At 27.3% G+C, this 144179-nt stretch overlaps 6 protein-coding genes and 2 long non-coding RNA genes across 8 annotated transcripts; all 8 read right to left on the bottom strand.

Annotated features, from left to right (window-relative positions):
• Positions 1-4368: 4368 nt before the first annotated feature.
• LOC135930098 (uncharacterized) lies at positions 4369-21810 on the bottom strand. Its single transcript, XM_065466884.1, has 22 exons — positions 21796-21810; positions 21424-21739; positions 20825-21118; positions 19406-19635; positions 19020-19239; positions 17829-18553; positions 17389-17584; positions 16997-17124; positions 16452-16722; positions 16149-16304; positions 15341-15645; positions 15004-15207; positions 14266-14370; positions 13980-14037; positions 13000-13125; positions 10828-11874; positions 10545-10598; positions 9164-9249; positions 8388-8607; positions 8025-8090; positions 5320-5414; positions 4369-4404 (listed from the first exon to the last, which is right to left on the bottom strand). The coding sequence occupies exons 1-22, from the start codon at positions 21808-21810 to the stop codon at positions 4369-4371; spliced, it is 4953 nt and encodes a 1650-aa protein (XP_065322956.1).
• Positions 21811-21974: 164 nt separating this feature from the next.
• Positions 21975-24419, bottom strand: LOC135930050 (uncharacterized). The gene is made up of 3 exons (XR_010572713.1): positions 24323-24419; positions 22792-22890; positions 21975-22107 (listed from the first exon to the last, which is right to left on the bottom strand). It is a non-coding gene; the product is annotated as an uncharacterized LOC135930050 (long non-coding RNA).
• A 589-nt stretch (positions 24420-25008) lies between these two features.
• On the bottom strand, positions 25009-78388 carry LOC135930099 (uncharacterized). Its single transcript, XM_065466885.1, has 42 exons — positions 77839-78388; positions 77587-77711; positions 76963-77150; positions 76112-76194; positions 75163-75510; positions 74238-74362; positions 73060-73207; positions 65070-65172; positions 63020-63082; positions 61531-61688; positions 61065-61195; positions 60224-60587; positions 59492-59595; positions 58979-59258; positions 58527-58660; positions 58015-58300; positions 57359-57486; positions 56630-56773; positions 55982-56090; positions 55639-55819; positions 55049-55200; positions 52871-54196; positions 52635-52747; positions 50921-51476; positions 50685-50815; positions 49642-49891; positions 48456-49106; positions 48154-48284; positions 47524-47881; positions 44168-44301; positions 43568-43931; positions 33804-33985; positions 31772-32234; positions 31529-31659; positions 30215-31177; positions 29470-29722; positions 28625-28861; positions 27926-28146; positions 27216-27654; positions 26814-27005; positions 26370-26681; positions 25009-26099 (listed from the first exon to the last, which is right to left on the bottom strand). The coding sequence occupies exons 1-42, from the start codon at positions 78386-78388 to the stop codon at positions 25009-25011; spliced, it is 12402 nt and encodes a 4133-aa protein (XP_065322957.1).
• A 1094-nt stretch (positions 78389-79482) lies between these two features.
• On the bottom strand, positions 79483-85722 carry LOC135930100 (uncharacterized). The gene is made up of 11 exons (XM_065466886.1): positions 85684-85722; positions 85380-85544; positions 85220-85307; positions 85019-85158; positions 84775-84921; positions 84350-84518; positions 83110-83225; positions 81576-81852; positions 80425-80519; positions 79530-79976; positions 79483-79488 (listed from the first exon to the last, which is right to left on the bottom strand). The coding sequence occupies exons 1-11, from the start codon at positions 85720-85722 to the stop codon at positions 79483-79485; spliced, it is 1689 nt and encodes a 562-aa protein (XP_065322958.1).
• Positions 85723-85760: 38 nt separating this feature from the next.
• Positions 85761-89467, bottom strand: LOC135929342 (uncharacterized). The gene is made up of 4 exons (XR_010572564.1): positions 89329-89467; positions 88497-88651; positions 87089-87232; positions 85761-85870 (listed from the first exon to the last, which is right to left on the bottom strand). It is a non-coding gene; the product is annotated as an uncharacterized LOC135929342 (long non-coding RNA).
• A 3110-nt stretch (positions 89468-92577) lies between these two features.
• Positions 92578-95911, bottom strand: LOC135930101 (uncharacterized). Its single transcript, XM_065466887.1, has 7 exons — positions 95908-95911; positions 95619-95746; positions 94967-95107; positions 93913-94213; positions 93375-93529; positions 92737-92869; positions 92578-92609 (listed from the first exon to the last, which is right to left on the bottom strand). Exons 1-7 carry the CDS (start codon positions 95909-95911, stop codon positions 92578-92580), a joined length of 894 nt encoding a protein of 297 aa, XP_065322959.1.
• An 11-nt stretch (positions 95912-95922) lies between these two features.
• Positions 95923-110950, bottom strand: LOC135930102 (transmembrane cell adhesion receptor mua-3-like). Its single transcript, XM_065466888.1, has 10 exons — positions 110923-110950; positions 110358-110573; positions 99315-99419; positions 99093-99194; positions 98572-98673; positions 97882-98346; positions 97572-97699; positions 96661-96801; positions 96186-96468; positions 95923-96034 (listed from the first exon to the last, which is right to left on the bottom strand). Exons 1-10 carry the CDS (start codon positions 110948-110950, stop codon positions 95976-95978), a joined length of 1629 nt encoding a protein of 542 aa, XP_065322960.1. The 3' UTR covers positions 95923-95975.
• Positions 110951-127911: 16961 nt separating this feature from the next.
• Positions 127912-139018, bottom strand: LOC135929643 (survival of motor neuron-related-splicing factor 30-like). Its single transcript, XM_065466321.1, has 7 exons — positions 138899-139018; positions 138779-138844; positions 138382-138521; positions 138251-138338; positions 138048-138205; positions 134559-134685; positions 127912-128288 (listed from the first exon to the last, which is right to left on the bottom strand). Exons 1-7 carry the CDS (start codon positions 138953-138955, stop codon positions 128133-128135), a joined length of 792 nt encoding a protein of 263 aa, XP_065322393.1. The 5' UTR covers positions 138956-139018; the 3' UTR covers positions 127912-128132.
• Between the last annotated feature and the right edge of the window lie 5161 nt (positions 139019-144179).

The following is a 144179-nucleotide window of genomic DNA, read 5'->3' on the forward strand; positions in this document are numbered from 1 at the left end:
TAATTTACGAGTTTATATATTTTTTTACCCTAAAATAAAGCTAAAAATAACAATTAAGTTTTAAAATATTCATAAAACTCATCAGTAGTGGCCACTAAAAAGGGATGCACGCGTAGGGATGAGAAGGATGTGGGTAAAACTGCTATTCTCTATGTTGAGACACTTGAAGCATTTTATTGTCCATGATGATTGAAGATCTTTTTAAAATTTTTTAATATTTTAAGATTTTACTCAAATCAGATTTTTAAAACTTAAAAATCGTGCTTAGTAATTTAAAATTGAGAGATTCCTAATCCCATGGATTCTTTGCCTCAATACGAAACATAAATATTTATATTATATCTTTTTAATTTGAATCAAAACTAGTTATATAATAATATAAATATATTATAAATGTTAGTATAATAATTATATATATTAATGAATATATATTCATAGACCTGTGCGCAGACGAAATATCGGCGGCCAGCGCAATTTAAAAAAAATCTAATCGACGGCCGGCGGTGCGCCGATTTTTAGCCGCCGTCAATAAAATCGGCGTAAATCGGCGCATATATAAATTTTTATAAGATATATTTTTTTGATTGCTTATAAAAAAACAAATAAATATACACTATTCTACAGATATCTCGGCATATTTTTTAATATTCATTTAATAGAAAATTTATTATATCCAAAATCGATTTCGTATTTTATATCTTGTATAAATTTTATTAAAATTTTTGGGTAATAATGATGATCTCCTTGAATTTAACGTCAATCCAGCGGTAGAAAAAACTCTTTAACTAGATGTGCTATTCGCTTATATGCAAAGAATTTTTTTGGCAAGCCTGGAAAGATTGGGAAGTTCACTCTTCTTTTCTCCAAAAATTAGAACGTCCATATATTGTGAATGTCGTTTTGAAAGAAAACTGTGGCATTTTGTTTTAAGTCACTTGAATCATAATTTATATTTGTTGAATGTTTATTTGCCAATTTTGTCAAATAACTTGAATTTAATAATTCATCTTCATCCACATTAGCTATATTTATTACCTGATTATAATCATTCTCTATAAGTTTAAGATGTTTTATTATAAATTCTGAAGCTGAGCAATCTTGCTCTATTAAATACTTTGACACAATTGTCAATTTTTAAAGTCTTGGATCTAAAAAAGAAGCCAATACCTAGATAATATTAAATAAAAAATAAAAAAATATACTTTTATAATATTACTTGCAGTACAAAACGGAAATTGTAACGCAAGTTTTTTTCATATTTTCCTTAAGTGAAATAATTTCAGAACTATCACTATCATTTACTATTAAATGTGTTTCAATTTCACTGCTAAAAAGTAACGCCAAGTTTAAAGTAAACCCTTTTAATACTGAAAGAAATTCGACAATTTCTTTAAATTTTGAAAGAAATGCTAGTAGTTTTTCTACCAGATCAGATTCATAATTTGATAATTTGAGAAAATGCTTCCAAATTCTTTTCAAAACATTATTAATTAAATTCTTATTTAATTCAGATATGCTTTCTAGTAGTGTTGTTAAACGGCTCGTTTTAAGCCGATTTTTTAAAACGGCTAACTCAATACTTCACTTAGAAAAATATTACGCAAGCCTCAAGATTTTGCTCATAAAAGAAACGGGGGTCAAGACATATATCATCAAAATTTCAAGGCTGAGGCTATATTTTTCTGGCTAAAATATTGAGTTAGTCATTTTTAAAAATCGGCTCAAAACGAGCCGTTTAACAACACTACTTTCTAGCATAATTAATAAACTATGCCAACGTGTTGGGATATTTCATTTTAGGTTTTATGCGTGGAATTATTATTATTATCATTGGAATTGCCAATTTGAAACCGGGTATCCGGGTATGGATCAATGCTGTCAAGATCTAACATGTCTGATGTTAAATCTATTGTACTTAGGCATTTTCTTTGATATTCCTCGAATTCAAATTCAACCTCTGCAGTTTTATATCTTAGAGCAGTAATAATTTCTCTAATTCTTTTGCAAAAAATTTCCAGACAATGGATTTTTTATTATCCAGAGTTAGGATACTAAAATTATTTAAGTAGATGCATCCATTTTAAAAATATGTAAAATTATGGTAATACTTTTGGAATTTTAGATTTTTGATTGATTGAATTCTATAATGACGTCAATATAATTAAGATTTTAAAATATTAGATAATAAAAATTCATCAAAATCTTAATTAACATTAAAAAATTACAAGAGTGATGTTGACCAATTATTAGAATCAAGGGGTATATTTTTGCGCCGGCATGATTTTCTTAATGGCGGCGTTTTCGGAGTAACCAAAAAAGGTCGGCGGCCGGCCACACAGATTCTATATTTATTTTCTTCTTTCTTATTTTCTTTCTTTCTTATTTTCTTTCTTTCTTATTTTCTTTCTTTCTTATTTTCTTTCTTTCTTATTTTCTTTCTCATATATATACCCTAAGCCCCTTGTGCCTGCCCTCCATAAAAAAATTGAAAACGAAATGTGCTCATACCCCCTCCCCCCACTCCTATATATAAAATCTTGTTTTTTATTTATTTTTTGGTAAATATTATTGATCACTTTAATAAATTTTATTATAGTACAATTTTAATATATATTAATTATATTTATAATAGTTGAATCTTTAGGGGAAAAAAAATAGATTTACTATAAATAATAATTTTTTAAAGGTTTCACAAAAAAAGGAGCTCGGAAATAAATAGGCCAAAATAAATATAATTAAGTATCTGATTCTTCACAAGATGTTCAGTTATAACTCATAAGCTATTAGAAACAAATTTGAGGGGCAGAAAAATTTTTAACTTTGGTCACAAGGCATTAATTAATCAGCTAATATTTTATTTTTATTAATGAATCATTATAAATCGCCTTTAGATTCTGGAATAATGGGGGAAAAAATTGGTTTATATTTAAACAACTACCCCAAAAATGAAAGGTTAATACCCTATTTATCAAAATACTGAATTTATTTTCCAAGTTCATAATTTCACTCATTCCTTTTCTTATTTTCTTTAATGCATAATACTTGGGCTCTTCTAAAAGTATAAGTCTGAATCGTATGAGTTTTATTTTACAATTTAATTTGAATTATTCAACATTTTTGTCCTATCTATTCTAAAAATTTGATAGATAACCCCTTAATATATTTATCCAACCTTCTTTAAATGTCTACTCTCTTTCCGCCTTTAAAAGGATTGAAAGCAAAATACATTCCCTCCCACCCCCTACCCTCTCATGGAGACGCTGGGTTTTTGCCATGAAGAGGTGGGAGAAGGGAAGGTAAACATTTTTCCAAAAAAATATCTAGACAAGGATATCAACTGGAAGCTAAACTCTTTAGCCTCACATTTTATAGATGATAAAATGAGGTTGTTATAACTAAATATTTAATTATTATGTTAATATTTAGCCATTTAACGAGATTATTTTATTATAAAAAATTCATTCTATATCAAAAATAAAGATTCATTGTTACGATAATTACTATATCAATCAAAATTATTAGTTTTATATAATATATAAATATATTTTTTAAAAAAAAATATTAAAAAATTTTACAATTTAAAAAGAAAAAAAATCTTGTTGAATAAAAAAAATATTTTTATAATCAATTAAATGCGCGTTTAAAATAAATTTATAAAATCTATCTAAATTGTAAGAATAAAAATGGTTTTTAATATTTCAAATGCATAATATTATAATGAGATTTAACCGGTTAGATTGGAATGTGTTTGGGGAAAAAAAATATATAATAATATATTTCATTTAATATCGAAAAAAAATATGAAAAACTCCTTTTTTAAAGTTTATGTAAGCGGAGAGCGCAGATCTAGAAATTCCTTCTATAGAAGAAAATCCAGATTATAATCATTCTTCATCTATACGATTATATAAAAAAAAATGCAAAATAGATTTTGAAGATAATTTGGAAAATTGAATATTTAGTTGGGAGTGTTTGATTTTTTTTTTTAAAAAAATTTGTAGTATAAAAAAAAAATGAGATAAGAATGATCAAATTATTATGAGATATGAAATGATTATAAAAATAGTATTATAAATTTAAATGTAATATTTTCAAGGTATATTAAATATCAGAAGCACCAAATTACAAAGAAATAGAGAGGGGAAAAAATCGACAATAGAACCCAAAGAAATATTAAGTATGTAGTAAATTTATTTTATTTTTTGTTAAATAAAAAGCAATATAAAAAAAGAGAAAAAGATGGGGAAAAAATAAAAAAAAAATATTATTTTATTATATTTTGATCCATTGTTCATATAATTTCGTAAATTTCATTTTTTTCTAGCCTCCCTTTTGAAATTTGATCTAAGTCTCTATTAGTCAAATTTTCTATTCTTGGTAACCTTGATTAGTGTAATAATCGGTCTAAAGGGGAGTTAAAAAAAGGTTAAATTTTTATAAATAAAAAAATGATACCTCAAGTTCTTAACCCAAGGTGAAACATTTTAAAAATATAAAGGGAGATATTAAACATTTATGCTACTAAATACTACGACGGTGCCCTGGTTCGTCTTACTTTTGAAACTTATTTCTTATTAGTTTAGCACAGGACGAACAGATTAACTAAGACAAACAAATATTTTGGCTTGGAAGGAGTCATAAAGTCATTTTATACTTAATTAAGTCTATAGGCTGTTTAGAGGAAGCTATACGGACGGCTAAACAGACTACTGTTTAGAAATAAGGCGAACCAGGATAAGGGCCTATTCAAAAATGTATAATATCATAGCGGGATATGAAAATTCATGGGGATAAATCTCTCAATTTTTATATACAGAAGTATCCAAAAAATCTGATTTGACCGGTAATGTATTCCAGGGGATATATAGAGTATGTACAATGAGATCATAGGATTCTTTAGAAATTACTCTCAATTTTTTATTATATTAATTGTTATATAGTTGTTGTTTTTTTAAATATAAATTTTAAAAAATTACAGAAATATCAAAAATTTGTGAGATTGAAAGTATGGGTTTACTCTATAAATGATATTATACATTTTCGGTCTATTAAAAAAAAATTTTTTTTAAATTAAAAAATTGGCTCTTAAGTAAATATTTCTAATAGGATTCCATAATTTTAAAAAAGAAAGAAAGAGAAGAATGAACGAAAAGAAAGAAAGAAAAGGAATGAAAGAAAAGAAAAGAAAGAAAGAAAGAAAGAAAGAAAGAGGTATACCTATAAAACAAAACAATATAAAACAGAGGTATAAATTTTTAATAATAGATGACATAGTTAACAAACACATCTAATTGAAATAGGTTATCTTTAAAAAATAACTTTTTGAAATTGGGGGAAGCGAGTTTTGTCTTCGATATTTTGTGGGTTAGTATAATTGATTAGATTGTTGTGAGAATCAGAAAATTCATTCGGTACTGTCATTCATTTTTTGCGCAATGATAAAATAAAAAAATTATAAATAGTATAAAATAATTTAAGAATCGTCATTTTATAGCAGATTTAAAAACTGAGAGATTTCGGAATAAATCCTTATTCGATAAAAATTTTCCAATACATAGTGGCTCAAAAAAGGTCTCGTCTTGAAATCTTAAGACTCTAAAGCATCTCGTTCGTTTTTTTATATATAAAATTTAATGTATTTTTTAGAAAATTAAGAGCCAAAATGCTAAAAATTTGACAAAAAATAGCTTAAAAACCCTCATTTAGTTTTTTTTTCTTTTCAAAAAAAAAGGACAGAATGGGTTTCTATAAAGTATTTCCATAATCATAAACTATTAAACGAATCCCGGCTTTCACCTAACCCATTATTTTAATGTCTCTTTCTTTATATATATATATCATCTTTTTTGACTGATTTGAAATTTTTTGAAATGTTTTTAAATATATATTCTTTATATGCATGCCTTTTATATATGTTAACCCTTTAGGTTCCCTCATAAAATTAATATGTTGCAACACGATATTTAGTAATTTTTTTATTGATTCTAGTATAATATAATATAAAACACACAAAAAAAGTTTTTTAAATTCAAAATGGCGGCTCTCCCTGGTGGTTTCAAATTCATATCATTGACACCTTATGGAAACTTTCGAAACAGTTTCTATTTTTATTTAGACATAGTGGTACGTTGCATGATTTGCACGACCACCTTGTTCTTCTGGGATTTAACTTTGTACTACAGAAGGTACACCTTCGTGAGGTTCCTGCCTGAGGTTGATGAGCTGAGTTTTTTAGTCTAATTTCTGGAAGGATATAAGCTTTATTATTTTTTATTTGCATTGATATATAATTATTATCATTATGAATATTATCATCCCTATTAACATTTTTACAGTATGCCAATTCGCTAGCAATTATTTGTCTTCGGAATTCTTTCGATGAGAGTTTATTATCTGTAAGAATATTGTATATTATGAATGAATTGATAATCGCCGCATCTATCAGCCAAAAAAATATTGGTAGTCACCATTTTCGCCACTTTCGCGAAATTTCATATAAAGACTTGAAATGGTCAACAGACCCCATATATTTATTATACATCTTTATCATTATTGGACATTTTACGTCAAATACTTCCCCTTTTTTATTTTTTCTCTTCACAGTATCCACTGATCTCGGATCAATATAATTGGGCATTATAAATACGTCACGATTATCTCGCCATTTAATTATACTTATATTATTTTTGTCACTTCTCCAGTCAAACTCACCTCTTTTTAATTTTGTTTCCATATTCTTTATGGGCAAGTATCTCCTATTATTGTTTAGTGTTCCGGTAGCATATATACCTTTCTTTTTTAAATCGATCAATTTCAATTTGATAAGGTGTATCCGATTCATAATCATCACTATCAATTTTGTAACGTGTATCCGATTCATAATCATCTTCGGAATCAGTGGATGAGTTGTCTAACGAAGAACCTTCAGATGGAATGTCCAGATAATCATCCATATATATAACAAGCTAAAATTATTGCGAAATGAGTTGGCAAAATTTATCAATTATTTAAAAAAATAAATATTAAAAATATTGTTGTTAAGTGGCAGTGGTTAGTTTAATATACCACATTAAAGAGATCAAAATAATATATAAATATTATTTATTTGAGCAAAAATAAATATTAGAAAGATAGATAAAATAGTGAGGAATATATACATTTAAAAATATTTGATAAATATACTTACTTATAATTAAAATTAGAATTTTAAGAAAAATCATCGTAAAAAACGTATTTTGAAATAAAGGCGCGAAAAAAAAAATTAAAAAATAACTCCTCCACAAACATATGAAAAAGAATATCTTTTAATATATATTCGTGGTGGTTTCATTTTATATGATTAACTCCTTTAGAAGATATAAAGGTTAAAAGGTGGTTTTATATTTGCACTACCGCGACCGAAAGGGTTAAGCGTTAATAGGTTTTTTTACCGGCAATCTGTTATTATTTCAACCTCGTTTGACATCGCATTTTAATTGTAAAAATTATGATTTTACAGGAAATGTATTCCAGAATTTTTAAAATATTTATCTATATGAATTGATGACAATTTTGCCTTTTAAATTTTTTAAAAAAATCGATTAATTAATATATTATATAAAGTACAAAAGTTCTAAGGCAAAATTTCCTTCATATCACAGAGTAGGTTTACTACATTTTCATCAAAATCACGTTCTTTTTAAATTTTTAAAAACGCGTTCAAAATATTTATTTAAAGTTTTAAAAAAAATATTCATTTGTAAGAAAAAAGTCGCTTGACTTATACATTTGAGTCATTAAAATAAAGGCTGGTTGTAAAACCCAAATTCGGAGTCAGAAATTTAAAATTGTTTGGTAGAGCATTTTGAGACCACTGACCAAACTGAGACCGATTTATTGGCAACCCATGGAACCCGGGGTAAATATGGACCTGTGAGTGTTTTCGGATTATTTCCTGTTACCAAAAAATTTCGGTTACCCGAATTCTGGTTTACAACATAGAAACATTAATTATTTTATCCGCAAATTATTCATTGTTTATATACCATATTTCCTATCTCGGACTGTACCTTCGGCTTCAGAATAACTCGCTACCTCCTCTGGATAAATACCTAAAATGAATAAAATATGATTTTAAAAAAATATATCTTTCTCCCACTTTAATCTCTAAAATAAAAAATAAAAATAAATTAGGTTGTTGGCTTAAAAGAAGTTTCGGGAATAGATTTTTCTATTCCGCCATTTAAATTTTTTTATATATTTATTTGGGTAGAGTTACTCTAGGCGTTACATTATTTTTTAAAAAAAATACTGCACAGTTAATATTAAATGTTTTTAGTAATTGTGCTTCTTTTATCTATCGGATTTCTACCTCCCTCATAATACTAAAAATATTATTCATACAAAACCTCCTTTCAGCGAATTCCATGTTCCGTCGCCAGAATTCAAAGCGGTCTGTGATAATCGTCCACTCCTTTGCCACGCCTTGCAAACATGACTAGCTTCCGCTGCTATTTTGGTCATTTGACTTATTTTTCTTTTACCCGTCTTAGGGACATCTCGATTATTGGAAGAATCTAGAACCACGTAGTCATCATCTTTCTCCTCCATTTTGTTACTATCTCCGGACTATTATTATAAAAAAAATTTTTAAATCGATTTTGATCTTCAGATATAAGAGAGAGAAAAAAATCCTAGCAATTTTACTCTTCCAGAGATCGTCTAATCTATTCACAAAAAGTGATAATTCAACTTATCTTCTTGGTATTCCATGATTAAGAAATGAAATAATAAATATAGAAAAAAAAATAAAGGAAACGAAATAAAAATATAGAAACGAAAAGAAATAAAAGAAAAGAATAAAATTTGTAATTGAATTATTAAAATTTTCGACTCCAATTTTTAGCAATTAGATGGATAATCGATATTTTAAAAGATAGTAAAACTATATAAATAATATGGAGTCAGAAGATATAAACCCAAAACAAAATTTTTTGCGTACAAAATTTAAATGAACCAAAATTTTTTTTTGAATTCATATAATTTATCAAAATATTTCTGATTTATGCGGTATTCTTTTTGGTTTAAGTTCTATCCTTAGTTAACAAAATTCCAAATATTCCCTCGGCACCTTATATTACACTGCTATAGTATGCGAGAAAAAAAAACGCGCGTTAAATATTACATTAGATTCACTCCTGGCCATTTGTATTCTTTGAAAATTGCTGATGCCTTCACTGCCGTGATCTTGAATATCGCTAGCTTGACGTTCTTTAATTAATATAAAATAAAATTATGTTTTAAAATATATAATTATATCTTAAATTTGTTTAATTAGCAAATTAACACATCCTAATCTAAAAGATACACAATTAAATGTAAATTTTACTATTCTTATCTTCTTTTCCTAAACATTTATTTAAAAAATATATTTATAAGTTTACATCCTAGGTCTATTCTAATAAAATGATAATACAAGTCGAATAGGGCAACTATTCTTATTGGATGCGTTTAAATGACTAGAATAACTAAATAATAAAATACATTATTCTTATACCTTATCAAATTATTAATATTTTTAAAAAATATTTTGTTAATCAAATTAATGCTTCTAAAAATTTTGAATAAAATCATAATTATAAATTTTAAATTTCTAATACAAAAAAAAATATATTTTAGAAAATTTACACCATGTTAAAATTTTTCTTAAAAAAATTAAATTATGATATTTTTATTTTGTTTTAATACTTATGGTTATGAACTGGTAAGATTAATTTCGTTAAAATTTGCATACATTTGTTATATCAATAAAGGTAAGAAATTAAATTTATTCCACTTTTAAAAGTCAATTTGCCTATGGAATGATATTATTAAAATAAATAACGATAAATAATTTTTATTGCTATATCTCTTTGAACTACTGATTGTTATAGTGAAAAGTTTTATTTTAATTTTTATCTAGTATATAAAATAAAATATAATTAATTTTTTCGAAAGTTTTTAAGAAAATAGGTATGGTATCATATGGAAATGGATACCACCTGCCTCAGCCATATCAGGAAGCGTAGTAATTTTTTAAAAAATGCTCCATCTTATTAAATATGTTTTAATCGTTCAAAATTAATAATTTCATAGCTTTTAAAAATATAAAATCTTATCATATATTTAATTCTAACATTGGTAAAATTTAAAAAATAATAAATGTCATATATGATTAACTCCCGTTTCAAATATAAATGTTGTATAACTTGTGCTAGTAAATCGGTACGGTTAAAAATATATTTCATTTTAATATTTTAGTAGTTTCCAAATGAAATAGCTCGCGTTATTAGTAGAAATATGATTTTAAAATTTTTCTAAAATGCATCGAAAACCTAATTATTCTAATGATTCAATTTAATTGAATCGAATAATGGCTTATTCGAATTTGAACGAATTCAATAATTTAGTATTCGTTGTGTTTATATTATTTTCACAAAATATTTAAAAGGTGTATAAAATATATTTTATTTTATATGGAAACACTATTATGCATAAAGAATCCATAATAACGACTTCATGCTTACCAAAATAAAATCTTTCTTCCGTGTCAGCCGCTCTATGTCCCATTTTCATCGGATCTAAATATATAATGAATGTTGTGCTACAATATTTAATAATTTATTTTAGAAACTATTAATAACTAACTACAAGAAATATACATATAGTTGATTTACAATTGAAACGTTTCTATGTCTCGTAAGATTCTTTATTTTAATATCAAGGACAGCGCTTAATGACCTTAAGAGCAAAGAGTGACCAAAATTATATTTTGTTTAATTGGGTTTCTTTAAAATAATAATAATATACCTTTATCCTCGGTGCGGTAATAGTTTTCTCTTGTATCTGCAATTTCACTACTGCTACCAACGTTGTTTTTATCGATTGAATAAGGCTCATTATTGAACGAGCCGGAAGAAACATCTGAGGCGGAATAAGATAACCTTTTAGCTACCTTCCCCTTGACCCCCGTGTAAGATAACGCGTTCGGAGTTGTCGCCGCGCTATTGAGATTATCGTTTTTGGCCTGGTAAAATTGCGCTGGTTTAATACCCACCCCTTTCTGGTAATAATACTTTTTACCGCTGCTTCGGTTAAAATTGTCGTTTCGTTTAAACCGATTGTTGTTATTGCTATTATTAATGCTCGGGTCATTGTTGTGGTTATTTGAAATTGATGGTTGTTTGGAAGGCACAGATGATAGTCCGTTATTAAGATTATTGGGATTGGGATTTAAAGAGGTGTTCGGCATTCTGGGCAGGATTCGGCTATGAACATCATAAAACCTGGGATCTCTATAATCCTCTTCATCTTGAATACGATTGCCATTGTTCGCTCCATCATAATGGTAATCCACCTCATCCTCCCTACCACCAACTACCATATTAGCGTTAGATTGTCCAGTTTGGTAACCTTTATTATAAGGGCCTCGATTATCGATTTCTACGTTAATATCCCGGCTATTGAGTTGACTGCTGCTACCATTTACATCCCCATTGCTCTCTCTTGCCTTCGTAAAATTTTTGTAATTATTGACGAAGTTGTTACCTTGGGTATTATTCGTGGTAGAATTAGAGAAGAAATTACTTTTGGCGAATAATTCATCCCCGTCTTTCTCTTTTCTATCTTGTTGGGGAGGCGAAAATTTTTTGGGAAACTTTTTATACTTTTTGGTCCATTCTTCCACGGTGGTGGTCGTTTCCTCTGTTATTTCGGTGGTTTTTTCGTTACTTTTTAAAATGTCATTGGGTGTCCGGTGAGAACTGATATGAGTATCTTGGCAGTAATCCGCTTCGGCGTAATCACAATTGTAGGCTTCCGCGGCGCGATATTTTTCGGTTGATGTTCTTTGATTTTCTGATAATCAAAAAATATTTTTTTTCACATTTCTTTTAACTTTAAAAAATGTTACATAAAAATCGAGCAAGGTTTGATCTTTGTAAAGATAATAATTTTGTAAAATTGAAGAAATTCTTTTTTAAAACTGAAATTGTTACAAGTACAAGATGCCTTCCATCAAATAATATTAAAACTATTTTAAAAAAAATATATATATACCAAAGTACCCCTCATCTCAAACAAATATAGAACGCCAAATATTTTAACAACGGGTTATGTTAAATAACAGGATCGTCGATAATCTCTAAATACCTCCTTAACAAATCATTACAATCCCTTTATATATAAAGTTTATTGTTGAACAATAAGCCAACCAATCTCACCTCCTATCCCACTTCCTTCAGCTGTTTTTTTTAAAATATTAATTATTTCAAAATTTAAATTTTTATATAAAGGTCTGTAGAAAGGAAACGAATTATTAAAAAAAGGCTTAAGAAAATATTAAGCCATTTAGTATAAATAAAAATTTTAAATTAATATTTGAATAATAATAATAGCCGCCCTTTTTTTAAAGTCACATAATGATCCTTTTTGTCTTTTGTGCAAGGTACTAAGTAGTGTTGTTAAACGGCTCGATTTGAGTTAGACAGAAGTAATAGCCTAACCTTGAATTCATAATGCGCGATTGCGATCGCGATTTAACAGCTGATTGATTTTTAAAATCTGTTTATGAGATCAATTTTTATTTATTAATATTAATTTTATCTTTAATTCAAATTTTAATAATAATCTAAGAGGTAATGATTTTTATAAAGAATAATTGATCTCATAAACAGATTTTAAAAATCAATCAGCTGTTAAATCGCGATCGCAATCGCGGCCACTATGAATTCAAGGTAAGCCTCGAGATCTCGCGAATAGATGTCCAAACCTTTGTTTCCATCTTTGAGCAAAATCTTCAGGCTTGCTTAATATATTTTCTGGATAAAATATTGATTTTAGCCGTTTTAAAAAGCCGGCTCAAAGCGAGCTATTTAATAATACTAGTTCCAAGTGACTCTTTTCCATTTTGAAGATCGATTTTTGCTAAAGGACAATTACGCAAAACGCTATATATATATTATTATTTTTTAAGAAATAAACGGGTTGAGTTGCTATTGTTGTTGTTCCGGTTTAAATGTCTATATGAAGGATCGAATTTGGAAAGGATGTCAGAACTTCTGAACCGAGTTTGTCGATCTAAGTTGCTGTAAAAGTTTGAGGGTGACACTGTTTTATATTTATTTTTTATTCAAAATAATTGTAAATATATTTCGAAAAATGTTTTTTTAAAAAAAACCTATCTACAAAAGCAAAGATTTGAAAAATTAATCTAAGAAAACCGCGTAAAATATTTTATAAAGGAAAGAAGAAATAAATTTTTTTTAAGAGATATGGCCTCAAAAAAGTTATATTTGTATATTATATATTATCCTTTTTCCTTATAATTTTATACTATTAGGATCTCTTTTTAACTCTATTAGAAGCTCTGGGCTTTGTCTTAATTTTTTAACCCTATTTTAAAATATAAGATAAAATCAACACGTTTGTAACTTTTAACATCGTTACATTGTTTTAATAGGCAGCTTAATAAATGAAAATAGAATGAGGCCCTGTACCATAAATATATCATAAAAATCTAATATTTTAGAATCAATTGCCTAATCATTTGATTAGAAAATTATAAACGAATATAACACATAGCAATTAGTGTTGTTATAAACGTCTCGTTTTGAGCCAGTCTAATTTTTTAAAACCTGTCAACTCATTTAGCCAGAAATGTTACCTCGAGATTTGGGCTAATGTATGTCAAGACATTTGTTTTATCTATGGGGGAAAATCTCCAGGCTGGCAATATATTTCTGAATAAAATAATTATTCAGCTCGTTCTCAAAAATAGGCTCAAATTGAACTGTTTAACAACACTAATAACAACATTAGATTAGATTTGCTATTGTTTAAATATAAATTTATTATTCTTGATTAATTTAGCATATATTTTTAATTCCACTCTTCTGAGATGAGAATTTGATTCTTTAAATGTTACGTACAATAAGTCATTTTAAAAAAAAATTGAAACATACTCGTGCGTTCGTCTAATATCTTCCTCTGGTTATCCATGGCATTGTTGATTATAGGTGACTATTTAAAAAAAAATTATATATTTATTAAACATACATTTTTAATAAAATATATATTATTTTTAAGTGCAAATAATTTCTTAAAAATTCCCTTTTGATAAGTTAATGAAATTTTTAAAATGAATCAAAGGACATCTAATTTTTATTCAAATAAACTCAAGTCAAGACTTGTTTAAATTTGATCTTTTCAAATTTAATATAAACCCATTATATATATATATATTGGAACCTTGGGAAAGCCCTTTAAAGAACCTTCATCTATGAGTTGAGTATCGCTACGATCACTTCTGTTATCTTCGTGTACCAAAGCAGATGCTTGCAATGGGTTATAATGCTGCTTATAAATGAGAAGGAAAACACCGTAATAGATTATATTATGAAGAAAACTATAATAAGAATAAATCAGGCTGGTATTTGTTAGTATATATTATATATTCCCCAACCACTGTTCTCCTAAATTGTGTAGGGTAGTTTGGTAAACGGCTAAACCAATATTTTAATTAAAAAATGTTATGCAAGCCAAGAGTTGTTAGATGTCCAAACCTGTCCGCCAACAATAAGCAAAATCTTCAGGCTTGCATAATAATTTTAGCTAAAATATTGGGGTGGCCGTTTTTTAAAAATTGAGCCGTTTAACAGCATCAGTGTAAGGATACTTAAAAATATTACAAATGGCTTATCATTATTTAATGGTAAACCAAACAGATTATAAAAGAAGAATACTTTTAAGGGGTAAGATTATTACTACTTTATATAAGTATAAGTTTGTTTAGATTCCAGAAAATCTTAGTTGATTATTTTAGACCTGTTCATATAGCCCTACAGAGCTTAAGATATTTGTTATGTGATTTTTATTACGAAAACACCCTTTTCTTTTATAATTTCTTTTAGGTTTTAAATACCTTTTGTGAAAATTTGTCTCGAAAAAGTTTTTAAAAAAATGTCTCAATTTTTTTTTATTCTTTACTTTATGATGACTATTTTCTGCTAAAGCAGGTCTAGGAATTCTATTGACAAAAGAATCGTCCCAGTGCACAGGTAGAAGGTCATCAAAATTGTCATCCTTCATTCTGGCAGAAATTTGGGATTTGATAGCTTCAGAGAGCCTAGCCCGGGGTATAACTACCGAAGGAATGATGTGGGATGAGGAATTGGTTGTCGTTCCTTTTTCCTAAAAATATCATAAATAATATACTTATGTAATGATTATTCATCAAAATAATATTCAATTTTTTAAATTAATTTTCGTCTTAAAATCTTACCCAACGACAATATGATCATAATAATTTATTAATATATCTTACGCTGGAAGATGATATGCCCATTGTATCCTTACCACTGCTATTGGTACCCCCTTCAAAAGCCCATTTGATGTTCTCGACCCTTCGGCGTTTGGCTTCCTTGTGGAAGCATATCCAAACGGGTAAGAAGCAGCACATTAAAGCTGCCAGTGCCAGAGCCAAACCGCCCAATATAGCTATGAGCCTACCACTGTGTTGGCATTGCCTACCAACCCACCATTTCTCACATTTACATATTCTTTCATTAAGAGTCGAGTCGACGCTGCATATCCCATGGTAGTTGCAATGTTCGTCAGAACAGTCGGATACTGTTTTGAATTATTAAAATATACCCAACATTTTTTATAAAACTGACATAATTAACTTATAAATTTCTATTTTATATTAATATATAGTCAGAAAAATTTTCTAATCATATATCATTAATATTTATATAAATATTTTATACCTATTAAATGAATATTATATAACAGAATCATGTTAATTTGTGACATAGTATTCGATTTTGAAATTTTTATAGTATTTAGGCCGCTTTATGGTTGATCTTATTTCTAAACAATGAGACTATTTATAGATTTATGTAAGTAAAGTCTCTTTGTGACTCTTTCCAAACCAAAATTACTTATTTATTATATACACTTAAAATAAACCAAAGGTATAATGTTTTAGTTCCAAATCTAGGCTAAACAGAAATAAGTTTCAAAAATAAGAAAAACCAGGACACGGCTTAAACCTTGTAAACTATATTATTTAAAAGTAATAAATTATCAATTTAAATAGGTAAAATATAAAATATTTTATATAATTTTACCCGGGGCATTACATATCCTCCCACTGTTAAATTGATCATCTAAAGCATTATCTATATAACCCTCTAGGCATTTGCATCCAAAACTTCCAATTGTGTTGTAACATGTGGCAAGCTGGTGGCAATCATTCAAGATTGGATCAGAACACTCATCAATATCTATTTTTTATATTTAAATGTTAAAGTAAATTTGAATTTTTATACTGTACTACATAGAGAGATATTACATATTGTATTCCTTTTAAGGAAAGTGACTTTCACTTCACGTAAACATTTATACTAAATATGAATAACTAGAGAGCGAACCTTTAATAAACGGTATAGGATCTACGTATAAATCTGTTCCCACTAAACGATTATCGTTAGCTTCCAGAGCTCCCATTATCTCATTACGTATATCGATGTCACTTCCGCCGTAGGACCAGTCAATATCTAAATCGTATACCAGGATGGGTACCACTAATTCTGCTGTATCTTCAAAATGTCTCTGGCCAAATCTTTTAGAATTTTCTATATTCACCAATGGTCCTCTGATGTACCAAGGATAAATTTTAGTGTTCTGGATCGTGTTCTCCATCTAGTTTTGCATTTAAAAGAAAGACATAACCTTAATTTAGAAATGAAATACGATTTATTTAGCGTTCCTCTTTACAGATAAAAACCTCCATCCATATATAGATCTAGAATAGGAATCAAATGGTCACTGTAATTTATTAAGAATATGCTCTTTGCATGATATGATGATAAACATAAAAAGAATATATTATGAGAATCTATCAAATGTCATCATTGTCTTTAAAAAAATATATTTGATATTAAATTTCAACAAAAATTAAAAAGATAATAATTACAGCTTTGTCTGCCACAGAGCTCAATCTCTTATAGTTAGCGGAACTTTTGTTTTGATAATCAGGCGTGTATGTGAGATAGGTCGTATTCTGTCTCAATACTCGAACCAATAAAGTATACTTCTTGGCTTCTAAAATATGATAGTTATATAAAATTTTATAGCATATGCGATTATATATATTTGAGCAAGTATAAGCTTTAACCTAATTAGAAGTTATGAGAGATTATATTATGTTATGTATTATAATACCTTAATATATAAGGTATAAGATAATCTATTTCATTTTATAATAATTTTGAAATCTACAACTTTTTGGCAAATATATTTTAAATAATTTAATTTCCTGAATTTAATGATATTGATATAATTAAATATCTTTAAAAAAAATTTTACGAAAGCAAGGCCCATTCCCTTTCCTGGAAAAACCAGGTTTGCAAACGCAAGTAGGATGTCCATCAACTATGCGACAAATTTTCTCATAAGAGCAACTCATGAGCCTACATAAATCTACTAAAGCTGATCCTTCTCCTTCTATTCTCTCGAAGATGTAAGATTTGTCTTTGTCCTCATTGTTTTTAATCCCAACTCCCTATTTTATAAAATATTTTATTATGCTATATCTTATATGACAAAAAAAATGTTAAAAATTCTTTTCTTGTCATTTTTTTAAATATCCGAAATTTACCCCCCAGTTTTCTGGGAAATGACTAGTCACATGCCTGACTGGAGGTTTTTCGATAACCAAATTTATTTTTTAAATCTTGATCAACTGTCCAGGTCTTGAACAGCGAATAACATTTCTCAAAACTTATTGATTATCATTAAAATATTACATGATTGACGTTAATGTCGAAAGGTTTAAAGGTATCATCTCTCAATCTATTTCCTGGAACATCAATATTCTCGATATTTTTGAAACGAGTGTAATTATCAACATCATTCTTATCCTCTATTTTGCGGGAGGGGTAACTTATTTCGAACCCTTGTTTGTTTTTGACGATCTTGGGATTTACTATCGGAGCTATGACTATAGTCCTAGATTCTGGGTTGTAGACCCTGATAGAAGGGGAAGTTATAGGTCTAGAGGTATGTGAGATACTACTAAGGCTAGATGGATATGTTACTACCGGTGGTCTCAATGAAACGAAATCGCTTAACTTCTTATCACTTTGGGTGCCAAAAGGCCTTTTAGTGAGAATTCCTTCGTATAGCAAATCTCCCCTGTTTTTGAAGAGTCCATTGGAGTCATGTGTTTTAGCGGTTATGGTATCAGGAGTAGAAAAGGAGGAAGATAGGAAAGACGATCGTAATTTTTTGACTGTGGTCCTTCTGGAAAATACGGAGGTGTGGCTTGTTACGTAAGAATTATCATTTTGAGTTGAATTGTTGATGATTTTGGTAGTTTTAAATAAGAGTTTAGAAACTCTTGTGTTAGCGCCTAATGGAGGATTGGTCAATTTTTTATCGGTCGTAGTAGATAAAGGACCAATTGAAAAACGTGTGTCTGTCGTTAAAGAATTTCCAAAAATATCATCTTGATCGATTTTGATTCCGGTGTCTTTAGATAAATTAAGCAAATGAGCAAATCGAGTTTAATAGTATAAATTGTAAGTACAATATGTAACCTATTCGTGTTTACGTACATTGTCTTAGTCAACATGTTTAATATCTTAAAATCGTTTGAAATTTATAAGATAATATGTATTCAATACAATGTTGAAATGTTTCCGGCAAAATAAGATTATTAAATTTAAAAATAGCTCTGAGTAAATTATTTAAAATTGGTAAATAAAACGATCATTTGTTAGAAAAGTGTTTTTTTTTCAAATCTGGGTAAATAAAATTTGCCGAAATTCCTGTAGTTTGGAATATCAATCAATTAGGCCAATTTGATCATTAACTTTTTAGTTTTTTTTTTTACTTTACAAGTACTGGCAATGTACGGATAAAACATGTATACTATATATATTTAATAAGACGGACATTAATATTCTTCCTGTTATAAAATCATAAAAGTCATTTACTTCCTAAATCATATTCGGATATTTTTATAGCATGACCCACGGTTCTTTTGATATCCTCGATGGAGTGCCTGTATTTAGAAGGGACATAAACAGTGACGTTGAGTAAAGCGTATCCAGTTAACTCGTGATCGCGATTGTCACTGGTAGTATTGATAACCCAATGGGCATCTGAACCGAAATACTTGCTGTTAAGTGTGGTGTTAAGGATAGTTCGTGATACCTGGAGGATAGGTAAGAAAATGATATTCATATTAGTTATTTTTACGAGGAATGGTTTGAGATATAATATAAAATATGGAGATATTATTCGAGATATTTCTGGCCTTTTTATTAAAGGAATCAATTGTGTTATAATTAGGAATAATAAAATAATTATGCACACTTACCGCTTTTTCGACTAAGGGTTTAAGTTTCCGGAAATTTTTTCTGACACCTCGCAAGAATGGTTCATTAAGATCAAGGTTCGGTACTCTTGAGACCCTCAAGAAAAAGTTGTAAGACCTTAACTGAGGAAGCTCAACGCCGACGGGGTTTACCTTGAAACCGGATTTGCCCAGTGAATAATTGCTCCTGATAATGTATTTGGCTAATGTAGACGAGATATTTTCGGCTTTTCCTGAATTAGAGATTAGTTTGTTTGTACATATATATCGCGATATTTATAATCATATAAATTTGACATTATGATTTCGGTGATAATTACACCGATAACCTAAGGCTTCAATATAATATAAATTATAACACATGATAGGACATATTTCTTCAGTTTCAACCTGATTCCAGAAGAGAAAAAAAATTTGTTCCCGCAAATCCAATCCAAAAATTTTTATAGATCCGAATTTTTTGGGTTCTAATTTTTTTCCCCCCTTCGTTAAAACCAAGGCCTACATCACACGTTTAGATGAGGTCAATAACATAGCATATTTTAATCAGCTGACATTTTATGCCCATATCGATATTTTATGTTATAAAAGATACATGCGTCTGCACCTCAATAAAGACTTAGATCTTTCCACTTAAAGAATGATATTCCAATCAAATTATATTTTTAATTTGCTTTTTAAATGCGTATAATCCAAGAATGAAAAGGAATTATAACCCAAAGATAATGTTATATAAGCTTTTATTTGATAACCGTATAAATAATTAAATTTCAATAAAAGATTCCGGGCCTTTATATCTTTTGATTAGCTAAAAAGGATAAAAATTCTGAAAATATTATAAAATAAGATTTTCCTCGTTATCGTGGTTAAAACGTATCCTTTAAAAAAATCGAATTCTTAGAAATATTCCTTGAAAACCCTTGATTATTTTGTTTCTTATCGTTATTACCTGATATATATATATAGACTAATTCTTCATGCAAAAAAAAAATTGATCATTTAAAATAGGCATGACATGTTAATTTGCCCTATTTATACATATCGCAATAGGAAAATAGCAGGTCCTTTAACCAATTTTTTTTAAATAATATATTTGAATGTTCCATTTAGCTCTTCTATTAAAATGATCATAAAATGTGGCCAAGCTTTCTAATTAAACAATTATTTTTTGAAATAACTGTCTTGATAATTAGTCATATGTGTTATATTATAAATCTTAGAATTATAGCTCCTCATTATAAAATTATAGAAAAATTTAATAAAGTGAATATCATCTTGCAAATGATATACACGTAAAAATTTGAAGGATACCTTACTTAGTTTAAAATGATATATATAATAAGTGAATCTTCTTTTGCCTAAGTGGCCATTTATTAATATAAACTACAAATATTGTAATATCGATTTTTTATTAAAACTAACCAGGGTATATATCATCCACGCTGATGATAAACTTGAACACCGAACTCTCATCCCATTCGTCCTTAAAGTTTTTAGCGTCGTATATCTTGACCAGTTTGATGTCTCGCAAGAAATGCTTGAAGGTAGTGGAAGTCCCATTTAGTGGGACCTCCAGGGAGGTTTTTAAACCCATTTCAGAATGGTTGGCTATAAGTTTGAATTGCCATAAGTCAGGATCGCCATAGGCCCCGATGTACCTCAAGGGTCTGTCGTAACGGGATAGTATGTGTAGGTACACTTCGTAGAGTTTCAATTCTGTTTTTTTTTGTATTGTTTTATGTGTGTTTTTATCATTTGTACAAAGAGTTCGTTTATACTATATACTTATTGAAGATCTATAACTCAGTTGTATAGAACATAAGTCTAAATCTAGCCTTTCAATTTAAGAATAAGGTCGTACTGGATCATATTATGTTATTATTATTTAAAAATATTGGAATTAGTATATTTCCCTAAAATAATATTTTTGAAAAATTTTGGTTATTTTTTTATTTTTTGGTTTTATTATTTAAAAGAATATCTGAAATATCGATAAATTTATAAATAAATTGAATATAAACCTGTTTTTTCCAGAGAAGAATGCTTAACGAATAGATCGGTATCTCCTAGAAAACCTTTATTCGCCATGATGGCAGCCGACAATGTTTTCTTGATATCTCCTATGTCGGGAATTGACCCCGGGTACTTATTTTCGTCATTGTCACTGAAATATAACGTAAAATTGAATACCGTTTTAACATTTTGATCATTCGATAGGGAAGTTTTGTCTTGGTAAGTGTTTTTGGTAGAGGGATCCACGTAAATTTGATACACATTATTTAATTTTGAACCCAAGAAAAAGGGGTATTGTTTGGTTATTTCGACTATCTCGTTGAGCTTTTTTTTCGTAATGTTTACAAAAATAAATTGTAAAATCAAAATAAGGAACAAACGGGTAAACATATCATTACATATAAATAGATAAAATAGCGCAAGGACAAGTTTGGAATGATGATTTACCATTAAAATGGTATATATCAACAGATAAAATTAATTCAATAATTTGTATATATCGGGGAACGGACTAGATTTTGTCAAAATATACTAGTAAAATAATTGAGATAAAAAATTATTTACTCCCAATTGGGCTTTTTTGTACAATTCTTTGACGATGAAGGAAGATCTGTTAAAGAGAGGCGATTCAAATTCAAACGGTTCCTTGTTTGGTTTTAATACTTCGACGTATAAGACTCTTTCTTTGAATTCTTACGATATACAATAAATGTAAGAAATATTTAATCATATTAACATTACATCCTTTTAAATATAATTCTTTATAAATTATTAGCTTATTTTATATAAAATTTAATTTAAATTTAAATTTAAATTTGAATTTGAATCGTATTTCACAAATGATTTATCAGGATATAATTTTAAGATATTCAGTATTCACCTTTAGATTTAAAAAAAAAATCAAAGAAATCTTGAATGAAAAATAAATTTAATTCCTATGACTCTTCTACAATTGCTATACATATAAATTTGCTTGCAGCTTTTAAAATCAAAGTTTGAAAAATATCTTTTAAAAAGAAATATTTTGAGGGAAAGCCTACGAAGATTATCCTTGGGGAAGAAAGAAATGCTAAATATTTTCCTAAGGAAAAAATCTTTTAAGTAATTTTATAATTTTCATGGATAAAATACTTTTTTTCAAGATTAAATTCACCAATTTTTATTAATTTTGTTCAAATGATTTTTTTTTTCGAAGATTTTTTTTTCAAACCCTCCTTAAATAATTGAAATTATTATACTATAAATAAATAGTATATATTTAATTGCCTAACTTCATTGTGAGATATATTATATAACTTCTATTTTTGAGAAGAAAAAAAATACATTTATTAGGTTAATATTATGTAGAATTTAATAATTTTGCGCGGATCATATACTTATGCATAGAGATGATGGGTAAATCCTAATGTAATTGGAGGCGCAATGACATCTGGGGATGCCACGCTTAGCGACGCATATTTCGTTATCTTGGCATCCTACAAATAAAAATGTTTTTTAATTTTAAGAGAAAACAGGCTGTGGTATGTATGGCGAGTTAATCTAATAAAATATATAACAAATTTGGGAGTGTAAGCGTATTTCGCTAAGAATAAAAGTGGAAACGCTCAGAATTTGTTATCCCGTTGATTGGCTCTAAATTAGAAATTCCTAGGGTTAAAGATACACAATTTCACGTATAGTTTTTCTAAAACGATTATGCTAAGTTAAAATCATTGATTTGCTCAAAAAAAATTTTCGTTCAATTCCTCAGAAAGATATACTAAGTCGCTCAGAAATGTTTACTAGTTTAAATATATTTTTTATTTTTTAAGAGCATATAAAATTTAAGTGTTTATTTTTTTTATTATTATTTATACCTTACATGAGTAGTATAAAATAAATCAACACTCTTTGGTGTCTAAATTATGGAGGGGGGGGGTGTTAAATTTTTTTAAAAATATCTCGATAAGGGTATTAAATGAACGTTAAAGATTTTTTGAAAGCTATTATTACTCTAAGATATCTTTTAATTGCTGTTATTTATTATTCTTAATTTTGATATCTAGGTTATGCGGAGTGGGGTTATGACAACTTTTTTTTAAGCATGTCTTCTGATTACTCTAGGCCTTCAGAGCAGATCGGTATGAGGATTGGGTCAGGGACTTATATACACCTCCTAAGGATCTTTGGCTTTGTGTTTTTTTTTCTCTAATAATTTTGAATTATAATCATAATTTAAAATGATTATTATTTTGTTTATTTTTTGTTTCAAATTATCGTTTATAGTAATATATTATTGAGATCTGCAAGATCTGAATCGCTGGCTGGGTCTAAAAAATTTTAAAAAAAAAATTATAACTGGCAGTTTACGGGCAATAAATTCTGCATAAAAAATTTGCGGACCCGAAAATTTATAATTTATACATAAAATATCGGACACGTAAAACTTTTAGGAGTTTGGGCCTGACAAAAAAAATTGGGGCCGGGCAGGGCACCTCGTGCAAAAATTCTCAACAGGATGTCGAGGACCTGACATTTATTGATTAGTTTAAAATGATATTTAACAGAACAGGCAAATTTCCAAGGGGAGGGACCACTCCTCTATGAATTCATATAATTTAAAAGAAAGTTTTTCAAGGGGACTCATAATATTTCGAATCAATTTTATCCCAATTTGATTTAAATAATCACAATATGGATAAAAACAAAAAAAAAATCTGTCTTTATTGAAATCCATAGTATAATATACTGAGATAAAATATTTCTCAACATATTGGATGATTAGTTCTGATCATTTCATTTTTTTTTAATCACAGCGATATCGGTTTTATATTTCGTGAAAATGATTACCTTTTCTGAGCAATTCATGATTTTTTTTAAGGCATTAAGAAATAAATCTGAGCGTTAAATATTTTTTTTATTGTATACCTGAATTGGATTTAATATTGCACTCTTCATTTTTTATGGTACTGGAGGTGTCGATTTCGTAAGTAAATTTATGGGCACTTTGAGTCGTTAATTTGGGCGATCTGTTTATTTCTATTAAACAAGATAAAATTATTTAAAGTGTATAATTTAAATGGATTTTTACATTTTAAAAAAGAAAATAAATACATGTAATTTACTAAAGAATAAAATCGAAATTATTAAATGTTTCATTGGTATAGTATAATACAATGTATTAGAAGCTGTTCTAGAAAGTGTTGTTAAAAGGTTCGATTTGGGTAGATTTTATCAAAACAATCCGATTAAGATTTTAACCAAAATAATATTGTGCAAGTCTCAAGATTTGGCTAGTAGAAGCGCAAACCTTTCTGTCATTTATGAGCAAAATCACTCTCTAGGCTACACAATATTATTTTGGCTAATCTGCCGTTTTTTAAAAATCGGACTTTTTAACAACACTAGCTACAGATCGTTATGTTTTAAACTTTGCGGGGGGAGGGGGGGGACTATATTTATTAATATCAGCTGTTAAAAAAAATTAAATGAAATATGATGAAGATTCAAAAATCCTAAAGGTGTAAAAGGCTGCGAAAAAAAGACTAGTCAGGACTCAGGAGGCCTCTTACAGATATTATTAATTTAGTTTATTTTTTTTCAAAAAATGCATGTTAGTTATCAAAATTATTGAGGTCTAAACCTATGCAGGAAGCAGGGTTAGAAGGATCGAAAATGTATCCATCCACGCAAACGCATTCAACTTTGGCTTCATGTCTTTTGACGCACATTTTACCTTTGGGACACCCCGAAGCGCTACTCAAATCATCTATGCATCTACTTATATTATTTAAATCATTAGAATTCCTGTCCCTATGATTTTTAGCTTCTTTAAAGGTGACGTTGGCCAGATGGGTCAATCTGTATGTTATAGTCTTCACCAATTTATCAAAGATTTGGATTTTATTATTTTCAAAGATGGGATCTACTAGCGGAGGCGTATCTGGAGTAGTGCTATTGCCCTCGAATACGTAGGAATTATCGACGTAATTATTACTGCGTGGTGTATTAACCCGAACATTATTATCCTTGAATGAAGAGCTGGAAAAGATGGTAGGACTCGACCTTTGGGCCGACTTAGTTTCATCACTATTTTTAACGTTTTCCCTGATGTTGTCATCATTGGTCGTCGAATAAAAGTTGACATCCGTAGAATCAATGGAATTCGTCGGATTGTTGTAATACCGATTACTAGTTGATATTAAATTATTATCTTCCTGGTCATTTATAGCCGAGTTAGTAAGGGTCTCCATGATATTTAAAGGAGTATTGGCAAAATTAGGGAGAGAGTATGAAACGCGAGCTTTATAAGTAAGGCGAGGTCGTATATGAACTGTCGTGAGATTGAAAGGTATTCTATATAGAGATTGGGTGCCAAAATTATGATTGGACGTGACAAGGTTCAAATTTTCACGATGTCTATCGGAAATCAAATTCGATGTGGTGGTCAGAGCCGCTGGATCTTGATAATCAGCGAAGACATACGAATTAGTTTGAAACTCTTTTTGAAATGCTTGTTGGTAGGAATTTCTTTGCAAAGTACTAGCTAGAGTATGGTTAGTAATTATTCCATTTGTCTTAAAATGTCCCCTATTGTTTATTAAGTCTTGATCGTGTAGCTTAGATGTCGTACTATAACGTGTAGAAGTTGCTCTAGGCCTAAAGCTAAGATATATGTTAGAGGAAGTGATCCTCGATTCCATACCTAAGAACATGCAAAGAAAATCATTATATGTATTAAAAAATATCGATATTATACTGAATATCGGCTCAGAACAATTTAGAGCAAGAATAAATTAATAACTACACTAGCGCTAGGGCAAATAACTTTAAATTGCAATTTAATAATTGAATCAGTTTTAGATGAGATCCAAAATTAGTTAGTATATGTAAATAATCTAATTCACCCGAAAACTTGTAATTAAGTAATATTAATTATGTAAATAATACATTATTATAAGGGCTTTTGTTTTACTTATACAATCATTTAAATCATTTTTGATGCTTTTTTGAACACATTCGCAGTAGTATTCATTGATGAGCACAGAGTACACACAACGCGCGTTTATGCCACATCCATTGTAAGTATCGTTCCTTTCTTGGCACAAGGAAGAAACGGGCTTAGTAACTACATCGGTATCGTATTTAGCAGTTATCAAGGATATCGATTTAGAAGATAAAGATGGGAAAGAAGCTGAGGGTTTTACAGTTGTTATTAACGGTGTAGTCAAATAGTCTCTGTAATAGTTATGCTTGGAATAACTAGAGATGTTTTTATGCCTCTTGTCTTAAGTAGAAGTTGTAAAACATAATATAATGTGTATATTTATATTTATATTATTTTATTTTCATTACAAACCTGTTATAATTTATATTTTTTAAATAAAAGTGTTAAATAAACATTTATTATATATATTACCTATACAATTCCCATCTAGTTTAATATAACCGGGAAAACATTTGCAAACCGCGTAACGCGATGATGTATTTATTTCGCAATATTGATTTGTGCCACAACCGGTTAGCGTTTCCCTTTCGCGACAAATTAGGCTGGCTTCGGTTCTAGTTCGTTGCACATTTCTTGTCTTAGAATCAAATGTTGGCGTCGAAGCTGTTGATTATAAACAAGATGTTGAAAAGAATAAGAAAAAAATAATTTAAAAGATTTAAATTTTCTAAGAAAGTTGTAAAAAAAATATTCTTGGAATAATAAATTATCACAGTTCGTTTTCTTATTCTTTATCAAAATCATGAATATAAGCAATTTTCTTGGTTAAATTGCCGTGTGTTTTTTTATAGTTAAGTGATTAATTCTAAAAACTTCTATCTTCTGGTCGCGAAACAGATATGGAAGTTAATGAGTTGGGGGTAGGAGTAACATCTAAAGCGTGTTCATCGACTCCAATAGTGGATTGAATGTCGACACTGGGCTGTATGTAAAGGCCAGAACGGCCTATCTCATTGTGGTTATTTTCTATGACTTCAATTATTTCCCGTTTCAGGGAACGCTGGCAATCCTTATCACATTTCTCCGAACCTTTAATCGATGTCTTAAATCCTACCATGATGCCCACCGTATCCCTCTTTTCATCGATAAATTCTTTGACATCTTGTTCTTCTTCGTTATTAGACAATTGTGAGTCCAAATGGTACCGTCCTATAGTGGCAGGAGGATTGTGATTTATCATGGGGGCTAATCTTATCATTTCGACATCTTTAATCATATGGGCCATCTTGGTGTAACTCAGAACATTCTTAATCTAATTATTTTATCATTTTTTTAGATATTATAAAATATTTTAATATATAATTTTATAACTTATCAAAATAAAGGTAAATTATTATTATGGAATGGAAAAGAAGTTTTTCAACATTTTTTGTGTTATAATTTGTTGTAAATTTCTTCTAATTTATTTTAATTAATTATACTCGATTTACATTGTTGAAAAAAAAAACTTCATCACTTAAAGATATAAAAGGCAAAAAGATGAATTTGAAATGTAAATCTGGAGAATATTTTTTGTTAAATACCCCTTTCAAAAAACGATCTTTAAAATCCTGATATTCAGTCGAGTTTTTATCCTTGTAAACGGCCATAAACTTCAAAATTTGCCCGTCCTTATTCACGACACCAATGTTCATCTCTATAGGCTTCCTGAATCTTAATAACTTCAGCGATATGTTCTCGCCAAGTTTGATAGGAATACTTTCGAAACCACTGTAAATCGTTGAATACAAATCTCCTTTTGAACCTGATAACGTTGATAATTTTTTTTTTAAAAATTACACATTTAAATGGGAGAAATGGGCAAAGAAATGGGGAAAAAAATTCTCTGGATTGAAAATAGGCATTTTTTTTTAAAGATTAAAAATTATAAAACAATATCAAGTGCTAACCTGTATGTTTTTTTTTAAAAATAATTATATAAATTCATGAAATTTCAGAAGCAAAAATAGGCATATATTTCCTTTTACTGGTTCCCCTGTTTTTATAAAATTTTGCTATATGCTAAAGGTAAATTTTTATAGATCGATAATATTTTATATAAATGTGCAGCCTTTATCTCTATTCTTAGTCTTCAAAATAATTTATTTCTCTATACAATAGTGCTTAATAAAGATTGATAAAAAACAGTTTATAAATGATTCTATATTCGTGTAAAGAAGTGAGCAAAGGAAGGGGCACTTAGAATTTTATATTAAAGGAAAAAATACAATATAAATAAAAACCTGGATAATCTGGTTTGAGGTAAATATCTAAAGCGAAGGTGACGTTGCCTTGCTTATTGTACTTGATTTGTTTAATATCGCCATCGACAAAGTACGACGATAAAGGTGTGCGGGAGAGGACATCTTTGACTCCCTTCTTGAGCAGTTTCGTAAATTCTTCATGACTTAGCCTATTGAACTCTCGAATACTGTGATCCTGACCAATCTCCTCGAAATTAAACTCTAGCTCGTATTCAACTATATATGTATATATATATATATAAATTTATTTTCGAAGAAAAAAGATGTAACATATTAATTATAAAAAAATATAATTCCTCGGCTGAGTGTTATAATGTTCTATATCCACTTAATTTTTTTAGAAAACTTTAAATTAATTGAATTACAAATTCCGGGTTTGAGACTTGTCTAGAATTAATCTTGAGAAAGAAAGTATAGATTATTTAATAGAGTTTTGAATGTATAACTTTAGGCAAGTGTATGGAATATCTCATAGTATTTTCTTAATTCAAATACAACAATTATTTTCGGATCTATGATTATTTTGACATATCGTGCTGACTAGCCCTGTCTGTCACTTAAATTAAAAAAAAATTGAATGTGCTAATGAGTTTCTAAAAAAAACGTTTTAAATGAGTCAAGAGATAAAGGGAACAAATTTTAAGATTTTTCTTCATATTTTTAAAACTAATTTCACTTGTTAAAATTTTAAAAATTTTATTTCTCTAGGTATACATTGTTATACTATAATAAGAGAAGTTATTTGGGCTACAATAACATTAGAATCATAAATAAACCAAATATTCTGGTAAAATCGTATACATATACGTTATGTAATCATTTACCCTTGCTGGGTGCTGGATTAACATACAAGTTCGTTCCAATTATGTTGTAGTTAAAATCGATAATTTTTTGAGACAAAATGTCAAAGATATTTTCTTGCGTTCCTTTGTACTCGTTATTAAAGGTTAGGGTGAAATTGACTACTATTCCTTTGACCGGAGTAGGGAGCCCAATTATTTCTGGATCCAATATGGAATTCACTTTTGAGGACAAGAAATATTGAGCTAATTCGGATGCCTTGATAACGTTTTCTAACTGTTAAAATATTAAAGTAAATAGTAAATATTTGGTGTAAAGTCGTCCCTTTTTTTATCAATTTAAATATTAATATAATTTTTTATTGATAATTAGTTTTTGATCTAAAAATTATATACCTTATCTAAAAAAATATATATAATAAAATAATGGAAAACTATTTTATTTAAAAAAAACAACTATTTATGTTAAGTCGGTGGGGCTCAATAACCCATAGATTGTTTGTTGGACACGCAAATTAATAAATATTTCTTTCTTTCTTTCTTTTTTTCTTTTTTTTCTTTCTTTCTTTCTTTCTTTCTTTCTTTCTTTCTTTCTTTCTTTCTTTCTTTCTTTCTTTCTTTCTTTCTTTCTTTCTTTCTTTCTTTCTTTCTTTCTTTCTTTCTTTCTTTCATCTCCTTCTTTCATCTTTATTTCTTTTTAAAATATCGTAAATTTATTTATTTATTATTGTATAAATAATCGATATATATATATTTTAGCTGTATATACCCCTATCTTTGAATATTCCTCGACGTAGACATACAAAGAAGAATCTTGTTCCACAAAATCTGGATAATATATGAGGGCGTCCTCATTGCGTCTCAATATGTTTAGCAATACCAAGTATTCTTGCCTTCGGCTATGATCCCTTTCTTCTCTCTCTATCAGGGTCGGGTTGGATCTTTGAATGGGTCTCGATAAAAAAGGTTGTTCTTCAGAAATAGTGTTACCTGCGTTAATAAGGGAATTGTCGGAAGGGAGTTTGGAAGCGAATATGTTCCTGGTGCCGGAATAGGGATCATTGGTTACGAAATAATGGAAAAGGGACTTTGTCCTAGAGCTATTCAGAGAATTAAAAGGGGTTAAATACCTTGAGCGCCCGTCTTTAGGTACCACCTTTTTGAGGTAATCCAGAGTAGGATCATCAACCTCAATTTTGAGTTTGTTTTCTATTGAAAAAGAAACATTGCCACCACCCTCGGGATTATTATCCTCCTGGTAAAGATTGTAAACTGTTCCTTCAGCATTTATAGTTGCTGGGGTCGCTGTATAAGGGTAAGGGAATATATAACTGTCGAGATTTTGAATGTTCCTATAATACATAGGGGTTCTGGAGGTTAACGCTGCTCGAAAATCATCATTCGATGCACCATTGGAAACCAAGTTACGATACAGGATTTGGTAGAGAGTCTTTAAGGAAGTTTCCGTTTTCTCCAATTCGTCCTCGTTCCCAGCCGCTACATAATTAGGCCGGGATTGCCAGGTATTAGTTATGGCAGGTCTGTTGTTTGTGAAATTGTAATAATATGTCGAAATACCGTCTTGATTATCCCCTATCACATTGTAAACTGTCAAATGAAAAGTGACGTAAGTTTTTCCCGAATCAGTATCTTGGTAGGGCGTTATCTTTTCTATATCTAGGTTGCTGTAAACGCCGGTTAGTTCAGGAGCCTTTCGTAATATAGAATCCAACTATTTTTTTTTATTATAAATTATATGTCGGTGTAAATTTATTATTAAAAAAAGGTTGAAGCTAATTCCTCATGACGAAATTGTCTTAGATAGATAGGGTATATGTATGGTAACACGGTTGATTACAATTAAAAAATGGGGTCTTTGAAAAATAAAAACTTTCTCTATAAATTGTATAAAAAAATTATTCTATACCCTGACATGCCCTAACGATATGTATAGTAATACTTTATTTTTATATACTATAAGTTAATTTAATAGATTACTTCATTCCTTATCTCCAAAATTCCCTACTAAATGATCATTTTAACGATAAAAATTTTGTAATTAAAATAAAATATATATTTTTACAAGTTTTTTGGTTTCGCCGATCAACATTTTGTATGAAGCGCTCTGGGTGTTTTCATATTCTTTGTCCCATATTAATGGCGTTTGGGAGTTTCCGAGTCTGAAGATGGTTAATTCCATTTTCAATGGGGAATCTATAAATATTTAGTCATTTGTCATTGTTTAAGTTAAATTAGAAAATGTTTTGGGATATCTAAATAAATCCCAATAGTTTAATAATCTTTTTGAGATTTTAAATTTTATTACAATTTAGCACTGATGCGAAAGTAGATTGAATATCGCTTTGAGCGGCCGAATTTTTCGCGTCGAGAAAATTTTCGAGTTCGTAGCGTCTTAGCTTCAATTCCTTCTGCGGAACTCGGCATAATTTTCCCGAACTTATGCACTCGGTGCTAATTTGACGGTTCGGTAGGGGCTTGGACACAAAAAGGTCGTCAGAATTTTCGGTTATTTTAAGATTATCTCGATTGTCGTTGCCTTGATGGAAGCGATTTTCTATGATGGACGTGAGGTTTCGAACCGTTACCGAGGATGATTGATCGAATTTACCAGGCCTGGTAGGCTCGCGGTAAAGGACTACGGTGTAGTTTATCAGCAAACCATTTTCGAGGCCCGAATTTTCGTAAATGACGGACAAGGGTTTGAGATTGTTGATGTGTACGCCTTGATAGATGCCTCGCAATGGGGATGTCAGGAATATTTCGTCGATCTGTTCAGAGTATATTATTGTATCTCGTTCTCATTCATTATAAGGATAAATTGTAAAAGTATACGAATAAGTTTCATAAATTTATTTATTTATTGTGAGGATATAATATATATTTATAATATATTAGTTATAATTTGTATTTGTTCGCGTGTCAACTTATATAATTAATAATAATCCTAAATGTAATGAGAGGATGACATTTTGAAGAAGAAGAAGAAAGAAATGGCATAGATATAACTTAACTTAAATTTATGAATTAATACCAAAGTTTAAGCAAGATATAAATGGTTCAATTCTTAGTAAATGTTAGAAATCTATAGGGGGTCCAGGCCCAGGTATGCGGGACAGGCTTTATATAATTCTTTTAATATATAAACCCTGACTGGGTAAAAAAAAAATTTTTAACAACCCTGACCAGACCTAATAAATTCGTTTTTTACAAACTCGGGCCTAAGAAAGAAATAATATTTAAAATAATAACTAATTCAACTAATATTACAGGTAATTTAATTTAGATTATCGAATTTTATAAATTATTATAAATAATTATTCCATTTAAAACAAAATTTTTATTTTTTTTATACAATCAAACATTAAAATAAACACAAAATAAAATTCGTTTCGCCAAAAAATGATCATAAATGCGACTCTTTTTCTTGTATTAAATGAAAAATGATCTTATTTTTAAAATAAAGAATATCTTAAAAGTTATTAGATATTAAAAGATTTCATTGTTAGCTGAAAAAAAACGAACTTAAAAAATGTCAAATTGGTATATATTATCAAGCCGAAATTTTTTTTTGAAACTCTAAAATAAATTTTTTTATTTCCGTCGGGAATGGCCGAATTTTCATTTTTTCAAATAATAGGGGTCGGTTCGGGCTTAAGAATATAAACCCAGATCGGCCGGCCAGACTGGGAGGGAATTTTTTTACAAACCCGGACGGACTGGTGCAATTGCCACCTCTGCAGATCTCTGATATATACATTAATATATTTAAAATATTTCTTAACTAAATGGGAAATCTTTGACTGAGTTGAGGAGGTAGTAGGAAGGTAATAGATAAGAGGGATTGTTTATATGTTAATAATATTTCGTATTCCTAATAATTCATTAATATAAGCAGGGACTTCTACTCCGAAGGGTGGGGAAAGGGGGGGGGGCGTAGTAAACACAAGATATTCGTTTAATTTGTGTGTGTGGGGGGGGGGGGGGTTAGATAATTATGAAGACGCTATCGGTATTTGAATAAAAGAGGTGGAGTTAAGGGGTTAGGGTAGACATAAGATTGATGGAAATTGAAAGGGGGGAGGGTAGGTAATTGTTCAAACACTATTGGCATTTGAAGAAAGAAGGTGGTGATAGTATATTTTTCTAAAGCTGAATAGGTATAAAATTGTTTAGGGGTGTGTACGTCATTGGCTTAGGGAGGTTGTAGAAAGTCATTGAAAATATACTTATTTAACCAACAGACATTACTTTTCTTCCTAATTCCCAAATTTTAATTTTTTTGTAAAAATATTATATAAATATTAATATGATAAAATAAAATAAAATACTCTACTTACATATCGCCTAAATTCTTGATCCAGACTTTTGAATTCATTAGAATTAGGGTTCGAATACAATAGGCTATACTGAATCGGTCTACCGGAAATAGAAACGACTGGAAGAACCAAAGAATTTTGTTGCTCCGGGGATGATTTTTCTGCTTGGGATTGTTCATTTCGCGGACGATATCCTGGAGTAACTGGATATGGATAATCGGTAAATTTAGTTTTAGAATAAAAATTTTGAGCAACGCAATGATGTCCGATATGTAAAAAGAGAATTATTAAGAATCGAAATGTTGATGACATAAGAAGTCGAATAAGATGTAAATGTCTAGCATTATTACATTAATTTTCATTTCATTTTTTTAGATACCGCTAATCTGACAGAAGAGTTATAACGATCAGTTTGTTTGTTTTCTTTTACAAAAATTGACCCCATTTCCGACAATCTTTATTTTCCTTTTCTCTTTCTTTTCACTTTTATCTTATTTTCAAAAAGGTATGTATATATAAAATCCAAGAAATTTCTTGTTAAATGTTACAAATCTAACACACTTAATTTTGATTGATAACAAAATTTCCTTTTTTTTTAAAAAAAATAAATATTTAATAATATATAATAATTTTTATTTTTTAAATATAGGTATATTTATTTTTTTATTTTAAAAAAAATAATTTTTTAAAAACATTGAGGATAAAAAAGAAAAGAAACAAAACCACAAAGAATACACATGTAATAAAAATTAATTACAAGGTTTTAACTACACTTAAAATAAAATATATTTGATTCCTCGGGAAAGGTGTATAATTTTTCATGGATTCTTATTTGATAAAATATTTAATTATCGAAATTAAGATTTTAAATTTTACCCCAAAATATTTCATTTTACATTTTTTTTTCTTTCTCTTTCTCTAACGTTCTTTACTTCTAAAATAATAATATAGGAAAATATCGAGATAATTAGATTTTTGTATTTTATTCGACATTAACATTAGTCAATAATATTAACCTTTGTTTTGATAATGAATATTTTAAATAATAACAAAATCAATTAACTTAAAATTTAAAATCATAAATTAACCTATAAAAAAAATGTTATAATAATATACATAATCTTTTTTATTTTTAAATAAATCCATTTTAATTTTTATGGTTATATATATCTCTTTTTTTTCCATTTAAAATAACCTATTTTTTCTCTTTATAATTTCATAACAAAAAATTAATTAATACCCATTTAATCTAGCCCGTATAACAAAAATTTGTTCTAAATTTTATACCTTTTTTAAATATAAATTTTCAAGGTTTTAAAATGAAAAATTTCTATAATTAAAGTTTGACAAAATTAGAGGAAAAAAAAAGGAAAATATAATATATTTTAAAATTGCAATAAATATTTTTTTAAAAAGGACGTGTTAGAGAGAGAGTCAGACCCATTTTCAAATGAAATTTTGCCATTATAAAAAAAAATATATGATAATATTATTATAGGTGAATTTGAGGTGATAATCTAAAATGTAAATATATTGTATTATGTATTATTAATATTAAATAAATTATTTATATAATATTTATATATTATATAAATAATATAATATAATAACCAAGTGACCCCGTTTGTGTATCCATCATAATTTAAATAAATATAATAGTTAAAATAAGGATATCTTGCAATTTTCATGATAAAAATTATATAACAAAAAAAATAATAATTTTGAGTCAATAGTAATATATATAAAACTTTCTAATTACCATTACGATAAACTATAAATAATATGAAGTATTCTGATAGGTTTTGGACAATTATTTACACCTTCACGCACATACTTATATATATAAATTATAATTAACAATAGTTAATATAGCAAGTGTAAATAAAGAAGTTTATTCGCAATTATTTATATATAAATAGGGTATTTTTATAAATAATTGCCAAGAAGATTGGTTCGGTGGTCTTCTTCTTGATTATATAATTTAGGTTTCACTAATTTAGTTATAATAAAAGTTTTTTTTAAATGATGAAAAAAATGTAGATTAAAAATATTATATATCACTTTATTAGTTTTCACTTCTATAAAATTCCTTATTTTGCGATAAACCATGTTTTTGAAAATTATTTTATTATATGAAAAAAAATACGTATTTTCGCAATTCATTTTTTGCCGAATAGGTTCGGGCTGAATTGGGCCTATATCGGGTTTGATTGAAGTGTGTTATATTATAGTTATTTCATGTAGTTTCCCAAAAAAAGAGATATCTTTAAATTAAGTGCGCCAAAACATGCATGGCAACTTCGTTGTCATTATCCATTCAATCTACGCGACCTTTTTTTATTCCCTTAATTAATTTTATCATTTTCTTCATGTTTAATTGTAAAATAACTTTCGGGTTAAAAAAAAGTTTTATAATATTTCTAACAACTTTATTCTTTATAAAACTGTTTAACTTGCAGTATTTATTGTTAAAAATATATAATTTTTATTGCAACAAGTTAAACAATTATGTAAGAAGTTGTTAGAATATATATATAACAAATTTATCTTTTTCTGGGGGATTATTAAACCCTAAATTAAAATCTTAATTCGACGATAAGCATGCAATAAAACGGATTTAGAGGTTTTTTTTGCTTTACAACTTGTTTGAATACATTTAATAGATAATAATCTTTAAATTCAAGTCACAGCAAATGGAGGCGAAACTGAGTTATTTTGTGCTATTATTTTTATAGGCTTTAGAAGTCTCTTTTTTTCGAAGCACGAAATTGTCTGACATATTTATGATACGTTAACCTTTCTTCTTGATAGTTAGAATGATAAAAGTAGCGAACTTTAAGGAACCCACTCGGCTTTTTACAATGGGCCAAAAAATGAAAATATAAATACAAATTATACATTTTTTTAGAAGAATTAAAAGAGTTTGGAAACTAAAAATCTGTAACCCTGAGAATAGCCTCAAGGCTAAGAACCTAGATGATTTTTTTTTAAATTCTAGATTCTAATCTAAAAGCAGAATTACTAATAGAAAAATATTACTATGATTGAAACGAAAGTAAAAATAACGGAATAATTTGGCATAACGATTATTCCAAATCTGTTCTAGTATGATCTGATCTTATTAAAATCATTTTCCTTGAGAATAAAGTGTGGACCATATTGGAACCGGTAGAATAATTCTTAAGTAATAATTTCATATTACATAGTAGTATATAATACAATAATTCATCCTCTCTAATAACCCCCCCACACTAGGTCTACTTAGCGATTATAGATCAGAGTTATAAAATTACATCTTTAAAATATTGTCCAAGATACATATTTTGCAAGGATGCATTTTAACCAAAATTTCGTTTTTACATAAATAAAAAAAAGTTCTAATTTTCACTTTTTTTTTCAAGTCCTATATAATACTTTGTTAAGTTTTTTTTTCCCTTATTTAACTTTTGATGTCAAAGTTTTTTTTGAATCATTTATACTATCATTTTATTCACTTTTAAAACATTTTTCACCAAAAAAATAAAACATTACAACAAAGAAAACAAAGAAAACAAAGCTAAGTGCTATTTAAAAAAAACGAAAACTTTTTTTCGTTTGTTTTCCCTTTCCTTTACGAGTAAAAAATAAAATAAGATAAAACGTATTGAGATTAACTAACCTGGTGAGGATTATAAAATAAGTGCGAGATTTAGAGAGGAATCATAATCTTACAACCGCTTCACCAAAAAAAAATTATCAAAATTAGGACAAAAATTCATCGATAAAAAAAATGGAAGATAGGAGTGTGCGTGTAGGTAAGTCAATAATAGGTGAGTTTTAAAAAAAATCCTACTTATTTCGGATTAACAGATGATTTCCGCCAAAAAAAACACTCGGCTTTGGAAACTTGCAGATAAGATGTTTATTTTTTTCTGATGGTAAATATTTTCATAAATTTATGAGCAAGGGTTCTTATAGCTCATCTTAGTGATGACATAGCACTATCTATTAAGCCATGTTTATTTTATTTTATTGTTTTGAAAATAAATTCCCTTTCTAGAAAGTATCCTAAACAGGTTTGGAGTAGGGGTCCGTGAAGTGGAGAAATAGAGCAACGCCTAGTTGTTTATCGATGTCATAAAGAATTATTTATCTACATACATTTCCTATACCGTTTTAATCTTAATTGTAAAAATATTTTTTAAGTAAAATAGAACTTAAACTATATTCTTATGCGAAATTAAAAATCGCACAGTGTCCAATTCATCCCAATCGCAAAATTCATTGGACTCCCGAATGGCTGATGCCTAGAGCCATGTAACATGGTGCGGAGAGAGGAGTACAAATCAATTTATTTTTAAAATTTTGAGGGGGGGGGTACACCTTATTCAACCTACATAGTCTATATAGTTTATGTATTCTCTATAGTTGAATTTTTTTATATTTTTTTAGTTATATCGAATATAGAACAAAATAAGTTTTCAATACTTTGTCCTTTTCTAATAAATATATTTTTAAAACAAAATATATAAAAATGAAGAAAAAAACAAATTGATAATTAATTTAAAATCCATTCTTCGAATTCCTTGGGAGAATTAGTTAAGTAAAGCGGAATGTCATTACTTTTTGTTATTTTGAATTTTTAATTTTTAAAACCCTTATAATTAATTCTCTTGTACAATATTAAAAGTAATATCATAATCAATACCGCAACTTTTTAAGATATTTTTTTTTTGGAATTAAAAATCTCATTATTTTAATTTGTGCAAATATTTGGGTTTATTATAAGGAAATCTGTGGTTGTAAAATAATGGGACTTATTAGTTTTATTTTATTTTTCGTAAAAACAAATTTATTAAATAAAAATAATTTTCACAAAATAGTTTTAATTTTTAAAAAATTTCGATTGTTGGATAATACACAAACACGATAAATAATTCTTTATTATTGTTCTAGATTTTATAATTTAAAAAAAAAACGTTATTGAATGTAGTATTTTTATGCTTTTTTCTTTCTCCTATTTCATTCTTTCTTTTTTTAAAGTATATTTTCTTTTTTTTCTTTTATGATTTCAATAATAATTCCTTGATAAATCTATTAGTTTTTACTCTATCATTCGCATATCCCCCCACTTTTTATGATTCGATAAAATAAAATAATTTTTTTTATCAATTTGTTATATATATATATAATACATATAAATTTTAATAAAATGCAGTAAGATAAAATTACCCCCCTCTGGTCCAAGCATGCTACCCTAGCGGATTGTAATTTATTAAAATACGATTATTTATTTTTTTATTTTTAAAAAATTAAAATTATATTTAAAAATAAAAAATTTCATGTAACATTTGGAATTATATAAGGGCTCCTCTTAACACATGGGGGAGTGGTACGTATTATGATTTTTAAGAGGTTTGAGGTGGGAGGGAGGGGGGGGGGGGTTAAATATTGTCTTGGTCAACATAATATAGTCAATTCTCTTTTTTCTAATGGAATAAAAATATTTTAGTCAAGGGTCAATTTAGACGTGGGGAGTAGTTCTAGAACTATATAGCTCTTAATTATAATATAATCATGGTTGTGTTTCTGTTTGGTTAAATGATAGCTAAAAATCGTTTTATTCGGTTCAAAATTCACTAAGCATTGTTGAGCGAATTAATTTGAACCAGGGAGGGATGCAGAAAAGCAAAAAAAAATAGGTAAACAAGCTTAAATATTATTTTAAGAAAATTTTTTAACATTAAAATTTTTTTTAAAAAAAAAGATGCCTTTGAAAAATAAAAGTCAGTTCGTTTTTTATAAACACAATTTAATGAAATGAAGCAAATAAAATGATTGTTATGAATGAAAAATTTGCGATAAAATATTTGTAGATTATATTTATTAAGATAATTTGTAGTAATAAAAAATTTGCAATCAAATATTGGTGGATTATGTTGTAAGGATTGTAAGTAATATAAAATAAATATATTTGTTTTTTTCCCATCAGAATTCGGTTTTTTTCAATCCTAGGTTTATCGGTTCTTTTAGCCTGATTATAATATGATAAAATTGTTCAATTAAGCACTACTACTCACAGTGACCCTAAATTTTTCAACATTCATATTTTATTTATTTTGTTCCAACTTCACTGAATTAATAATACTATTTCTTTCTACTTATAAAAGATGGATTTACTAAATTAAGAGTAAAACGAAACTTTAAAAATAAATTTTTTAGTTTGGGAATATTAAGATATACATAGAGAAAGAAAGAAAAAAAATGAAAGAAAGAAAGAAAGAAAGAAAGTTAGGAAAAAGTTTTTATACCTTTTTGATAGATGATCTTTAAACTGTTCTTTTGTCAAGGTATAAATAATACAATATAAACTAAAATATCATCAAGAAAATATATAAATTTTTTCTTTCAAAAAAAAAAAAGAAAGAAAAAAAAGGTTATGTAAAATTTTGTGATTTTAAAAATATATTATATATAAAGTATAAAAAATTAATTAGAAAGTAGGTAGAATATTTTAGTATTTAGTTTATCACAATCAAATTCAAAAGACAAATTAGGCTTCAATATAATTTGAAAAGCTATTAACAAGGAACTATCGTTTATTAGGAATATAAAAGATTTTTTTTTAAATTTAACCTTTTCTAAAAAATACAAAAATATATTAAAATTTTTTTCTTTTTTTGGATTTATCCTATTTAAAAATATTGCCATAATATAAGGAAGATATAGAAAAAAAATACATATTAAATCACTTTAATTTTCTTTTTTTACCGCCCTTATTACCATCTTTGAATGAATTATGGATTTATGTTAATAAAAAAAATAAAGAGTCAAGCTTAATAATAAAAAAAAAGCATGACAATATTTTATTTCCACTTTATATGACTTTTATAATAATGATGAGGCTACTGAAAAGGGGCGGGGGTTTAAATACTATATTGTTTTTTTAATTAAAGACGTGATTTAAGAAGATTATTAGGGTCCTTGCTGAAAAATAGAAGAGTATTGGAGGCGGAAAAAAATGGTTCTACTCCTAATCAATATATTTTATTTTTTTAAAAAAAGGTTTTGAGACAAAACCAATACTAGAATGGGCATTGCTTTACAGAAATAATAATGGAATCTGACTTCGAACTTTTAAAATGTAACTGAATACTATATATTGTTTATAAATGTAGTTGACTATTTAATTTATTTTATTTTAAAAAGAAATTGTCGCTTCTCCTCATTTTTTTTGTTCGATGGACCAAACTTATGAAGATAATGTAATATTTAATTATTAACCCAATATTTTAGCAAAAAAAATATTACGCAAGCCTGAAAATTTTTACTTTATTCCCTGGCAGAAAGGTTTGGACATCTATTAACAAAATCTCGAGGCTTGTATAATATTTTTGGATGAGATATTGGGTTATCCCAATGAACCTAGACTGACCATTCATTCATTAAAAGTGTACATCAATGCAAATCAGCTGGAGACGCCATCTTGGTTACACTAATCATTATTGAAATTTTAAACGAGAGCCTAATTTATTCTTATATCTGATGCAAACTTTATTAAAGAATTACCGGATCATCGAGATAATAAAGAAGAAATTTATCAATTTAATAGTAGTTTTTAACATAGTGGGAATAATTACTATATGTGCTACCAAAATGGCGGGTCCAGCTGTTTTTCTGAATGAATCGTCAGTCTAGGTATTATATATGTCTTTGGGTTATCCTGAAATTCGAGTCGTTTAACAATACTAGTTATAATCTTTGGCAAAAAAAACAACAATAAAAAACATTTTATTAAAAATCTAAGTTTAAAAAAAAAAATTCATTAATTAAAGATGGGTGAAGTTTTTAACGCGATTTAATGTTAGATTTGATAAAAAAAAATATTTAAAAGGACAATATTTTTACGCCCAGAGCTTATATGAGGAAAGAAATAATTAATTTTAAAATATATAAATTAAAATTAATTTTTTGAAAATAAATTATTACATATAGGTATTAATTTTTAACTTGTAAGGAATTATCAAAAATATCACGGATATTTTAATTATTTATTTATATTATTTTATTTTTCAAAAACACCCACTAATTTTCTTTTAATAAAGTTTTGCAAGGTTAGGTTATGGAATATAAAAAATAAATGTAAATAAATTATTTTTTAAATAAAATTTTTTAATTACAATTATATTCAATTTTCGGTCAATAATCAAAATGATGAGTAGTTTTATGTTAATGTGCATCTATAACAATTCTTGCTTTAGTATTAGATTATTGAATCCGCCATTGGAAAAGTCTAAATAATCGGGATTCGATAGTAATTCATATAAAGGAAATTACGAATTTGGAGTTGTTAAACGATTTTTAAAAACGGCTAACTCAATATTTTAGCGCCTAAGACTAGAGATTTCGCCTAATAGATGTCCCAAAAATCTTTGAGCCGCTCATATATGAACAAAATCTTTTAGGCTCGCGAATATTTTTCTGGGTGAAATATTTGATGTTAGCCGTTTAAAAAAAATAGGCTCAAACCAAGGCGTTTAACAAATATACTATGTTTAACTGTCTATAAAACTCTTTATATAAAATGAGACAAATTTAATTAAAAAAGTTTTAAATTTATATTCGATACTACAATCGAAAATTCAAAAAAATGTAACATTCATTTCTTCGGAGTAATATATATTTGACAAGTGGGTCAATTGACCTATCAAACATTGGTTAATTTACCGAATCATATTTGACGGTCAAATCCACACCGTTATATAGGAATAAAGATTTCAAATTCTGACCTTGTCACATTTTATTTTCAAAAATATCAGATAGTTCAATCAATGGTGACGTTAATCACCGTATGTTGAATATTATTTTATTGTTTTTTTTTATTAGAAAATTCAATGATTTGAGATTTTTCAAAATATCTATAAAGAAAGGAATATAACTTAAAATAGTGCTTATAGATACCTAGATACAACCGATGTCAGTAAAATAGCTTCATATTTTGTTTAAATTAAAAGGATTTCACATCCGGAACACGGCCGGATGTTGGCTACTGAGGAGGGATAGTAACAATGGCACAGAAGGATTTTACCTCCGGGAGGGGGAGGGGGGGTGTCAAATTTTTTTAAAATAAGAAATTCTTTTGAGACAAACATATAATAAACTAATTAAATAATATATTGAATTAAAAAATAAAATCCTTGTTACAGTTGGATTTATATTTCTTTCTTTCTTTCTTTCTTTCTTTCTTTCTTTCTTTCTTGCTATTCTATGGTTCAAAATCAAATAAAATATTTAATCACATTTATAAATAAAAATTAATTATAGGGGGAAAGGGTTCAAATGTGGTATGAAGTGCCCCCCCCCCCATTCCTCACTTAAATCGGGAATAGTATATAACATATAACACAAAACAAAGGCCTGATGTTAGCTAGGTTTAGACTTCAGAAGTATAATGCTTAAATTAAGCAATTTTTTAGATCGTTTACGCATCTCCTTTATTCATTATTTACATATAATATATGTGTTAATGTTAAGGTTATATTTAAAAATTGCCCTATATTTCGCCTTTTAATTTTTCAATTTAATAACCCCTCGCCAGACTATCAAAGTTTATAATTTTACATAAATATTTAACTAATTTTTCGAAATAAAATTAATGTCATATCACCCCCCCCCCCCCATTCTTAAAAATATAAAATTTATCAATAAATTTTAAGCATTAAATCTATCAAAACCTAATATTTTTTTAAAAATAATATTTATTTAAAAAAGATAAATTGATAAAATAAAATATCCAATTCGTTAACCTGAATCAGTATATCTCTCGGTAACGTCCCAGGCTAGTTTATCGGAAGAAAAAGTGACAAGCTTTATATCACCATACCCCAAAAATCTATTATTTGTGATAGCTCTCTCCTGCAAATCCTTGATGATCGTCTCTAGGTCGAGCCCAAAGGTGGCGTTAACGTAAAATGTCATATTTAAAATCAGGGTAAAATCGTCGCTGTCGGAATCAATTTTCTTACGGATTTTGACTTGGTTCAATTGACTTCCCAGGTAATGAGAATATATTATGGCTCCACTGACCTCCGTGTCTTTTATAAAGCAATAATCCTTTTCGTCGATCGAATATTTGGGATTGATAGATGAGGGGTAGTATAGCTGATACAACTTTTTATATACATTTTTTTTTTGTAAATGGGAATTATTTCGGAAAAATTAGAATTAAATTTTCAATCGACTCCAAGATAAACATTTTATAAAGGCAATTTTTACCAAAATTTGGAGAAAATATCTTTTACCGAAATTTCTAAATTTTTAGATAATTTTGGACAAGATTATTGAAACAGATTAATTTTATCCTTAATTTTTTTCATAAAATGAAAAATTATTTTTTTTTTAAATACCCCATCTTCTAAGAGCTGTTTAATTTTGTTGAATTCTGTTGTTTGCGGTTGTAAAATTCCATCGTTAAAAAAGATGGGCTTGAAAGTCCGGGAGTCTATCGAAACTTCGAGATGAAGGTTATAAGCCAAAGATCCTTTAATATAGATATAATAAATATTATTTTATATAGTTATGTTATAGGGATATTTAATATCACCATAGAATAAAAAAAACGATGATATCATCCATGTATAAAGATGACCTCAAAATTATTTTTCTGTTCTGGGGCCATCTCTAGCTCTGATTACGACAACCCTCTCATTTATTCAAAAGTTCCACCAACAATATTTGCATTACCCTTCAGGATTGTTTTCTTAGAGCTCCGGCGCTCGGCCAAGGATATTATTAGGCTGGACTGGTGCAAAATATTTATATGGGCCTGACCGGTCCGGAATTTGGCATATTTTTAGCAACAAAATTTTCTTCATAAAAAAAATTAATACGAGGCCAAGCCAGATAAACTTTTATAAAAAAATACTATAATCCAGCTCATATTTATATCATATTTGTATGCTTCACCGCGAATTCGAGCTTACTGTGAAAGAGGAGTAAGTAAATTTTTTCATACTGGTCTGGGAACGGACCAACCAAGCGGACATTTGCTCCTTCTCCCTTTATATAACCTTAATAAATTTATTTTATATCAAACCCATATTGCCTAAATATTTTTATTTGTTTTAGCGTTGAACTTTATTGATTTTTAAAGTGGTCTTATTAAAAATATTATATAACATCGTAAATTATCCTTATACATATATATATAAATTGTTTTCGAGTAGGGAGTCAGTCGTTCTAGTGGTTGATTGAGGAAATCACTTTTAACTTCGAACTGGTTTTGAATCCAGGAAGGATCGGATTTTTCTGAAGTTAACCTAGTCTGTTTTGTACAAATCGGGGTATGATATATAGCAGATGGGAAGCAACTCCTCATTCCATTAATTTATTATTGATAAAATGGGTGCTATTGTATTCTAATAAAATTTGGCCCTTGTTTAACAAATTGCCATATATATACCCTGTTTGTGTTCTGGCTTGACTTATTTCTAAACAGCCGGCTGTTTAGTCGGCTATATAAATTCGATCAAATAGCCTAATAGGTAAAAGGAAAAAAACGAGAAGAAAAAAATACGAAAAATAACAATGCCACCAAATAATTAAAACAACCCAAAATAGGGTGTCCTAGTTCAAAATTCTATTAGCCTAGGCTAAGCAACAAATCAAAAAATAAGCCTAACCAGGACACAGTCCTATTGATTTTATCTTAAATTAGTTCAAATGTGCAGCTTGAAATATGGTAAATATATAAATACGTGGTAATAAAAAGATAATATAGAATTCATTCAGAAAAAACTTCTTCACCATTAAAGGCCTCAATTCTGATAGTTAATTTTTAAAAAGATTTTTTTGACCCCGGGTATCATAATTTCCCCCATCCGATTACGATATATTGCAATTTTATAAAAAGAATAATTTCTTAGGATTATAAATAGTCTATTTTATTTATATATAACTAAATTTTAATTTATTAATATCATAATTTGGGTTATAATTTTGATCGGTGACACTATTTTTTTTTTATAAAATAATGATTTTCAATTGAATATTTGGAAAAATAGGATTTTTTTAAATATCACATAATTAATATTTATTAGGGTTTCATTTCACAAAACAAAAAAAAACACTCAAAATTATATATCTCAATCTTGTATAACCCACCCCCTCCCTTCTCCTTCCCACTACCCTTCTCCAAATCCCCATTAATATTTAATGATTAATATATAAACATAAATTTCAACTTAACTTAATAGAAAAATCTCCAATTTTTAATTTAACAAATTATTATATGATTTTTACTCTGTCCCAATTTAAAATATTGATTTTAAAAGGTTAATTATAATTTCTCATTTCTGACACTTTGAGATTGATTGTTTGTTAGTTTGTTATATGTATGTTATAGCATCAATGTGTTTCTTCGGGCAATGTGTTATTCATTTCAACTTTAAAATCATTTTCTGAGAGCGTTTTTTTTAAAATTTATAATAATCCGATTTTAACGGAAATGTGTTTTATCATCGACTTCCAATCATATGAATTTCAGACAATTACGCCATAAACTTTTAAACTGAATAAAATTTATATTCGTTTTTCCATAGAAATTTTTTATATAAATTATAACTGTACCAAAGGTCAACAGAAAAATTCATCTACAATTCATAAAGATAGGTATTCCAAACACAGTAGAATACATTTCTGGTAAAATCGATTTTTTAAATTTATGAAAACGAACTCAAAGAATGATTTAAAGTTGAAAAAAATAACACATTGCCGGAAAAAAACACATTGGCGCTAACTGCAGTGTTGTGATGATTTAATGAAACTTGTTATTTTAATTATTTTTGCAAAGAAAATAATTTTATATGGATTTTTAATTTAATCGTCAATATGTTTCATTAAATTATCACAACACTATATATATATAAATAAATATTAATTATATTTGTATAATATCAAAGTTTGATTAAAGAAATGCAGATAAAAAAAATATAAAATTTTAACAAAGTCGAATAATGAAATATTCGTATACGATTCGTAAATTCCGAATCAAATTATTTAGTATTCGTTTTTGCGTCATGGAATTAACGATTAATTCGATTTCTTTTTCAAAACTAATTTTAGCCAGAAATTTTTTTTTACTATTTTACAAAATTTTATTCTTAAAATTAGGAATAATTCGAATATTTATACTAAAAATTTACGATTTTTTGAAATTTACAAATAATTACGAATATAATTTTAGGGGAGTTTTTTTTTTAATCGTTAAAAAATTTTTTATGATTCTTATTCGATTCGATTTTTTTTAAATTTAATAAACTATTTGTAAGTTTAGAAATATTCAAAAATAAGGGGAGGGGGAAACAAAAATACATAAAAAAAAATTTAAATGTTTGATTGGTCATTTTGTGACGAAAGACCAGTCAGAGACCTATTTATAGGCAGCCTATCAAACCCGCCATGATATGAAACATAGGCGGTTTCGGGCCTTCCTTCGAAAATCGGTTTCGATTAAGTTCTTGTTAACAAAATTTCCGCTAAATAGAGTTCAAAATTGCTGATTTTTATTTGTTTTTGGTTTTAAATTTTTACTTCCTGTTTTTTTTTTAGGTTCGGGTATACTTGTGTTCTTATAATTTAAGTTTTAAAGTTCATCTTTTTAGCACCCTTATAAAAAAAAATTTTTTTTTTTGTATTTTTTTTTGAAGGGTGGAAAAGGAGCAATCAATAAGAAATTATTTAAAAAAAAGAATTAATTTAAAACCTAATGGTCTAGGCGACAATTGGAAAACGTAGCCGTTACTCCCTCCCATCTTGTAACCATTGGAGCTGAATAAATGATTGAACTGATTCCTGATATGGCATATTACCTTTTCCGTGGCATCTTCGTCGCTTTCGCTGAAGGAGCCTCCGAATTTACCGTTATTGTGATTATTTAAGGCTACGGAATTATCCCATTTCAGGGTAACTTCGAATAAAAGTGGCAGTTTATTAGGGGCGGCCAAAGCTGACGTCGATTCGGAAACTCTGAGGTAGGAAAGTTGATCTGGATCTAACACGACGTTTATCGTTGTGCCGAGATGGTAATCGGTCAGGCCCAGTGTTTCTATAGACGATTTTAACTTTTTTTTGTAATAAAGTTTTTAATTAAATTATATGTTTTTTGGTTACATGAAATAAAATGTCATTGAATGTTAAAAAAAATGTGGGAAGCATTTTATTAAGTAACTATCTATTTCATTGGGTAAGGGTTATCTACTATATAATATAATTAAATTTGTTCAAAAAACTTACTTATTTAGTCCACGAACTAATCTAATCTCAATTTTTATATTTGATGATATAAATCATAAATATATAATAATATATTTATTTTTCTCTTTAAATATTTTACCGCATCTTCGAAATTAGCCTTTAAATCATATTCGTGTTCTTTAATCTTGGGCAAATACGCCTTTCGATCCGTTATATTTAAATCTTTAGCGTCCAGTAAGACCTCGAAAAGCAAATTTTGTGTCAAAATGGCTGTTAAAAAAAATAATATGTTTTAAAAGTATAAATTCGATTCGATTCTTTTATTTTTGATATAATATTTATAAAGTGTTAATAAATCTAAAGGGTTTAAAAAATGTTATCATTTTTGTTAATAGAATTTACATTGAAAATTTGTAATTTAATTTTAAAGTTTTCATAAACCTTTAGAAGTCTTCTCCTGCTCTAGAAATGACAACCGATAATTTAAGTGAGATATGGGAGCGAAAATCTTGCGGAACGATTCATCGGCATGACTGGAATTATTCCTTTCACCGATTGTACTCCTCGTGGTAATCGCGAAGTTGATTGTATGTTCGATTAGTTTCTTAGTAACATAATTTTCATAGTCAGGGGTTCTAGCGTGCGAATTATTTTCTGCCTTCTCTTGTTTAACCTTGATATTCATCAGGTCCCGATCGATCAAGTTTAACGCTAACCTCAATTTATCCACTATTTCCTTGCGCTCGCCCGTATAGTTGGACCACAAATACAAAGTTACATTCAAATAGACCTGCCCATCTTTGAGATTCGGAATAATTTGATTTCCGTACACGTCGGAAATCAAATTTTGATTCTGTCGAAATTTAGATTGTTGGTCATAATTCTTATCATCAACTTCTCCAGGTGGTTGCTGATATATATCCACTTTCGCTGTTATGAAATAGGGTTTGATGATCGATGATTCGGCAAAACTAGAGTTGAGCTTGGCCTGAACTGATTTTATATATTTGGCTGTGAAGTTGGAACTAGAATCTCTCTTCCAAATCATGGTGGCACCATTTTCATTGGTCAAGGGTTGATTGTAAATGTAAGCTTATTTATAAATTTTTATTTAATTTATTCATTAAATTAACACTTTCCTAAAGATATATATACCTAATCCAAGATTCCGTTATAATTATACAAAAATATTGCCATTTCGCTTATCATGAGGCTCTTGTATAGTACTTTCAACGTAAAATTGATTTAGAGTCAAAAGATTATTCTTATTCCTTGGGGCTTTTTTTCTACCCATTATTTATTTATATTTATTTTAAACTAAAAAAATTTCTTCCTTTTCTTTAAAATGTTATAAATATTAGGTCCCTATAAAGTTAAAAAGATGAAATTAGTGTTGATTAGTTACCCAGGTCAAGCTAAAAAAACCGATTCATTTGGATAATTTAGTTTTAAAAATTCCAGCTCAACCCAAATATTAAATTTTCTTCTAAACACTCACCCCTAACCAATGACTCGAAGCCTCTCTCCTCCAATGACTAAAATATTGATTTCCCCTTCCCCAGAGTTACCACTTCCTTCCTGTCATAAGACATTAGCTAATTAAAAACTCTTTTTTTAAAAAAAAAACCTATAGGAACAACTGGATTCTGTACATCGTCGATGAACAAGGAAGTTTGCCCTAGACTGTTATTGTAATATTTGGTGATGGATTCTTGGAGGGCAGCTAATATGTTCTTACGGCTATCTTCAAAATTATTATCAACGCAAATCACAGCTTTTATGACTATGGATTCATCGTGCCGAGATTTCGAAAATTCTTCCACTCTGGCTCTCAAAAAATGATTGGAAAATTTGGAGCTTAAGAACGCAGTGCTCAGCTGTTTTTAAATTATATTTATTATCAAATATGATAGTTAGAGTTAAAAATTAATTTATTGTTGCAATCAAAAAATTATGAAATTCGAACCAAAAACGAGACTACCAAATTTTTCTATATATGTGATAAGTTTATCTCTTAAAAAAAGGATTAATCCTTAATCCTTATGTGGTTTTTCGAAATCTCTCAATTTTGCACCATTTCACTGAGGGCAATTTTTAAATTTGAAACATATTTCGCCCGGATAAGAATTCCAGCATGTATAAAGAGTAATTTAATTTTAGACAATTTTGCCAAATATTTTTATCTTTAACATTTATATTTTAAAGAAATCTATAAATATATATGTAAATATTGAAATAAATTATGTTTAGTTCAATAGGACACGGCAAAAATTAACTTGGATTTACATGTACAATGTCCTCTATGCATGCTGGAATTTTAGTTTTCAAATTTTGAAAATCGCCAATAGTAAATTGTTTAAAGTGGAAAGATACACAACGGGGAGATCCCGAATTAATTCGTATCCCAGATAAATTTACTACATGTATAGCTTTTTTTAGGCACATGATGTCTTTCTTCGAAATAGCGACCTTTTTTTCAAAAGCAATATGACCTTTTAAAGTGTCAACTAGTTTTGAAAAAGGACAGTAAAATTTTATCCTAAATTCACACTTGTATATTATCATTTTAAAGCTTGATTTTTAAATGCAAAATAAAAATATTTGTCAAATCTAATTCGTACTCGGAATTCCTGTTGAAATTTAAAAAAAATTTTTTTTTAAAGTATTTACCCCTTTTTCAGATAATTTAACAAGGTTTTGATAAGTTATAGATCGCTTATCGCCTAAAACGGAGGTGTATCTGAGTGGCACCAAATTGTTTCGGCGAACATTTTGATGAATGATGAAATGTTTGGGGCATTCTTTTGATATAGTAAATTAAGAGAGAGAGAGTGAGAGAGATAAAATGAAATACTTGAATATTTTTCTTTTCAAAAAAGAAAAAAAAAAAAGAATGATTTATTTACCTAAATCGATTGAAGGGGATGATTTACCCGGGGTAGTATAAGTTCCGTAAGATTTGATCATCGAATACTTTTTCTCGTTATACTTATTCAGGATTCTAAAAAGTGGGGAGTCCTTCTCCTGAGACAATTTTACTTTGCGCGGTGTTTCCGCCGGAGTTGTTGAACTTCCTGTTGTGCTAATTATCGCAGTTTTTTGCCTGTTGAGGCCTTGATCGTTAACATCGTAGGAAGTTGAAGGGCGATAATTGGATCGTGGTTGCTGGATTTTTATGGCAAAATCTTTCTTAGACTCAACCTTATTGTAATACATGCCCTGTGATCGGAGAGCATCCTCATTTCTCTCGTTATCACGCGACTCAAGTTCCTTAATATTTTCTTGGCCCACTAAGTATTCTACCGGGGAAGATGTTATCCGTATAATTCTGTTGTAAGGAACGCGAAATGGAGTTGTTCCGTTATTATTCCCATGATGACCGTATATACCCTGGGAACTCGAACGCGTATTAAATTTGACAGACTGAGTGTGAGTTAAGATCGAATTTTTTTCGATAATATTCTTTTTAAAAAATTATATAAAATATAATTTAAAAAAAAAATTAATATATATATTAAAATAAAATTTAAGAACCATATTTAAAAAACAGAAGACTGTTAAAAAAAGGATATAAGATCCTTATTGATTTTTAAATTTTTTTTTTTACCTATGAATGAAATAAAAATCTGGAAGGTCGTGAATCGTGATACTCTTTGATTTTTTGAACTTTCAGCTGTTATAATAGGGACAATGTTTGGATTAGAGAAGAACTAGGAAAATAGAGGTGAAATTCTAAAAAAGATGTTTTCCTCTAAACCAAGAAATATTTGCAAGGCTTCCTGGACTTTTGCCATTAGACAAGAATAATTGAACAGGTTCAAGCAGATGTACAGTTAGTCTTGGTGATTTTCAAATTGCCTCTGTGATGGCTGAATGGCCTATTAGAATTCAAGCAAACTATATTATATCTATCTTTAAGTCGAACTCTTTACTAAACCTTTTATCTATGAATATGAGGTAGACATGTGCCGAAGTCTAATCTATATCCGATTGTCACCCTCAATTCCTCACCTGATAGCAATATTCCAAGATTGGCTTACTATTTAAAGGGGATTCTAATAAAGAGATTAACACCCAATATCTGCTAGACTATTTAAAGAGATTCTTTCAATAAGGAGATTGACACCTGACTCATAACTTTAACAATATTAAATCCTTAGATAAGCTTTCGTCGTCAGTATCAAAAGTTAAGTTTTAAATTATATTTAGACCTAATTTTAGAAGCAATCTCAAGAATAACTAGTCAAAAGAGCAAGTAGTCTAAATGACTATCTTTTTAAGTGCCCTTCTCCAAATTCAGAATCTTATTTCTAACCATAATAATTTATATAATTGGAATAGTCAGGGAATCTTTCAAAGAATTTCTTTCGAGAAGAAGGCGAGTTTTATATAAAAATAAAACATTATAGTATCTTTTAAGTCAATTTTGTATAGTATAACTAAATTTGGAGAATTTAGTTACAATTCATTCATGATTTCTTCAAATATTTTTTATTTCTCTTCTTCTTTTTTTTAGCAAAAATAAGAAGATATTAAGCCATAATATTTTATTTGAGAATATTAATTTAAAAAAAATATATTAGCACATCAAAATTACTTGTTTCACAAAAAAAAAATTACCTTCAGTTTTGTTTGAGTCTTCGATTTAATCCTCCGATTTTCTTTTATGGAACTGTTATAAGTACTGTTAAGATTATTCTTGGGAGCGTTGTATAATATGAATGGCGAAACAGCTGTTCGTTTTTTTGTTTTAACAAAATCAATATTAAAATTATTTTACATAGGATACTTTTATTTATAAAACGATCAAAATGGCTATAAAATTTTGTTCGACAAACACCAAAAAATTGTATTACCTACGCATTCATATCCGGAAGCCTTTCTTTTCAAACCTTTGGTGTGGCACTTGCAATACTCCACGAATATACTGCTAGGGTAACATCTAGAGATTTCATCGCAAGTAGCGTTAGTTAAAAACAAATTCGAACATTGGGCACCCCTATTCGTCTCATTATTTTCGTGGTTATTTTTTCTCCTATCGGTTATAAAAGAAGATTTAAATTCTAGGCTCACCACGTGCTCTCCCACAGGCTTCGAGTAATGAATCAAGGAATCTTTCTTATCCTGATAAGTTTCCAAGAAGGCTTGCCCTTTCTTTTTGGATGTTTTCTGCTTGGAAATTATTTTACCGAAATTTTGATCTGCATTGTGGTTAAACCTGGACTCTTTTTTCACGGGTTCAGCTTTGATAACAACTAATTTAGTCAGCAGCGCGTTTTCTCGGTCTTCGCTGGAATGGGTAGCCGATATAATGGGCACAGTTTCCGCTTTAAAATCTTGCTGAAACCCGGTGAATTCGTAATTATTCAGGTCATTTTTGTCATCGTGTTGCTCGCTGGATATGGATAAGAATAAATCTGAATTAGAATCTTCGTCGTGGTTATTTTGAGCTTTATATTCTTTCCTGACTGTAGGAGGAATTGTTATAGAGACCTTGAAACTTTTTAAGGGCGTTATAATGACTCTGGTCTTGTTAGTCTGCTGATTCGAATCTCGGTAGTAGATGCTGGCATGTCTATCGTCCTTAACTCGGTTCAGTTCCAACCAGGACGAAGATCTATTGAATATATCCCCGTGATTGGATATCCAATCATCCTTTTCCTCGTACTTTGACGATATAACTGGTTTAATTGGTGGAGTCAAACTGCTTACCCGAGGTTTGCTAAAATTGAATCGATATTCTCTATAAAAAGTACGCGTGTCGTCATTCTCATTACCGCTTAAAGATTTCGCGTCGAGTTTATCGAAATGCCTTTCCACATTTTTTTCGACAATAGTAGTTTCTCTGTTTTTGTTGATGATATGTTTTACTTTGTTCTCCCTATTTTTATCGATTATGTAGTATTCATCGTAACTCCCCACATTGTTAACCTTGTCCTTCTCGACATCCTTCTCATAATTTCCTAGCACGTAGGTGACAGTTACCGCTCTGCTTGTTGGTTTAGTGTTCTTTTTGAATAATGATATATCCGAGCTGGCGGCTGTTCTGAGGTTGGGAAAAACTTTGGGGGTGACTTTGTTTTGGATTATATATATGGAAGCTATGGGTATCGCTTGTGTCGTTGATTTAACATCTTTAGTATTCCTATCGAAAATTGGTCTTTCCAATTTCGATGTAGCACCTAATAGCGAAAAAAAAAATATATCGACTATTATCAATAGTATTTTATAACAATAAGAAATGTGTATATACACGATTTTTATGCAGTTTAAATTAATTCAAAATAAACCAAAAAATATATCAAACTACAATTGAATATCCCAAGATTTGATTACTACTAAAAATTTTACAATTTGTAAATCATGATTACAATCGCATTAAGATTCTCTTGATGATATTTGTTTGTTTCCTACATTGTCAATTATCATGTTTCGCGTGGCGTCCAATTGATCTTAAAAAAAATCTCTATTTCTACCTTAATATTTTTTTTTCTTCTTCTAATGTTATATTTAATTATTTAATTATATGGTTAACGGTTACTATTTTAGGTAGTGGCGTTAGGGAGGGGTATACATAGGGGCTTGAACCACATTAAAAACTTTAGAGAACCATCTAAACAAATTTTAAAATTTTTTTTTAGTTTAGTTAGGTATCTTTTATCTTTTTGTTATTTGTAAGTCCTTTCAAGTTAAAAAAGCTAGAAGCAGAGACCTACAGACCAGTAACAGCCAAGCTCGGCCTGGGGTTTTATTTCAGATTTTTCAAAAATTTTTCTAAGAAAAGAGGAATTGATTTTGTAAAATATTATTTAACACGAAAATTCAATAATTTTTGATGAGATAATGAAGATTTTATTTTCACTTACTCGTATAAAAATTTTTTTAGGCTTTATATATATTTTTTTTAAATAAGTCTATTTTTTACAAAGAATGTCTTACAGGTTTCTGATTATATTATACATTTTAAATCGAAGAAAATTATTCGAAAGTGAAATATTTTATATACTATATTTTAAAAAATGATCGATATTTACATTGATCTCGGCATTCCTTCCAATCCTTAAAGTTGTTTAAATTTCCACCACAACCCGTGTAGACGAAATTTCGACACCCAGAGATACTGGAATCGTAGTAGAATCTTATTTGTTTCTCCGAACATAGGCCGGGATCAGGGGCTAGTTCACACCTTAATCATGTATATTTAATGAAAATTATTTGTAATGAGATAATAGTTATTATTATACATAACTATTAAGATATTTTTTTCTTCATTCATTTTCACCATATTAGGTTACATATATATTTGGCAAGCTTATAATATAGTAGAAGTAAAAACATCTAAAAAATACGCAAATTTACAAATTTGTATTTTTCTAAAATATCTGAATTGAAAAACTTTTAGTTTAAAAAAAGAGTCATTATTTTCTAAATTTTTATATCTTATAATAAATATTTTATTGTACCTTTTGTCAAGTATATATACTAGAAAGTATAAAATATTACATATTAAGGATCATTGTATGTGGTTCGATTTTTAAAAGTTCTATCTCAGTAATGTAATACTGAGTCGAGTGAATCTCTTAATTTGTATTATTTTTTTTTTAAAAATATATGAATTTCTCACGGCGGAATGTAAAACATGCAGGTAGATTGACATTGCGTTATGCTCAGAAAGCTATTTAGATTTCCGTTGCAGCCACTATAATTGAAATCTTTGCAGCGCTTAGTCGTGTAATCGAAGTACCAGCGTGTAAGATTAGCGTTGCATGTACCCCTACTGGACTTTATTAAGCACATTTTTTGAGCTGTTGTTAAAATTTTAAAAAAGATATATATGTGTTACTAACAAAAAAAAAGCTTCTAAAAATTCTCAAAATTTTGAAATTTTTTTTTTTTTCCTTTAATTTTCACAATTATCGTTATTGCTAAATTAATTGTGGATGGCATTGTATAATTAGTTTAAATACCCAAGTTAGGTATTGGCACGGGATTTATGTACAGTTTGGTGTTAGCCAATTGGTAATTTCTTTTGGCGATTAATTTGGAAAGCATGAATTTGGTTTCCAAGTCTGATACCTTAAAAGGAAAGAGGGATTATAATTCATCAATTATATTTAAATATTTAATTTAATAACAATTTCTTTTTTTTTTAAAATAAATTAGAAAAAATAAATGAAATGTGAAATACTATTTCCTTTAATTGTAAAGAGGATAAGGTGCAGGCAGGGGCTGCACTTGCCTTTATAATCTCAGCAGGGGGCTCAAAGAGAAGGTTTTTTAAAATTATTTTTAAAATTATTTACTTTATTTTTTTAAGTTAACATTATCCTAAATCAACTTCTTTTTTTCTTAGTGGTATATAAAAAAAAAATTTCAAATTTTTAGCGGGCTCGAGCCCCTGCGCGCTTTCCCTAGTGAGTGATGCTACTGATACATTGAGTGACATCTCCAAATTAGTCAAAAACACAATCCAACGACCTTGTCAAAAATTCGAAAATAAGTGCAATTTATAATAATTTAAAAAAAAACATATTTTGAGATGAAAAAAAAGTTTGAAACATTTACTCCTACAAACAAATCAAATTCTTGAAATATTTTTTAACTATTTTATTTACCTTGAAAATAGGTATAAAATTTAGGGTAAAATTGACTATGACGCCTAAATTGATTGAACCCTCTTTTATGGTAGGAGATATAGAATTTATTCCTATGCTAGCCAGATATTTTCCCATATCGTTATCCTTCAAAACTCCTTTGATCTGGTTGGGTAGCGTTATTTGTGTTGTATTTAGGTAGATTGTATTTTTTTTTGTTGAGGATATATAAAAAACATGATGAGTAATAATTGGAAAACGAATATATATAAATAATTAAAATGTTTTCAATCGACTAAACCCATCGCTGAAAGAAAGAAAGAAAGAAAGAAAGAAAGAAAGAAAGAAAGAAAGAAAGAAAGAAAGAAAGAAAGAAAGAAAGAAAGAAAGAAAGAAAGAAAGAAAGAAAGAAAGAAAGAAAGAAATAATGTTCTGAAACGGATTCGTTGAAAAATGTTCTAAAACGAGTCGAATTGGATTGGTGGAAATTAATTTGTAAATTATTTCTTGGGCCCGTACCTAAAAAAGATAGGTACGACGCAGAGCTCTATCCCAAATTATTAATTTACTAATAGAAGAATTTGTCTAGAATTAAGATCGATAAGTAGTCCTAAAGAAGAGGATTAGAAGAAATATGAAGAATAGGAAAATACGATGATATGACTAATGGCATCATAATATTTAATTTATATTGTTCATAAACCAAAAAATTATATTCTTTAAACAAATATATCTTATCTTTTTTTATACCCCTTTAATGAAATTTTCTTCAAAATTTTGGTATCCCAAAGTACTCTTGTTGGTAAAATATTCGCCGTATAGTATAGGTTTATTATCGTATTTCAGCACTGAGATTAACACTATGAATGAAATGGTACCTTTAAATAAAAAAAATACTATGATATAAAGTCAATCAATCAACAAATAAATATTTTTTATAAAAATATGAATAATACATATATATATAATGTATACTAAAGGTGTGGCAAGTCTAAGATTTTTAGCAAATTTTTTAAGCTTAAATTATTTATAGAAGGGTATTTTTTTAATTTTGAAAGACCTTATTTTGCCGAAAGCATTACAGCGTTTATAGAGTACCTATCCAGTGAACATCATGCATCTCTTTTGCTTTATGATCTAAATTTAAAATTTACCAATTACCAGGGTCAATAAAGCGTAATCCTTAACATGCTAAACACCTATGGCACAGACTTATACACCCCCGCTAAACTAATGACGATTTTGCTCACAATTTTTACTCCCTACTCCCAAATTTTCCCAGACTCTATCCTGTCCAATCAAAATTCGTTTAGAAAAAGATCGTAACTAACACCCCCCCCCCCCACCCTCGTAAGAGTAAAAGTTCTTGTTATGATATATACAAGTAAAAAAATATTATTTTCAACCTATATTGTCGTGGGTCAAAGACTCGGGCCTTATTTTGAGCTGTATTCCCCCCTTATCACTATCCTCCGAAGGCAAAGTGTAGTTGGATCTCAAAATTTCTGTCAATATGTTCGTGCTCACTTCATCCGCCGAGCTTTGATTTAAGGCTTGAGTTATGTAAACCGTGAAATTGACTACGAAAGAGGACGCTAGGTGTTGGGTAGGTCGGAGAAACAATACCGAATTGACATCTACGCCACTGTAAAAGCCGTTGATTAAAGGTCTTTTAACAAAGATCTCTTTTATCTGTAAATACCGAAATAACACTTATAAATATTTTTTTTTAAGTAATAGCGATGAGGTTTTTATCCTTTTTTTTTATCATAAGAAATATTCAACCTCTCTATAAATTGTAAACACAAAATTTATAAGTTAATTAAAGACAAACAACATCATACCCATAATCTTTAAATTTAATAACTAGATCTAATTTATTTAAAGTTAGTTTTTATTGGGTGGAGATGAGGTTTACCGCAGATTCTAAACTTTTGGCAAATTTCTTTTTAATCTCATTTTGACTGTGAAAATCGTTCTCCGAGTTTTGAAGTTCATTTAGTGATGAGACATCTAATTCCAAAGCGTAGGAGTATCCATAGCTTAGATGGGCTTATTATTTGTTATAATGAAAAAACAAATTATTATTATTATATTTACAATTATTTATATCAATTGTTAAAAAGAAAAACCTACAAACTTACAATTTAAAATTTATATTATATTCATGCAATATTTTTTAGCGATGCATCGTATACCAAAAATGTTTATCTTCGATTATCCATATTTTAACAAATTTTTTGAGATTTCCTAGTTAATTAGCCCCTATCTTATTATATGGAAAAACCTTTTGGACAAGTTTTTGGGCAAATTTCTTAATTTTAAACAATAAATGATACCCTATACTGTTAGTATATAGTATTATAATACTTTTCATGAAAGAAGAAGTGGCTTGTGTTGACGTTAGTGTTTGTGTTTGATAATGGGTTAGGAGACTTTGATAAATCACGTCTTTTAAGAGTGAGTTTATGGATTCGATGACATCCGCCGGAGCTCCCCGTTTGAAATAGAGGGAAAGTTTAAAATATTTATCCTCTTGAACTAAAGAATGCAAAGAATTCACATTGCTAACCGTGTCATTTATTTTTACTGGGATCGTGAAAGCCAGGTAATGCGACGAGACATTTGACCTTTTAAATGCGGCATCCAGCTAAATACCATTTATATAAGTTTTAGATATTATTATGTATCTAATTTTCCATTCATTCTTATTAGATCAATTATTCTAGTAAAGAACAAAAAAAAATTTATATATGATTTAAATAACACACCATTGCTATTTATAGGTTATTTATAATTAATTTTGTTAATAATATTCAGAATTTATAATAATAATAATAATAATAATAATAATAATAAGAAGAAGAAGAAGAAGAAGAATACCTTTCTTTTAAAATTCTCTAAATTTTCTGGTCCCGTAAAAATTTGAAGATTTTCAAAGGATAAGTCGCTGACCTTTATCTCGTATAGAGCATAGTCGATCCCACCTAGTTAAATTATTTTATTGTTTTTAAAAAAAAAAAATAATACTTCTTTAATATTAATTGATTTTTGTAATTAAAAAAAATCATGCCCTTCTATATTTTTCAATCATTTCTTCTTTACTATATATGGGTGATAGCTTTTGTTTTTAGATATTTTACCCAAAAATAAACTGTTTTGAATACAAGTATAAACCTTGAAGAAAGCAGAAATAAATTAAATCGTTCCTCAATGTTTAGTAGATTTTCTTAGGCGGCATAAGCATTTAGATTGGGCCTATGTTTTTATTTTTAAACGGCCTGCTCGATTAAGATTTTAACCAAAATAATATAATCAAATCCTCGAGATATGGCAAGTAGAGGTTCAAACCTCTGCCACATATGAGCGAATTCTCCAGGCTTACATAATATTATTTTAGCTAATATCTTAAACTAATTGACTCAAATCGAGCTTAACAACACTAATTGAGCCGTACTGGCCGATTTTTAGCTATCACTCAAACTATAATACCTCTTTACTGATGGAAACAGCGTTTAAAATTTATCAATCCAAAAAAAAAGCATTAACTGTATAAATAATATCTCTCTAAAATTCTAGCATTAAGCTCTACAGTCTTCTAAAATAAAAAAATACTTTTAGTCAAATATTCCACCATATCCTTATCGCTAGAAGAATAGAGATCCATCAAATTTTTGAGGTCAATTTTTTTTACGTTCCCGTGTTCTATTTCCGGTTGGGATTTAATTCGCTTTATCGGTGGTGAAACATAAAATTGAGTCGAGGGAAGCTTGTAATCGTTTTCTATTATTACTCTTGATAGCGATTTCGCTATATCCCTAGTTGAACCCTTGTAAACGCGGGATAGGACCAAGGTAAAATTTAACCCTAGACCCATATTTTTCCACCTAGAATCAATAATCACGGGATTTATTATTCCATTGAAGCGAGAGTTCAGGAAATATTTACTAAGATCAGAACTGTTGACGCTGGCATCGAACTGTACAATTAGAATAAATTATTTGATATAAGGCGAACATATATTTATTTATTTAAATAATTTTGAGCAAAATGCTCCTTTTAAGAAAACACCTCTAATTTAATAAAAAATTAATTAAATCTTTACACGTCACACCATGTAGTGATGCAAAATAGCTCTATTTGAGCCGATTTGTAAAAAGGCTAACTCAAATATTTTAGCCAGAGAATTATTGCCTAAAGCCTGGAGATTTCGCTAAAATATTTCAAAACCTTTGTGCCATTTATGAGCAAAGTCCTCAGACCGTTTCTCAAATGGAGAAATTTTGCATCACTTGCCTCATGTATAGTGGTAACAAGGATAATAGCGCAACATCTCATCACTTAATCATTATCGCGCTTAAACTAGACAAGAGGCCTAAATGTCAAAAGCTAACGATTAGGCCATTACTCTAATATCTTTAGTAAAAAATAATAATAATATTCCATTTTAAAATACCGCTTTTTTGCTGGCCGATAGTAACTGAGACATTATTTGGTCCTTATCGACTGTGTTTCGCAGATCCTCATAATGCAATACATTTTCGCCGTAACGAATTACCCGAATAACGATAAAATAATAGAAGGAAGCTAAATTTTTTTTAAAAAATATATATATATTTGATATTAATTTAGTGTTGTTTTGAACTGCTTAAATTTTGGCCTATTTTTACATAGGGAACTCAATATTTTACCCCGAAAAATATAGGCTAAAGCCTCGAAATTTCGCTAATAGCCCAAACTCCGTATAGAATATTGAGTCAGCCGATTAAGAATCGTCTCAAATCGAGTCATTTATCTCAATTTCTTATTTAAATTACACAGTTCTAATTTTCCTTTCTTTAGATTGTATATAAAGCTCCTTCCCTTCATCTAAAGAAAAATATCTCTCAGATTTATAAAGTAGTTATCGTTAATTTAGTTACGTATGCAAGGGCCAGAGGTGATATCTTCGTAAGTCCTAGAAAACCCATGCCGACATAAGCACACCGGCTTTCCTTTAATGAGTTTGCAAAGTTCCTTATTCACGGCGCACGTCAATGATTCTTCGTAGGAACAGGCTAAGCCGTGGGAATCCAAATTTCTTATAGAATTTTAAAAAAAATTATGATATAAATAAAGAAAATTTTGAAATGCAGAATCTTTAAATTGAAATTTATTTTAAAGTTTGATTGTAAATAGTAAATTTTTTTTTCTTCCAGGGTGTACTTAAATCATTGATTAAAATATTTAAAAATCGGATTTTTTTTTAAATTTAAATCCTATTTTTATTAAAAAAATGATTTAATTATTTTATGTGATATCTTAATTAAAATCACAAGATCCTTGATGTATTGCAAAAAAATCAAAGAATGAACATATCAGATTGCGTCGAACAATGAGTGGCAGATTAATAATTAAATAAATCGGAGACTTTAATAAATGTTTTTGCATTCCATATTAAAGAAAGTCCTTATAGTGGAGATCTTAAAATAAAATTTTTGTTGGTGATTATACGGAAAATAACCATATTCTTGAATCTCTCTTCAGTGTAGCATCTTTCATAATCCAATCCAAATTTGATAACAAACTTTGACTAAAAAATTCTGGAAAATTAGTTTTTAATTTCAAATATTTCAATGATAAAATATTATTACATTTAATTTTGCAATTGTTGAAATTTCACATTCAAAAAGAAAAATTTGATTGTTTTTTGTTAATTTTACAAGTATAAAATCAAATGAATTGATATAAAAAATTCAATACTATAATAATTTTCGCTTATTAAACCTAAAATAATGTTCAAGAATTTGTAGTAAAACATCAAGTGATTTGTAAATGATGAATTTTGATAACTATTGTGCTGGCATAATTTAAAAAAACTGATTTAAATCAATGATTTTTTTTTCACACCCTGATTTTTTTTAGGTAGTGATGTAGAAGCTCCGCCCGATTAAAAAAAAATTAGCACCGAGCCTACAAATTGTGAAAAATATTTTTCGCATCCGACCTCAAGTCTGAGGACTCTGGAACTGTATTATTTGGTTATATCAAAGAACGTTAACCCTGCATTCACAATTTCACGTGAATTCGCAAAAAATTACTTTTGTATACTTCACCGCGTGCTAACAGTGAATTCAGGGTAACCCCTCATTTACATTTAGCGCAAATTAGCGGCGGAGAATGCAAAAATACAGCTAATTTTATACAATTGGTAGCGTACTAGCGCTAACTAAGAATGAGGGGTAAGAATAGAAATTAGAATACCTAAGCGCATGTATTATATTTTAAAACTTATATGTAGGATGAAAAGGAGATAAAAAATCTCATATTTAAAATTTATTTTATATTATGTTAATGAGGAACAGATGTTTATCATGTTTAAAATTAAAGTGTTGTGGGGTGAATAAAGCTAAATTAAAAATTAAAAATTACATTTCATATGTTTCACTGGCCACTACATTGACGGAGGAATCCTCTTTAATCACTTGTTCCATACTATGTTTTATTTTTTAAATTAACACATAATCTTTATGTATATTTAATGAAACTTAAACTGACAGTTCAATTTATTGAAATGCATTTAGAAATTGTGGAGTCTACCAATGAAATTTATTAAAATAAAATGCCTATCAATGGCGTCTACTACAGCCAATGATATTGATTACAGCCAGGGCTGGACAGTCGATTAATTGTATTTAAAATACTGAACAATAAATACTTTTTTTTGAATTTGTATTTAGTTGAATATTTTAGAAAATATTTAGTATTTGTTGTAAAACGGTGATATTAATTATATTTTCAATTATTACGTAAAATTAAATATATTATTTATTTAAATGATTATTTAAGTTTTAAAAAAATTAATAGTGGTGATACTAAAGGCAAAAAGATTAGTCAAAGTATTTATTTGTGCAAATACCTTTCCTCAAAGCATTTGTATTTAAATACTTTTTTTGGAAATTATTTGTATGATTTTATATTTATATAAATCAGGGTTGACAAGTCGGTCATTTAGCCAGTCAAATTTGGTCAATTGACCCAAAGTGTATTTACGATCAAATATTCTAAGATATCATTGGTGAATAAATAAATTGATATTATTAAACTAATTTGCATTTAAAGCATCTGATAATAATTTAGAATTTTTTTTTTTACTTAATAAAAAAAAGTTGGACTAGGGTTAATAAGTAATTTTTTTTTTAATTATAACTATACTTTATTTAAAATTTCTATTCATATTTAAAACATCAATATTAAAACATAATTTGATTTATATTTAAGTACTTTTTTTTGAGTTTGTATTTATATTGAAATACTTTTCATTGAGTATTTATATTTAATTCAAATAAAATATATTTTTTGAGTATTTCTATTTATTTTTGAATAAATTTTTTTGAAAATTTGCCTGCTCAACCCTGATTAGCTGACTTCGATGTATGTACACCTTTAATAAATTGTCAGTCTAGGTCTGAATTTAATGACATTTAATTATAACATAAAAATAGACAAAATATGAGAAATTGTTCATATCATATTTTCATCATTTCTCAAATTTCTCCATATTATTTTTCTAAATTTAAAATTGGCCGAGTAATAAATTCAGAGGCCTGCAGACTCAACCCTAAACCCAGCTCGGGTACACAGGCCGGAATGTATTTTTTTTTAAAAAACATACCCTGGTTGAACCTAAGAAAATCTTTTGTAAAAACCCGGACGGGGCCTGGCCGAATATTTTAAAGCTGAACATTTAAAATCGCCATTATTATCAAAAATTTTGTATCATGGAGCAATATATTAACAACATTCATTAACTCATCATATTTCCTATTTCCATTTTTTTCGATACTTTAGAAAATATTTCGAGTAAAATATTATCCAAATTAATTATCATTTTAGGTGATATTCATTCAATCAAAATTAAAAGTAAACAAAGATACATAAACTCAAGATTTAATATAATAATACAACTTATTAAAGGGAATAATTTATTTTAGATAAAAATATTTTATCCATATTTTTCACCGTCCCAAATTCAGGCAAATACGTATGTTGCCAGGAGAGAGAGCGCAAAATGAGAGACACTTATTTAAGAGATTATATTAAATTACAAGAGGAACAGGAAATAAGGGAATTAAAATCGCCAGTCAATGTGGTAATACAAACCCATTTCTTTTATGGCGAAATGGAAATTTGAAAAGTTATTATATAAGGATTTCATATTCTATTTTAATTTTTTGTTTTAAACCAAGACCGTAAAAAAAAAATTTACACAACCCAGACCGAACATTATTTTTCGAAGAAATCCTGATTTTTTTTAAAAAAAACCCCGAACCGGGCCCAAAATTTTATTTTATAATCGGGCCGGAACGGGTCGAGCCGTAGTACCTCTGCAGGTCTCTGTAAAATAAAATATAATGTAAATGAACTCACCCGGCCAAAAAAAATAAAAATAAATTAGTAAAATTTTAATATATATAAATACTCTTTAAATGGGGCAATATTTGCTCGGTTATTGCTATTGTCCAGCCTAAATTTTAACAGCCTCATCCGCGATATCAGACTCGATATCATCTCCTGGAAACTTCCTATAAAATGAAATGATAAATTTAAAAGAAAATATTCATTTGGGGAGGGAATTTTAAAACGTGTCAGATATTTATTCATAATATTATAATCTAAAAATTTAGTATGTATATTTATATATCGGTATCGCGTCATTACAGAGAAAACAATTATAGAGAAACTTTTACAGAGAAAACAACTTTAGAGAATGTCGATTATAGAGAAATATTTTATAGATAATTATTTTATAGAGAATGTATTTTACATAGAATTTTTTACAGAGAAAATAATTATAGAGAATGTCATTTATAGAGAATGTCGTATATAGAGAATGATTTTACAGAGAATTATTTTATTAAGAATGATTTTATAGAGAATAATTTTATAGAGAATGATTTTATAGAAAATGATTTTTTAGAGAATATATTTATAGAGAATGATTTTACAGAAAATGATTTTATAGAGAATTATTTTATAAAGAATGTATTTTATAGAGAATTATTTTATAAAGAATGTATTTTATAGAGAATTATTTTATAAAGAATTTTACTTAAAGATATGATTATTTTATAAAAAAAATGTTATATTTAGTCATAGGAAAAAAAGTTACAGTTATTTTACATAATTTTAAATATTAGAATTACCTTATATAAGCGAGGTTTTTCGATTATTAGATGAATTAATGGTAGAATAAAACTTTGACATGATTCGTAAGGAATTTTACGAAATTTATTTTTAAAGGTAAATACAAAATAAAATAGATAGTGTGTTGTTAAAAGTTACTTTGGCAATGTAATGCAACTTAAGTTAGTAGTTAAATTTGAGAAAATATAACAAGTTACATTTAATAGTTTTCTTTTTTTAAATATAACTAGCCACTAGTTACAATTATTTTTAGTGGCTAGTAGATTCAGGGCTAGCCGGTCGATTAAATTACGTTAAATCGAATATATTTATATTAATATAAATTCATTGGCTAAGATTTCAAATCATATTAATATAAATTCATTGGCAATGTTAAAAAAATTTACAAATTTAAATTTATTATTTAATTATATTTATTGAAATATATATATAAATTAAGTAACCAGTTACTTTTGCGTGGATGTCTGTTTCATATGTCTCAATGCATATGGCGCACAGTTCAAAAAAATCTAATTTGCAATGCATACAAAACCGAAACAAATTTTGCTTTGTATGTAAAAATGTTAATGTCACTGGCATATGTACCAATTGAGGATGTAATTCATGGATAGAGTCTCTAAATTTTATCAAGAAAATAGGGATATTCTCTCCCCCTTGATAGAATACTTTGAAGAGACGTGAATTGGAAAAATGATAGCGATGAAGAGGAAGTCGCCAATATTTAGCATTTCTCTATAAAATTGCTATGAATCGACACTATTTTGTGAACCGAATACAAATAATTCAGTAGAGGACTAACTTAGAAATTTTTCGTCTCATATATGTTCCCATCATCCAAAGATCTGGAAATTTATAAAGAGTTAGTAATTATATTATAATATAAATTTTAGAATTTTAATTTTTAGCTCTCAAAAACGAAGATAGCCTGAATTGTTACAAAACAATATTCTTTATAACTATTGGCTCCGGTGTCAAAGAAAGAATATCGCGAAAGAACCAAAAGGATTTTTCCAATTGTTGAAGATTTTTATTCAAAAACCATGCTGGATTATTTAAGGGCTTTATCCCATAATTTAAATTTAAATGTTTAATTTAATCAAATAATTGTATTTTTTATATTGGTATATTATTTATAATGTTTATTTGGATTTTTTATGAATAAAAATTTATTTGATATTTCGAAATGAATATAGCTAAGCTCAGTATATTATCAAGGGTTATCTTATAAAAACTTCATATACAAATAGTATTAAACATATTCTTTAAGTCACATTGCCAAAGTAACTTTTAACAATACTATATATTTTATTTTGTATTCTTATCTTTAAAAATAAATTTCGTAAAATTCCTTAAAAATCATGTCAAAATTTGTTTATTACATAGTGACAAATAACTTTTAACTTAAGAATGGATTATCGGTGTGTCCCATCTATAATTGAAAATTTTAAGGAAGAATAATAATATAAAGAACTAAATAAATTTTGCTGAAGATAAAAAAAGCTTATAAATGAAAATCTCTACATTAGTTTTGTCAAATTGTGGTTACCATTAACTAGCTACACTTTAGCTAAAAAATATTCATAACTAGTTACATTTACAAAATCTAACTGTAGCTACATTTTTTAGAAAGTAACTGCCAAAAGTAACTAGTTGCTTAATTAAAATAAATATAATTAAATATATATTTAAATTTGTAGAAAAATTTTATATTCTTTTACTATATGATTTTCCTTATAAATCATGTCAAAATTTTGTTCTACCATTATTTCATCTAATAATCGAAAAGCCTTGTGCAAAAATTTTCTCTACCGATTGTAATAATTCAAAAACTACCCAATTATTCTCTTATATAAGGTAAGTCTAATATATAATATTATGTCAAATACTGTAATTTTTTTTCCTATGACTATATATAACATTTTTTATAAAATATTCATATTCGTAAATAAAATTCTTTATAAAATAATTCTCTATAAAATATTATTCTTTATAAAATAATGCTATAAAATACATTCATTATAAAATAATTCTCTATAAATAATTCCCTATAAAATACATTCTTAATAAAATAATTCTATATAATACATTCATTATAAAATAATTCTCTATAAAATACATTCTCTATAAAATCATTCTCTATAAAATCATTCTCTATAAAATACATTCTCTATAAAATCATTCTCTATAAAATCATTCTCTATAAAATCATTCTCTATAAAATCATTCTCTATAAAATCATTCTCTATAAAATCATTCTCTGTAAAATCATTCTCTGTAAAATCATTCTCTGTAAAATCATTCTCGTAAAATCATTCATAAAATTATTTTCTATAAACGACATTCTCTATAATTGTTTTCTCTATAAGTGCATTCTCTATTTTTGTTTTCTCTATAAAAGTTTCTATAAAATACATTCTCTGTAATGGTTTCTCTGTAATGACGTGGAACCATATATATCTATGTTTTTCTTTTATTCATAAAATAAATCATATAATATTTTTAAATTATATCTTTCATTATTTTCATCAGAAGCGTCATTGAGGAGTGGGGGGAGAAGGGATAAGGGCTTGAGCCCCCCTTAAAAATTTGAATTCTTCCTTTATATACCAATATTAAAAAGAAGCTAATTTTAAATAATGTTAGCTAAAAAAAAATTATGTAATTTCGATATGTCTAAATACAGCATTGCTAAAAAGTAATTAAAATTTTATTATATAATTGTCGCAGTTGCGAGTATACAAATTAAATAATATTGATTAAAAAATAGATGGTATGAAATGTCATGTTTAATAAATAAGATATGAATAAAATTAAAAATATATTTTTAATTTTTGGGCTTCTCTAGAGAAGCCGCCAACAGAGTTATCAAGTTCTTGATCTAGGATCCCCGATTTTTTTATCAGCCTTTTCATTAAAACACTCTTATTTTAATTACTTCTAAATCCTAAATTTTAGTGTTAACTATTTTTAAATAGTTAAAATTATATTACATAAAGTACCCCACTTAACTCTAAATATCCTAAACTTTGACTTGAAAAATTATTTTGTAAAATGTTTATTTTTAATTTTTAAACTTAAAATATATTAAACAGCAATACATAAAGAAAAATTTAGATAAGGTCAAAAGCGTAATAAGGATTTTTGTAGGATAATTTTTTTTTATAGGAATTAGTAATATTTTTAAAAATAATTATAAAGTTTGGTAAATAATTTAAGAATGAATTTATCAAAGATAAATCTATGAAAATGTCGGATTTTCCTAGGAGATTGGGAATTAGCGACTGTAATATTGGTATAATTAATTAGGCCCAGTTAATGGTATAAAAGATATGTAAGTATATAAAGGATATTATATATGTTTTACACGAATTTTTGCGGAGAATTGAATATATTTTTGATTGTTACGTAGTTAACATTAAAAAAAAAAATTTTTTGAATGAATTTAACCCTATTGCAAAGGGGAAAATTGAATTCTTTAATTAACTCTAGAAAAGAGGATTGAATATTTTTAATCTTTCCATTAACATTAAAAATGAATTTTGGAATGAATTTTCACCTTATTGTAAAGGGGAAAATTGAATATATTTTTATTGTTATGTAGTTAACATTAAAAAAAATAATTGTTGAATGAATTTAATCCTATTTTAATGGGGAAAATTGAATATATTTTTAATTGTTACGTAGTTAACATTAAAAGAAATAATTGTTGAATAAATTTTAACCCTATTTTAAAGGGGAAAATTTATATTTAATTGTAGTTAACATTAAAGGAAATATTGTTTTGAACGGATTTTACTATATTTTATAGAGACAAATTGAATATATTTTTACGGTTGCTGAGATAAAATTAAGAATCGTATTGAAATGAAAGAAAAATTGAGTATTAACGAAATTAAGAATTTTATCTATAGAACTTTATTAAATAAAGATTGATGAATTGTTTTGAAAAGATATTGTTAATTTTAATAGATATATAAATGCTTCATAGATTTTATGCATATATTGGTATAAATTCAGATCTCTATTTTGCCTAATTTAGTTCATATTGTTATAGATTTATCGAGATATGGTAAGTGAAATTCATCATCTAATTTATAGAGACAAAAAAGTAATAAAGTTGGCTTGATTAAATGCGAACCGATGAATATGTAATAACATGTAGAGTTTTAAAAATTTATTAGCTATTTTTTTATTGATTGAATATTTCTAAAATTATTGGTTCATTGTTGAAAACATGGAATTAAATCCGCCCTCCCCCTTTCATAACTACCAAAAGTTTGTTGTGTGTCGACATATTTAAAGTAAAGATAGGAGTGGTGGAAATGGAAATTGTTTAATTTTATCAATTTTTTATATACATTTTATTTAACTTGTAAAAATTGATAAGAACATACAGTGTTGTGATGATTTAATGAAACATATTGACGATTTAATTTAAACACATGCATATATAATTATAATCTTTACAAATGTACAACAAAAGAAATAATAAAAGAAATTTCAATAATTGCTTTGTCTATATTTTAATTATTTTTGCAAATACTATCATTTTATATGAATGGGTTTAAATTTAATCGTCAATATGTTTAATTAAATCATCACACACAACAACACTGTATAAATATGTTATTGTAACAATTCTTTGCAACTCAAATAATTATATTTGCAAATTAAAAAATATGAAAATGTATATTTGGAAAATTAAAAAATATGGAAATGTTTTGCATCAAATCTGCACAACACTGTAAATCGATACTTGAATTTAAAATTTAAAAAAAAAACATTTATCTCGTAATACATTGAAACCTCATTTTTTGTATAAATATTAATACATTTGACAAGGCATTTTTTAAATAAGTTAGGGCTAAACTATTTATATATTGATGAATAGGTGACCGTTCATTTGGGACATCTTTATTTATTTTTCTTTAAAAATTTGTTTATTTTTTTTAAATTTACATTACCAGTGTACATTCATCATGAAATCATTTGTATTATGAGTACATACATTTTTGTTTTTTTAAAAAAATTTATGTTAGAAATACATAATGAGACCAAACTCATTAGCACAAATCATACATTATAAAATGAAGGGTATATAATGAATTATTGTATTTTATTTTATGGGTAATATTTTATAAATCACCTCATATTTGACATCCATAGGTCTATATACCATAAATTATAACCTATTTTATTTTTAAAATTTAACAAATATATATCCAAAAGAGGGCGTTAAATGCATTAATATGAAAATTTTCCCTTTTAGGGAAACCCGAATGATTATTGGTTTATGGCCTTTTTCTATTTGGGTGTAGATTCGTGTGTGAAACCTAAAAATTAAAAAAATGATAGGTTTTCTTGACATATAATTTTAATGAATAATAGGTTTTTGAATCGAAAATAACACTAAGGCACATAATGCTGGTATTATTTGGCGAAATATCTTGATTTTTGTTTCCAATGCTTATGTTTACGTGTAAAACATTATTATGGCCGCGGTAATTTGACCGTGCGAAGGTAGCATAATCATTTGCAATTGTTTACTAGGATGAATGGTATGACTTATTTTAAGTTATTATTGGTTATTAAAATTGAATTTAATTTTTAAGTGAAAAACCTTAAAGTTATCAGAAGGAGACCCTAGGAGCTTCTGTTATAGTTACAGTTAGTTGAGGAAACTAGGGCTAAAATTAAAACTACCCTATAAAATATTAAAATAGAGTGTATTTTAAAGAGATCCAATTTTATATTGATATTTAGAAAAAGTTACCCTAGGGTTAACAGCGTAATATAGTAAATTAGATCTTATAATTTATAGTGTTTGCGACCTCGATGTTGAATTATTTTTCATTAAGATGCAGGAAATTTAATGGATGGTCTGTTTGACCATTAAATTTATCCATGATTTGAGTTCAGATCGGCGAGAGCCAGATCAGTTCCTATCTTTTATTGTTATAGTATAAAGTTAGTACGAAAGGAACACTTTAAATTTAATTTAGGTTAGCATAATTTGTGTACTAAATTTAGGATTTAGAGGCATATATTTACCTAAAACTCTCAATATTCCTTTAATATAATATAAATTATATAGAAATTTCAACTCTGAAATACTTAGGGTACTCTAAGTATTGAGTTTGACAATCGGTGAATTCACAATATTTTTTAAAATTATTTTTTAAGATAATGTTTAACACGTACATCTTAGGAATAATGCCTAACACGTAAATAGCTATAAAGCAAACACGAAGATTTTTCCATGGATACCGCCAGTAATGCAGTATCTAGTCATTGGATCGGTTACTAGTAGGGTTAATAAACGGCTCGTTTTGAGCCTATTTTTAATAACGGCCAACTCACGATTTTAGCCAGAAAAATATTGCCTAGGCCTTAATATTTCGATAATATATGTCTAGACCTTTGTTCCTTCTAAGAATAGAATCTTCAGACTAGGGTATGAGTTAGCCGTCTTTAAAAATCGGCTCAAAACAAGCTATATAACAGCACTAGTTACGAGTGGTTATCGATCTAAATCACGATATTTAAAATATTTTTTTGTGATAATGTTTTACACGTAATTTATATTTAATTTAAACAATAATGAACTATTTTTCATTTTATATTACTAACAAATTTAGTCAATCTAATATTTAGTAAGTGTTCGATTTTGAGTTCGGCAATCGATCAAATCACAATATCTTTTAAGGAAAATGTTTTGCACTTAAATACAAGCATTGGAAACAAAAATGAAGAGATTTCGATCAATAACACCAGCAATATGTGCCTTACAAGTTTGATTTTTAGGTTTCCCACATGTATCTACACCCAAATACAAAAAAAACTCTCATAAATAATAACTCGGGTTTCCTAAAAATGATATTTATATATTTCTGCATTTAACGCCCTTTTTGGATATATATATTTGCTAAATTTTAAAATTGCAAAAATAAATTGTGGTTGTTATAAACTAGTAAATATTATATTTTTTCAACCCCACCCCCCTTATATTAATATTGAATAAAAATGGAATTATATTCTATTAGATATTTAATCTCTTATTTTTAATTTTAATTTAAAAAATAAATTTTAAATATATTTTAAAAAAATGTTTTTGAAGATTGTTTTTTAGCAATACAGTATTCAGTCTCAACCCCCCAAAAAAGGCAATTTTTAATAATTTTATAAAATATTTTTGAGCTCCCTGAGATTGTAAGAAGCTAGTGACGCGCCTGATTGACGTATACGAAATTCTTAGATTTTATAACCTTCAAAAGAGTTTTTGATGACAAGGGTGAAATTCACTAGGACGTGTTGGGTCTTGAGATCTTTTTCGTAATTTATCTTGGCCAAATTATTGAACCTAGCCTCTATGATGTAAATGGCGTGCTCTGAGTCGGAGAGGAAAGCATTTAGCTTGATTATTTTTTTTTCGATAAAAATTGTAAATTTTTACTTATTTATATAATATTTTTTTTAAGTCCCACAGTGTTCTTCAAATGCATAGTGGTCATTTTAAAAAATCTTAATAAGCAAGACAGGATGAAAGAAGCTAAATTTTAGAAAAAAACGGTCATTATATGATCTTGAACATTATATAACTTAACCTAAAAGTTATCTTCAATAATTCTGCGAACTATGATTTTGTCTTTTTTTGTATATATCTGGTAGCGTCAATATCAATATATTATTTTATTAAAACTTAAATCATTTTATTCGGAACAAATAGGAAAAAGAATAACATGAAAATGAAAACATGTGAAATATTACTCTATCACACTAAAATTTCTTCTAAAGAGGGAAGAGATGACACAAATAAAAAATGTAATAAATACAATTCCACTATTGAATTTCAGACAATATAGTCGTTTATAATAATTTAATATTTTAATTGGTAAAAATTTTTCTAAAACTCACATAAGCAGGTTTTCTACACATGCTGAGATATATTTCTAAGCAAAATGACATTTTTAAATTTAAAAAAAACGTGTTTAAAAAAATGATTTCAAGTGGAAAAAAATAAATAAACACATACATTGACGCTAACATATTTCATATGCGAAAAAGTTCTTTAAAGAAATATGATATTTTTTTTGGTATAAAAATAAGTGAAGTGTTTAAATCTGGGGTAGCTTTTGAGAAGTAGTGTTGTAAAACGGGTCGTTTTAAGCCGATTTTAAAAAAAAGGTTAACTAAATATTTCATCCAAAAAAATATTACGCAAGCCTGAAGATTTTGCTCATAGAAGGAACAAAGTTCTAGACATATATTATAGAAATCTATAGGCATAGGGCAATATTTTTCTGGCTAAAATATTGAGTTAGCCGTTTTAAAAAAATCGGCTCAAAACGAGCCGTTCAACAATACTATTGAGAAGTTTAGAGATTACGTTTTTTTAAAAAATAATATATATATATAGTAATTATGAATGAGAGAAATAGGAAACCTCTTCCATCATAAAGGTTACGAATTTGGAATCTGTCCTATCTAACAAACTCTTATTATAAATTTCTACGATTGATATGTTCCGTATTGAATCTATCCTTAGCTGAACATCCAGTGTCTTTTGAGCTATTTTTTTGAACAAAAATATAAATAATATTATAAAAATTCTTATTCCTCGAAATTTAACAAAGGAGAAAGAGGTGATTCTTATGTGCTTGGTGTTCCTAGGAGCCTTAGGGTGGTTATTTATAAAAATTGACCCTACAACCCTATTCCCAAAGATGATTGGTTAATGTTTAAAAAATAGGTGGAAAAAAAATGAGATATCATTTATTTAAAATTATTAGGTACAGTTTTTATTTTATTGACATTTGTCCTTTGGGGCCCACATAATCTACCCACTCTCTTCTATATATTTTTTTCCTAATAGATAGAAAGAATACTATATATAAATATTTTAATCCATATAAAGATAAATTCATTTTCTCCAAAAATGAAGTAAAACGAAAGGAAATAAAAATAAAAAATAATTTAGTTTTAAAATACTGGGCAATTTGTTTTTATTCAGGGAAATGTGTCCAATATGTCGTATTATAATAAAGGATGATCATATATATCATTTTTAAAAAAATTTTTTTAAAACAGTCGCTGAAGTGTAAAACTATGAATAGGGAGAAAAAAAATATAAGAAATTAATGAAGGAGCTAAAAAAAAATGTATGGAAGAGAAGGAAGGTATATAAAGTTGGGAGAGGAATGGAAGATTAATCGATAGAAGTAAATAAAGCCTAGGTTGGTAGTAAAAGCAAATAAAAATGGTAGCAAATCTTTATCATTAAAAGAGAGATATCTTGTGGTAATCGGTTTTTTCGCAGATCTTAATTGTTTAAAAATGGAGCAATATAGAAAATAGGCATTAATGCTTACCAATACATTCAATAGAATCGGCCTTTCTAGCGAACCCGAATAAGCATCTGCAAATAGTTTGGCCTGTGTTGAGTATGCATTCTTCATTAAAACCGCATCCTATCGAGGTTCCGAGTTTACAGGTGGCATTAGTGCTCGGTCTCTTGCCGAAGGACACCTTTAAGAATCCTGTGTCATTTATGAAACCCTGTTTCTGGGTGAGTACAGTGTCTTCATCGTAATCAGATAAACTAACTTTGGGAGAATTTTTTTGGCTTACGAATACTACAGGTGCAGGCTTAATAACAATGTTGGGTTTCTGAGGATTCCTGGTATTAGGAGATGGAGGACTTAGGTATCTCTCCTCATCTTATTAAATTTAATGTAATATAAAAAAAATCGTTAAACCTACATAATATTATTTTGGGTTAAAATCGTAATCGGGTCTGTTTTAAAAATCTAACCTAACCGGGTTTTTTAACAACCCTAACCAGAACAAAAGAACCAGTTTGAGCCTAAAGATCAGAATAAGGAAATTATTCGAAAATTCATTAAATAGTATTTTAATTTTATAAGATTTAAATTTGAAAAAATAAATTCAACTTTTTTAATTTTTATATTTTAATAATATTTTTATAATTTATTAATATTGATTAATTGGTTAATTTGCATTTTATTCCTTCAATAAAAGAGAAAAAAATACAAATCTATTTTAAAATAAATTTTTTAAAAATTATAGAATACTTTTTAAGAAACCACAACACTTTAAAAAATATAATCTGAAACCCGAATTTAACATCGTGAAACCGTTATTAATGTAAAAACATGAAAAATGCTTTTTGCAAGGTTTGATATAAACTAATAATAATTACTTCTTTAAAATATTAAATGCTTTTTGCAAGGTTTGATATAAACTAATAATAATTACTTCTTTAAAATATTATCTAAAGGATCATATTTTATTTTTTACTTGTTTGACTATACGGAAACACTTGAATTTTCCATCCTAAAGCATCGTAATTTTCCTTATTCAGCGCGAATTCTTGGGAAAACCTAGATTATTAAAATATTTTAAAAAAACTATTCATTTTAGGATTATAAAATGGAACATACATCACGTTAAGGTAATAAGTAGAAACAAGTCTTGAAAAAAAAAACCTTAGAAAAGATGTGAATATTAACGAAAAATTTATTTACTAATTTAATCAATTGGTATGGTAGTTGACTAATTTCTTCTTAGATTAAGATATATATTCTCCAAAATAATTAGTGCGAATTTTTAAATTAAAAAATGGGTAGGCTGGATATAGTTATAGGGCAATTAGGACCACACATAGGGTCATAGAAATAAAAAGTTATATTTATTAAATAAAGAAGAACCCAAATTCTTAAATTTTTATGATCTAATAAAAAATAAAAATACATATGAACTACTGTTTTTAAAAAAAAAGAAGTTAGATTTATTTGTATAATATAAATAGTCCTATGAACCCCGGTCTAACGTATACTGTGCACGGATTTGGGACAAAACTTGTTATAAAATACGAATAGTTAATCTTGTATTAAAATAAATTAGTTACATTTGGAGTGCAAATAATTTTTTTAATACAAAATAATGAGTTGATGAAAGGGAAACATTGTGTTTTGTCGATTAGGTTTATATATATTATAATTATTCACCATAATATGATTAATATTCAAGACTTTAGACTTAATCATTTCTAAAATAAATTGAACTGGACCTATACCCCTTAACTCGGATGTGCCGCCCCAGTCTCCCCCTACTCTATTTTATTTCCTTAATATTTTTTTTAAAGGTACCTATTATGAATTTCTTCTTCGGTAGCTTGTAACTCGATATCCAAATACAAACTGCATCTAATAGTGAAGCTGAAAATGACAGAACCTGAGGCCACCAAGGCCAATGGATTCTGGTATGGCACAACGCTCTCTATTTTGATCTTTAAAAAATATCTTCGTAATGGCGACTTCAAAAACATCTTCGTAATCTATAAAAAAAGAAAAAAAATTATTGGATAAAAGAAAAAACAAATAGCTTTCAAATTTTTACATCTCGAAGGATATGAAATTTTAACTTTTTTAAAAAAAAACAACCAAAGAATCTGAAAATCTGAAAAATTTTCAAATTAAACCTAAATGATTGAAAACCAGGAGAGATGATTAAACCCGAGAAAGATTATAATCAGGAATAATTAAAAATAAGGAAATATTAAGACCGGTGAAAGTTATGACTGATAAAGGGGTTAAAACTGGGAAAGATTTAATCTCGAAAGGGTGAAAAATCGGAGAAAGTTTAAGTAATCGCTGGGAGAAATCGGAAATTTAAATTGAATGGCAAATTTTTATAATGAAATTAATAAGAAAGAATTCGATGAAAAATTAAAGAAGCATCGCACCATGTGTTGTCTCAAAATGAATGATAACCTGATCCGATATTGTTTTGGAGAATATGTTATTTGGATTAATGAATTCCGTTGATTTAACGCTCAAATCATATTTATAGATATCCGAGAGGGAGAGCCTGAATCCAGTGGTAACTCTTTGATATTCTATTTATTTATGTAAAAAGTGGGATTCTAATCAAATAATTATTATTCATATATAAATCGATGCCAAAGAAATGTTACTTACGACTCTTTTTTTAAAAAAAAATTAGAGAAATTTAAAATACTCAACTGTAGCACTTCTTCTTGTCTCCAATTGCACCCCTGACGCCTAAAATATCTGCCTCGTTTTTAGGCGCACTCCATAGTCGCTGACTAAATCCCTCTTGACAAACGCATTCCGCTTCGCCATTGTTGGAAAATCCCTGCGATTGTGACGTTTCTTTCACCAAACAAGTAGACTCGGAATCCAAACATCCCAACAGGAGTTTTTGATCCACGCTGCATTGGGAGTAGGTTTGCCCGTCTATAGTTACGCTCAATGGCACAATGGTCGATGGGCGTTGCCTACTGATATCCGGTATTTTGGTGTTGGAATTATCCGTTAGGATATCCTCGTGGGCCTCAAATTTAGAATAATATGATTTTTGTGTTTGTTCTGATTGGTTGAATTGGTATGTCAAGCCATCGCCAGTTCGTCTTACTTCCGAAACTATGGAAACCTTTGGACCGGTCGGCATTAATTCTTGGTTTATGACGTATAGTTCGGAGTCTCCTACTTTAAAGCTCGTACTGATTATAGAATCAATTAGACTCTTAAAAACTTGGTCCTGATAACCCATATAGGACTATAATAATAATAAAAAATTTTAACATTTAAAGAATATAATAATAGCTTTGACATGTTATGACATTTTGATACTACCTAACACTCTTTTAGCAATTTTTTTTGTGAAGATATTCTTATTTTTTATACATAAATCTTCCCCAACTTATATCATTTAAAATAAGGTTTAATATTCATATGAAGTTTGTCACCTTTTCGAAACTGGCACTGAAATTCAGCAAAATACTGTTGCTCCACTCTGGGTTGATATCCGAAGCATCGTGGATATTTTCGATCTTGCTCCCGATGTAAAAACTGCTCAAATTGCTAAGTTTGAATGCGACATTTATCTAATTTATTATTATATAAATTCGATATTAAATTATAAACAGGACTCTCCGTAAAAAAATATACACATATAATATATATCATATTTTTATAACTAATTTTATAATAATTTTTCTAAAGTGTTTTTACTGGGACATCTCAATATATGTATGGTTTATTAAATTTATAATAGGAATAACTATGCTAGTTATGACATATCCTTTAAAGATAAATAAAAAAATTTTGCGCTTTTAACCCCTTGTTCAGCCAATTGTTTAAAGTCCTTGTAAGTTTGAGAATTTTTATTCTTGAATTCTTGTTTGAAGATCATCGGGGAATTTTTAAAACGACTGATCCTTAGCAGTATCGAAAATGATTTCACTGAATGTAAATTATAAGTAAAATTTATTTATTTAGAAAAAACTTTTAAAAAAATACATACACTTATAAAATGAGTTAACTAATATTTACGCATATTCTTTTAGTGCTAACTTTACTTTTTATGGTTCCCATCTTTACATTTATTTTATTTCTTTTTTTTTTGAGGATTAACTCTTGAACTATTATTAAACAGTAACAATCAATTTTATAATTAATTTAAAACCGTTTTCATCTTTCAAATTATTCGCATAAAACGAATATTTAGAAGTTGGGTGTTCGGTCTGAAATGTCGGTGAAGGATCGAATTTGTTAATTATCTTGAACGAATAGGATTTACGCTTATGGTCGGAAGTCAATGTCTTTACCTTTTTAATCTTCGCCTTAAGGCCCGCTCTATGGCTCTTATCGCTATCCGTATTATTGTTGTAATAACTATTGTCGATATAAACCGATTCAAAGTCTGTATCCTTTTCATTGGCATTCTCGAAACTTCTGCCTTCGAATTTATAGGTATCCATAACGAGACCCTTCCCACCGAATTCACTTTTAATGATGGACTTGTCATTCGATTCTTCTATATCTAAATTCACCCCTGGCAAAGTAATATCCACTCCTTGCAATAGGGACTCACCATCTTTTGAATCCTCATTCCGAGTGAAATGTTTCTTAACATCGGTTATTAACCGCTTCAGGATAGTGATGGGTTGCCTATCCTTCGAAATATAGTCCCTCTTCAATACCACGCTGTAGATTCCTACCAACTTCCTGCCTCGCTTACTCGATGTCTTCGGTTGCGCATCGGTAGGGTCCTGATCGTCATCGTACTCGAAAACCGCGAGTAATTCATTCGCGTTCACTAACCGACTCAAACCAGATTCGTGGGTTATTTGTTCTATCTGAAGAAGGTTAAAAAGAAATTATTTATTAAATCGTTGATGAAAAATTATGATTAATCATTGTTTATTGGTTTTTGAAGTACTTGGAGTTGGAATATTTCGAAAATTAAAATTACGAAATTTATAAAATTATTCATAATCAGATTTAGGTATCATTTTAATTTCTTAAAGAATCTAAATTTTAAGGCATGCCATATTTAATCTATTTCACTTATATATCACGTATCTAATAACGATAAAGAAATTATTTGAAATTCCATAAATATAAAATAAAATTTCTAAAAGTATTGTATTTCTTGAGATAATTATTGATGATAAAGGTCTTTAACAAAAATAGAAATTAAATACCGAAATATAATTCATATGTTTATTACAAATTTTATCATTAAAAAAAGAATACAAATTACTTTTACAAAATTTATAAACTATTGATTATAACTCTTCTTACCTTTTCCAAGAAAGTTTTCTTGACAATTTCAAAATCGTTGTCCAATAACTGGTCTTTGACTCTTAGTTTGACAACCATATTGAACCTTGGATTCGCTATAAAGACATATTATTTGTTTAAAAGTTGTAATTTTTTTTGTAGTCATTGAATATATTATAACATTGGGATTTGATTATTACTCAAACTCAAATGAATAGTAGGTGATCTTCCGTCTATAAAAGCCAAATAACTTTTCTAATTATAATATTTCGACATATAAAAGTCTATGTTTTTATATATTCGTGGATATTGAAAGAATGATAATAAATAGTGTTGTTAACTCACATTCGAAAGTAACTAGCTATAGTTACCAGTTAAAAAGTTAACATATTATTATAGTTACTTTAATTAAATTATTTCAAAATAACTAGATACCAGTTTCAGTGAAAATGCGCAAGAAGAAGGAATTAACTCTATCCGAATACAATTCGATTCAAATTGGATAAAACAAATTAATCATATCATTATTCGGTCGAACCGGATTATTCGTTTTGTTCGAGCCAAATTAAATCGAATAATTTGCTATTCGTATCCGTTACTATTCGATTCGATTTGTTTTTGAATAGGCATATACTCTTAAATATAAGCTTCCCTAGACTAAACAAAGAGCGTTTTATATAGGCGAAAATAGAGGCCTTTATATTTAATAAAAAGTAATTATTTTGAAATTTGGGAAATAATCGTATAGAGATAATAAGTGATAATATATATAGTCTAACATCTTTTAAGTAAAATATAACTAGATGCAGTTACTTTTTAGATCTCTTTTTTTTAAATATAACTATTATATCTTTTCTTTTTTCACAACTAATAATAAAGAATATTTCAGCACTCTTAGAGACTTCGCTGAATCGGATCATATTAAATGTTGTTAAGCGGTTCGACTTGAGACGATATTTTTAAAGGGCTAACTCGATATTTTATCCAGAAAAATATTGCACAAAGGTTTGGTTCTGGCTACAACATTGACTTAGCCTTCTTTTAAATATCGGCTCAAATTTATCAAAAATTTTTTTAACAATTTATAACCCCGATAAAAATCATTTGATAGGATTATTATACAAATATTATAAGCAAATGATAATTTTAAAAAAATTCCTAATATTCATCACCTGTATTATCATCGCTTTCGCCCCCCTTCGTCAAATACAAGAAAGCCCCTGATTTTGCGTTTTTATCCACCGTAACAAAATGGCTACCTCCCAACTTCCGTTTACTGTCAAATCGATAAGACTCCGGACCAAAATTCAGGGCTAGGGAAAGGTCTATGGTAAAATTGAAGGTCAAATATTTTGAAAGTTCAGGAATGGGCGGCGAATCTTTTAGGGTCTGGTTGAGAATCTCGTAAATCCTTTCATGGATTTTGTTGATATGAGCCTTGGAATATATCTTATTTATTTTTTTTATATAAATAAAAATTAATTGAAATATAATTGTGACACTATTTTTCAAAAATCAGTGCCCTCCTGTCTTTTTAATTAGCACTGAAAAAAAGGACACTAATTGATTGGAAAAAATGACAGTATATGTGACTTCTAAAAAATGCTATATATACTATATATATCGTAGAAAAACTAGCAAGGAATTGCGAGCAAGATTGGGTATAGAAATGATTGGAGTGGTAATGGGACAAAATATACTAAGATGATTATGGCATGTGGAATGTGTGACAAAAGATGATTGGGTAAAGAGATGCACCTTGATGGAAGTAGGAAGATCAAGACCTAGAGGAAGGCCCAAGATAACGTGGACAAATGTGATAGAGGTGGATATGAGTAGCATGAATCTTACAAATATTGATGCTCAGGACAGTCAAAAATAGAAAAGTAAAATCAAAGGGAAAACTGGACTATCTGGGTAAACCTGGAAATCGCCATAAAACGGAGGAGAAGATATATATCGTAAGGGCTAAGCGAATTTGAGTTTTTTTTGTAGCAAATCTATAATAAAAATGAAATCATTTCACGCTTTTAATTTCAAGAGCCCTGATTATGTTGGAATTGGATGCAGCAAGTATAGAGTTTGCTCTATGAAAATCATCCCTTAATTTATATTCGACAAAGAGAAGAGAAGAGAAGAGAAGAGAAGAGAAGAGAAGAGAAGAGAAGAGAAGAGAAGAGAGAGAAGAGAAGAGAAGAGAAGAGAAGAGAGAGAAGAGAAGAGAAGAGAAGAGAAGAGAAGAGAAGAGAAGAAGAAGAGAAGAGAAGAGAAGAGAAGAGAAGAGAAGAGAAGAGAAGAAGAAGAGAAGAAGAGAAGAAGAAGAAGAGAAGAGAAGAGAAGAGAAGAGAAGAGAAGAGAAGAGAAGAGAAGAGAAGAGAAGAGAAGAGAAGAGATTGTTTAAATCTTTTTTTAAAAAAACTGTTTAATAGAGTTTTAGAGCGAAAGTAAAACCTGAAATATCTGAAAAACCGCGTAAAACTAGGAACCTGAACTACCTTTTTAAAAATATGCAGAACCGGAGGTAGAATAAGGAATGGCTGTATTCTCCCTTCCGCCCTTATAATTTGCTTCTTTTTTGAGGCTTACTGTTTATCTAATTGTTCTTTAATTTAATCTCTTATGCTTTCGTTTTTTCTTCTAAAAAATAGACATTTGGAACCCCACAATATTAAATTTAATAATACAATAAAAAAGAAATATATTTACATTTTTCTCGCTTTTCTTGATCTTTTCTGTGTTGTACTGATAATTTATTCGATAGATCTTAGGTTCAGATTTGAACAGAGTCAAATTAGCATCCACGTTAACCACGACCGATTTAACTGATTTAGTTTTTAAACAAAATTAAAATAATATATTATTATTATTATTATTATTTTTTACTATGTAGCCAGGAAAAGTCAAAATAGTGTGTTCAAACCAATAATTTATAAGGATATTTATATCAGAGACCTGCACGCTCGACCTGGGTACACGGACTGGACATTGCATTTTTTTAATATATCCAGACCGGGCCCTAAAAATATAAAACCCAGGCCGAAGGGAGCTAAAAAAAAATTTTTTTAAATCAGAGCCAACTGGCATCTCTGCAGGTCTCTGAATTATATAACTAATATAAATTAATATATGAGTTTTAAAAAAATAATATATAAATATTAAAAATTAATTAAGATACTAAATGTTAGATCGAATAAATGGGCATATTAAATTTTTAGTAAATGGTATTTTTAAAAAAAATAGTATTTTTTCAAACGTATCTATTTGAGCCTATATTTATAAAGGCCAGCTCAATATTATATCCAGAAAAATATTACGAAAGCCTAAATTATACTCATAGTTAGCACAAAGCTTTGCACATCTATTACCCAAATCTTGGCTTAGGTAATATTTCTCTGGCTAAAATATTGTGTTAGCAGTTTTTGAAAATCGGGTTAAATCGAGCCGTTTAACACTATTTAAAAAAAATATTAGCCCAATTACAAATTTTTAAGTGGAGGATTTCTTATTTTTAGTTAGCGTATAAAAATTAAGGTTAATTTGAATCGTGGTTGATATTTTCTTCCAAGTATAAAGAAAATTTAATTGATCTTCGTACTATTAATTAATTTATAATTATTTTGATATTATTTAATAACTTCTGGCCTACTTATAATTTTATATTAGTTATAATAAATATCATATAAATTAATAAGATTTTACTTTAAAAATTTATGTATAATGTATCACAGTATTATTTTGAGCTAACCATTTTGACTATACTGGTCTAGTGGTATACAAATTTTTTTTGGATCTCATTATATTATATAACAATATTTACTGGTATGATATTTTTAGATTTCAAAAATCATTTTATTTTTTTTAAACAATTTTCATTAATATTGTAACTAACTAATTATTTGAAAGTTTTTATTATTTCATGTGTTAATAAATAATATTAATAATAAACCTGAATCTTGAAATCTTATATTTTGGTACAGAAATCCACTCTTGCAACATCCTAATGTATAGATGTCAACTCTGATTTTGGTATCGGGCAATATTCCGTTTTTCACTGATAATTTTTCCTTTAAATCTCTCAGGAAACTTGCCTCGTCAAAATCGACAGATTTCAAATCCTGAGAATAATAGATATTATTTTATTTTTATCAAATCACAATTAATGGATTATATTATAAACCTATGATTTAGTTCTAGCAAAAAAATTAGCAATTTCAATCGCCATAGAAATTAAAAAGGAATTATATGAAGTATAGCAAGAAATATGGCGAAAACCCCATTTCCACTAGCGAAATAGAGGTTTAATTGCCTGCCAAGGCATAGCCTTAAATAAAGATTTTAAAAAAAATAAATAACTTGATTCAATATTAAAACCTTTTTTGGAATATCGATGGTGTAAGAGATTAAAATCCCATCTTTCCAAGTGGAATCATGAAGAGACGGGTCTGTGATGTTTTCTATGTCAATCGAAATTCTAGCTGTGAGAACATTTTTCAAGTAATTTCCTACGAGAGAACTCACCTAAGATATGACAAAATTTATGGGATATATATAATTATTCATTGTAATATACTCACCCCCCCCCCTCCCAATTCAATAATATAACATTCTAACTTACTCCTTTAAGAAAATTTTCGATGAGTTTTTCTCGCCAATCAGAGGATTTTGCTAAATAATCTTCATATTTCAAAGGAGCTGGGTCATCGCTAATCGAAATTATTCTCATGGTTGAGCTGATGACAATGTTGTCGCTTGCACCTTTATCGAAACAAAATATTAAAAAAAATGTTTAGATCAATTTTTTCTTTTAAACACTCACTTTGATCGGTCGTGAATCCAGAATTTTTATCGATTTCGAATGAGAATTCATTTTTGACTTTCGTATCTTGCGGCGCTTGAGATAAATCCTTTAAAATTTATACATTGATAAACAATTTTAAAATTTAATGACAATATATAATATAATCATTTATATATACCTTATAAATATCTTCGATCTTCCCAAAATATTCCTGGGTCAAGTAAATGGTGATGTCTATGATGACTGACGTACTGTATTTTTTAGAAGCTGGGATTCTGATGTCATTGATTTCCGAATTCAGCAAAAATTCTTTTAATGCGCTAAGTTGAATCCAATCTTCTAACTAAAGTATAATTTTATAAATAAAATTTTAAAATGATATACTGAAAATGTTCGAGTAAATGGAATAAAATTTTCAATTGTTACAAATTTATTCAATATATTTTCTTTTCGTTTAGATTTTTTTTTGTCATTTTTTTTGCTGAATATTTTCTTAGAGATTCGATATTTTTGTCATCCATAAAAGCATATTATTTGCCTGTTTTTTAATAATTGTGGACAAATTTTTAAATTTAATATTGTCGGGATCCTTTAGCGCGGTATCGGAAAAGACCCTAGAATAATCTTTGGTTAAATAAGCACGAAGTCGCGTTGAAAACTTTTGAGGACCTTTATAGTATAAGTTTTTTTTAAAAAAATTTATAAATTATTTTTAATTATAAATATTGGTATTATAAAGAGCATTATGTTAAATATACAAAGTAAGCAGCTTAGGTTTAGAAGAAAAACATATTTTTTTAAATGAATACTTCTCTTTTTTTTTTAATTGATATAAGAATTGTCATATTCTGTTGAATACTTTATTTGAAATGTGTCGATTTATTTTTATCTTGAAAGATAGGTTTTAGTTAAGAGTTTTTAAGATATAAATTATAGGTATATACAATGTAAATGTCTATTGTTCACCTTATTCAAGAATTCCATTATAAAAAAAATGAAACAACGAACCTAGTAGTAACTCTTAAGAAAAAAAAAGATAACGAAAAGCTTATGGTTAGAAATATGCAATGTTTTTTCTAATAAAAAGGTGAACTCTCTTACCATTGCCCCTTCCAATGAGAAAATTTCTAGTTACGGTTCTTGCAATCACAAGCGCATAAATTGGGAAGGGTTTGGTTTATATTTAATTATGAAGATTCCATTTAGTTTTACTATTCTTTTAGTGTATAGGACTATCCAATTGCACTATAAATGATAAATATGCAGGAAAATAAAATTTGGTTTCTGGCTTGGGTCGGGCTAATATTTATTTTTTTTTAAATATCGGGACGGGCCTGTTAAAATTTAGAAATAAAATTGGTATATTTTTTTTTAATATTTTTTACAAGAAACAAATCGCCAAACGTTTTCTTTTATATATTTGTAGATCGGAAAATAAAATTGATAAATTTTTTTAAATATTTTTTACAAGAAACAAATTGCCAAACGTTTTCTTTTATATGTTTGTAGAATGATTAAACTACCTTAAAAAATGTAATCGAAACGCTTTAAAAAAAATTAGGACCTAACAGGGCTGTATAAATTTCTAAAATAAAATTCGGCCGGGCTTGAAAAATGTAGCCCCAATACAGATCACTACCATATATAAATCGTTTCGTGTGCTCAAACAATGTCAGTTATAATTCTTAAATAACAACATATCGATCGTATAATGGAAATTGATAGGCAGCAGATAGATATTACAAATTTTTATTAGAGATTCTGAAGTGTATAATATGAAACAAAAGTTAGAATATTTTTCGGTTACCGTTTATAAAATTATGGTATGTACAAAAAAAATATATAATTACTAAATAAAAGTTTGTTTTTTTTTACTAAAATACTTACCGACACATCTGTCAGTTCCTGTTTTAACGTAAAATCCGGGTAAGCACATACACCTAGCAAATCCATCTACCTTCGAGCAAACAGAATTAGATCCGCAACCTAGATTATTGAATTCCTTGCACACGTCGTACTTTGGAGCTGCACCTGGTTAAAAAAAAAGAAGGTAAATGGTGCTAATATAATTCTATTTCGAATTTGATTTAAGTTTTGCAATGTGTCCTTATCTCTCTCTCTAATAAATTATATATATATATATAATTATAAATTTAAAATTAATTTTATACATAAATTTTAATAAAATAAATTATAAAATAATTTGTACAAAATATATTTAAAAAAATCTATATAACATGTTAAACTAATGCCGTTAATCTCATAATATAAAATATACTAATAAATGAAATTGCACTATAAAAAACAATGTGGATTACCAAGCATCCTATATAACAATTTTTATAAATAAAATTAGTCTTGTTAAACGGCTATTTTTGAGCCGATTTTTAAAAACGACCAACTCAATATTTCATCCTGAATAATATTAAGCAAGCCTGAAGATTTTGTTTGTAGAAGGAACAAAGGTTTGAACATCTATTAGCAAAATCTCAAAGCTTAGGCAAAATTTTTCTGGCTAAAATATTGAATTAGCCGATTTTAAAAACGACTAACTCAATATTTCATCCTGAATAATATTAAGCAAGCCTGAAGATTTTGTTTGTAGAAGGAACAAAGGTTTGAACATCTATTAGCAAAATCTCAAGGCTTAGGCAATATTTTCTGGCTAAAATATTGAGTTAGTCGTTTTAAAATCGGCTCAAGCGAGCCGTTTAACAACACTAGAAAGTACAAATAATATGTATGTCATATGGGGATTCTGAATCTATTACTAAATCCTTCCTAGGGTGATATTTAATTAGAAATGTATTCTTGCATGTGTAGAGTATTTACCCTATAAATTTCGACCAATTTCAGGCTTAGACATTTTAGTATTTTTTAAAAATTTATAATGAAAAATCCATATAAAAATTAATAAAAATTAGAAGTAGTTTCAAAAGTTCATGACAAAATTGGCTGGAATTTGTAGCGTAAATACTCTACACGTGCTAGAATACATTCCCGGTTAAATCGGATTTTAAATTTTTTTAAATCGCCCTCGGTACATGATTAAGAATCAAAAGATTCCGAATCCCCATACGACACTATATATATACATAAACAAGAAGAAAAATAATCAGAGAAACGTTAAAATATTAAAAGTAATTCAAGGCAGAATTTCTTAAGAATCATATAGTATGAAGGCTGGAATACATTTTTGGTTAAAAGAATGATTTAAAGTTGAAAAAATAAAAACAATAACGGAAAGAAAATATGCGTGGATGCTTACCATATCATATGATCATTATAAAAATACCTCGTTTATTTTTGAAAATAGCCGAACCTGACGGTGTGAGTGGGTGGAGAGAATGGGAATCTATTACGAATCCCGTTTGACCGAGCTTTGCCGTTGGATGTGACCAGGGCTTGCCTTAATTCGTCGTATATGTCATCCAAGTTTCCTGGGTACGACTAAGATATACATTTTATTCCAGATAAATACTTATAATATTGAAATATTAAAAAAATAATAACAGGTTTTCATAAAAATAATGTATATTTTAGCGAGAACTTGTATAACAGTAAAACCCCGATTTAATGTTCCCATGTTTAAAGTTTCCCCGCTTTTATTTATTTTCAGAATTGCTCATTTTAGAAATTATATTTAATTAAATTATTTCGAGTTACTTGTGACGTTATGAAATTTATAGCCCCCTGCAGTAAATAGTGGTATTTTAACCACCTTTTTAAAACAATATCCTTTAGTAATATTTCTTAATGAGGGCTAAGATAAAGAAAGAATGTCTATTATTGCCCGAAACAAATTTAGATGTAGGAATGGACTTGAATGCCATTTATGAATCTCACGGAAGGAGAAGGAGGGTGAGGATTTTTTGTAGATAGATTAGTATAAAGCGTGGTGTGTATTAGAGGGTTGAAAAAATAGTCTCTTAATTAATATCGACTCCCTTGATGTGTTAACATTTTTTAGTCAAAATCGAGATTTAGCTGGAGGTTTTTTTTTTATTAAAACTATCCTTGTTAGAAGAGATATTACGATAAAAAATAAGATTTATAAGATTTCGAAAATTCATTAACAAACGACAAATTTAAGAAAAAAATTGATAAATATAATTGTGTTATCTTACAGCCGATACGACGAAGGAAACATTTAATACAAGTCCCTCTTTCCATTCCAAGTTGACTGAACTAGGATTCTTTATCTGTTGTACGATGGAGTCCAAATAAAAGGCGCGAAAATTTGACAATTCTAAAGCCTCTTCAAACTTTCAAATCCAAAAATATAGATATATTTTTTATTAATTTTTCGCCACTAAAAAAAAATTATAAAATATCGGTAAAAACTTTATTCATGTTATACTAATTTAAAATCTAATATCCCTGACCACCCTAATTTTTGAGCTATAGCAGTTGTTAAAATTGGTCAGCGCTTTCAAATATGGCTGTATAGTGATAAATATTTTTGATCATTATTAAAAATAATATATTATATAAAAAATAATATTAAATGTATTTTTTTAAAGGATGTTTTTGAATATTCAAAAAAATATCTGTTAACCAGATACAATGGCCGACACGCTGTGTCTCTGCTATCTACGCGGACACTCTTTGTGCAAAACTACCGGTAACTTCAGAATTAGGTTATCTTAAAATATTAGCTACAGATATTAACTACTAAATATTCGCTTAGACTAGTAGCCATGATTTAGGTGAGGGATGGGGGGGGGGGGGCAAAAAGTTGTTTTGGAGCCAATATATTTATGAAGGTTTCTTTTTTTATAAGCCAAAGAAATTTAGAGGCCCAAGAAATATTTGGGGGAGGGGGGAGTAGGGGTACCCAATGGCTACGGGCTAAATTAATCATAAAATGCAACAAAATATTTTGGCTAGTTTTGGAAAAGGAATGTTATTCATTATTTTCCCCTCATATAGAGATGATTGATATCTTATATGCTAAAGTAAGAGCAATTGATTCATCTTCAGAATTTGAGCGAAAAGTCAATTTGACTTGTCTAGAAAAGGAATTTTTTTCATTCGCTTCATACTTTAGAGATAACCAATATCTTAGATTTGTATCTATATCTTATCTAATGTTTGAATTTTTTTCATATATGAAGATTATCGTAATATAAAATGAAAAGGTTATTCCTAAACTAGCTTTCACTAGTGAAAAGACTTTTTCAGTCTATCTAAGGTGTTTAAAGATAAATTAGGAATGTCTCACGTATAAAAACTAAGTGAATTATTAAAAGAGCTAACAATAATATTTATAATCTACTTAATTATACATTTTATATATAAAAACCCAAAATTTGTGCTTTAGCGATAAGATTAAAAAATTCTATCTTAAATATATAAAAATTAATCTATATAGATTAATTTTTTTATCAGCATATCGTTAAATATCTAAATATCTTTTTACGTTGATTAAATACATTTGAAAAGTATCTTTCGACTGGTACGTTTACATCCATAATTGAATTTATTATATAGAAAAAATGCTCGGTTTATAACTTTCTGGTTCATTTGAAAATGATAATAAATTAATCAAGAATTATACCCCATTTTTAATTGAGGTAGATAGGTTACGATAAGTCTCCGAATTTGCGTTTATGAATTCTTTGTTAAATGATAATATTTCCTTTTCTTTCCTAGTTATCCATAGGATCAAATCGAATTTCCTGTAGGCTTTAAAAATTTTAAACCAATCACATTAGTAAGAAATAAATAATAAAATACCACATAAATCTCAATATATCTTTTATTAATAAATTCATAAATTTTAAAAAAACGTACTCAAAAAAAATGATTCACAATTGAAAAGATAACACATTGACCGTACATTTAATATTTAATTAATAAAAATATGCTCGTTAATTTACCTATACATTTTCCGAATTTCTTCCAGTAATAAAAACCCCTATTGCAAAAACAACCGATTATGCCTTCGACGTATTTACACAGGGAATTGGGTTGACAGCCAGAGTTGTCTCGCAGATCGCATATAGGTCCAAAATAATCGGAACCTAAGGAAGCGCCATTTATGTCTGTTTGCCAGCTGTTGGGATAACTTATGGTATTCTCTACTCCTATCTGTTTGTAACTATGTATTTTTTATTAATGAAAGATAACAATTTAAAACGGTTTATAACTCATAAATTAAAATAAAGTCCAAGGGCAAGCTTAATCCTTCCTTCCATCTTTCCTTTCCTTTCTTTTATTTCCTTTATTTCTTCCTTCATATTTATACCTTGCCCTTCCATCGCTTCTCTTGATCATGTATTTATGGAATGGTCCATCTCTGCCATCGGTAAAAGAATCGTTGTAAAATGAATTGGGTATAAATTTTTCTTCCTCCAATATCGTGGTATTAAGGGCTTGACCGTTAAATTTGTAAGCCTTCTTGTCCAATAGGATTGAAATCTTTGAATCAACCCCTAAATCTTTCAAATAGTTAGATTGCAATAAAGGGGATATATTTCTATCAACAGTGCCATAATATTGTCCTCGCGGCTCCGGATTAGTAGCGCTTTTGATGCCATCTTCCAACAAGCCAATTATCATTCTGTTCACATCCCTTTTCCTCACTTTAAAAAAAATATGTTTTTAAAAATAATATAATGTAATTCATGGGGATTCGAAATCTTTCAATATTAAAATCATTCATTGAAAGCGATTTTGATTTTGATATGTCCCTAAATGTATTTAGCCCACATTTTTAAACTGTATATATATTTTTTATATAATAATTAATATATTAAGAGTAGTTCAAAATTTGACGGAAAAATTGCCAAAAATTCACAGAGTGAGTACTCCTATAGATGCTAAAATTTATTTTCAGTCAAGCCAGATTTTTAATTTAAAAACCGCCCTCGATAAATGATTTAACACTATTTTTTTGTTTTTATCGATAAAAAAAACTGTACATAATTTAAGGGAAATAAATTATGGGTGTTCGTGTGGGGATAAATGGAATAGATTTCTCAGCCAAAGTGCTCTTTTGAGTTGGACAATCAGATTGCTTTAAAAGTCAGTCATAGAGAATTAAAGGTTAAATTAAAACCTCAAACTCTATTTTCAAAACATAGTTTAGTTATATTTTTATCATCTCTAAAATAAATTGGGAAAAAAATTTCTTAAAAATATTGCCAATCATTATCCATACCCTAAAAAAATTATAAGGCTTTTAATATTAAATTTTGAATGTTGAAATCCAATTAAATTTAAAAAAAAAAAAATAACCACTTTAATATCATACAGATGAACAAAACAAACATTATAATGTATTATTACTAAAACTATTATCAAATTATATACAGCTAATTAATCAACTGATTAAATAATATTTTTGACCTTTTGCCGAATTATTAGTTTAATTAGTATTTTACGTAGCAGGTGAAAGGCTTTGCTGTGTAAATAAATTGATATTATTTTTTTTACTTGGAATGGAATATATTTTTTATATACATTTATTAAAATTGTGACAATCATTATTTTTAAGAGAATGGTATCTAAAAAATAATAGAATAAATTACATTTTTTAATTGGCGATTTCAGGTAAAGGCTAATATTGTAGACTTCTTTGTTTTTCAACGGAGGTCCTAAGGATTCTGCCTTGGCGTCCAAGAAAAGAGAATCGTATTTAGGGTTCAGCATTTGAGCTTTAACCTAAATGCGAAAATTCATGATTTGATTTGATTTGTTTAGTTTATTTTTTTCATTTGAATATAAATAGGAAATTATTTATTAAAATAATAATTTTATATATTAATGATGCCCCTTCTCCATATAGTTGGGTAATGGCGAAATGTTGGCTAATTCTGCTCAAGCTACAGGCGCGTGCTGGGGAAAATATGTTAACATTATATTTTATATCAGTTTTCTTTCAAATTTGAGCTTGGTATATATTCAATAAAAGTCCCAAGGCTAAAGTGATAATCTTCGGGTAAAAAAATCGGTTTAGCCAATTTTTTTTAACAGGTTAGAAATCGGTATAGATTTCCCTAAAATTATAGTACCCAACTATACTCTTTCACCACTATTTACATCGTCCTGACTGATAGCCTTCATACAATCATCAATATTTATTTTTTATTATGTTTGTAAAAAATATTTGATTCCTTTTATCATGTAAAAAAAAATAAGTTTATTATATATATTGTGTATTATTTACTTCGGGAAGTAAATTCAATGTGTTGAGGCGATTTAAGGATAAATCTTGATGTTCGGCACTTTGCGATCCGCCATCTATATCCAAATATGAAGATCCTAATGCCGAATTCACATCGTTAGTTTCTATAGAAACTAGCAAATTTTGCATCTCGAAAACTTGATATTATTTATTATATTTTATTTGTGATTGTTAAACATATATTATGAGCAATTAATAGTCATTTTAACCCCTTGAGTGGTTGTGGGTAAATAGTATAACATAAAAAAAATGCATGAAACTTTGCAGAAATATAGTTTAGCATAAAAAATAGAAAACTGCTAAAAAAACAGAACACGGATTAACTGAGTTTTTTATCTTTTCCTTTCTTCTGTTATAGAATCTTAGAGGACTCGTATCATGCCAATAGTTAATGAGCCAATTCATTACTTTTGGGGCAGTTTATTATAAAATGATATTATCTGAAAACGATTTATTTTATCATTTTTTTTTTAAATTAGATTAAGCGTAGTTAAAAAAAATAATTAAGAAATAAAATTACCGGTACAATCTGTGCCATTCGGGACCATATGGAAGCCTATCCGGCAAAGGCACTTGATTTCCCCTTTGGATACTCTGCAATCCGCATTTTCCCCGCATCCTTGATTAATTTCCAAGGAACATTCTCTGTTCGTGTGCAGCAAGGAACTCAATAATGAACCACCGGCGGTGCTCATAATGGCCATCTCTGGGATGGAACTTATGTCAACGTATAAATGGGAGGAAAACCCTAATCTGTTTTTTGTGGCTAGCAAACGGTCGTGTATCACTCTGTAGATCTGGGATCTTTTAATGTCAGTTTGCTTTTATAGTTTAGTAGAAATCAAAATAAAATTTAAGAAAAGTTATATAAAAAAATTTTAAGTAATAAATATAGAGCTTGCTCTATTTGGTTGAGGAAAATATTTAAATCCAAAGAAATTTTCGCAATTTTAAACAAAAAATTACACATTTTCGCCTCGTAAACAAACCATTTCAAACTTAACAATTTGAAGATCATTTAAGTATGTAAAAAAAAGGTTTAAAATTATGTTATTCTACAAGTTTAAAATGATGTATAACTTTACAAGCTTGTAAGGTAAAATGTTATATAATGTCTCATGGATTTAAATAATCCGGGTTCGTAGAGTGCATTTTTTATATCCTTAAAGACCTTATTACATGTATAATGTATCTACCATGTGAATATTCTAACAATTTTACCCTGTGTTTTTGAACTACCTTTAACTGTTATTAATTTTTTTATATAAAGATTTTTCGTTTAAAATTAAAACAAACAAATAAAAATTTATGGCGAAAGTTTCTTAAATTAAGAGGATAGATACTCTAAAATGCTAAAATTCGATTTCCTTGCTAAAAACGTGAGTCTAATGAGCTTAATTCCTAATTTGCTTAAGCCCTACGACATTTAACATCATAACATAATCCGTCCTTAACTTCGATTATCGTTCTTTTTTATATCTTTTTTATTTCTTTCCTTTCTCTTCTTTCTTCTATTCATTTTTTTTTAAAAAATCTTGAATTTTTATTTTTATTTTATTTTTGTTTCATTTTACCGTTTTCTTAAAATGTAAAATGAAGTCCACTATAATCGTATGTTTCCAATCTGAATTATAAATGGAAGCTGGCTGGATCCTGGAAATTTCGGAGTTTATATACAGATGATTTACCGCGCTATTCCTAAATATTTCGTTTATCTTTGAAATAAAAAAAAAATTACTTTTGATATTTTTGGATTTTAGTATTTATTTTTAGTTATAACAAAAATGGGCAAAATTTAATACTTTTTTAACAATACTTTAGAACAAATTTTGCCATTTTTAATACAAAACACTACTTAAAAAAAATTACCCAAGAATTACTATTGGGTTTATTAGTTAAAAAAAAAATAATTGTTTAAAATATTCAACATATTTTTAACTTTGCTGACCTTATTAAAATAAATCTAATTAAAATAGTTTAATTCCACCAAATAACGTAACTTTTTTAAAAGAGAAACTAAGTCCTTCATATTTTAGGATTATGAAGAAGAAGGAAAATGAATTTATTGGAATCAAAATTTTTTTTTCTTTCAATCCCTACTAATTCTTAAATAAATAACCTATTTGCGCAGCAAAAAAAAATCAAAAAGTTTTAAAAAAAAAATAGCGATTATGACAATTGGCAATTTTTATATGGTATACATCTTTATTAGAAATTTTTTTTTACCCCCTTTTTAGCTTGTTTCTTTAAATTAGTTATGTGAGGATTGTTAGAAATTTCCGATAATTTTTCGTAATCCAGAGGTAAATAACCATGTCTCAAGAACCTCAAGGAAATGTGAATCGGTACAGTGACTAAATTGAATTATTTTTTTTAAATTAGAAAAGAAATATATTAATCTTCGAAACCTATTTATGCAGAGGAGAATCCCTTCATATTTTAAAAAAAAACCTTGACATGAAAGGCTGGGTGATGTTTCAACGTTATCGCTGGGGTAGTACCCTTGCAAGCAAACGCATTCGTAACCGCCGTCTGTTCCGTCCCCAATTTTTTTGGTCGCTTTGTTAATAACGCAATGGGAGTTCAGCCCGCAACCTGTAATTCTGCAGTCCGACTCGCTGACCTCCTCGGTTTTCTTAGAACTGGTAAATAAGAAAGAATTTGTAGATGACCTGTCTGTTAGATTCGATGCTTTGATAGTAGTGGAATCGTTCAGGTTGAAATTATTTGACAATATTTGGGCTAATGTGGTAGTCGATATAAAATAATTAGCTTTGTTAACACTAGTCATACTTGTAATGCTTGTAACAGTTGGCAATTGCCTAGTAGTGGCGGCCATTTTCGAAGTGGACAAGACCTCGCTTACTCGATCGTTAATGGAATTAACAATATCGCGGTTTAAAATGTCGTTTTTATCCTCCATCTTAGGTCTGCTTTTCCTTACGAGTGAGTTGTAATTCGTTATGTATTCGTAATCCGTGTCCAACGTTATGGTGGATTCTCCGAGTCTAAAATTTGTCGAGAGCAATGAGCTAACCAACGAATTATGTATCTCTATTTCGTTTACTAGATATCTCTGAAATAATATGATGTATGTTGATATGAACATGAATATAAAGAGGGAAAAGAGAAGGAATGAGGTAAATGAATATTGGGTTTAAAGGATAATTTTGGTGGCAAGAATTGATGTCATTTGATTGGAGCAAATCATAAAAATTATAAGGAATTAGCAATTTTTTTTTTAAAAAAATGGATAAATATTGGTTACTTTATGGGTGTAAAGCGTGCAATTCAGTGTTATCCCTGGAGGACCTTCTTCGTCGAATTCGTTCAAAAATCCTAAAACGCCGTTAATTCGGATATCCAATATTTTTCGGGAAATTCTGCTCTTGTTGAAGACTTGTTTCAACTAAATACATTTTTTTTCCAAAATTTTCAACAATTGAAAATTATTTTCTTTGATCAATATTTAAAATCTTTACAATCGTCTAACATTTTTTTTTTAAAAAAAACAAATTTTGACAGTTTTTTTATTATATTATTTGTAACTGTTGAAATATAAAACGTTGGGTCAAAATAAGATTTGAAAACATATATATATATATATATAATTTTATTGTCGTTAAAGAGACAAAGATTCAAATTCTGACCCCAAAGCAGATCCCAAGAATCTAATTTTATCAATTCGTCTAAAACGATTAAATTTATTTTTTCACCCAAATAATATTTATTGTTTTTAATATTTATAAACAATTTTTCAAAAACCGCAAAGTTAGTAAGGTTGTATTCCAAATGAATATTTGCATCTTAGATCAATATTTATGCGCCTGACATGTATATAAGTTCATGCTATTTACGGCTAATTCAATTTTTCCTCAAACTGTCATCGGTCTTTATTATTTCACAAATAATACATAATTTTTCCATTGCACATCGTATTCATGCTCTATCATAAAGAGATTTCAACAAAATCCATGCTTAAAGATAAAATCATTGAATCTCCTTCTATATCAAGATGGAGCCCGAAAATAAAAACTGGATAAAACTAAGACGTATCTCAAGATATAGAAGTTGCATTTAACCTATTATCTTTTAAAGCAATGATGTGCAGATTGCTCTTCGAGAACCAATATGTAATATAAATTTTGATAAAATTTTGATAGTAAATGAAATAATCACCCCTTTTCTCACGGCTCGGCTTAGTTTACGGTATTCATTGGATGATGGATCGTTATAGGAATCTATGAATTTGAGATATTTGTCGTCCATCTTGAGCAATCGTAATATAATTTGATGGGAAGTCGCTTCTGGGGATTGTACAAAATTTAATATTATTTGGTTAATTTTTCATTTCTAGATATTTCAAGGGATAATAATAAATTTATGAACCAAATTAATTATGAGCGCACATCCTAACTTTTCATTTGAGCTCACATAAAGATATGCGAAACATCATTTTTCTTTTTGTAATTCAAACAAAATAATCTACCTAAGCATCCTTCGCCGAGTAGTTCGTCCATCCCATCCGTCATGAAAATAAACCCATCTTGGCAAATACACTCGGGTAAGCCGGTTTCGCTTATTTGACACACCGCATTAGTATCGCACTGAATTCCTTGGTTATTCAAGTTGCATTTGGGTAATTTGTAAATACCCAGTGGTGGTGTCGTTGCGTGACGATTATCCTTTGGCGATTTATTTGGCGTCGTAATTGGATATTTCGAAGAAGAAGCCTTTTCGGTAGTAGATTTTTTACTACCATCAATAAGAGCATTAATTGGATCTATGACCTTTTTCGGTTTAGGAGATACGGGTAATAAGGGTTTAAAACTGGTTATGGTTGATTTCGAACTCGAAGTAACGGTCCTCTGCTCACTCTTTTTGGGAACTGTAGAAAGATCCGGGATCAAATCGTAATCTTGGTCTGGGTTGAGCGTAAGATTTAGATCTTCCCCTTTATAGTACAAAAAAATGAATTAAAAGAATAAAATATTTTATAAAATTATTTTAAAATAAGTATAAGTATAATAAAAAAATAAAATGAATAACTACTTTTAAATAGACTACAACAATCAGTGAATATTTATCTTTTTATATTATCAATATAGAAATTAAATGTAGATTGTTAGACTTCTTATCATTATAAAAAATGCCATTTTTTATAAATTAAATTTTAAACTTTCATCGGAACCATCCAAACAGTCTTTAGCACCATCTCCGACTTTTGATAAAGATATGCATTTTCTCGGGGATCCGCATTGGAATTGATTCAATTGACAAACTTTGAAAGTTAGAAAACAATTATTTTAAATTAGGTTTAAGATTATCATTTTTTAGTAAAAGCAAAAATTAGGGATCTTTTTATTTATTTATATTTTTTTTGGCTTTTCAAGCATTGCTCATCAAAAAAAAATGTATTTATAAGTAAAAGCAAATAGAAAAAGAAGAAAATTTCTTCTACGAAAAAAAAAATTAGTTAAACTGCCGAGTATTTTTTTTTTATCCAATCATTAATTTGTTCTAATTTATCTAACAAATATTTACTTTACGTTTTGATAAATAATTATTTTTTTTTTAAGGTATCATAAGAGGTGAAACAGCAAGAATGCTCAACTATATATTTTATAAAAAGATATCAACGATTAAAGGCAATTTGCCAAAATAAAAAAGAAGGGGGAATCGTTCTGTAAAATAATAAACTTTCGTCTGATTGATCTTCACAATCCATTATCCCGTCTTGATATTTAGCCAGTGGAACGCACTTTTTCTTGTCATAACACATGTAATCATCCCAACCACAATCTTTACCAGAATATTAAATATTTTTAAGGTATCTAATATAATTTCTTTCTTTATTTCTTTCTATACTTTTTTATTCCCCCATGAATATTACTCTATGTATAATGAATCGAAATATTTTACTTTCATCCAAGCCTCCCACGCAGTCTATTTTTCCGTCATTGATTTGTTCCTTCAAAATGCATTTCGGATTTCCCCATCCACAATCGAATTGCCAATCATAGCAAACTAAATTTATATTTTTTTTTGTGTTTTCGATTGTATAAGGATTTAATGGGGGGATATGTATAGATTTAGGAATTAAAACAAAAATTTTCCTATTTATTATAATATTTGATACTTATATATGTATATAACTTAAAATTTTATGGAACGAATTATGATGTATCAACAACCTTCCACCCATATCTACTAATTATGTTTTTCCAATTATTCGTTATAAAGTGTAATGGAATCAATTTTAAAAAATATATATATAATGTCGAACAAGTCTCGACATTTTACTAATAGATGTCCAAACCTTTCTGGCACATATGAGCAAAATTTCCAGGCTTGCGTAATGCTTTTTTTTTTGGCTAAAATATTGGGGTAGCCACTTTTTTAAAAATCGAGAGCCTTTTAACAAACACTGTCCCTTATAAATGATTCGAAAGATCTGAATTCCGTGGGCATCGTATCCCAATACGACATATATATAGTATTATATAATATATCGGTTTATTTAAATAATTTTGTATGCTTTTTTTTTCAAATACTAATTTATTGACGAGAAGATACTAAGTTAAGCTCACTATTACTGTCTTTAAAATTATTCGTAGCCGTTTATAAAATACAATTTTTTTTAAAAAACTCCCTTTCCCGTATATTATATAATACTGTTTATCTTATTTTTTAAAGATTATTGGGAATTCTGTATAATAGTTTAGAGTCCCTGAAATAATGAAGGTGTAAGAGGACTTCCCCCCCCCACTTACCCAGAGACAATATATCAGATATTTGGTTGCTTCACACAGAGGCTATAACTTTGAAAGGATGGGTGTCGTCTCGGACTTTTTAATCCTATATATCCGGAAAATAATTTCTTAAAAATCTTCTCAAATTTTTAGCGGCTCTCGCTTTTTTGATATTTCAAATTTTCGCCCTCAAGGAGGATAGTTATAAAGTGTTTTATATATTTGGCAGAGACCTACAAGCCCCGACCCTAACCCCGGAATTATAATTTTTTTTTAAATTTATGGGCCGGGCTTGAAAATATTATTTATTTAAAAATAGCCGAGCCGGGCCATATATTTTGAAACCAAATATTTGAAATGGCTATTATTAGCTATAAAAATCAAATATTGTATATTTTAAAAAAATCCGGACCAGGCCGAGCCGTGCAAAAGGTACCTCTGAAGGACACTGATATTTAGAAAGTTTTATAAAAAAAGTTAGCCATAAGAATCACATTTTCACAATCTATAATAGGAAAATAAAATTGATGAATGGGGAACAGGAGAACTAAAAATTAAACTAAAACCTTAAATAAAAAAAAATGTTTTAGATTCTATTTAAAACTTGCAACCTAAATCACGGGTTGAAAAAGAACCCAACAAAGAAAAAACATAGGGTAAATGACTTTTTGTTTGATAAAAATAAGTGTCATATTTATCACGAGATTTTACAAAAATTATATAATCCTTACTATGTATATATTACAATAACAAATGATTTATTATAACTTAAATATTACTTAGTTTCTTTTCCTCCCCAAAAATAATATTTCATATTTTAACTTTTTTCGATTTATAATCAATTATCTCGCATAAATTAAGCCTACGGATTTTATATGTTTCAAAATGTAATATATGGCCATTGACCAAACTTTACTTTCCATTTCACTTTACATTTATCCTTTTTAAATTTTTTTTTTTTTACCTTATGAAATATTATAAAACCATTTCCACTCTTTTTACAAAAAATAACATGTAAATGTTTATATAACAATAAGAATTTATTTTTATTTTTATCAATTTTTAGGTCGAAATCTTTCTTATAAAAGCTTAATAAAAATTTATATATGGGAACCATTAGTGCATAGATCATTTTCTCTTAAAGGTTTTAAATAGAATTTTGATAAGTTCTTATATTATTTTATTATTATTATAAAGTATCTTTATTTTTTGTATAATATATTATAATATAAAAAAAAAATACAGGAAAATAGTATAATTTACCTGTTATATATGACAATAGCAGATTCATATTTATTTATTTTAAATTGAAATGTACCCAACAAAAATTATGTTATTATAATAATATAAAATAAAAAACTTTAAAAATATATATAAAATTAAAATCTATTCAAATGGCTATTATAGAAAAAAAAAAGAGAAAATGCAATAACGTTATTTAAACTTTTTGTGGAGTGGGAAAAAAAAAATTTTTTTAAATGCAGAAAAGGCATATTTATTATTATAAATTTTATTCATTTGATTCTATATAATTTTACGATTTCACTTTTGCAAAATATAGCTAAAATTATTAATGTTAAAAATATTTTTAAAAAATCTAACACGTTAAAATTAACACAAAATTTAAAAAATTCCGGGTAAAAAACGAAAAAATTTTTTTTATTCCTGGTGGAAAACTTTTGTTAAAATATGACAAGTATACACTTTTGAGTGTGGTAAAAAAAAATTTATTTCCCATTCAATTGATTATGAAATGGTTAATATCCGATAAGGCCAATTGAAGGGGTTGAATTTATTTCATAGTGGTATGGTGGCTATTGGGGGGGGGGGATCGTTTTTAGTCCTGCTACTACGACAGACCGGGGCTAGTTAAACCTAGGGGTTTGCCAAACTGCTTGATCCCATTTGTTAAATTAAAGATGCTAGGAAATTTAAATTTTGTCCTTATAGATTTTAGTAATTTCTATTTATACACATTAAATATTTTGAAATAATTAACTATAATTGCGAGGAACCAAATTTTGATGTCAAGAGAATTCTTACAAAGTCCGCAAGATTATCGTTTATATCAAACTTAAAAAAAATATTAATTAATAATTTAACTTTTATTAGCAATATTTTATACGATATTTATGAAAGTTTTGTTTAACAAACATTATGGTGCTTTAGCTATTATCTTAGACATGTTTGGTAGTGTTATTAGGGTGAAATCCGGGCGTATTGGACCCTTAAATGTTATGTTACTTAATATTAACTAATTCAACCATTTATTGCAAATTATTTATATTTGTTATAAATATATTGCGTGGATGATACCTAATTCGTGTTATAATCTGCCTATTAACGAATCCCATTTTTTTATAAAAAAAAGACATATCTGGTATTTTTATATCATGAGAATAAGATAACAGATATGATGGAAATATGCAATTTTTTTTACATACAAATGTTTTACCTATGCCCTGCAACCAAAAAAGCTTTAGAAAATGTATCCAAAAACTTCATTTAAGGATAAAATTATTAATACACTTAGATACAATATAATTAAATTTATTAATAGCTAGCGATTCGTATATGGTTTACTCATTTTTTCTGAACTTTCCGAGCTGTTATTATTTAAAACTCCCATTTTCGTTCAACGATTACTGAAACTCCTCTTATAAAACTTCTAGGAACTGTTACCCTTTTAAAATGTCTAACAAATTGTGGCAACTATTTTATGTAACTATATATTGTTAAAATGAAAATTCTGTATTTCATTCTAGAAGGTTTACTTAATCTTTAAGTTGATAAAGTTAAGTGTTGTTTTTTAAGTAATTTTTCGCTAAGTTGTTATATTTTATCAAAAAAATAATAACAGAATTTGGATAATTTTGCTAAAATTTTCAAAAGTAACTGGTTACAGTAACATTTAGAATCCACCAATCAAAAATTATGAATATTTTTAGATATTTTTTTTTTCAAAAAATCCATTATATTTCTTTCATTTCCGTTTTTTTTCTTCTTTCTTTCTTTCCATTTATTTTTTCTTCTTTCCTATCATTTTTATTATCGATTCCATTATTTTTCCAACAAATATTTTATTAACCTTTTAAGGATATTGTAATAAAATAAATATATGATAATAATTTTAAAATAAAAAAAAATTCTAACAATTATAAAGGTTAAAAAATATTTATTTTTATTTTATATTATATTATAATATGGAATTTCATTATCAACTCCAAGCTAAAGGTAAATTATCATATAATATTCAGGTTATTTTTATATTATTGTTATTCTTGGCTTAAGTGGTGTCATTAAACCAAAACCTTTATTTAGTACATTTTTTTTTGTTTTTTATACTTTTTTTTAATATAAAAAAAATATTTTGTTTATTATATTATTAATATTAAATTTAATGATATTTACAATATTATAATAGAACTAATGTACCTATATTAAATAATTTTAAACTTATTTTTATGATGATAAAAAAATTTTCATGAACAAATTTTATTTTTTTTTAAACAATTTTTAATGAATTTTAATTTTTTTAAAAGTGATTCTTTTGTTTGTTTACTTTACTTTGACCATTATTTTTTTCGTAAGACCTGCTGCGAGGACCGAACTGCAAAATGCTTTAAAAAAAAATAATTTAAACTTACACTAACCAGATTGGGGCCTGAAATTATTATTATTTGTACAAAACCAGAGATGGGCCGAATCATTAAAGTCAAATTTATTAATCAATTTAAGATAGAAAATCGTATAAAATGTTTCAACAACATTAATTTACTGCTCTCATATTTTCACTTTTACTTTGAAAAAATTGATAAAATATAGCCTTTTACTTTTTTTTAAAAAAAGATAAAATAAGGCTTATCATTATAACGATTTAAAAAAAATATCTGGGATAGACTTAACATTTGAAATATACTTCAGATCAGGTTTAAACTTTCTTTATTTAAAAAAACATATAAAACATTAAATTATATCAATGATTTCTTTGTTTTTTTTAAAAAAATAATAAAAATCCAATATAAAAAGAAGATTTGACTGGAATATTAGAGGAGGGAAGAGAAAATATGGTTACATCCGATTATCTAGATTTAGCTTATTAATAAAACTTAAACTAGTTGGTCAAGTAGGATATGAACGAAGGCAAGAGACTATAGTTAGAGTCGGGTCATCTTAGATAGAAGTGAATAGTGGAAGAAGAATTCGCGTGATAAAAAGGATTTTCTGAACACGCCATTCTTCGATGATTTCAAGATATAGAATCTAGACAAAAAATTTTGCCAATTTTGACCCCAACTTAAACTTAGTCAAAAAAGATAAGGAAAGAATAATAAAATGATTAATATATTACTATTAAAAAAAATTTATTATTTTAGCGTTCTTTTCTTATATATGTCGCCTATGTGTCATTACCAAACCATAAAAACTTACCAAGAAAAAGCCAAAAAAATATTTAATGTGATTCATTTTAATATTTAAAAAAAGAAAAGAGTTCATAGTTTTCTAAAGGACAAAATATCATATTGATAAAATAAATTACGAATATTAGTGCTAAGAAAGTTTTCGTTTTTTTGCGTTTTAATTTTAAATGGTAAGGGAAAAATTGGTATAAACGTTTTATTTTGCGTTTTAAATAAACACAAACGCTAAAACACTTCTGCCCAAATTTTAAGTATCTCGATTTCTAACTGAATTTATCAGGACGATTTCTATCTTGAAACTTGCCATTTCATTTTATTTTTGAAATTTTTTGAAAGAAACCTGTTATTATTATATATGGACCATAGTTGGGAACCAGGACTAAAAGAAATAAATATATATAATGTGATTAGTTTCGGTTGCAGAATTCTTAAAAAAAAGGAAATTACTGTTTTCAGTTATTAGAATTAACCAGTTTAGGGGGTTACAGAATTCTCTAACACGGGTAATGTACGAATCAATTGTGTATATTAAAATCTTAAGGAGAGAACCTTATGGAGGTGCCTTCTAAGTTAATCGACATAGTTAATATCCATTGGTATAATTGATTGAAGTATTGTATATCTTAGCCGTAAGGAAGTCATAGGAATGATTGGGTTAGGGGGGATCTAAAGGGAATTTTAATTCTGATTATTAACTCTGTAATGGGTATTAAAAAAAATTTAAAATTTAAACTCTAAATAAAGTATCTATAGTAAGGCGGGTAACCTAGGGGAGGAGGATAGGAAGGAGAAGGGGGGTGCTCACTGTAATTTTGCCTGTTCTCGCAATAAAAAAATTTCACCCCCCCCCCCTGTCACTCAAAAATTAATATATCACTATAAAGAATATTTGTGGGATAGATCTCGAATATAATTTATGAGAGAAACCCCTAATTAATGCCCTCTCTTCCTTATCCCCTTAGTAATATCCTGGATACGCCGATGTCTATAGTTGTGTACCTTTTTTTAGAATCCGCTTCCCTTCTAGTGTTGTTAAATCTCCTATCTTACCAACTATAAAAAATTTGCCAATCCCGATCTTTATGATTGAAGACCCAACTTAGAGGTTTACGGCAATTTTACTATAGGTTTTTAATGTTCGGCTAAGCCCTTATTGGAATTGATCAACTAACCAGGACCATTCGATCTTGAAAATTTTAAACACTTCTTGCCTTAACTGTTAGACTAAATTAACAACTTATTTCCCCCTTCAAATGTTCCCATTTTTACTGTATCAGTAATGTTGTTAAAGGGCTTTTGAGCCGGTTTTTTTTAAAAAACGGCTATCTCTATATTTTAGCTAATACCTTTGGGCCATCTTTGAGCAAAATCTGAAGGCTTGAATAATATTTATCTAGATAAAATATTGAGTTAGCCCTTTTTTAAAAACCGGCTAAAAAGGGGCCGTTTAACATTATTCTGTACCAGAATGTAAAATTAATAATTTTTTTTGTTTGTTTTTATTTGCCATATACATATATCTGTCTATATACAATTTAGTATAAATGATAATATATGTCAATATCGCTAAAAATAAATTATGTTTAATAATAATAATTAATTGATAAAAATTGTTTGAAAATAATTTCTTAACGATAATTTTTTAATTTATGAACTTTTTAATAATACAATTTAATAGGTGATTTCTTCTTCTTTTTTTTTTGGCTTAAAAAAAATATTGCCAAAAATATTGCCTTTTCGTCAAATATTTATAATATATATCACATTCTATAAGTAAGAAATACTTTCGACCTATATTATCATAACATACATATATATCACATAAGTAAAAAAAAATACTTATCGTAATATCATTAATAAATCACAAGAATTTAGACAAGTAAAAAATGAAAAAAAATATTTACATAACACCCAGTTCGGACAACCACCACCACGAGAAGAATTTAATTATGGTTTTGATTAGTCCTTTTTTTTTAAAGAAAATTTATAATTTTTCATATATCTTTCGGGATTTTTGTTTTAAAGTTAAGTGATGGGTAAATTGAGGGGTTTTTATTTAGTAATTAATTTCGTTAGCTGTCCGGACCGCCCATAGATTTATTTTTCTGCCCATAGCTCGGGTATGACAGAATCAATCCAGTTTAAATCCTCAGGACGTAATATTTTTTCTGAATAAAATATCGAGTTAGCCGTTTAACTTAACTAATAGAAATCGCTTATTGTATATATTTCCTTTTATAAATTTCCTATAATAAAAAAAATAAGTGTTCCTATGTCTTTTTAAGTTAGAAAAAATGTCGATTGCTTATTTAACAAGTTCCAACCTTAGTGTTTGGTTCGATGATCTAACTCTAGCGTAATTAAATAAGCAAAAAAAAAGTAATTGAGTTTGAAATATTAAAGAATTTCTACATTTCGCGTACACGTAATAATGAGTCGAGACAATTTTATTAATGAATTTTGAACATATTTTATATAGTATATAAGATATTACGAATAATCATTAAATACTAATGCATTTATATATAATTTTTGTATCGATTTTATTTAGTTTTTTTTAAATGATATTTATCTCAATCATAAAATATAAAATTTAATAGAAGGCATTTAGATTTAACAACCGACAATCAGGTGACGAATAGTTCGCAATTCACATAAAAAAAATTTGACAGTCTGGTGTCATATCTATTACACGTCTGAAAAAAAAATAATAAATGGACTCGCTAGCGCTTTTCGCTCTAGGAGATGGGGCTTTTATACCCTCCTGCCCGCGGATAACGCTACCGATTTTAGCCATAAACATTTTCTATCATATTTAAGGTGTCAAAACCTTAAAAGTGATGGTTATAAATATTTTATATCATTTAAATTTTTTTAATTAATAATTCACAAAATTATTTTGGATAAATGAAAAAAAGAAATTAATGACACCAAATTGGCATCTAATGGTCACAAAAATAAGATATTGAAAATTGTTAGATATTATCTGATCTCCTACAATTCCATTTGTAATAGGAGTTATATAATGAAAGCTAAAAAAGGAGTAAAACGTTTAATATTTGGTCAAAAGTCGGAACACAAAAATTAGCGAAAAATTAAAATCTCGTAAAATAAAAACCAAAAAAAAATAAACCATACATGAGAAGCATGGTTGTTTGTTTTGTAAACTATGATTATTATTATGATGAACCTTTTATATATATATATAATTTTTTATTAACCATGCCGAATGGTACATTAAACATCAAGTATTATTATTATTTCAATATTTTTAAAATATATAAAATATTTATTATTCATATATTTTTATATAATTATACTGTGTCGAAAATTTAAACCAAAAATTTTGTTAGTTTTATTATTTTTTTATTACCTTTTTTTTTAGTATAAATAAATGTAAGATTAATTTTTCTTTCAATTTTTTAAAAAATTACAATTATTTTGCGCAAATACCCAATTAGTGTTGTTAAACGGCTAACCCAATGATTTTAACCAAAAAAAATGTTATGCTGACCTGACTCATGTGTGGCAGAAAGTGTTTGACACATCTGATTAACGAAATCTTGAAAGCATAATATTTATATGGGCTAAAATCTTAATCTAAAATTGAAATCGAGTCGTTTAAAAAACAAACAACTAAACCCAATCCTTGCCAATTTAATTAAAACTTTTTAATTAACAATAATTAGTGAATCCCAATATTCAAATGAGAATCGAGTAATAATTTGAACCAGATTGTAATATTTCAATTTTAAATGTATGCGAAATAGAATAATTTATATAAGTAAGAAATGAACTATATCCACTTTTAATTGTATGTCTTTAAAAAAAATCCTCTTCAATTTTGTAATCATCATTGTGTGGTAGTAAATAATATTTTTCATAACTTTGACTTGGGTACGTTCCTAGTAGTGTTGTTAAACGGCTTATTTTGGACCGATTTTTATAAATGGCTAAATTAAAATTGTCTAAGCATTGAGATTTCACTAATAGATGTCTAAACCTCTGTGCCATATACGGGCAAAATTTTCAGGCTTGGGTAATACTTTTGTGGATAAAATATTGAGTTCATTTTTTAAAATCGGCTCAAATCGAACTGTTTAACAACACTGGGATTATAAATAAATTGTTTTAACTTCTTTTTTTTTCTCTAACGGTAATGAATGGGATTAAAGGTTGTTTTTAAAATAAAAAAAAAAATTATTCAAATATTTATGTTTTCAATATCCGATGAGTGTATCGAATAATGGATGAATAATATCCGATAAATATAATTGGAATTTATATTAGTGAATGATTTCAAATAAATGCAAATCAATTTTTTTTTTAAATTTATTCTGTCCTTTTAAACTATATCAAATACCTGCAGAGGTATACCATTTTGCACGGCCTGCCAGGAGTTTTCATTTACAGGATCGGCCCGAATTTTCAGACCCCGCTCGGATTTTTTTTAAAAATATATTTTATTTATTTTTAATTTTTTATAGGTAATAATGGCAATTTAAAATATTCGGTTTTAAAATATCCGGCCCGGCCCTGGAAAAACGGGTTTCCTCTGAAATATATTTGGTAATTCATATTCAAATGCATGATTTTTTAAAAAAAAATATATACATATTATATATTATGTCATATTTTTTTTTAACGCAATTTTGGTATAAAATGATTCGTGTTATATTAGTGTTTTTTAAACGGCTCGATTTGAGCTAGCCAGAAAATATACTGCCTATACTTCAAGATTTCGCTAATAGATGTCCAAATCTTTGTGCCACCTATGACGAAAATTTTTAGGCTTTAGCAATATTTATCTGGATAAAACATTGTAGCTGCTTTTAAAAACCCGGCTCAAATCTAGCCGTTTAACAACACTATCTTCCATACAAAGGTTATAAATAACATATTTATGATTTTAATATTTAAAAACCTTAAAATAACGATTCAAGAAGTTTATTTTCATTTTTTTACTAATGGTAAGGGATATATATTTTCTTCCTTTATTATATTTAGCAAGTTATAGCATGTATCAATTACCAAATTGAGTTTTCTATTACAATATATATATTTTTTTTTCAATAGGACCAACACCGGGCAGGTATACAAATATTTGATAATGAAACGCATAATAGGAAAAATAATAAAATAAACGAAATAAAATAATTTAAAATTTAATTTTTTTTTAATTTGAATTGAATTAAATTTCTAATTTGTAAAAAAAAAATTAAAATATTATATTATTATTACTCACCCGTTATTGTTTTCTTAAATTTATAAACTTTCTTTCTTTTCATTTTATTTTTCTCTCCCCTTCATTTCTTTATAATCATAAAAATAATATATAATAAATAATGACACGAGCTCTCGATAAGTGATATTAAGGTTAAAATCGAACATTTAAAATCGGTTTAAGCCATTCTGTGACCAGTATAGTTAATCCTGTTAGCTATGATAGTTTACGGGTAGTGTTGTTAAACGGCCCGATTTGAGCCAATTTTTAAAAACGGCTAACTCAATTATTTTATACAGAAAAATCTAACACAAGCCTGAGAGATTTACACTCATAGGTGGTAGGGTTTGTATCATCAATTAAGCGAAATCTCAAGGCTTGGGGAATATTTTTCTGGCTTAAATATTGAGTTAGTCGATTATAAAAAAATCGGCTCATTTATGGGTAAAAACTGATTCTCGCCGATCGGCCATGAATAGCTTGTCGAGCTATAAATGACAAGTAAAAAGAAAATATCTTTGGTGCACACCACTTAAATAGTGAAATATCATGTTTCATGTGTATAAACTTTCGTCAGAGCCATCGTCGCAGTCTTTAACTCCGTCCTGGAAGTTACTTATAAGGATACATTTTTCTTGGGAGGCACATTTTATCTCGTCCAAATTGCATTTGATGTCTTGGATGGCCTTGGAATACAAGTCTCTTATATGCGAATTTAGATCATCCGCCAGCGGGAGCGATGACGATTCGGCATTGATCAATACATTTTGACATCTTAAAAGGCCTTTTAATATTAATGAGAAGAAAAAAAAGAGTTATATTTATTCGATGCAAATAAGTGAAAAATGATTTTATAAGGAAAATAAGATTAAGTTCCCATTATGATAAATAAATATTTTTTTTAAGAAAAAACAGTTTTTTAACATTTTAAATATTTTCGGTAGTAAAATTTTATACTAGACCCAAAATCACCTTAAAAAATAAAATAATATAAATATTCATAACCAAAACTTCCTATTGGTTCTAAAATTTAACGTTATGGTCAAAAAATTTTTCTCTTTTTTTTTCAAAAAATTAATTTTAAATTTAAAAAAAAAAATTGAAAATTCATTGCCAATACTTATGACAATTACCCTTCCCCGGTCCAGTAGAAAATCTCATATATTTAACGCGATGACTTCATTATCTATTGATTCAAATCTATATTACTTGATCTAATTAAAATCTAGATAATCAGTTTTTACTAAAGCTATTTTTGTTCAAGTGTATGGATGTAATTTAAAAACTTATAATTAGGGGAAATTTAGGGAAAAATAGGTAAATAATATACACCATGCAGTATTAATTATTATTTTTTCAGGCTTCTTGCAGAATAAATGGACTATACTGATAATATTTCAATAAAAAATCAATTTTCAAATATTTCGTGATCATCTTCCTTTAGGAGATTTTCAAGTGAGATCTTGAACATTGAAATTTAAGCTATAATCACCAATAGCTACCTTTCTTCATAAAAAAAATATATTCGGAAAAAAATCTCGAGGCTTAGAAAATATTTTTTAACCTAAAATATTGAGTTAGTCGTTTTTTTAAAAAAAAAACATTATCAGATTTTAAAAACAGGATTAAATATGTCCTAAAATCAGCTTAAAATGGGATGACTCTTGTAAAGATAGAAGAACTTGCCTTACAATTTATTCCGGGGTATTATTGTAAACCACCAATTTATATTATTTCCAGTTTTTTTTTTAAATATTAATTTATATGAAACAAAATAAATTAAGTTTATAAATATCCTTAATTCTCAAACCCGCCAAAAAATTCATGAGTCTATACATGAAAATTCTTGTTTCAATAATACAAAACTTGGCGAGTAGTGTTGATATTTTGGTCGAATTTTCAAAACGGCCCGATTAAGATTTTAGCCAAAATAACACTATTTAAACTTCAAGATATGTTTATACCTCTCTGCAATCTATGAACAAAATCTCTAGGACTTCCATAACATTATTTTGGTTATAATCACAATCAAGCCGTTTTTTTAAAAATCAACCAGAATTTGGGTTTTTTAACAACTAAACAAAAGGAGGTCCAACGGGCCCCAGCCTACCTTCTTTTAATCCTTCGCCATTTTCTTAAAAAAATATCAGCCTTTTTAGCTCAAATTAAACTCCGCCATTTCTGAGCACCCTTTTGTCTCTCCTTGATGTTTCGAGTGCCATTTTTTTTATTATAAAAACATATTGCGACTTTTTATGTTAAGAACTAAAATTCCACATTTACTCATTATTGCCTATCCCTTAAAATAAAAAATTAATTATTTTTTTCTTAAAATGACACAAATATATACCTTTATATTACCAATATTATATATTTTTTTTTTAAGACACACATAAATTAAAAACTTTTTTTCAGATCCTCTAGGGGGGTTGATAATTATTAAAATAAAAATAAAAAAATTTATGAAATAATTTTGGATATTTTTGGATATTTTTTGTAAAAAAAAAAAATAATATTTATATTATAATAAAAAACTGTATTATAATTTTTATTTTAATAAGGTTTTATGCTTCTTTTTTTTAAAAAATATAATTTATATGATCATAAAATTATATAAAAGATAAGACATTAAGTGGTTGGGTACCTATTGAAAAAAATAATAAAGGAGGTTTCGTTAAAATAAGAAAAGGTTTAGCTTACCGAGATGTTTTCTTACTAAACGATGGAATGGCGTTAATGATGCTAAACTTTGGGAAATAAAATTACAAAATTACTTCAAACTACTAGAGATCTGCGAAGTCTGACACCAGCCCAAGCGAAAGTGAAATGGGCAGGTCTGACAATTCAACATAAAAAAAATATAGACTTGTAAAATTTTAATGTGGGCTTTAAAATTTTGATATATTCTTTGAATTTTAAGCTAAAAATATTTTATCTTTACTAGTTCTATTTTAAAATAAATTACTATTACGACGTCCCGATTTTTGACTAAAGCTAAACAGCTTTTAAAATAGGACACCCTATTTTAGTTTTTTTTAGGTGTTTGGTTGTAGTGTTTTTGAGCCGATTATTAAAAACGGGTAATTCATTATTTTATCTAATATTTTGTTTAATAGATGGGCACAAAGGGGGGGGGGGAGGTGGCTTATATTGTAAAAGTCATTATAAAATATAGCAGAAATCTGCAACCTGGCCCTAATTCAGGCCAGGGTTACATGTATTAACAATTGCTCATCTATTAACAAAATCTTGAGGGGCTTATAATTTTTTTGGCTAAAATATTTAGTTTGCCGTTTTTAAAAATCGTCTGAAACGAAATCATTTTGCGGCTTTATTATTTGGTGATATCAAACTCAATATCGTGACCAAGTGGGGAGGGGGGATTCCCCCATCGCAAATTTACCTGTTCTCGTAAATATCATTTTATGCTAAAAAAAAATTCCCTTTACACGTTCCTTACCCCTCCCCCCTTTTCCAGAATACATGTATATACAATATATCAGAGACCTGCAGGCAGAGGTACCATTTGCAGGGCTCGGCCCGGATTAAATATATCCTATTTATTTTTAATTTTTATAGCTATAATAATGCCGATTTAAAATATTTGGTTATAAAATATACGGTCCGCCCCGTTTACCAGGGCCAGGTCGGGCCTGCAGGTGCAGGTCTCTACTATATATCACTAAAAACAAGAATTCGAAGGAAATTATTAGTAAAAGTTGCCAACTTTTTAAAATAACGACGCTATAATTAATTTTATAAAAATATAATAAGGCCAAAGACCTGCAATAAGTGGACGTAAAGATATCCAATAAAATTCATGGCATAAAAACTGGCACTAATAGCGTTTCACCCATTTAGCAAAATCCAGGATCGTATTTTTTTATATTTTTACTCTTTTTTTCTTTTTTTTTTCATCTTTTGTTTAGTTTTTCTTTTCTTCTTTTTTTTTATCACTTACTTTTTGTGCTGTTTAGTCAAGGCTATATAGCCGACTAAGCAACAGGTTGTTTAGTAATAAGGCGAATTATATGTGTAGCAGTCACAATTTCTAAAACTTTTGTTACTAATAGGCTTATTTCTTTATATTTTATGGGCTGTCTAAATAAAAATACTAAATTTGTGAGAAAAAGAATAGTAAATTCACTATATATTATTAAAGTCATTTGCAATAATGCACAATACAGATATCAATACACAAATTATTTATAAAATGGGTATTTATAGATAATAGATAGCCATAGAGGATAGATATGAGCCTTACTGGATTTTGGGAAAAATTAGATTTAGATAGAGACATCAACAATGTGCTGGCCGTAAAATTCGTCTAATAATTAAAAGACCCGCTGGCCGAACAAAAATATAAATAACGGATAAGGTGTCGGAACTTGAGTAAAAAATCATGAACGGCCTTAATAAGCGAACTTTTCAGACCTTTTATCAGTGGTTTAGTAAAAGATAACAAAAAAATGGGTAATTCTATCTAAAATTGGCAATAAATAATACCAAAATTTTTATGAGAGCTTGCGCCACTCATGAGTTCCCAGGCCTGCAAGTGGTAACATAATCAGTAAAAATATAGACCCGTTCCTACAGATATTTATGTTTTTACACTTCCTGATAAATCCTGACATACGCCATTGCTCGAAACCAAAAATAATCGAAATTAGAAAAATGTAGAACATTTATTATCAAAACTATATGAGTGGATGGGTTGTCTAATAATAGTCCGGATCTCAGAGCAATCTGAATCTTGAAATTATCTGAAAGATCCAAGTCTTACAATCCTGACTCTTACTTTGCATTGCAAATAGATTCAAGCCCGATCCAAATTATTATTTTTGGGGCAATAGGTTCTTAGTGCGATCTAATCCAGTGGAGAGGAGGGATTTAAAAATAAATTTGATTAGTTAAAAATTTGTGTCTAGACCTGGGTTCTAGATACCGCCTGAATTAGAATTTTTAGCATCGACCTCAATCTTAGTTTGATAAAACGTCTGTCCGAGTCCAGCCAATTCTATTTATTAGGATGATTCGGAATCACAATTTCCATTTAAATGGATTTATTTAGAATGGGTTATAAGGTAAAAATAATAATCAATTTCGTCATTAATACTGCTTAATTATTTTAAAAACATCTTTAGGGTGGCGTAATAATAATTTCTTTTTTTTGGTAATAAAATACTGTATCAGCCTAAATTTTGAACAAATTGGAGCTGCGTAAGCATAGGCGTAAAAGGGCCCTGTTAACAAGGATAGAAATTAGATAAAATTACCTCAGTTTTTAAGATACATAACAATTTTTTTTTTTACCTTGTAAAGATAAATATGCCAGAATCAACAAATAGGAATGGCAGGAATAATGAGTAGAAAATGCATTCATTTATATATTATAAATTTATTTCGCGTCCATTTCGAATGTGAGGAGCTATGTAATTTTTGCCACTTATTGGAATACGATCTTGATTAAAAATGAATGATCTTTTGTCAGAATATTTAAATCTTTTTATTCCCAAAAAAATAAATCTAGACAAACAATTTCAATTTATAGAAAGATTTTTTAAATTAATTTTATGACTTCTTTTTTTTTCTTTTTTTTTGCCTCTATTTCTCCTCCATGATTCTCCGTCGAATTATTGTGTAAAATTTCTGTTTGGGGGGCATTTTTTAAATACTTAATTAAAATTTATTATTTTATTTTATTATTATAGGATAGGATAAAGATTATATTTTAAAAAAAAATTTGGTGACTTAAATTTGAAAATAAAAATCCGAAAAAAAAAACAAAAAATTTTCTCTGAAAATAAACATATTTTTTTATATTTCCATTTATAATTTATTATTCATTAGTTGTCTTCGTCTATTACAGTTTTTTAAGGTATAAAGGTAATAAAAAAAAGGTAATAATATTAAATAATTTTTTAAAAATTTTTTCATTTAAAATATAATAAATTTATTGAAAAAATTTTAATATACCTTTACATTATTTATTTATTATATACCTATATATTTATATATATATATATATATTATAAATCATATTAATAATTTGTTTTGAAAAATTATTTAAAAAAATATATATAAAATGTAAAACTTATGAATTTGTTTCTTTCTTTTCTACGGTTCTTTTTCCCCCTTCCTTCCTTCATTTCTTTATTATTACCTTCTTTCTTTACATTCTTCCTTCCTTTCATCCCTTTCCTTATTCCTTTTATTTCACATAACACGAATAAACCATTAAAATAGAAATTTAATCAAAAGGCTTTTTCGTGTATATTTTTTATATAACTCAGGTGAAAGTTGGGATGAGAATTTTTTTTAATTATGAAAAAATTAAATTATATAAAAATAATAATAATAATAATAATAAAAATTGTTCTTTAACAATTCCCGTAATTGCCTAACAATCATTTATACAAAAACGTTTAATTTGTAAAGCTAATAAATGTCGTTAAGGAAAAGGAAAAAATAAAAACAATTTTTTTTCTTTCTTACAGTATATTTTGGCTATCATAATTTTTCTTCTCTCTTAAAACAATTCTATCTTTTCTTTCTTTCTTTCTTTCTTTCTTTCTTTCTTTCTTTCTTTCTTTCTTTCTTTCTTTCTTTCTTTCTTTCTTTCTTTCTTTCTTTCTTTCTTTCTTTCTTTCTTTCTTTCTTTCTTTCTTTCTTTCTTTAATCTCGTTAATGCATAAAAGAAAGTGATGTTATGAACCTCACGAATTCATTTTGAAAATTCCTTATTATCGCCCCAAAAAATTAGACTCCCATATTTCTTTCTATTATAAGAAATAAATAAAAATTCACATGCAAACTAAACCTTCATATTTTATCTTGCCGAGCCATATAAATCAATTCAAAAATGGGGGCAGGGTTAGCACCTAAAAAAAATATTTTTTTATCGGTCATGGGTTACTTTATTTGAATATTTACTGAAACGAGAATGATAATAATATATGAGTTATTTTTTACTTAACTTAGAAATAAATATATTTATTCCAATCAAAATCTTCTTGTTATGAATTCACTGCTAACAAATAAATGAAAATTTAGGGTCACGGTATGCACGGAGCTCTAACTCAATCTCTTATTAACCCTTAAGTGTTTTTTCCTTCGGATTATATTTTAATATATATTTTTCTCCTTTATTAAGCAGAGAATTTTCTAACAGTAATAATAAGATTGGGCATAGTGTTAACGGCTTATTCAATATTTAATTTAGAAAAATGTTATGCAAATCTTAAGATTTTGTTCATAGATGGCAAAAAAAAGTTTGAACCTTCTATAAACGAAATCTCGAGGCCTAAGGCAATATTTTTCTGGCTAAAAATATTTGAGTTAGCCGTTTTTAAAAGATAGGGCTCAAAAGAGACATTTAATTATACTATGCTGGAGGATGAAATCATTTCCATTTATTATTTTGGTCTTATTTTTTAGTTGAGTATAAATTACATTTTAGCCTCTTTCCCACTACTATTTATTATAATGGTAATTCTTACTATCTAAGATAAATTACATTTAGAAAAGAATGTTGAAGTTATAAACTGATTCCCTGTAAAAAAAATGATTATAAACATAAAAGGTTAATAATTAATTAATAATAATTTTTAAAAAACTCAACCTACTTAGTGGAATCTATATTTTTCGTCAATTATGGATAAGATAGGTATTAATTTTTTTTTTTCGCTAAGTCTGGCCAGATTAATATTTAAATTAATAAATCGTTGATTTACAATTAAAATTTAATTTTCAAAAACTTAGGATCACAAATCAGCAAACTCTCAGAAGAACCTCGAGAGGGTTTTTTCTTCGTCAACGATTATCCATAGCGATCTTCAAAGCTAATTATATCAGTTTCAATGGTAGTCTTCTAGCCAAAGAGCTATTCTAGACAACACTTATGTCCCTTTTTCATTTTCGTTTCCCTGCGTCACACCATCTCCGTTCTTTTTTTTATAGTTATTATTATATATTTTTCAAACATTTTTAAATATATTAAAACATAAAATATTATATTTTCGTTTTTTTTTAATACTTTATAATATTTATTATTTGAAAATTGAAAATAAAGGATTTTTGAAAAAATTGAAAATAGAACAAGTATATTTGTATTTACGGCCCTGCCCGAATTTTATATTTTCAGGACCGGCCCGGATTTTTTTAAGATATATTATATTTATTTTTGATTTTTAGTAGCTAATAATGGCGATTTCAAATATTTGGTTTTAAAATATACAGCCCGGATATTTTTTTAAAAAAATTTCAGGCCCGGCCCAGGTATATTTAAAAAAATTAAAATACGGCCCGGCCCATGTCCCCGGGCAGGGCCTGCAGATCTCTGATATATACAAATAGAAAGGAAGTATATTTGAATTTAGTAATTTTAAATACAAATAACAAAATTAATTCGAAAATAAAAATTCTTGCTAATTTTTAAACACGATATTATTTACATAATTTTCAAAAAAATATATATTTTCATAAAAAAAAACAATATTATTGCTATTCTAAAAAGTAACTAAAATCATTTATTTTTTTTAAAAAAAATACTTTTTGAAAATTCTTTGTGGTTATTTTTAGTATAATTATATAAGACCTGATTAAAAAACTAAACCCATGCAACTTTCATATTGTGATTTTATTTTTAAATGAATTATGACTTTTATATATTTTATTTCAGTTCTCAACTAACAAAATTATTATGGTCTTTGGCGGGCTTGAGAAAATTTTCCCAACAATATGGTTTTCGGATATTTACCTATCTCCAAGCTTGGGGAAAAAATTACAAAATTATTATGGGTTGGCCAGGTTTGAGAAAAAAATTTTCAGGCCAATGTCTGGTCCATATTTAAAATTAAAAAATTTTCGAGCATATTTATTTTAAATTTTACTCAATATGATTTCTATCACAAATTTAAATTTTATTCTAAATATAAAATTAAATTTAAGATATTGTTATTAAATTATAATAGAAATAAATGGAATATAAAATTAAATTTAAGACATTCTTAAATAGAAATAAATGGCAAAATTTTATGATAGTTGCATGTGACTTGGTTTTTTGATCAGGCCTGGCTATGTCTGCAAAAAAAAATTTCAAGCCTATGTCTATCCCATATTTAAAAGTAAAAAATTTCCAAGCATCTCTATTTTAAATTTTATTCAATACGATTTCTATCACAAATTTAAATTTTATTCTAAATATAAAATTAAATTTTTATTATTAAATTACAATAGAAATAAATGGCAAAATTTTGGGAAAGTTGCAGACGTGGTATTTTGATCAGGCCTAGCTGTGTCTGCAAAACAAAATTTTGAGGCCAATGTCTAGTCCATATTTAAAATTCAAAAATTTTGAAGAATCTCTATTTTTAATTTTACCCAATATGATTCCTATCACAAATTTATACTTGATATTTCTAATACCCTTAATGCTAACGGGTTACATTGCAACAATTTTACCTCTTTTTCTCCTAAATTTTAATACAAAGCATATTTCGTACCATATACACAAACCAACTAATTACCCCTCAACCCCGTCATTCTTGACGCATTATTAGCTAGTGTATATATATATATATTTGTATTAATATACTTTTTTTAGACATTTATTTACAAATTATATACAAATACATTTTTTTTTCTTGAATTTCCTCAATCGTGTCTACCAATCAACGCATTAATCTTAGAATTTGCAAAATATAATCCATACAGGGTTCTCATGTCAAAATTTTTAAATTTCCTGGCCTCTGGCCAGCAAGATTTCGGCTGTCCGCCGGATTGGGAGATAAGGTTATTTGATTCCCCCTTTACTTTCATAGTTATTACTTTGTCGTATTTAAACAAATCTGAATTGATTTATTATATTTTTCCAAATCGGTAATATTTTGTTCGTAGTTTTAATTTATTCCACTTTGTAGAGGATTTGTGCTTTATTTATTATATAAAAGTATATCCTTCATCGAGACCAAATTTTATCAAATAAGATCTTTTATTTATAAATAACGTAAAATATATTAATTTTATATATATAAATGCAAACCATCTTTACTTTCCAGTGCAAAAATTGGCAGGCATTTTTAGAGGTTCGATTGAAATGAGGACGAATTATTTTTAACGGTGCAGGTTCGGTTAGGGTTAAGTAAATAATAACGGGTATAGGTACGTGGTGTAGGAACTTACATGATTGCAGATCATACCACTCGACCAACTTTAATTCAATCACCCAATTCTTCAAAACACATGACGATTATTTCAACATCAAAAGATAATTATATTCATGGCCATTTTACCAGAATTGTAAAAGGTAAACAAGAGCCATAGGCGTAGCCAGATGGCAGAGGACAAGGAGAAATCCCCCTATTTTAGAAAATTTGCATGTTCACTTGAAGATCATTTTAAACCAATAGAAATCCCCCCTATCTACCTGTTCCATAACCCTCTTCCCCCCCCCCTTATCCAAAAAAACTATACAATATATCACAATAAATTAGAATCTGAAAATAAATTAATTTTTAAAATAACGACTATATAATTCGAAATTTTTTTAGAAAAAAAAAGTGTAAACCCTTCAAATTATTTTTATTAAAAATCTGACATGATTTAAGAACAAAAGATATAAAATGTTGGGCTTATGTCGTGATTTAGGATAAAACATATTTATCAAAAAAAAGAAGATCATATTCCAATAGGAAGAGAGAAAGTTCTTAAATTTTATTTGTTTAACTGTTGCAAATGATTTTGCTTTTATGAACAATAAAAATTAAAAAATTAAACATTTACTTTTTCTAAAAAAAAATTATTAATTGATTGATTTTAATTACATTTTTATATGCTAAAAATTTTATTTGCGCAAGAAATTTTAAAAATTGTGTAAGATTTTTGCTGAAGAGCTTGTTGAGGAAAAAATTGAAGAAGATTCCCATTGGTGGGATGGGATGAGCCTGGCTGGCAACCCCTGAATCCACCGAATGCCAAAGAGTGGACGGGACATTAATAACAGAATATTTAATTGCCATTCACTCATTATTAATCAATGCTTTATCATTTTTTTTTAAATATAAAAATGTTCATTTTGAAAAAGAAATATAACCAATTTTTTTATAACAAGTTTCACTTTTTTTAAATGATATTTATTTTGATTTAAAAAATTATTAATATTTGTCACAATGTAAAAAAATAAAAATGATAAGTAATAGATAGATAGAAAATTATACAAAGGCAATAAAATATAAAAAGTTTATTAAAAACATAATTTTTAATAAAATTATAAGGGAAACAAAAAAACAAGAGGGGAATAGGTTCAATCACATCTATTTTTATTATATAATATATAAAATATAATTATGAACGATGATAATAAATAAATAAAGTTTTAGATAATTATCAAAATTATTTTTTAAAAAAAATAAATATATATTGGCTTGTCGCAATTATTGCTATACACCTTTAAAACATATTTCGAAACGAATTCGATTGTCACATTAGTTTTTTTTTTTTAAATTTTTAATATAGATATATTATAATTTGCGATTTGTGAAATATTTTAATTCCAACCATATATATATAATTTTGAAATGATAGCCCTCCCATCCCCTCACCTCTACTTATTTTATTATTTTTTAGAAAAAATTAATTACAAATATATATACATTCAATATGAAAGGAAATAAAAAGAAAAATATCTCTGTGTCAATTCTAAAGTTAACGTGAATTTCGCTTAGAATGAGGAGAGGAAGAATAGTTGATGGAATAAGGCGGGAGAGGGGAAATTCATTCAATTAATGTCAGTGTCTTACTTTGACATTTATTTTATTTGTTTTTTTTTTAAAAAATATAAAAATATTAAGGTAATAAATTATTTAATCTTTGTTTAATGTGATTTAATTTTTAAAAGATATATATATTATCTTACCAAATTATGTAGGTATCATAAAATTTTTAAAAAAATTTTAAAACCTATATGAAAAATTTTAAGGCATCTACCATCCCCTATTTTTTTTAGAAAACAATTAATTATTTATATTTATCTCAGGAATTCCGAACGGTAACGAGTATCGGTTCGGGTTTAGATACAAATAGCGATTCACGTTTCAAGTTAGGTTCGCGAAAAATATTAATATAGGTTCAGTTGAATATCACCCCCTGCCCTCCTTCATCTCTTTAACATGTATAAAGATGAAATATGATAAAATGTATCATTAAAACAATGATTTAACATTTGAATGATAACTGACAATTTATGTCGCTTTATAATTTTATTATGACTTATGATTATGAAATAATAATATCTACCTTTATAATAGGCTTATCAGGAATATCAAATATTTATAAAATATAGAGGAGAAGATACATATATAACCCATAACTAATATTGGGTATAAAAAAAATCAGATACGGTATTAAAAATTTGGTCCAGAATATTCGTACTCTAACCAACCCGAAACCCGTCCTGCTGGATTTTATATATATTCACTTTCGATGTTACTTTTTCTACATTAATATTATCAACAATAATTTGTCATATTAATAAATGTAAATGTTTTTCATTTTGCTCACTCAACAAATAATATGCTTCTTAAAAAAAAAAAAATTTTTATAAGGGTAATTTTTATAATTTGACCGTGAAATTATTAACAATCGAAAGAGAGAGAGATCATACAAAAAAAAATGAGGTTTTATTTTATAATAAGATCAGAGGTTAAAAAAAACAGATGAAACATCAAAGAAGGACAAAATAAACGACGATTTTTATTTTTATATAATTTTTAATATCTATATATTATATAATAATAATTAATATAATAAATATTTTTAACAAAAAACATGTGAATGATATATAGAGAGAGAAAGGGGAAGTAGAAAGCTATTTTTTAGGCCTAAATTTGTATAACTTTCGTAAAATGAATAAATACCATTTCGTTTAACTTTAAACTTACACTTTCATAACATTGTTTAAAATAAATCGAAATGTCGGAATACATTTCCTTTTTTTTGTTTGAAGACATATAATAATTTATACTCACACTCAAAGATTCAAAGATTGTTAACGGTCCCTTTCCGCTACTATCATTCCAAAATGAGCTCCGGTTCCGCTACTGAGTTTTTAAGAGTAGCGCGTGCCCGTTCCAAATTTAAAAAATGGCGCTACCCTCTGATTTTAAAAAGTACACAAAGCATAATCATATATATCCATATATCTTTTATCTATATAATTTTAAGGTCAATGAAAATAAATATACAATAATTTATTCTGCTAAACAGTAGTAAATTTTCTAAACTTAAAACTAGAAAGCAGCCACGCCTCTCGCCTAAAAACCTGTTTAAACAATACTAAGGAGCACTTGCGAAAAATAGGTATTTTAATAAAAATGCTTTTTAAATCGTTTATAATTAACAAATAATATTTATTGTTATTGTATTGTCTGTTAGAAAAAAATTTTGTCTAGTACATTAACTTTCCTGATAATCAATTTATGCTAAATCATTTGAGAAGGTATTTTCGGGCGTAATTGTATGTACTTTTGTGTTTGGAATTTGTTTTCTTATAAAAATTAATTTATTCGTATTTTTTAATTATGTTTTTTTTTAGCCCTGCTTATCAAATTCCAAATTTAATTTGAATGGCAGCAATGCTGATGACAAATCTTAGGTTTTTAAAAAATATGTCATTTATTTTTTATAAAATTATAAACCTTTTTATTATCAGTGCCCGGCGTATAAGAGACTCTAACAAGAAATTAGTGAAAACCCTAAATATTAATAAAATAGAAGAAAAAATTCCGGGGGGGGGGGGATATCAGAATTCATCAATAATTCAGGGTAGTAATTTATTGGCCCATCCGGCTCGTTTTTTAGTCCAGCCTGTCCAGACGTTACCCAAGTCCAGGCGAGCTTGCAGACCTCTTATATTTACTCAATGAACAGCCGGGTCCTAAATAAATAGTTTCAATTCATGATAATTAGTTTTTTCCTATTCTAATATTATTATGATAAGTTAGTTTTGCCGATGGATAAATATTTTGACCTGCAAGTTTTTCGCAAATTTTTAATTTAACTCACTCAATATTAACATTTATTTTTAAAAGAAATATAAAATTAAATACTTATTTTAAGTTAAATATGTAAGTAATGGACTTGTAATAATACATTAAATATAATGTTTAATCATTATAATTATAATGTATTATAATAAAAATGGAACCTTTAATTATTGTATATTTCTAGAAGAATTAATTAGGTAAACATTGTAAAAACTACATATTATTACTTAACATTTTTAATATAACACTTTAAGCTTATGATAATATAACCATTTCTTGTAAAATTATTATAAGTTTATGACTAGTTTCGTTACCTTTTTTTTGTGTTCAATAAATATATCTAAGGAAACTTATTTAGTTTTCACATTAATTGAATTTTAAATTGCTTGTTTGATTTATTAATTAAATGCATAATATATTTCTTTTAAAAGGCCATTTATGCTTTTAAATATATTCAGGAAAAAAAATTCTAATGTTTCTTAATAATCATTAAAATATACAATTAAAATGTGACCCCCTATTAAAGATAACTATAAAATATAAATTTAAATTATATTACAATTAATACAATTCTCATTTTGAACTTAGGCTGATGTTGATCCACCACCACCCCAAAATTTGACAATCTATATTATGCGGTCTATTTCCTGATCACAAAATTTAAAAAAAAAACATTTCAGATATATTTTTTTTATGACATTTTAGATTATTTTATTATCACTTATACAGTAATAAAAGATTTAAAATTAAATGTATGTTTGAATTTTAGCCGTATAATTTACTTAGTTCACTTAATTATTTAGAGAAACGGCAATTCCGGAATATTTTATTAAATTTATTTATTTTTTTGAGGATGGGAAGGTGTTTTGTGAGCAAATTGTTCATTTATTATGGATATGGTTGAGTCAGTTTTTGTTTATTTTTTATGTTTCTGATAGGGTAAGGGTATTGCTATTAAAGTTTGTGGAAACATAGTTATGCAAGTGGAGTCCCTGATAAGAGATTTCCCAATATGTCCAGAAAATTTTGTGAGGCCGGTATCCGATGAAAGGTTGTAAAGTTCTAAATAACCAGGAATTTGGGGATAGATATAACCATAAGATGGGAAAGTAGAAAATTCCCCACCACTTAGAAATTTCCTGTATAAATATCATTTTAAGCTATTAATAAATTTTCCCTTAGAAAATATATTGCTATAAAAAAATAACTTTAAGGAAAAATAAGTGTTAATATAAAATAACGAAAATAAATTCAGAATTTTTAGTCATTTTTATATAATAAAAAATATGAAAACACAAAATTATTTTCATAAAATATAACATAGTCAAAGAAAGGTCTACAATTACAGATAAAAGTTGTGCCTGAAATCCCCGTCTAATAGTTCCCCCTATATGATAATACTGGATACGTTTATAACTATATGTTTTTTTACAGAAATAAAACTATTTCGACCACATCAGATATTAATATATATAGTGCAATGCAATGTCCACATTGCATGAACTGGTAAATTGTAATTAAAGGAATTATGATCTTGGACTGTCGCAATACAATCCATATTCCATATGATGGCACAATAGTTTTTTTTTTTAAAACAAAAAATATTTATGGAATTTTAATTATTCATTCTTTTTTAAAAAAAAATAATTAATCTTGAAACTTTAATAATTTTTAATAATAATTTTTTTTTTCATTTAATCTATAATGACTTACTAAATATATTTCAATTTTATGTTAGGTATGTTTTTTTTGTGTTATAGTTGTTAGAACTAAATTATATCTAAGTCACGCCTGGAATAAGTTTATTTATAAAATCAATATCATTAATATTGTTTAAAAAAAAATAGGGATATGTTATCAGAATAATTATCATCGATGGTATGTGGTCGCATGATTAAATTTATTAATGCTCACAAATTGAGCGTTTCAAACTCGTTGCTGCATTTCGAATGGCCTCAAATTGGCAAAATTACCTTTTGGCGTTAGCAACTATTATAAAAAAATGCAAATAGGTTTGCTTCTTCGTTACGAAAATACATATAGAAATTGACACTGTAATTCTACCTACCGAGAAGGGTTTAACTCTGTTGGCGGCTTCTCTATCCTTCGCTTTGTGATAATTATATAAAAATGTAATATAAATAACTTACTTATATCTTATGAAGGAATATTTCGAAATTAAAGAAATAAAAAGGCAGACGCTAATATAATTTTCAAAAAATCCTTTTTTTTTAGAACTTATTTAAAATTTTGAATAGACGATATTAATAAAAAGGCAACCTATTTTGAACAAGGGATGCGTTATGTTTTTTTTATTAAAAAATAATGGCAAAACTTAAACGTTCAATTTGTGGGCAGTATAATCCATTAAGGATAAACGCTGTATTATATGCAACGCAACTTTTTTTTTAAATTATTTTTGTTCCATAAATCTTAATTTAGAAGGATTATTCATAAATATATATGGTAAATTTCATATCAAATCAACTTTAAAAAAAAAAATTGATCTTCAACCCTACTTCTTCAGATTTTTTTAAAAACTTTTGGTATATTGGTAGTATATACTAGACGGCCAGACCCCTAACTGGGTCTGCCCAAATGGGTTTCGAGCCTCTATTTTTTAACAATAATTTTGGTTAGGGCTGTATTAGACCTAAATTTTTAAACATGATTATCATTATATTTTGTCAAATAAATTGATTTTAAAACTCTTGCAAGAAACAAGGGTGCTAATATTTTTTTATTTGTAGAATATCAAAAAAAAAAAATTAAATTTGTCTATATTTAAATAAATTCAAGGCAAATAATTTTTATTTAGGGTCGAACTTTTCGGGACAAATAAAAAATAAATTGTTCGAGATAGAGTCGGGCATGGATAATTTATTTTAAAAAATTTCGCGCCGGGCCGCTTGAAAAATTAGACCCGAGGCAGATCACTAGTAATATAACTAAGATTTTAAAAAATGATATTTTACTTCCTTACATCACTTACTCTCTAAGGTATGGGGGTTTATAGAGCGGAAAAATGGTACTTATGTCTTAACATTAACAATTCACGTGGTATACTATTTATTGGTTACTATTTTTTAAATAAAAATTTTAGGATAGCACTATTTTTATCGAAGTGTACTATTAATGTTCTCACTTTATATATTATTTAAGAAAACACAAATCAATATACAAAATATAATATGCAAGAAAAACAAAAATACCATTATTTCCCACTACACTAAAAGTACATGTCCACTAAAACTCGAAAAATGAGTAATTCAAAATCGATTCGTTCAAATTTAATAATTTACTATTCTCATTCGATAGCGTAATTACGAATAGTTAAGTGTTCAATTCGTTCCGAAAAAATTGAGTACGAATAATTCAGTATTTGATTAGTTTTAGAATAAGCCTTACCAACTATTTTATGTTAAACAATGTTTCTGAAAAGTTTCGTGCGTTTTAAATGAATTTTAAGAAATAAGCATTTTTTTAGGACAAACTCTATATATATATTAAACAACTGTTATTGAACGACTCGATTTCTAAAAAAACATAAAATCCCAATATTTCAGCCAAATCATGCAAGCTTAGAGATTTTTTTCATAGAAGACAGAAAGGTTTTAACATCTATTAACAAAATTTCGAGTGCGTGATATTAATTTTGGCGAAAATAGTAATAAAATCGTCTAAATCGATAGGTTTAACGACACTAGTTGTTGATACTAATATTTTAAATATTTAATAATTGCTTTGTTTTATATAGATTTATATAGTAAGAATATGATATAGTATTTAAAAGGCAATTTTGTTATATATTTTCGACACTTATAAAAAAATTATTAATTAATACTAATAGTAAGATGCTAATAATCTGTGAAGTTTACAAGTTAACATTTATGAAAGGCATAAATATAACAAAATATCTGCTTCGATTATCTCTAGTCAATCCAACTAAACTAAAATGTTACTAGACTAGATAAATATTGATGACAATTAATAGTAAAAATTTCTCATTTTAAACGAAAATAATTATGATTAATAAACGAGCCAAAATTCTTGATCAAGGTATTCATTTATTTCGATACAAGGTTAAAAAAAATTTATATATATAAAATACAATTAATGAATCTTCAAACTATTCTTCTTATTATAAAAGGTTTAATAAAAGAAAACATTTAAAATTCCAATGTATCTCCGAATATAACTTTAACAATTGAAAACATGCCACAGCTCTTGCTGAAACATTACTATAAAAATTTTGAATGAACTATACGATTTATATAGCATGAGTATATTATTGTGTGTAATCATGTTTGTCTAGGATATTTGGGAGCAACGTTGAGCGGCTTTGACATGGGTCTACCCCCCAAACCACAAGTTCCCACCCCAACTTTGCCTGCCTCCGATTCGGGTGTCGCGAAAATGCTTTTTTTGGTGATACCCTTTTTCATTTTTGTCATGGCCTGTGATGAATTTTGTTTAATAAATAAATTTTTTATAAAAAAAAATGAAGAGATTAAGCATTATATATTTTTCTTAAATAAAATTAAACTGATATAGACACGTGTCCATTTATTCATTCCGACATCGGATAAATGTTTTAATCAATATAAATTAAGAAGTTCGAAAATATTCATAAATTAGTTGATTACCTTATAGCCTATATATGTATACAAATAAAAAGTATTGATGAATTGTATTTGTAAAATTATATAAAGATGGCACGGGAAACCCGGTTAAGAAAGAGCCAAAAAAATTGATTTAATTTTAAGATCCAAGCTTTGACTTAAAAGGAAAAATTCCAGGCTAGGCTGATTTTTAATCAAATTATATCAATTGGCCAGTTAGAAAATTCGACCTCTGCTGATGATTGGAAAAAAAAAATCAGAAGTTAATGGAATTTTTTTAAAAGTTTCGAATTTAATTGAATAAGGTAAATCAGGCTAAGAAAAATGTAATTCTAAAATCATAGATAGAAAATTTAGGCTTGAGGCAAATCAGCATCGATATTTATTAAGTATAAAAATAACATATAGTAGTGCTATAAACATTCTTTAAAAAAATGACGACACCGTTATTGCCATTTTCTTTGTAATTTTAATCTATAAAATGATAAAATATCTATATTTTTATCAAAATCCTTTAGATATTTAATAATGAAGTAGTGCGATTTGAAATTCCAAATCTTTTCTAGATATAATATCAAGTGAGAATATGCCCACGTCAGATAAAGTAAAAATGCATATATTTTTTTATTTTTACCAATGCCATGGTGAAATATTAAATTATTTAAGCTTCTAAAGATTAGTTTAAATATTTTCACAAATCTATCGTAAAAATTTTTTTTAATTTTAAAAGTCTATGCATTTTAGATGGTAGAGTGGGATATGACTTTTTTATATGCTTTTTTAATTTTGCGCTATAAAATTTGAAAATAGATACAAAATTGTAAGTAAAATTTTTTTCATATATTAATTGATAATAATTTTAGTTAAATGATATTTTATATAATTTTAGAATATATTAATTTATATTTATATTATTTTAGGTTATATTAATTGATATTATTATAATTTAGAATATGGGATGATAAAGTTACTAAAAAATTTGAATTCTATATTAGTATTAGATGGTTAATCAACCATTAGTTTAAGGTAGACCTGTGCGCCGGCCGGCATTTTTGGGTATGCCGAAAACGCCGCCGTTTATGAAAATTGCGCCGGCGCGCCGCCGATTTTCATATCGCGGCATACGGCCGGCGCAGAATTTTTTTTCATATTTTATACCTTTTTATTCTAATAATTGGTCAACATCACTGTTGTAATTTTATTAATGCCAATCAGGATTTTAATGAATTTTTATTTTCTACATGTTTTTATTATATAATAGGAATTAATAAATTAATAAATTAAAAATAGTTATTAAATAGCAATATATTTAAATTATATTTCACGCACTCATTAAATTTTCTGTATTTATTTTTTGAATGTTATATAGCTCCACCATATTCTTCTACAATTTTAAAATTATAATTATATTGATGTTATTATAATATTCACTCCACCATATCCTTCTACAATTTTAAAATTATAATTATATTGATTTCATCATAAAATTCACTCTACCATATCCTTCTACAATTTTAAAATTATAATTATATTGATGTCATTATAAAATTCAATCGTTCAAAGTTACCATAATTTTACATATTTTTAAAATGGATGCATCAACATTTAATTAAAAAATCTATTGTTTGGAAATTTTTTGGTTTCTTACATTTAAAAAGAGATAATAAAATAACTTCCATAAAGTCGGACAAATTTTATTGTAATTCTTGCTTGGAAAAGGCTATTGTAGACGATGAAGATTCAAATAAGCCATTTTCACAGTATATTTTTTTTAAATATTATACTCTCATATTAAGCCAAAATCGTTAATAAATTCAAATATATGTTTTGTAAAATATAATCTAGCTATAGAATTCAAACTTTTCAATCAATATTAGCACAGGAAATTTGTTAAAACACTTGACTTCTGATCATAATATTAAAGAAGATACTTATCAAAATCACAAGATTTAAAAAAATATTTTATATCCAAAGACAAATTCTAAAACTTCTAAAAAATAGCTTTTAGCAAGAAACTATGTGTTATTATGTTGTGCTGACTTATTACCTTTTCAATCAATTGATAATATAGGAATGAAAAATTTTTTGAAGATATCAAATTTATAAAAATATTGATATATTATTCATAATAGATCTACCTTTATGTTGTTTTTTTTTCTATTGAAATAGCATTAGCTGATGAGGAAGGTTTACAATAGTTGAATTTCATAGCCATGCTAATAATATGATTTACACATAGACATGAATGATTTAAAATAATATTAAATTTGCCCTAATAACTAATTTATTGTTTGATATAAATTAAAGATATAATGATTTTCTGTTATAAATTTCAAAATACTTATTTTTAGAAATATCAAGTTATCAACTATGATTCTGATTTGCCAGACAGGACAACACTAAGACGTACTGCTCTTAATGATGTTTACCTATCAATGAAAGTATATGTACAAGAACAAATTAACTCAGGGCCAAAATTTTGCTCAATTACATTCGATATGTGGACAGATCAATATAGAAGAAGAAACTATATTACATTTACACTTCATTTAATAAATGATAATTTTGAAATGATTTACTTTACCTTAGCAACTCATTATATAACCCAAAAACACACAGGTGAGACTATTCTAACTGAGATTGAGAAAATAGAAGAGGAATTTAATTAAAAAAAAGAAAAAAATACAAATGGTTACAGATGCTGGGCCTAATGTTAGAAAGGGTGTTCGATTAGGTGAATATGAACACCACTTATGTTTGGGTCATGGTTTACACAATCTTGTTACAGTAGATGGTATTAAAAAGGTACCCTTTGTTGAAAATCTCATCATAAGAATTAGAGAAATTATTACTGCTCTAAGATATAAAACTGCAGAGGTTGAATTTGAATTCGAGGCAGATCAAAGAAATTGCCTAAGTACAATAGATTTAACATCAGACATGTTAGATCTTGATAGCACTGATCCATACCCAGATACCAATTGGAAATTCCAATGATAATAATAATAATTCCGCGCATATGAAAACTTTAAAATTAAATGTCCCAACACGTTGGCATAGTATATTAATTATGCAAGAAAGCATATCGGGATTAAATAAGAATTTAATAAATAATGTTTTAAAAAGAATTGGGAAACCTTTCTAAAATTATCAACCTATGAATCTGATCTGGTAGAAGAACTATTGGCATTTCTATCAAAATTTAAAGAAACTGTAGAATTTCTTTCAGCACAAAAAGGGCCTACGTTAAACTTGGCGTTACTTTTTAGAAGTGAAATTGAAACACATTTAATAGTAAATGATAGTGATAGTTCTGAAATAATTTCACTTAAGGAAAATATGCTAAAAAAACTTGCGTTACGATTTCCGGTTTGTGATTTGCAAGTAATAATATACATGTATATTCATTTGTTTAATTTATTTTTTATTTAAAAAATTATCTAGGTACTGGCTTCTCTTTTAGATCCAAGATTTCTAAAATTGACAATTGTGTCAAAGTATATAGAAGAGCAAAATTGCACAACTTCAGAATTTATAATAAAACATCTTAAACTTATAGAGAATGATGATATTAAGGTAGTAAATATAGCGACTGAGGATCAAGAGGTATTATCAAATTCAAGTTATTTGACAAAACTGGCAAATAAACATTCCACAATTAACAATTATGATTCCACATTAGGTGACTTAGAACAAGAATGCCACATTCTACTTGGAAAACGACATTCACAAGAAATGGGTGTTTTAAATTTTTGGAGAGAAAAGAAGAGTGGACTTCCCAATCTTTCCAGGCTGGCGAAAAAAATTCTATGTATTCCGGCGACTAGTACACCCAGTGAAAGAGTTTTCTCTACCGCTGTGACGTTGAATTCGAGGAGGTCATCATTATGCCCGAAAAATTTTAATAAAATAATTTTTATACATGACAATTATAAAATTGCAAAATCTTTTTTGAATGTATGAGTTTTCTTAAATAAAGATTAAAAAAATATGCCAAGATATGTGTAGTGTAGTGTATATTTTATTTTTTAAAAAAAAATTATATAAAAATTTATAACAGCGCCGATTTACGCCGCTTTTGTTGACGGCGGCTAAAAATCGGCGCGCCGCCGGCCTTTGATAAAATTTTTAAAAATCGCGCCGGCCGCCGATAGTTTTGTCGGCGCACAGGTCTAATTAGATGGTTAATCAACCATTAGTTTAAGGTAAATATATATGAATAGTGATAAATTATATTTTTAATAGCATAGAGATGGAATTTCTGTATCATGCATAAGAAAAACTTGAAAATGCAATTAAATAAGATAAAATTGGGCACAAGACTTGGGTGCTTCTGGCTCTAAACTCTCATACAGATGGTATGATTACATTAAATTCATTGGAGCCAACAATAAAGGATAGAAACACTACTGATAATTTTAGTACCAAATAAATTATATCAAAGGCAAGTGGATTAAAATTAAATGTATTGTTGGGTGATAGAATGTTGACTCTCTTGGAAAGGGTGCCTTCTGAGAGCCAGAAAAAATATATATTTATCTATAAATTTAACATTATTATAGATTATATCTCCAATCTATTTTTTCAAAATGAAGTAGCTCGATTTATCATACTCTGCAGTTTTATATCTTAGAGCATTAATTATTTCTCTAATTCTTTTGATGAGATTTTTAAAAAAGGATACCTTTTTATTACCATTTACTGTAACCAGATTGTGTAAACCATGACCCAAATATAAGCGGTGTTCATATTCACCTAATCGAACACCCTTTCTAACATTAGGCCCAGCATATGTGACCATTTGTATTTTTTTCTTTTTTAAATTAAATTCCTCTTCTATTTTATCAACCTCAGTTAAAATAGTCTCACCTGAGTGTTTTTGGGTTATCTAATGAGTTGCTAAAGATAAGTAAATCATTTCAAAATTATCATTTATTAAATGAAGTGTAAATGTAATATAGTTTCTTCTTCTGTATTGACTTGTCCACATATCAAATGTAATTGAGCAAAATTTTGGCCCTAAGTTAATTTGTTCTTGTAAATATGCTTTCATTGATAGGTAAACATCATTAAGAGCTGTACTGCTTAGTGGTCCTGTCTGGCAAATCAGAATTAAAATTGATAACTTGATATTTCTAAAATAAGATTTAAATCATTATATCTTTAATTTATATTAGACAACAAATTAGGGAGAATTTAGAAAAAATAAATTTGTTAAAAATTTATTCTGGGTTGTAAGCTACACAGAAAAAGGATGAACAAATGAATATGCAATTATCAATTATTATATAAATCATTAATGTCTATGTGTAATCTTAATGTTAGCATGGCTATGAAATTCAACTATTGTAAATATTCCTCTGTAGCCAATTTTCAATAGACCAAAAAAAAATAAAGGTAGAATAATTATAGATAATATATCAATTTTTTTATAAATTTGATAGCTTCAAAAAATCTTTAATTCCTATATTATCAATTGATTGAAAAGGCAATAAGTCAGCATAACATAATAGTTTCTTGATAGAAGCCATTTTTTAGAGGTTTTAAAATTTGTCTAGAATTTTGGTTTAGATTTAAAAAAATTTTAAATCTTGCGATTTTGATGAAATATCTTCTTTAATATTATGTTCAGAAGTCAAGTGTTTTAACAAATTTCTTGTGATAATGTTGATTGAAAAGTTTTGAATCTTTTAGTTAGATTATATTTTACAAAAAATATTTTTTAATTTATAAAAGATTTTGGCTTAATATGAGAAAGTAATATTAAAAAAAAAATATATACTGTGAAAATGGCTTATTTGAATTAGAGATGTGCAAAAGTAGGGCCGGGCCTTTATTATTATAAACAATATTTATCAATTTTATATAACAACTAAATAAATATGTATAAAGCAGACACTTGCTGTGATATTATTTGCACTGCCTGGCCTAGATTAATTTTAAATATTTGGCCAGACCTGGTTATTTTTTTAAAAAAGAACTTGTAGGCCCGACCTAGGTATATTTAAAAAATTAAAATACAGCCTGGGTCAAGGCCAAGCCAGCAGGTACCTGGTATAAAGTATAATGAATCTTATACACATCATAATATAATTATATATTAACTTTTATGGAAAAATCCTTCCATTTTTGTTTTTCGACTTCCCCTTCAGAATCAAGTTGTTTAACTCTTTGTGCCTTTTTTAGGGCTTTTTTCTTTTTTTGTTCTTGTTGAGCCTTTATTATTTCTTTCCTAAAAATAAGATTTTATTTGAGCTTTATAATATAAATAAGATTTTATTTGATCTTTAAAGTAAAAAAATTTTTTTATTTATAGCTTGATATTGAGCAAAAATAGTTAACTCTAGGGGTAATTAGAATTTATATAATATTTGCAAATAGTATTTATAAAGTATGACTAATATTTACACCAATAGTAATAATAATTTCTCCCTTGATGATAATATTTGCCCCCTTTGGTGAAGGTGATTATATTTGACCACTGAGTGGGTAAAAAGTATTCATAAAGAATAAAAAAATTTACCCCATTAGTAATAATATTTTTCCCTGGTGATAATATTAGCCCCCATTGGTAAATAGAATAAAAAAATTTTTAAAAATGATATTAGCCTCCTTGGTCATTAAATAAGCATAATATATTTATATAGACTGTACATGTAAATAGGCTAAAATAAGATTGATAACATGTTTAAATAAAATTTAGTGAAGATGTACCGTAGAAAAGTGACAATTGTTATAATCGTTATTTTTAAGGTTATTTTAATTTTATTGACGAAAATATTTTAAAATAAGTATTGATAACATGTTTAAATAAAAATTTAGTAAATATGTACTCTCAACTTGTCATAATCGTTATTTTTAAGTTTTTTGAAACAAATGGATTAAAATTAGTGCTATAATTAATTTTATAGGTTAAGAAATTAAAATACAAATATTTATTTTTTTTAAGCTAAAGATAATTTGATTGATAAATAATCAATTATTACCTCGACATTTTTTTTTCTATTTTTTCATAAAATTTGATGTAAATATTAATAAATTTTTTTATTAAATATTTTTAAAGGTAATTTTTATTCATATTAAGTGTTGTATATGAATTTTTAAATGTGGTTTTTGTAAATAATTAATTTATGAGATAGCAGTAGAGGTGTTATTTGCACGACCCTAATTTTTAAAATATAAAAATTTCCTCCCTGCTCCTTTTGTAAAAAAAAAATTAGGCCTGGCCAGGATTTTTAGTCCGTACTTTATATATTCAGGGCCGGCCCGTCCTGGATTTTTTTAATGTTGTTTTATGTTAAATATGTTATCAATACTTATTTTAGCCTATTTATGTCAAAAAATTCAAAACTTTAAAAACTAAGATTATGACAATTGTCACTTATCTAAGTACATCTTCACTAAATTTAATTTAAACATGTTATCAACACTTATTTAAACAAAAAATTCAAAAACTTTAAAAATAACGATTATGACAATTGTCACTTTCTATGGTACATCTTCACTAAATTTTTATTTAAACATGTTATTAATACTTATTTTAATCTATTTCCGTCAAAAAAAATCAAAAAACTTTAAAAATAACGTTTATAACAATTATCACTTTTCTATAGTACATCTTCATATAAACATGTTATCAATACTTATTTTAACCTATTTATATCAAAAAAATTCAAAAAACTTTAAAAATAACGATTATGACAATTGTCACTTTTCTATGGTACATCTTCACTAAATTTTTATTTAAACATGTTATTAATACTTATTTTAATCTATTTCCATCAAAAAAAAATCAAAAAACTTTAAAAATAACGATTATGACAATCGTCACTTTTCTAAGGTACATCTTCACTAAATTTTAATTAAACAAGTTATCAATACTTATTTTAGCCAATTTATGTCAAAAAACTTTAAAAACTACGATTATGACAATTGTCATTTATCTATGGTACATCTTCACTAAATTTTATTTAAACATGTTATCAATACTTATTTTATCATATTTTGTCAAAAAAATTAAAAAAACTTTAAAAATAATGATTATGACAATTGTCACTTTTCTATGGTACATCTTCACTAAATTTTTATTTAAACATACTATTAATACTTATTTTAATCTATTTCCGTCAAAAAAAATCAAAAAACTTTAGAAATAACGATTATGACAATCGTCACTTTTCTATGGTACATCTTCACTAAATTTTAATTAAACAAGTTATCAATACTTATTTTAGCCAATTTATGTCAAAAAACTTTAAAAAAAATGATTATGACAATTGTCACTTATCTATAGTACATCTTCACTAAATTTTATTTAAACATGTTATCAATACTTATTTTAACATATTTTGTCAAAAAAATTAAAAAAACTTTAAAAATAATGATTGACAATTGTCACTTTTCTACGGTAAATCTTCACTAAATTTAATTTAAACATGTTATCAATACTTATTTTAATCTATTTTTGTCAAAAAAATTCAAAAAACTTTAAAAATAACGATTATGACAACCATCACTTTTCTACGGTACATCTTCACTAAATTTTAATCAAACATGTTATCAATACTTATTTTAACTTATATTCGTAAAAAAAATTCAAAAAACTTTAAAAATAACGATTATGACAATTCTCACATTAAAAAATATAATCCTTAAAAAGATCATATAAAATAACATCAAAAAAGTTTAATATAAATATTTTTTAAATTTATTTAAAAAAAACACTTCATTTAATAAAATATAGATCATTTTACAAAATTGATAAAAAAAAATTATAAAAGATTTCACCTAAAAGATGTATTTACAAAGTAGATTGTGAAAATCACTAATAATTATATTAAAAAGAATATTACATTTCTACAATAGCAGCATATTATTTTTTTTATAATAAAACAATATAAATAAAAAATATTAAATCATATCATGTTTATTTGTTGATAATAATAAAATATTTACATTAAATATAAATAAAATAAATTATTTTACTAATAAATAAATAATATGCTAGGCATCGATGCAAAATTTTTGACTATTTATTTTGGCCAATTTTTAGGCTTAGCCTAACTAGGTTTAGCTGATTTTTAGGCTTAGCCTAATTGAGCTTAGCCAATTTTTAGGCTTAGTTTAATTGGGCTTGATTTTTAGGTTGGCTAAAATTAACCAATTACGCAACACTAACTGTGATTTTTGAAAATGTAATATAATATATTGTTCATTTTTCCATAGATGGGCAAAATTGTTTAGAAATTGTTGGATTCTACAAATAAGTGAATATATTTCCAATAAAATCAGATTTTTAAATTTAAAACACATACTCAAAAATTAGATGTTGAATATCACATTTATGCTATCATGTAGTGTTGTTAAACAGCTTGTTTTTAGCCAATTTTTAAAAATGGCTAACTCAATTTAGCCAGATAAATATTGCCTAAGCCTCGAGATTTCAACAATATGTCTGGATCTTTGTTCCTTCTGTGAGCAAAATCTTCAGGCCTGGGTAATATTTGTCTGTATGAAGTTAGCCGTTATTATAAATTGGCTCAAAACTAACCGTTTAACAAAACAACTAACATGTATAGGATGATTATTAAAAACCTTGTTTTGACTTTATCTTTAGTTGAGATAGAATTTGGATTAAAAGGATTAACAGAGGCATAACTTGATGCTTCTATTGCTTCAATTTTTTGTGGTTTTAAATGTAGATTATTTAATTCTTGATTAAATTGCGTTGAATATGGTTTTAAACTTTTAATCTTGAAAAAAAATCATTTCTTTTAGTATATTATATAAAATATTACTATAGCCACATCTTTTGTTCCATATTTGGCAAAAGTAATAGTTGCATGTTTGCTATCAATTATCTCATCTATTATAGCCTCATAATAACTATAATATAAGCAATCAAATAATTAATAACTTTTAAATTTACTTTCCATTTTTAGACCAAATTGCAAAACATTTATCTCCCACTTTCCAATCTATATTATAATATTCTTCTTCAACAACTCTGCGATTATGAGGAGGTGCATCCTGCCTTTGTATCAAATCTAATGTTAGGGCAATGACATCCTACAAAAAAATATATTAAATTATTATGTTTAGATAATGACAAAGATATACTTTTGATATTGTTACAATAGTTTTTATAAATTTATAAATAAATATAATTTCATACAGATGTCTATATCTTTTAACCTGAGTAAAATAAAATGAGCATTGGGCGTTAACCTTAATCCATCTGATAAATAGTCAAATACTTTAAAATTTATATAAAAAATTTTATTTAAAAATACATCTTATAATTAATGAATAATTTCGGAAATTACTTCTAAATCTTTTTTAAGTTTATTTAAATCGTCGTTTTCCGGGTCCGTTGACAATGCAGCCTCAACCTTTTATCAAAATTTATTTGTATATTTTATTTGATAAATATTTAATAAATTTACTTGTTCAAACTGAATTTTGTACGAAGTTAAATTTTGAATCAATTCAACATCAGCCATTTTATATTTTTATGGTTTGTATATTATATATACAAATAATTGACAACCTATCACTGTTACTGCTTTTATTAAATAATAAAATTAAACATCAAATGTTAAAAAGTAATGAGACAAAAATTAACAAAAAACAGGTATACTACTTATACTTAAATAAAATAATTTCAAAAATAAAATTCTTCAGGTTTTATTTTTGTATCATCCTTTTTTTCTTTCTTTTTTTTCTCTTTAGCTTTCACCTTTGCTGGTGTTAAGCTCCTTCAATATCTTTCTCCACTTTATGTTATTTATACTATCTCGTTTATCTAATTTACACTTCTTCATATTGGCTCTAACTTTATGGCCCTAATGAAGTTTTGGCATTCCTCTTTTACGTTTACGCAACACTTCCAAACTCTCAACCTTATTTCCTATGTAGTTCATAGGCCTTCTTATTGTATGCCCATACCACCTAAGTCTGTTTATCATTATCTTAGTCTTATTGGGCTAAGCTTCCTTCAACCAAAATTCACCAATACCCCTGATATCGATTATATCAGCATTAACCATTTATCCTAACAGGGCCATGGCTACAAGTGTCGCATGAAGAGATGGGGGCTGCTTAATAGCATTAATGGGGGGGGGGGGAGTGTGTAGAATATCAAGCCTTTAAAATATATTTAAAAGATTAAAAATTTTGAAAATTTGAAAAGCCCTCTGAAAATATTAAATTTTTTAAAAATATCATGTTATTTTAAATTGTTATCTAAAAAAAAGGTTATTTTCCCTAAAAAAATAAAAGGGCACTTTTAAAAGCATAGCAAAATGAAATTAAGAAATTTTAAAAAATGATTTTTGTGACTTATGATTGTAAAGGATAATAACGGTATTGGGGTTATCTCCCTACCCAGACACAATAGGATTTTTGCTTCTAATCTTGGCCTTTTAATCCCCCCCCTCTCACCGCCATTAATATCCTCCATATTTTCGGCCCCCAAATTTAAAGAAAAATTATTAAATTTCATTCGCCATTAACCACTAAATCTAAATGGAAAAGCAAAATTTTTAGAATTTTATGCCTATTAAAACATAAAACTTCTAAACAGGGATCTGAACCCTTCGACAAGAAAAGAGTACAGGTCCTGGTTCTGGTACTGGAATAAAATTTGAAAGGACCCGGGTCCAGGCTTCGGGTCCGGATTCAGGGAACAATAATGGCTCAAAATTAGATTTTTTTTCATTCATTTATTATTATTCAATATATATACATATTCATAATTTACAAATGAAAAATTTAAAAATGAAATAATTTACATTTTAAATGTTTTATTCTCCCACAATCATAATATCTCTAAAACATAATCCTTGCGATTTCTATGTAAAGTAGACAATATATATTTTTAAGATGAAAATTCACGTTCTACCCTTACCTAAAATAGATAGTTATCTTTATAAAATTATACTTGTGTCGCCGGCACAGCCATGAAGATTCTAGATAAGATATATAATTCTGAATATATTGAAGAATTTTATTCCCAGAATTTTAAAATATTTATATCCTTATTTATTCTTCTAACTTCTGAGAACTTTACTATTAAGGATGCAATAAACATTTTTTGACTATCTTATGATAATTTGATTTTTTTTTCTCTCTATCTAAAAGTAAAATTTCAAGATCATTAATGTTGCTATCATTATTATTATTATTACTATGACCAATAGGTATTGTCGTAGCCTCCAATATATTGTAAATAATGGAGTTTTGCGTATGCCATAAATCCTTAAGATGGTCTTTAGCCATTTGATTTTGCTCAATACTCAATAAAACTTTATATCGAGGGTCGAAATATATAGAGCGTATACAACACTATTTTGCAAATATTGTTGCTCTCGAATTTTCATGTTTTCAAATATTTCGTATAAAAAGGACTGTAAATTTTTCTAAATCTAATCGGCATCTCCATATGCCTTAAAATCAAATAAACATAATTGTTCTGATTGTAATCTTAATATTAAGGTACACTTGTATGGTCCTTTATTTGGCACCAATCATCTTCTGACAAAATGACTTCACATCTATAATAAAATCATTACAAAAATCTTTCAAACTTAATAATCGTTGTAGCATCTGAGGACAAACGTGTTGTGCATTTTCATTTAAATCAAAATATTATTACTTGTACTACAAAATAATTCACATTCAAAATAATCAACGTATTTCTATAACATAGCATATTAATAAATTTACATAATAAAATATTATTACACTGGAAAATAATTTATGATATCAATCTCTAAATAAAATGGAAGTCCAGGAAGTAAATTGAAAGAAAAACGCGAAGATAAAATAAATGATTCCACAAAAATAGTTAATAAATTTTAAAAAATTAATATTATTTTTTAATAAAATATTTTTATTTTTATAATTTTAAATTTTTTGACACCTAGAACACTTGGACCCTCCACTTTAAAAAATCTAATTTTAGTTTAATAAAAATTTAATGAAATAATCAATTTGTTATTAAAATTTTGCCCTTTTATATCCATAAGATATGTTATATTTTATTTTTAAGTTTTAAAATTTGGTGTTTTTTTTGTATAACTTTAAACTATTTTTATATTAGTTTTATCATTTTAGAAACTATTAACAAAGCATTAATTTTAACTTTTTGTTATTTATATTCTGATAAACAATTTAAAATAAATAATGTAATTTAAATTGTTCATAATTAACGATACTTTTTATAGAGGATCATAAATGTAATCCAAATTACTTGTAATTATTATATTATACTACTAGCTGATAGCCCGCCCGTCAAGAATGACGAGGAATCATAATTTTCTCCTTTATTTGATGATAGATGAATCAGAAATTTTCCTATCTTATGAAAGTGTTATTAAGAAATATTATTTATTTAGATAAGGGGTTATTCTAACATTTTCCATACTTTTTATAATATATGTTAATGTCTAGCATACACCTTTTAGATTATAAATTACAACAAATAAAGTTTAATTTAAAAGATTTTTGATAGCGCATAAAAATTTAAATTACTAAATATATACTTCATTAACATATTTTATAAAAATAATGGAAAATTTTAGAATAACTCCTTATTTAAATAATTATAAATTTCTGAGTAATACCTAATAAGGTAGGAAAATGTCTGATTCATCATCAAATAAAGGCGAAATATATTAGTTACCCATCGTTTAATAAATGAGAAAATTTCGATTCCCTGTCATTCTTGACGGTCTATCAGCTAGTAACTTATGTTTTTGATAACGGGTTCTTTAAAAATACCTAAATTATATGTAAATTTAAGGCAAAGTCACAACAGGCATTATTTTTTTTTATGCAAAAATAAAAATGGATTAATTCTCCATATATACACATCACAATGACTTTTTTTATTTCCATGTGTCCAACAATTTCTTGAATCCAGGGTATATCAGAAAGTTTTTTGCAAATGATTTGAATAATCTATTTTCCATTTCCTTTTCAAATAAAGTAAGATGGTAAATGAAATATTTTGGTTATTGAAATTAAAAATCTTCATGGGACTTGATTTATTCATCAGCCTCCAGCCCAGATCAGCTCTAAGAATAATTTGCAGGCTCAGTACATATTTAAAAATTCAAACCCAAGCTCATCATAAATTTCAAAAATTTAGCTAAAGCCCCCCCCCCCACCCCCATATTCAAAAATTTAATTTATTGTTTTTAATGAAAATAAACAATATATTAGTGTATTTAGGCAAACATTTTGTTTGCAATACTGAAATATATTATTATTATAAGAAAAAAATGCAATATATTTTTAAGTTAGTCACAGTTCTAAATCTAAATAAAATATTTTTAGGCTTTTTATCTAAAACCCAGGCCTGGCCCAGACACGTTAAAAAATTTATCATATTTGGCACCCCATAGGCGGCAAGCCTCCCCATAAAGATCTCTGATTGAAATGTTAAACCATTTTAAATCATTAAATAATTTTGTCACCTGAGTTAGAAGTTATACTATCTCTATTTTTTGTCAAAAATAATTTTTTTGATAGATTGATTATTTAAAAATATATTAATGAATTTATATTTAAAAAAACTTAGAATTATTCTATTTCCTCATATTGTTAATATTATATTAATTTACAAAAATAATCAATCCATCTAGCATGATTCTTTAAAACGTTTACAAGTATTATGTAAATGGAATTAAGATTATTTTAATTGATTGTATGGTTTTATCTAAAGATGATCCTGATATTAAAGAAAAATAATACCATATTTATTCATTCCATTAAAATATTATATTTAAATTTTTTAAAATAAAATTTTAATTTGTTGTCTTGTTTAAATAGTAATTATTATTATTCAATAATAATTTTGGATTTAAAGAGAAGTTGTTTGGAGAATAGAATAATAATTCTTAAAATAATCAAATTTAAATTTGGTACCAATAACATAGTATTTTATATAATTAACTATTAAATATACATATCCTTAAATTAAAAAAATTAGGAAAGCATTTCAAATATTCAAAATTAAAAAAAAGTGGAGATAGAACATATATTTCTTAGGCGACGATTTGCAAGCGAGAAAAAAAAATAAACATATTTGAATGGATAAAAAAATTGAAGTTGCAAAATAATTTATTAAATGTAGACATAGAATTTTATATTTTACTCTTTAGTCAGAACCTCTAGAAACGAATGTTTCCAATGGATAGAAATTACAAATTTTCAATCAGATAGTTGAATGTGCAAAATCTACTCTTCACTAAAAATACCTCTGATTACTCCTATATTCCAATCCTTTTTCAATATCAGCTCATAATGCCAACGTTGAAAATATCTTTTCTTTATAATAATATTATTTGTGAGATCTCCTATCATAGATTTGAATCAAATATGGGGTCAACCTGATTGTGTCACAAAAACTCTGTGGTGGTATCCACTTAATTGATATTGGCTATTTAGATGATTATTAACAAAAATGCTTCGCAGCTATATCCTTTGTATATTTTACCCCTTTTGGGGAAAATATGGATATAGCTGAATGCCTCGGCCTTTATGGTTTGGGCATTCCATAGGCTTTATTTAACTTAATCAAAATTTATGAACACAATAATTCGAGAAATACAATAATAATAATTACAATAACGGATATTATGCTATTTATATAAAATAATAAATAACGGATGAGTCGACGTATATGTTGTAATTGTATTTCATAATTTTGATTTGGTTGTT

The sequence above is a fragment of the Gordionus sp. m RMFG-2023 genome, chromosome 5 (assembly GCF_954871325.1).
Source record: "Gordionus sp. m RMFG-2023 chromosome 5, tfGorSpeb1-WG-v2, whole genome shotgun sequence".
Classification (NCBI taxonomy): domain Eukaryota; kingdom Metazoa; phylum Nematomorpha; class Gordioida; order Chordodea; family Parachordodidae; genus Gordionus; species Gordionus sp. m RMFG-2023.

Coding starts and splice junctions, on each gene's coding strand:
- LOC135930098 (XM_065466884.1), bottom strand. Junction 14,371..15,003: donor CAGAAAATAGTCATCATAAA/GTAAAGAATAAA, acceptor ATTTATAAGCAG/CATTATAACCCATTGCAAGC. Junction 10,599..10,827: donor TTACCGCACCGAGGATAAAG/GTATATTATTAT, acceptor TTATATATTTAG/ATCCGATGAAAATGGGACAT.
- LOC135930099 (XM_065466885.1), bottom strand. CDS start 78,388: ATGGGTTATCAGGACCAAGTTTTTAAGAGTCTAATTGATTCTATAATC. Junction 55,201..55,638: donor TGCATGTTTTACATTCCGCC/GTGAGAAATTCA, acceptor TACATGATTAAG/GTGTGAACTAGCCCCTGATC. Junction 51,477..52,634: donor AGACTCAAACAAAACTGAAG/GTAATTTTTTTT, acceptor TTTTTTAAAAAG/AATATTATCGAAAAAAATTC.
- LOC135930100 (XM_065466886.1), bottom strand. CDS start 85,722: ATGGATGACAAAAATATCGAATCTCTAAGAAAATATTCA. Junction 85,545..85,683: donor AATCTCTAAGAAAATATTCA/GCAAAAAAAATG, acceptor ATTATACTTTAG/TTAGAAGATTGGATTCAACT. Junction 85,159..85,219: donor TGGATTCACGACCGATCAAA/GTGAGTGTTTAA, acceptor GTTTCGATAAAG/GTGCAAGCGACAACATTGTC.
- LOC135930101 (XM_065466887.1), bottom strand. Junction 95,108..95,618: donor AGAAACAAGCTAAAAAGGGG/GTAAAAAAAAAT, acceptor TTTATTTCAAAG/ATAAACGAAATATTTAGGAA. Junction 93,530..93,912: donor GAATGGCACAGATTGTACCG/GTAATTTTATTT, acceptor AATAATATCAAG/TTTTCGAGATGCAAAATTTG.
- LOC135930102 (XM_065466888.1), bottom strand. CDS start 110,950: ATGAGATTTTCTACTGGACCGGGGAAGG. Junction 98,674..99,092: donor TGAAGATCAATCAGACGAAA/GTTTATTATTTT, acceptor TAACTTTCAAAG/TTTGTCAATTGAATCAATTC. Junction 96,802..97,571: donor GCCGAGCCGTGAGAAAAGGG/GTGATTATTTCA, acceptor AAATGTATTTAG/TTGAAACAAGTCTTCAACAA.
- LOC135929643 (XM_065466321.1), bottom strand. CDS start 138,955: ATGGCTGATGTTGAATTGATTCAAAATTTAACTTCGTACAAAATTCAG. Junction 138,845..138,898: donor ACAAAATTCAGTTTGAACAA/GTAAATTTATTA, acceptor TTTTGATAAAAG/GTTGAGGCTGCATTGTCAAC. Junction 138,522..138,778: donor AACTTAAAAAAGATTTAGAA/GTAATTTCCGAA, acceptor ATTTTTTTGTAG/GATGTCATTGCCCTAACATT.